This window comes from Rhizophagus irregularis, chromosome 13 (assembly GCF_026210795.1).
Source record: "Rhizophagus irregularis chromosome 13, complete sequence".
In the NCBI taxonomy this organism is placed as follows: domain Eukaryota; kingdom Fungi; phylum Glomeromycota; class Glomeromycetes; order Glomerales; family Glomeraceae; genus Rhizophagus; species Rhizophagus irregularis.
In genome coordinates, this window is record NC_089441.1 from 1611278 (window position 1) to 1755456 (window position 144179).

Consider the following 144179-nt stretch of genomic DNA (forward strand, 5'->3'; position numbering starts at 1 on the left):
ATTTATCAACATGAAACGTTTACAGAATTATGGAATTTTTCATTGGATGCATTATTTGAAGAACCGGCAGTAATTTTTGAATCCCCGGATTTTTTCAAATTATCAGAAACATTATTAGAATCTCTTTTAAAAAGGAATGATTTATTATTGGATGAGACAATTATTTGGAATAAAATAATAAAATGGGGACTTTCACGTGATGAAACAATTGATAATGATGTTTCAAAATGGACTCAAAATGATTTTAATAATATGAAACAAATATTACATAAATTTATACCTTTAATTAGATTTTATGATATGACATCTGAAGAATTTTATAAATCAGTTGTTCCATATAGAGATTTATTACCTTCTGAATTATTTTTGGATATTTTAAAAATTCATATGGTATCTGATGCTAAACCGAATGTTGAAATTCCTCCATCAAGAAATCCGAAGCGTTTCACTTTAAATTCAACGCTAATAAATGAAGAAAATTTAAAGATTTTAGCGGGATGGATTGAATTAAAGGATACAAAGAAATATTCTTATAGGTTTAATCTTTTATATAGAAATAGTCAAGATAGTTATGATGGATCGGATGTTGCATCATTTCATGAACATTGTGATAACAAAGGTCCAACATTAATGATAGCAAAAATTAAAGATAAGGAACATTTATTTGGTGGTTATACTCCATTAAATTGGGATTGTAGTGATATTTATAAATCTAGTTCAGAAAGTTTTATTTTTTCTATTACTACTAATAATAATAATATAAAAACTGCTAAATTAGGACGAATAAAAAATCCTCAACATTCAATATTTTGTTATTGTGGTTATGGACCTACATTTGGTGGTGGTCATGATTTTGTTTGTCAAAATTATGGTATTTGGTTGGGAAATAATCCTTATTCTTATTCTCAAATTAATATACCAAAAGGTCAATTTAAAGTAGATGATTACGAAATTTTTCAAATTATTAAAAAAGAATTACTTTGAATGTAATGTTTTTATATTTTAGAAATCATATTAGAAATTTTTTTTTTTTTACATATAATAGATTATTTTAAATTTCGTTTGGTTATATAATGTTATATAATATGTTTATTTTGTTAATAAACTATTGTAGATTTTCTTCCGTCTTCCGTGATACTTTCGCTACGTTTTAGCGTCTTTCTTTATATACAGTATTTATGAAAAACGTAATAATTTTAACGTTAGTTAAACTGTTTAAACTACTTATCCAGAAAAAAATTCTAGACTACTAAAATAAACTTCTTTATAACTCGTTTAAAATTTGGTTTTTAGATCAATAATTCATAAACGCGACTGGACAATAAGTATTGTAGAATTATAAACGAAAAAATTCATTAAAGTTTATTGGCTTGGAAACATAGTAATTAAAGGTGAGGTTATTACGTTTAAATTTAATAATTTTTCAAAGAAATACAATTTAATATAGCTGGCCCGAAAACCACATATTGTTTAATTGTACGTATCATATAAATTTGGTAATAAAATCATTGTTCGACGATTTTATTATTAAAATTTATGATGAGTCTTGCGCAGTATTATATCTTTCTCTGATTGGTTCGGAGTAATTTGTCCGTGGTTTAACTTTATTTAATACGGATCTCCAAAAAAAAAAAAAAAAAAAATTCATTCTTTAACGTAAAAAAAATTTATGTTTAAAAATTATATTTAGAGAAATATGACATTTAATTTAGCGTCTGAATTACCCGATGCATTCGGTCAATTACTCAGCACAGAAATGGATTATAATGTCATTATTCACGTTGGAGAAAAACCTAATTTTAAGGAATTCCATGCTCATTCTATTATCCTACGCTGTAGATCCGAATATTTTAATAAAATATTAGTAACTGCTGAAAATGTTGAGAAAAAAGATGGAAAATATGTAATTAAAAAACCAAATATTTCTCCTCAAGCTTTTGACATTATTCTTAAGTAGGTACTGTCTATATTACTAAAATTTTCAATTTACATATTGACTTATTTATCTTCGTATTTTTTTTTAGGTATTTTTATACCGGTCAAGTTAATATTGCTAATAAAACTGGAACCGAACTATTGGATTTTATGATTATTTCCAATGACCTAATGTTGACAAAATTAACTGAACTTACTGAAGACTTTATTATTGAAAACCAACAACAATTCTTGCAAAATGATCCAGTTGGAATTCTTAAGATTGTTTATTATTATAAATCACTGGCTAAGTTACAAGAATTTTGTTTGGATAAGATTTGTTCTGAACCAGAGATTTTATTCAATTCTGATAAATTCGCTCAACTATCTGCTCCTTTATTGGAAGTTATTTTAAAACGAGATAATTTAAATTTAAATGAGATAGAAATTTGGGAAAATTTGATTAAATGGGGATTAGTACAAGATCAAACACTTAAAAAAGACGTCTCTAAATGGAACCAAGACGATTTTAATATCTTTAAAAGGATTCTTTACAAGTTTATTCCTTTGATTAGATTTTATGAAATATCTGGTGAGGATTACTTCAATAAAGTTAAACCCTTTGAAGATATTTTATCTAAAGAATTAAAAGATGATATCTTAAAATTTTATTTAATTCCTGGATATAAACCAGTATATACACCAAGGCGCCCTAATTATAATGTTGATTCTAATATTATTAATTTGAAACACATTACGCTTTTTGCAAATTGGATTGATAGAAAAGAAAAGAATGATAAGAATATTCCTTATGAATTTAATCTTTTATATAGAGCTAGCAGAGATGGAAATACAGCTGCAGCATTTCATGCTAAATGTGATAACAAAGGAGCTACTATAGTTGTAGTAAAAATTACAAATTCAGAACAAATAGTTGGAGGGTATAATCCACTTTTTTGGGATTCAAATGGTAGTAAACTTACAAGAGATAGTTTTATATTCTCATTTTCAGATAAAAATGACCTTCAGAGCGTAAATGTAACTTACAGTAATGGCGGTAACCATTCCATACAGTGTTTATCCCATTGTGGCCCAGTATTCGGTTGTGGTGATTTATATTTAGATTTTAGTAAAGGTCCTAATGTTTGGCATCGTGGTTGTGGAAACTGCTATCCTACACTTAATTTAACGAATAGTATGGATGTAGATGATTATGAAGTATTTCAAGTTATTAAAAAATAATCAGATTGATTATATGTACCACAAACGTTAGTGTGTACACCAAGTAGTAGGTTAAAAACTAAGTTTAAATGTAATTTAGGTTATTTTATTAAAATAATTTCAAAAGTACAAGAACCAAAATGTTTTTTGCTAATTGTTAAGTTTGTTTGTAAAAAGTTAAATTAATAAAAGTTCTATCAATTTTTTTTTATCTATTTTAAGTAATTTATTATCATTTACTTAAATGGTTACTTTTAAATTAAAATCTTTAGATTTGATAAAATGTTCGTTAAAAATATCGAGAAAAAGACAAAAATATAAATATTTTTTATCAAGCTTGTATGTTTTCTTATGTAAGTAGGTATATTACTAAATTTTCATTTTTTATAATTGGATAAGTTTAAAACTTTATATATACTTGACAATATTAATATTTCTGGTGCCTTAAATTCGGATTTATAACTGTTTATTTCTACTATTAATAGTTATCAACACTTCTTACAAATAAGCAATCAGAAATTCTTCAAGCTATTTTTGTTATTAATTTACAAAAATTATGTTAGGATAGGATCTGTTCTAATAGAAATTAAATAAAATATTCTTTACGAATTTGTTTGATTTTATAATTTCCTAGTAAAAAAGTATTATGATCGATTATGAAATATTTACAGTATTTTATAGTTTTACTTAATTCACTTCTATTTGATTCACTCCTGAATACAAATAAAAATATAATTCTATTATAGACATTTTACGCTTTTTTGCGATTAGTAGAAAGGATATTGAAAGTATTCACAATGGATTTAACCATCTATATAGAGCTATAATACGGAATATGAAATAAGATTCATACATGTGGTACTAGTAGTAAGTCTCTACGTATAATAGCTTTACGTTTTCATTTACTAATGCAGTAGCGAAATTTTTGCGGTTGACAATGCAATAAACAACTACATACTTGTCCTATATTTGAAGCTTAACAATTAGTAAAAACAATAAATAACCTAAATTACATTTGAACTTAGTTTTTTGACCTACTTGGGGCACACACTAACGTTTGTGGTACATACATATAATCAATCTGATTATTTTTTAATAACTTGAAATACTTCATAATCATCTACATTCATACTACTTGTTAAATTAAGTGTAGGATAGCATCTTTTACAAGTACTACCCCAAACATTAGGACCTAGTGCACAAAAATTTAAATATAAATCACCACAACCGAATACTGGACCACAACGTGAATAACCTCGTACAGAATATTTACTATTATCACTGTAAGCTACATTTACACTCAGAAGGTTATTTTTATCTGACAATGAGAATATAAAACTATCTTTTGTCGATCTATCTTTATTACTTGAATCCCAAAAAAGTGGATTATAACCTCCAACTATTTGTTCTGAATTTGTAATTTTTGCAACAACTATAGTAGGTCCTTGGTTATCACATTTAGCATGAAATGCTGCAGCTGTATTGCCATCTCTGCTAGCTCTATATAAAAGATTAAATTTATAAGGAATTCCATTGTAATTTGTGTTATTATCTCTCATGTCAATCCAATTTGTAAAAAGTTTGATATGTTTTCGATTAATTAAAGTAGAATCAATAAAACGTCTTGGTAAAATGTCGAGTGTTGGTTTATATTCGGGATTCAAGTGAAATTTTAATATTTCTTCTCGCAATTCTTTAGATAAAACCTCTTCATAGGGTTTAACTTTGTTAATATAATCTTCAGAAGGTATTACATAAAATCTAATTAAGGGAATAAATTTATAGAGAATTCTTTTTAAAATGATTATATCATTCTTGTTCCATTTAGAGGTGTCTCGATTAAGTTTTTCTTGTGCTAATCCCCATTTGATTAAACCATCCCAAATTTCAATCTCATCTAAATTTAAATTATCTTGTTTTAAAAGAAATTCCAATAAAGGTGCTTCTAAATTAAAAATTTTATCAGAATTAAATATCGTATCAATTTCTTCAAGACAATAATTGAATAATTCCATGAATAATTCATTATGATAAACTATTTGAAGAATCTCCATAAAATTCTCTTGTAATAACTTTTTATCATTGATTAAATGTTTTTGAACACAAGTAACCAATGTTTGAATATTAAGTTCATCTACTGCAATTAAAAGTTTTAACAGTTCTGGACCTTTAAAATTTGTTATATCAACTTTTCCACAATAAATAAATCTTAAATATTAAAAAAATAAAAGCTTTAATAAATTTTTTCCGCATTAAATAATTTAAATAATATTAGTTCATTAAATTACCTTAAAATAATCTCGAATAGTTGAAAAGAAATGTTAGGCTTTTTAAAGATACAAATTCCATTCTTCTTCTCGACCCAATCATTGTAGAATGCCGCACAAAAATACTGAGACCTAGCACATAAGATGAGTGAATGCGCACGTATTTCTTTCAAATTTTCATTTTCACCAGCATATATAATCACATCATGTCCTTTCTCAATTTTAAGTAATTTTTCATAATCACCACTAACTTCTTGAGGAAACTCAAAAGTCATTTTCTAAGGTATTGTAAAATTTTTAGTCAAGTAAATTGACAAAATTTTCAAATTTCTTTGTTTAAATTTATTTAGTTGTGTGAAACGTCGATCAAACATTAGTCCTGTTCAGTCTAGATCAGATATATGGCAAGCCGAGTTGGACAAAATTATCAGACATTGCGTGATAAAATATCAAGCATGGCTAGACAAAATGTCACTCCGTGTCTGACATTTTACCTGTTTATGCTTGATTTTCATCTGTCCCGTGCTTGATATTTATCTGTATGTGCTTGATATTTTTATCTGTACGTGTTTGATGTTTATCTGTACGTGCTTGATATTTATCTGTATGTGCTTGATGGTTTTATCTGTACGTGCTTGATGGTTTTATCCGACCATTGCTTGACATTTTTATCCGTCCATGCTTTATGTTTTTATCCATCTGTGCTTGATATTTTTGTCCGTCTGTGCTTGATATTTTTGTCCGTCTGTGCTTGATATTTTTGTCCAACTGTGTTTGATTTAATCCAACTATGCTCGATAATTTTATCTTTGTCAAAAATTAGTTTCTTTGTCAGCACAGGGTTGATATATTGTTGGTCACATGTTTTAAGTTTAGCGTAGTTTTAAAAAATTTTTTTTTTTTATTGGCTTTTTTTTATAAACAAATTTTGTAGAGAATTTTATTTTTAATATAGGCAAAGGCTTAGTTTGATAGAATTTCTTTGGGAATTTTTTTAATAAGATTTTTTTGATAAAAAATTTCGTTAGAAAATTTTTTTCATTGATAGGAACATTTCTGAGTTTTTTTTTTGATGATAATTTCGTTAAAAATTTTTATTTGATAGAAATTTTATTGGAGAATTTTTTTTTGATAAGATTTTTTTTTTGACATATACTTAACAATTTTTTGTGACAGGAGAATTTTTTTTTTTGATAGAGAATTAATTGAGAATTTCTTTTTTTTTTTGCAGAAAATTATTTGTAATAGGAAAGATTTTTTTTTTGATAGATAATTTCGTTACTAGAAAATTTTTTTAACAAGTGAGATTTTTTTTTGATAGAGAATTTCGTTAAGAATTTTTTTTTAATAGGAGGGAGTTTTCCTTGATAAAGAATTCTTTTGGGAATTTTTTTTAATAAGTGAAAGTATTTTTTGACGGAGAATTTTATTAGAGAATTTTTTTTTTTTTTTTGATAGAAATTTCATCATAGAATTTTTTTTTTAATAGGTAAGATTTTTTTTTTTTTGATAGATCATTTCGTTAATAATTTTTTTAACAGGAGAGATTTTTTTTTTTTGATAGATCATTTCGTTAATAATTTTTTTAACAGGAGATTTTTTTTTTTGATAGAAAATTTCGGTAAAGAATTTTTTTTTTAATAGGGAAAATGTATTTTTTGATGGAAGATTTTTGTTAGAAATTTTTCTTAATCAGGGATATTTTTTTTGATTGAGAATTTCATTAGAGAATTGTTGGTTGAAAAGTTTTTTTATTTTTTTGATGGAGAATTTTGTTAGAAGTCTCAATAGAAAATTTTATTGAAAATAGTTTTTTTTTTAATAAGGGTATCGAGAATTTTGGCTTGAAATTTTTTTTTTTAATAAAGAATTTCATTAGAGATCTTTTTTTATAAAATTAAAAAAAATACTAAATTACATTAATAAGATTAAGATAAAATTAAAAAAACTATGATAGAATCCTAAGTAGCATAAGTAGCATAGTAAATTAAGCAAATTTTATATACTAGTAAAGCTCCGCATGAGCCAACATAAATTAAAAAGTTAACTTTAAGAAAAGTATATAGCAGAAATTTGTTTGCAGTGTTTCTTCTTTTTATCATTAATTAGCATAAAAACATTTTTGAAAATCTACTATTTTAAATACTTTTAATATATATAAATAAAAATTTGGATTGCTAAATGTCGCCTGGGCGATCATCGCCTGGGGTTTTTTTTCAAATATGTATCTAATTTTTGATCGGTTATTATTAAAAAGATATTTTTTAAAAAATTTTTTTGCAAACATATTTATTCAAAATAACCTTATTTAATGAAATTTTATTTACAAAATTAAAATTTAAGTCACATTTACGATTTTAAAGAATAAAATCACCATATTTATTTTTATTGAAATGTACAAAATGATCAAGGAAAAAAAAATAAAATAACAATGGAGTAATGGAAAGTAATAGAAGATGAAAGGGAGTAAAAAAGAGTATTGAGAAGTGATAGGAACCAAAAGGAGAAATAGGACATGATGAGAGATGAAAAGGAGTGATGGAAGACGAAAAGAAGTGATGGGTGACAAAGAGGAGTGATGGGAGATAAAAAAAAGAAGTGATGGGAAGATTAAGAGGAGTGATGGGAGACAAAAAGAAGTGATGAAAGACGAAGAGGAGTGATGGGAGATGAAAAGAAGTAATGGGAGACAAAGAGGTATGATGGGTGATGAAGAGGAGTGATGGAAGATAAAAAGGAGTGATGGGAAATGAAAAGAAGTGATGAGAAGATTAAGAAAAGTGATGAGTGACGAAAAGAAATGATGGGAAGATTAAGAGGAGTGATGGGAGACGAAAAGGAGTGATAGGAGACGAAAAGAAGTGATGAGAAGATTAAGAGAAGTAATAGGAGATGAAAGGGAGCGATGGGAGACAAAAAAGAGTGATGGGAGACGAAAAGGAGTGATAGGAGACGAAGAGGAGTGATGGGAGATGAAAAGAAGCGATGGGAGACAAAAAAGAGTGATGGGAGACGAAAAGGAGCGATGGAAGATTAAAAGAAGTGATGGGAAGATGAAGAGGAGTAAAAATTTATTAAAATTGTAAAATTTAATAAAAAATTTTCCAATAAATTTTCAATCAATTTTTTATAAAAAAAAAGATCTCTAATGAAATTCTTTATTAAAAAAAAAAATTTCAAGCCAAAATTTTCGATACCTTTATTAAAAAAAAACTATTTTCAATAAAATTTTCTATTGAGACTTCTAACAAAATTCTCCATCAAAAAAATAAAAAGGCTTTTCAACCAACAATTCTCTAATTAAATTCTCAATCAAAAAAAAATATCCCTGATTAAGAAAAATTTCTAACAAAAATCTTCCATCAAAAAATACATTTTCCCAATTAAAAAAAAAATTCTTTACCGAAATTTTCTATCAAAAAAAAAAAATCTCCTGTTAAAAAAATTATTAACGAAATGATCCTATCAAAAAAAAAAAATCTTACCTATTAAAAAAAAAATTCTATGATGAAATTTCTATCAAAAAAAAAAAAATTCTCTAATAAAATTTTCCGTCAAAAATACTATTAAAAAAAATTCCCAAAAGAATTCTTTATCAAGGAAAACTCCCTCCTATTAAAAAAAAATTCTTAACAAAATTCTCTATCAAAAAAAAATCTCACTTGTTAAAAAAATTTTCTAGTAACGAAATTATCTATCAAAAAAAAAATCTTCCCTATTAAAAAAATTCTTCAAATAATTTTCTGCAAAAAAAAAAAAATTCTCAATTAATTCTCTATCAAAAAAAAAAAAAATCTCTCCTGTTAAAAAAAAAATTGTTCCAACAAATTAAGTAGTATATGTCAAAAAAAAAATCTTATTAAAAAAAATTCTCCGAAATTATCATCAAAAAAAAAAACTCAGAAATGTCCCTATCAATGAAAAAAATTTTCTAACGAAATTTTTTATCAAAAAAAATCTTATTAAAAAATTCCCAAAGAAATTCTACCAAACAAAGCCTTTGCTTATATTAAAAATAAAAATTCTCTACAAAATTTGTTTATAAAAAAAAGCCAATAAAAAAAAAAAATTTTTTTTAAAACTACGCTAAACTTAAAAACATGTGACCGACAATATATCAACCCTGTGCTGACAAAGAAACTAATTTTTGACAAAGATAAAATTATCGAACATAGTTGGATTAAATCAAACACAGTTGGACAAAAACATCAAGCACAGACAGACAAAAATATCAAGCACAGATGGATAAAAACATAAAGCACAGACGGATAAAAATGTCAAGCATGGTTAGATAAAACTATCAAGCACGTACAGATAAAACCATCAAGCACGTACAGATAAAACATCAAGCACGTACAGATAAACATCAAGCATGAACAGATAAAAATATCAAGCACGTGATAGATAAACATCAAGCATGAACAGATAAAAATATCAAGCACGGACAGATGAATATCAAGCATGAACAGGTAAAATGTCAGGCACGGTGTAACATTTTGTCAATCCATGCTTGATTTTTCACCCGCCCAATGCCTGATAGTTTAGTCCAGCTCGGCTTGCCATACAGATAATTGGTTGCTGATGCGGTCAGCGATTGATCTACAAAAAATTGGTTGGCGTCAATGGCGTATTTAGCTAATCATACCTATTATGGATAATATTACAAATCAAAAAGTTGAACATTATTTTCGGTCAATCTAGAATTGTTTAATTCCGATTTCTATGCTCTGGCGTATACATCAGGAATTTTTTTCCGTTTAAAATCCACATGGAAATCCACATCAAATACTGTGGAAATCTAAATACTAGTCAGTTATTTGTAAAATTTAAATTCCAAAACATCAGTAAAAATTCTATCATTTCTTAATTTAAATTAAAGGTTGGAACCGACCAAAAAAACCTTAACCGATTAATAATCATTTAATATTAAAAACATTAAAAATTTTTTTTTAGCCGCAGATTGCACCAAATTGTTTTTGATCATACATTTAATTATAGGAAAGTCTTATTTTATTATTATTATTAAAAAATTCGTCCAAGTTCTGAGAACACGTGACCAAAAATTCACAGCTCTGGGCCGCATTAGATAATTTGACCAGAATTATGGTTTGGATAATTTTAATCGATTAACCCGATTAACCTTAATCGATTCCAAACTCTAATTTAAATAATTTATTATCATTTACGTAAATGATTTTATATTAAGCTTTTAAATTGAATATTATGAATATCTAGCATTTTGATAAATTATCGATTACATATTTTTTATATTAATTAAATTCACTAGATAAATTTATTTAATTAATTTTTGCATAAAACTAAGTCTATCGTAAAATTTACGATTTTTGGTTTTGATAATTTAGTTTTTTTGTAATAGTAGTTAATATTTAATATAGTTCATTCTCTATGAAAAAGTTTTATGTTTAAAATTTGGTTAAAATAGTATGTTATATACAATTTTGAATCTGAGAATTTCATGTATTTACGTTTTAAACTTGATAAAATGTTCTTCGTTAAAGATATTGAGAAAAAGAGATAAAAATATAAATATTTTTTATCAAGCTTTATGTAAGTAGGTATATTATATTTTCATTTTTCTTATAAATTGGATTATTTTATCAAGTTTAAAAACTTTATAGTATATACTTGACAATATTAATATTTCTGCCCAGTAAATAGTTTTTGTATAAATTTGTACCAAATGAGCTCATCTATATATAATTGGCTCTAGATTGGCTTAAATTTAGATTATTTTTTGCATAAATTTGAGCTAATTTCGAGCCAATGAGCCCGTTTAGTATAAATTTATACAAAAACTATTTACTGGGGCTGGTGCCTTAAATTCGGATTAATAACTGTTTCTACTATTAACAGTTATCAACAATTCTTACAAATGAGCAAACAGAATTCTTCAAGTTATTTTTTGTTATTAATTTACAAAAATTATGTTAGGATAGGATCTGTTCTAAATAGAAATTAAACAAATATTCTTTTTAAATTTGTTTGATTTTATAATTTTCTAGTAAAAAATCATTATAATCGGTAGTTAATTCTTAAGAATTATTTACAGTATTTGAGGCAGTATTTTATAGTTTTACTTAATAATTCACTCCTATTTGATTTACTCCTGAATACAAATAAAAATATAACTATTATAGACACGTTTACTCTTTTTTGTGCATTAGTAGAAAGGATAACGAAAGTATTCACAATGGATTTAACCATCTATATATATAGAGCGAGCTATAATACGGGATATGAAATGAGATACGTTTTCATTTACTAATGCAGTAGCGAAACTTTTGCGGATGACATAGCAATAAGCAACTACATACTTGTCCTATATTTAATATTAATAGCATACCAAGCAGTAGTAATTTTATGAAGTTTTTGCATACAGTATGGTACTTTAGATATTCTAACGATGTTAGATAAAAATTTTTTTATTATTTATTTAAATTCATATAAGAATTATTACTTGTTAGATAATTAATTTTAATTTATCATTAAAAGTTCCGTCACTAATAAGACGCTTTTTGAAAATAACTGTACAAATCACAAATGATGGCAATAAATATAATAAAAAATAATACGTTACATTTTTTAAAGAAACCTTCTTATTATAATTCAAAATTACAGATTACAGGAAATTTCTAATTTATGATTAATTCGTCAATTAATACAATCATTTCGGCCAAAATTATATAATATAATTCCGGAAAAAACCGAAATTGGCAACATAGGGAACATATACGCCAAAGCATAGAAACCGGAATTAAACAATTCTAGATTGACCGAAAAATATGTGTAACTTTTTGATTTGATCGGTGGTAATATTATCCATAATAGGTATGATTTGTTTAGACACGCCAACCAAAATTTTTGTAGATCAACCGCTGACCGCATCAGCAACCAATTATCTGAGGGTATAAATGATCTAGAACTGAACAGGGCTAATGTTTGATCGACGTTTCACACAACTAAATAAATTTAAATAATGAAATTTGAAACTTTGCCAATTTACTTGACCAAAAATTTCCACAATACCTTAGAAAATGACTTTTGAGTTTCTTCAAGAAGTTAGTGGTGATTATGAAAAATTACTTAAAATTGAGAAAGGACATGATGTAATTATATATGCTGGTGAAAATAAAAATATGAAAGAAATACGTGCGCATTCACTCATCTTATGTGCTAGGTCTCAGTATTTTTGTGCGGCATTCTACAATGATTGGGTCGAGAAGAAGAACGGAATTTTTATCTTTAAAAAACCTAACATTTCTCCTCAACTATTCGAGATTATTTTAAGGTAATTTAATGAACTAATATTATATAAATTATTTAATGCGGAAGAAATCTATTAAAGCTTTTATTTTTTTTTAATATTTAAGATTTATTTATTGTGGAAAAGTTGATATAGCAAATTTTAAAGGTCCAGAACTGTTAAAACTTTTAATTGCAGTAGATGAACTTAATATTCAAACATTGGTTACTTGTGTTCAAAAACATTTAATCAATGATAAAAAGTTCTTACGAGAGAATTTTATGGAGATTCTTCAAATGGTTTATTATAATGAATTATTCGTGGAATTATTCAATTATTGTCTTGAAGAAATTGATACGATATTTAATTCTGATAAAATTTTTAATTTAGAAGCACCTTTATTGGAATTTCTTTTAAAACAAGATAATTTAAATTTAGATGAGATTGAAATTTGGGATGGTTTAATCAAATGGGGATTAGCACAAGAAGAACTTAATCGAAACACCTCTAAATGGAACAAGAATGATATAATTATTTTTAAAAGGATTCTTTTTAAATTTATTCCCTTAATTAGATTTTATGGAATACCTTCTGAAGATTATATTAACAAAGTTAAACCCTATGAAGAGGTTTTATCTGAAGAATTGCGAGAAGAAATATTAAAATTTCACTTGAATCCCGAATATAAACCAACAGTCAACATTTTACCAAGACGTTTTATTGATTCTACTTTAATTAATCAAAAACATATCAAACTTTTTACAAATTGGATTGACATGAGAGATAATAACACAAATTACAATGGAATTCCTTATAAATTTAATCTTTTATATAGAGCTAGCAGAGATGGCAATACAGCTGCAGCATTTCATGCTAAATGTGATAACAAAGGACCTACTATAGTTGTAGTAAAAATTAAAAATTCGGAACAGATAGTTGGAGGATATAATCCACTTTTTTGGGATTTGAGTGGTGATTTTAAGATTACAGATAATGGTTTTATTTTCTCATTCTCTGATAAAAATAATCTTCAAACTGCGACAGTCGCTTATAATATTGTTAGGTCACGTTCTATATATTGCGACAAAACATGTGGTCCAGTATTTGGTTGTAATGATTTATATATAAATTATAGTATTAATCCTGTTGATGTTTGGTGTAGTACCTGTACAAGTTGCTATCCTACATGCAATTTCCCAAGAAAAATGTATGTAGATGATTATGAAGTATTTCAAGTTATTATAAAATAACCAGTTATTGTGTGTATCTATTTAACAAGTTACATATAAAATTTTTCAAGAGTTCAAAATTATTAAATATGTGTTTAAATAAAAATTAAGATAACAATTTAAACTATTTATAGTACGATTGAAATAATTTGAAAGATTCACAATATTGAAAAAAATTAGATGTCTACGTACTGTGATTAGGGATGGCAACGGTCACGGTCATTAACCGGTTATGACCGGTCATGACCGTGACCGATATCGGTCGGTCAAAGACCTCTGACCGACCGTTTGACCAACCGGTCTGACTGACCGGTTAACTGACCGTTTTTTTTATGAAATACTTAATAAAAAACGTTTTCGCAACGGTTTCTATTAAAATAATTAAAAAAACGTTTGCGAAACATTTTATAAAAAAAAAAGGGTTCGCAAACGTTTTTTTATTAAATTACATTTTACAAACGTTTTCAGGATCGGTTAAACTTTAGAGCTCCGAATGGGTCAGGTCAGGTCAGGTTGATTGATAAACCTGACCTGAAATTTTTTTTCAGGTCAGGTCAGGTCAGGTTATATCAGGTTGTCTGTTTGACCTGACCTGACCTGAAACCTGAAAAATTTCAGGACTATTTTTATTAAAGTATTGAAAAAAAATGGTACAAAACTTTTTTTTTTAATATAATATTATGAAAAAACCGTTTTTGCAACGTTTTTTATTAAAATATTGAAAAAAAATATTGCAAAACGTTTTTTTTAAATGTTTTCGCAATGTTATTATTGAAATATCAAAAAAAAAACGTTACGAAACATTTTTTTAATATAATATTATGAAAAAACGTTTTCTCAACGTTTTTTCTCGAAATATTGCGATTCAACATTTTTATATTAAAATCATATAAAAAAGTGAATCCCAATACTGCAATTCACTTTTTTATATAGAATTAATATAAAAAAAGTGAGTTGCGATATCGCAAATCACTTTTATTATATAAAATCAATATAAAAAAAGTGAGTTGCAGTATTGCGATTTACTTTTTTTATATAGAATTAATATAAAAAAGTGAATCGCAATATCGCAACTCACTTTTTTTATATAGAATCTATATAAAAAAGTGAATCGCAATACCGCAACTCACTTTTTTTATATAGAATCTATATAAAAAAGTGAATCGCAATACCGCAACTCACTTTTATTATATAAAATCAATATAAAAAAGTGAATCGCAATACTGCAACTCACTTTTATTATATAGTAGAATCAATAGTTTCAGGTCATCAGGTCAATCAGGTCAGGTCAATCTTCATACCTGACCTGAATTTTTTTTAAAAATCTCATACCTGACCTGAATTTCAGGTCAGGTCAGGTCAGGTTACCTGAATTTGGCTGACCTGTTCGGAGCTCTAGGTTAAACGGTCGGTCAAACGGTTGGTTGGTCGGTCAAAGGTTCTTAACCGGTTATGACCGACCGATGACCGACCATGACCGATAGGGATGGGGACGGTTCCATCGGTTCCGTTCCGGTTCTGCAGAGCGGCGGAGCCGGCTCCGAGCTCAGTTTTATGGAACGGCTCTAGTCGGTTTGAGTCAGTTCGAGTCGGTTCGAGTCGGTTAAATTTGATTTATAATTAATGACGAACCAATCATCTACATTCGTTACTAATTTAGTAATAGATGTATTCGCCTTAAAATAGTGCCAATTTAATTGGTTTTTTAAAGTTGCACACTTAAAATTTACTATTTAAATAAACGCAACTGAAAATAAAATTTTTTTTTGATAATTTTATAAAATTTTACTAAAAAATAAATTTAATATTAATATATTTGACCAACTTTCATATATTTATTAAAATGTTTTTTTTTACAATATCAGTGAAAAATAACAAAATTCGAGTTGGTGGCATTGTAAAGTAAAGTAAAAAAAAACTGAATAACAGCTAGGCTAACTGGCTAAGAAAAAAAATTATTATTTGACTAGCTTATTATTAATCCAACTTTTCATACACAAACAAGCCCTTGCCGTTTCTGGCAATAAACGATTCCGGGTTTTAGTGATTGTGTTTCCAGCTACCGAAAAGGCTTGTTCTGACGCAACACTTGTTGCTTGAATACAAAGAAAATCTCGTGCAATATTACATAATACCGGGAATTCGCTAGAATGCGCTTGCCACCATATGAGAGGATCGGTCCCCTCATCAATCGGTAGTTGAAGATACCGATTCAGTTCTTCAAATTCTATTGCTGGAATTACTGGAGGAGAAATTTCGTCATTGGTTTGATCAATTTCTTCATTTATTTGTTGCAATCGTGCAAAATACTGGCGTGTACTATTAGGAGCATATTGTTTTGCATTCATAGGTGAGGACCGTCCTTTATATATATTGTATGTATCTTGAATATGTTGGAAAGCACTTACTCTTGACTCATCCAAGAATATTGTAAGTTTATTTCGAGAGTCCAGAATTGCAGAAGTAATCGAAGATTTATCCATAATCATCCAATATTGTCTTATTTTCTGGTGTATCAAAGTTGCCATTTCGCGTTGCGTAAAGGTCTCATTTTCCATATTTTTCATTAGATGTGCCTGGATTCCTGAAAAAATAAAACGAGTCTCACCCATCGTTGGATAGGATGATGCTGACAAATATTTGGTAGCTTTTTCTAGGGGTTCAAGAAGCAAGAGCGTATTCTATTTAAAATAGGTAATATTAGTATTTTTTTAAAAAAAATTGTTACATTCTTTTTTTTTAAAATAATAATTAAAATTTTCTAAATTATTTACTTTGATAGCAATCCAATCATCATCATTTGGGTAAAAGGCATGAATTGATCGATTATCAGCTACTAGTAAATTTAGTGCTGGTTCAAGTACCTCCAAACGCCTCAGCATATAGTAAGTAGAGTTCCAGCACGTCTCTACGTCAATAATAGGTTTAAGGTACTTCATTTCTTTTAAGTTGCATAAGAGACGAAGACTATCACATAGACGGGTCGAATTTTTAATGCTATTCATTAGTTTACGAGCCTTTTTAATGGAATCGTTAACTAATTTTAGTCCCTCTTTTACACCTAAGTTTAGGATGTGTGTAGCGCATCGGTAGTGAGAAAAAATCATGGATGAAAATTCGTCATCCATGTCTAAAGCAATCTCTCTCCCACAAACTATCATTGCAGATTCATTATCTGTCGTGAGCGCGATGATTTTATTGGAAATATTGAACTCCTCCAAAATTCGCATTATTTCTCTTGCAATATTTGCTCCGGAATGGCTAACTGTAAAAGGGATGATATCAAGAAGAAAATTCTGGAGTTTCCAGTTGGAATCCACATAATGGATAGTGAGTCCTAAAAATGCCTCCCGGTTTATGGTAGACGTTCACATATCTGCCGTTAACGTGAATTTTCCTTCAATTTTATGGAGTTCATTGATAACTGCATCTCTTCGGTTTGTAAATGTAGCAATTATTAATTCTATTTAATTAGAAAGAAAATTAGATGTTATTTTATGAGTTTTAAAAAAATTTTTTAAGATAATTACCTTTTGCCTTATGTCTATCAGGAATAATATATCGCGGGCAGAAAAAATTGATGAATATTTTAAAATAATGGTTTTCAACAACCGTGAATGGCTGAAGGTCACAGATCAACCAATCAGTAAGGTATTTATCGTGAATTTGTTGTTGTTCTTCATCAAAAGGATCCCTTTTTTCAATTAAGACATGTTTTTTCTTAGGTACACTTAAACGATATTTATTAAGATGCTTTCGCAAAGTACTAACACTTGTTGTTATTCTGTATCTATTGGAACATATTTTGCAAATATTATAGCCTGGAGCATATGACGGATTTTTATAAAAGTATTGCCATACGGCACTTCCTGACGTAGTTGTTATATCCGAAATGTAAGTATCTGATCCTATATTCATACGTGACAACTGGCTAGCTGAATCATCAGGATCTAAAACATCTTCCCACTCCTCATCAAACTCTTCATCTTCAAGCACTAAATCTTCTTGGTCGGGAACAAATTCTTTGTCACTTAATGACATTTTGAGATGAGAGTGGATTTTTTTTTTGTCATCTTTTTAGATTATCGGTATTTATTTTATCAGCTATTAGTCTGTTACAGATTCTTTTTTAGGAAAATCATCATATTTATAAAGCCGATTTTGTTAATTTCATAGTGTACAGGATCAAATACAAGTTTCTTAACTGATTAATTATTATTTCAACATAAAGGAATAATTCAAATTTCCTATTTTGTATATTTATAATTATTGTAACTTTCCCGTTTAATTCAACCATTTTTCAGTTCTTTGATTATTGGGATGTAAATTTTTTCGTATAATGGTTTTTAAGAAATAATCGTAAGAATTATTTCTTACGTTTTAAGAAATAATCGTAAGAATTATAAAACTTTGCCTCTTAGTATCTAACCTTCGAGATGGTGATTAATTTTGTTAATACATCACAATTTTAGAATTTTTATTTACGAATAATTGAAATAGTTTTAGAATAAAAGTTCCTTTTATTATTTAAAAAAATTTAAAAAAAAATCATTGACGTAATTATGATTTAATATTTATTTTATGACGTATTTGCCGAAAAATAATATCATCTGATAGCATCTGATAGTCACTTGATCGCTGATCTCCATAAATCGACTCTAACAAATGACTATTATAATATTATAAACTGAACTGAACTGCTCGAGTCAAGCGGCTGAGTTCTAGAGAACCGGAACCGATTCTCGGTTCCGGCTCGGTTCTCAGTTCTGAACCGTGCTTGAGCCGCTCATTTGTGGAACTTCCCCATCCCTAATGACCGACCATTGCCATCCCTAACTGTGATCATGAGTGTTTCTCTGTCCACTTATGTAAATAACGTGGTCGTCACGTTTACTTTAGAGTTTAAGATGGTTAAGACGGTTCAATTCAGTGCAATCTGCGGCCAAAAAAAATTTTAATATTTTTTTTTTTTTAGTTTCAAAATGGTATTTATTACCGAATTTTATTGTATAAGATGCAGAACTTAAATGGCAAAATCCGTATAACCTACATTTATGCACATTGAATAGATGTCACTCCTGCCATACCATGCCTTTGTTATGCTTTCTAACTACAAACAAAGTTACCAACCCACTCCTTTAGTTCTGTTATTAAATTTAACAACAGTTACCCTTTACACTGTTGAACCATATAATTAAATTAACTCCTATAAAGAAAGAAAAAAAAAGTACAAATTTGAAATGGCCATTTTGCAGGCTAAATTTGACATTGTGGTACATATGTGCATTTTTTGTAAAATTTACTGTCTACGATATCCAGCAAAAAACCCCTTGTCAGACCATTTTCTGAATACCAAATTTCCTGAATATACCTTTTCCCAAATCCAATTTTCTGAATACCTATTTCCAGAAATTGATCATTTCCAGAAATTCCATTTTCCTGAATGCCAATTTCCCGAATCTCAATTTCTGGAATTATATGAAACATCCAATTTCCTGAATTCTTTTATCCTGAATTATTTTATCCCAAATTCCAATATCATGAACCTTGATATTCTGAATGGACATTTTACTGAATTTATTATTATTTTGTATAATTTTACATCATAAATTAGAATTATTAATTTCATAGACTCAACCTTTATTTTATTTAGTATATTAATCAATAAATTATATATAATGTATATAAATATAATATGTAATAAACTAACTTGTATTAAAACAAATACTTAAAATAAATAATGCAAAAGCGAGCAGATTTTATTATTCAGTCAAAGTATCTGTTTGAAATTTGTACCTGTACCAAATCTTTTTCTCCTAAAATGTAAATTAATTATATTTACTTGATGTTTAGGAAAATATTATCAACTCAGTGGGTCAGAGAAAAATTTTATTAGCTAAAAATGCAATATTTCCTAATTGATTGTATATATATTTCCTTATGTTTACTTCATATTTACTTCAATTGATTGTAATACTTGTACAGGCAAGGGATGCTTGAAATAGCCACTCCCAAATTACATAATTATGACATATAAAATTCATATTCAATTGTTTTATATAAAATGGTAGAAATTAGTCTTTATCAATAGTTCTTATTTTTTAAATTTATTATATAGTTTATTTATAAATCATATGAGAAAATATACAATTTATTATTAATTCAAGAAATTGTCCATTCAGAATATTAGAATTCGGAATATTATAATTAAGGATATTTGAATTTGGGATATTGGGATTCAGGATATTGGAATAAAAGGATTCGGGAAATTAGACTTCAGGAAATGGGATTCGGGAAATAAGGATTTGGGAAATTGTATATTTCAGGAAAATATTCAGTTTGAAAAATTGGCATTCAGGCAAATGACTTTGGGAAAAGATATATTCAGGAAAAAGGCATTCAGGAAATCATACTGTAACCCAAAAAACCCACATTCTAGAAGACCGACTGCCCTTAAAACTTACCTTCTCTATGAATGCCCAATAATACTAAACCTATTCGTTATCCATTGCCCTTATCTTATTAGGCCTGTCCACAGTTTCCACCATCAGTAAGTTAAGTGCGCATAAAACTGCGCATTGTTTTATGCCAACACAGATCAGCGTGAAATCATGTGATTCTACGAAGGCAACACAGAACAGCGCGTTGAAAAATAGCATCAATCAACGCACTGTTTTATCTACATCGCATAAATCATTGCACAGATTTTTTTATTTAATTTATTTATTTAATTTCATTTTATTCTATTTATTTATTAATTTATTAATTAATTAATTTATTTATTTTACTGTATTTATTTTATTTTCATATACCTAACTGTCTATTATAGTATATATTTAATTTAAATTATCCCCTGAAACTCACATTATTGTAAATAATGATAAGTCCAATTTCAAGAAATCTACCGTTCCTAAAAATAAAATAAGATAGAAACATTAATTTAATAACGTTTTCATTAAGATTTTTAAAAAAAATCCTTCCTAAAACTCACAAGTCTTACAAGAAATATCCATTCCAAGAAATTGCCGAGCTGAATCGTTCCTAAAATAAAAAAAATTTAATAAAAAAATTTATCTGATATTAAAAAAAAAAAAAATTGAAATTTTTAAAAAAGACACCTGAACGGGACTATGGTGTCATAATAAATTGCTTTCTTCCAAACTTAAGCTAAATTCAAAATTGGCTCTTACAAGAAAAAACAAAAAGAAATGTTAATAAAACGATTCTTTTAAAAAAAAACAAATAGTTTTAAAGTTATGATATAACTTCAAAACTTACCAAAAATCTAACACCTAAATGCAAAGCTGAAATCTATACCGAGTAAAAAAGAAAAAATGAAACGTTAGTAAACGTTTCTTTTAAAAAAAATAAATAAATAATTTTGAAATTAATTTCCAGAAACTTACCACATGAGCAGCCAAATATTGAAGCAGAAACCTACAAAATATATAAGAAGTATTAGTTAATATTTCAAAAAAAAATAATAAAAAAAATTTCGTTTTTAAAGCATACTCGGTATTCAGTATCCAATGCCGAACGAAATCTACAAAATATAAAAGAAGTGTTAGTATAACACTTCAAAAAAAATAATAAAAAACAAATTTTCGTCTTTAAAGCCTACCCGATATCCAAATATCCAATGCCGAAAGCTGAAAGAAACCTACAAAATACAAAGAAAAAGTGTTAATATAGCACTTCAAAAAAAAAATCAAAATTGACTTCAAAATACCTACTAGGAATCCAATGGTAAAGGGAAGCCAGAAGAACCTACAAAATACAAAGAAATGTTAATATAACGCTTCTTTAAAAAAAAATAGAAATATTCTACCATTTTTACCTGTTGTTAATGGTTTGGTCATAGTCCCAGTTGGTTCAATTCTAACAAACGATCTAAAAAAAATAAAAGGTATTAATATTATCATAACGCCATTAACTACCACGCATTCACTCAAAGAAACTTACCGCAAATTTTGCTTCTAATAACCTAAAAAAATAATAAAAAAAGGCATTATTATTGTTTCCTAATGCAAATATACACCATATACCTATCTACCTTTGAATCTATATTCCAGGAAGCGTCCAAGAATCTAAAAGAATAAAAAAAAGGCGTTAGTATTGTTTTCTAACACCAATACACAGCACACACCTGCCTACCTTCAAATCTGTATTCCAGGAAGCGTTCAGGAGTGTTCAAGGACCTAAAAGAATAAAAAAAATGGGGTTAGTATTGTTTCCTAACACCATTACGCTATCATACACTCCAAAAAAACACTTATCTTTTCAGAAAGTCTAGGAAATCTGCCAAAGAACTGTTCCTAAATGAAAAGAAAAAGTCAATTTCATTCCTAAAAAAATAATGATAAATAAAATAATATTAATAAAAATACCTTAATATCCCGTTTTCACTCTGAGTTCCCTACCTAAAATAAAAAAGAAAAAATTTTCTTAAAACTCTTAAAAAAAGATTATCTAAATCAGTTTGGCCATAAGTCATATGACTAGTAATACCACCGATCGGAACTATTTTCAAATTATCAATCCATTTCTACAAAAAAAAACGCAATCAACAAAGGGAAATTAAAAAAATTAAAAGAAACAAAAGGATAAAAAAGAGACTTACTTTTTTAGATTTTTAATTTTTTTTTACTTTAAGAGCGTTAATTAACATTCTATTTTTATTTTCTTTTATAGACAGTTTCTTGGACTTGAAATATGAAGGGTAAGTTTCATGTTATTTCTATGTTTGAATGTTAAGAAAAAAACATAATTAGTATGAGCAATAAAAAAAATAAAAAGATAAATCATAAAGTAATAATACCGAAACTGAAGCAAAATAAACTTCAGCTTCGAAGAAAGAAGCCATATACCTAAATAAACTTAATAAAAAATAAACTTAAAGTTAGGTAAATAAACTTTGCAATTTTGTGTCACAGATTCGCACTGAAACTTTTAACACTAATCAAGGTGCTGAATTATGTCACAGTAATCAATGCACTTTCCAATACAATGATCATTGCACTGAATAATTGGTGCATTGTTTAGTATTTTGTTGGCATAAATCATTGCAATGATCAATGCGCCGAATTTTACAGTGCTTTTCAATACAATGATTTATGCTGACCTAACTTACTGATGACTCTCTTCATCTTATCTTCTTTCACATGACGTGCCTTTATCTTTTCACTATTAGCATTAAATTCCTCAACCTCCTCTTTTTTTGGAACCCGATTAGAATTGTATGATATAAACTGCAGAATCACATTTTGGGCCGCAATCTTGTTTACCACCAGATGACAGTGATGGCAAATGACTAGGTCATTTGCCCATTTTGAGATGACCTCCGAATGACCTATAAATGACCTAGTCATTTAGGTCATTTGTCATTTGAGTTATTTAAAATTAATGCTTTATAATTTAGGCCAAGTTAATGATGCCAGCCAGAATTATGAACTTCTAATATCATGTGAAAATTTTATCCATGAAATAGTGAAATTGTATGAATAGTTCTGGCCAGAATTATGATGTAATTTTTAAATGACTAGGTCATTTGTCATTTAATGTTGAAATGACCCAAATGACACGTGACCAGTCATTTGAGTCATTTGAGGTCATTTGGGTCACTGGCCAACACTGCCAGATGATATGTAATCTGCTTCCAAAAGTGGTAGTCATCTATTTTCATCGCGCCCTTATGCTGTATATCTATATGAAATCAATCACATCTTCCTCCGTTACTACATCTTTTAAGGCAAGGCGTTTGATGCACCTTTCTTTTTTAGCCTCATCTATCTTTTCTGGAACACCTGGTTGAAGGCCTTCCCTGAGTTGATTACATTCATCACACCGAGGGATGTATCACCTCTTTACTCATATTTTTTCCTTTTCCAAAGAACTTGTCCAAGCTCCATCTATGGCGGCCTTGAAGTTTTTCTGAACCTACCGATCTGAATGTAAGGTTTGTTTCTTGTTGGCAGAGCTTGGACTCAAGTCAGAATGAGTCAACTCGAGTAAAATGAGTCAAAGAGTACTCGAGTTCAAGACTCGAGTCAGGACTAAAGTGCAGGCCAAAAAACTTATCTATAATTTATCCAGATCATTATAGTCATAATGCCAGCAGGAATTACAAATAGGTTCAGCTAGCACTATCAACCATGTGATTTTAGTTGACTCGAATCAAGAAATTTCTGACTCAAGTGTGAGTTCAACCCAAGTCAACTCGAGTTACATGAGTGCGAGCTCTACTTGTCGCTCGAATAGCACTTGTCTTTATGATGTTTATTACCTCTCCTCTCTTTCCATTCTTGTTCCACTTGATCTTGCACTTTCTTGAATGCCCAAAAGGCCTACTTTGTACCATTTCCTTTTTTTTCCGCATTTGATAGTGTGTCATCCAGGCCCTTTTGTGACATAAAGTAAGTCAGAACTTCCAGAGCTGGACTTTATCACCTTCGAAAATACAATCTTAGGATATAAAGCCGTTAAAGCTTTTAGGTATTTCAGTCGTCGGTCTGGGTGTGTGTGTCGCTACCGCTCCACCCACCTCAGCCAGGGGGCCTCGCAGTACCTATATCTCGCTATCGCTCCACCTATATCGCCCCTGCGGGGGATCAGGAATCCCCATATATCCGCCACAATCTGGGACAACATATAGAACAAATATATATACCAAATAACTAGAAAACAATAGAAAAGGAAGGAATAACGGATATAATGAGAGGGTTGTCCCGGATGTGGCAGATGTGGCAGATGTTTCAGAAAAAATATGAGAGGACATCCCCCCAGAAAAAGTTTTATTTTTACCCCCAGATCTGCTACATCCGGAACATCTGGAACAAGTCAGGATTCCGTCTAATAATCTATTGGAAGCAGTGAGACAGCAAACCAGGTAAATTAGTAGGTAAGCCCCTAGAAGGTCTATAGAGCCAGTAAGACCAACCCCGTCCCGCCCCCATCAGAAAAAATAAGTAATTGAACAATGGGTATACCATAAGTAACCTATAAGGACAGATAACATGTATACCTCGCACGCAGTATCAGTAATTCCTGAACTTGTAAGTTATATCCTGGAACACATTCCAAGTAGCAATTTTGGGCCACATCTTTTAGAAGTCAGCCCAATCTGGAGAGCTGAAGCTGAACGAGTACTCTGGAAGCGGCATAAAAAAGCCGAAGAGGCATACGACAGGGCAGTAGAAAAGAAGGAAAAAGCAAATGATGCTCTTGGCCAATCATTGGAGGAGGAGGGTATCCTCCGTGAACTTGAATGGAAGGCGTATCAAAAGGCTTGTAAAGAGTTAACGGACACTAGAAAAAAGCTAACTATAGTAAAAGGAGCTCTTGAGCGGTTTGGATTTCAGATATATGTAGTTTGAAAAAGGGGAAGGGAAGATTTAGAGCAGTCGTAAAGGTTCGTGGTTTATAGTTTTTTTTTACCCCTAGAAGATAACCAGATATAACCGGAGGACCGCAGGACCGCAGGACTATAGGAGGGTAACCAGATAGGAGTGCAGATCTTTGGAAAAAATATATTCGGCAATTGAAGATTAGGTAACTATAAATTAGTACTCGATTTGATAGAACAAAAAATGACTGCCCAAACTAGCACTCAAGCTCAAGTTATCTCCAAGTTCGGTGAACAGAAAAAGGCTTTTAGTATTGATGAGCTTAAACGGCTCATTAACGCTGCTAAAAGTATGAGTGACCTTGATCAAGCTAAAGGTTATCTTTGCAGTTACTTTATCCCCTGCTCCAACCCGCATGGAGTCTTCATGTGGCGGTCAGAAATTAAAAACCTCGAGCACATCCCCGATAAAAATATTAGTAAACTTATCTGTCCAATTACCAAAGTCTTTTACACACAATCCGAACAAGGTCTTTCACAAAAGGTTGAATTCAATATCAACAAATGGTTTATGATCGAATATAGTACTGTATGTGTAGCTACCTGTGACCCTCAAAAATCTCGTATCTTTAAACTAGGTGGCCAACTTTATCTCAATATCTTCCCAGGATTTCTCCATATCCTGCGTCCGATATCCACTTTTGAATCTACAACCCACCTCGCAGTTAAATTTATTTTCTCTCACATTCAGGATATCTGGTGTTCAGGCGATTGGAATCTTACTGAGTATATCATAAAATGGTTGGCCGGTGTGGCAGCTGGAAGGAAAATGTATTCGATTCTCTACCTGAAATCTGGACAGGGTTGGGGTAAAAGTATTATAACAGATTTCATTCAACGTAGTGTCTTTGTTACTCAACTTGTTTATAAGACCAGTGATCCTCAAACGATTCTTGGAAGTTTCAATGGGCAATTACAAGGTAAGGTTCTTCTCCTCCTCGAGGAAATGCCTACAGAAAAAAGCCAGTGGAATAATCTGTATCGATCATTGAAGGATAAGGTAACAGGTGACATAATGGAAATCCATGAAAAATACAAGACGCCAACACATTACAAAAACTTTATATCCACCATTGTACTCACTAATGAAAATGCTCTCAGAGTGGAGAATGACGATAGGCGCACAGTGTTCTTGGATGTATCACCATCCCGCAAGGGAGACCTCAACTACTTTAAGAAACTCAGTGACGCTATGAAATACCCAGGTGCCAGTGAGGCATTCTATGCTTACTTGAGAGCCATTGCAGACGCTTACCCAGACTTCAATGGGAATCCACCACCTATGACAACATCTAAGCAGGATCACATCATATCAACTCTCCCACCCCTATTTCAATTCATAAAGGACATTTACCTCATAGTAAAAAATCATATAACTGACCTACCTGTTCAAGAATTTTATAGGGTATATACTTCATACTGTGAAACTCATTGCATTACACCCCTATCAAAGATAAACGCTTCTAGAATCCTATCAAATGAGTTGGGTATAAATAGCAGAAAAATACGTGTAGGTAAGGCAACACCACGAGTTTACAGCATATCTAGGGAGGACCTTTACAAAAAGTTTCTCACCAAAAAATGGATCCACGAAACAGATGAAATCAATATAGAAGGAATAGATGTAGAAACTCCCGAGAAGCCTGCATCTGATCCCAAAGCCTTAGAAAAATTCTTGGCAAATATATATAGCATTCCTGCTAATAATCCACAAGACGTACAAGAGAAACCTGCTGAGGAAAAACCCGCTTCTGTTGAGAAGAAGCCTACTGAAGAGAAATCTGCACTTGTAGTTCTCAAAAAGACTTCACCACCAGTACCACCCAAACCCGATTCCTTGAAGGTAAAACCCGCACCTGTCATCAATGAGGATCCTATTCCTGAGGAATCTCCAGCTCCTATAGAGTCAGATACTGATGAACCTATAGATAGCTTCTCGGACTGTTATCTATCTGATGAGGAACCTGATCAAGAAAATGAACCGCCTGCTGAGGAACCTGCATTTAAAGCTGATGATGACTACAACGTTTTAGATGACTTGCTATCTGACTCAGATTTTACAACTGTGAACCCAGCTCCTGAATAACAACCCGAATCTCCCGCAGAATTTTCTGCATCTGTTACTAAGCCTGACCCAGAACCAGCTCCTGAAGAGCAACCTATCCCAGAACCTGACACAGAACTAGAAGTTGACTGGGACCTTGAACCAAAGGAAGGTACTCGAGCACACTGGGCTTGGCATGAAAGGCACCGATGGGATCGTAAGCCATGGGTCAAGAATTCAAAGGACCAGGTCTTCAATGATCTCTACAATACAGGGTCGTCGGGCTGGATGTGTGTCTCGCTACCGCTCCACCCACCTCGGCCTCACGGCCTCGCAGTACCTATATCCCCCCTACGGGGGATCAGGAATCCCCCATATATACTACTACCATGGCCACAGTGGCCATGGCTGGTCACACTACTTTCCAACTCCTTTTTTTTATCCATTTTTTCTTATATATAAAACTACTATGACCACTATGACCACTATGACCAGACTACTAAAAAGTGGATAAAAACGCGAATAAAGCCAAAATCAGACAGAATATCCGGTCATAGTACTGGCCACAGTTCAAAAAACTTATGATAATACTATGGCCACCTTAGTTAGCCCCTCAGGCTCCAAAACCCGATTTAAGCTATGACCACCCTTTATCTACTTACCTGAGACACCGAACTATGCCACCGAACTATGACCGCCGAACTATGACCACCGAACTATGACCGCCGAACTATGACCACCCTTTATTTACATACCTGGGACACCGAACTATGACCGCCGAACTATGACCACCGAACTATGGCCACTTTCCCCGTCAGAAAAAATAAGTAATTGAACAATGGGTATACCATAAGTAATATATAATGATGAACTTACACGCAGCCACTTATCTTGCCGAAGACCTCGGACTTGATCTTGTAGACATCTATGGAATCTGTAAATGGATCCAAATGCGGGCATCGCCCCTCAATGACCCGGATATAGTAGCAGAAATAGTCAGAAACCTTCCGGCCAAAGAATTCGGAAAGCACCTCAAGATAAACAGACTCTGGTACAACTGTTGTAAAGCCGAGTTGTGGAAGCGATATGAGAAAGCCGAGGAGGCATACGACAGGGCAGTAGAAAAGAAGGAAAAAGCGGGGGATGCTCTTGGTCAATCATTTGAGGAAGAGGGTATTGGAAATCGTGAACTTCATGAGCTTAATTGGAAGGAGTATCAAAAGACTTGTAAAGAGTTAACGGACGCTAGAAAAGAGCAAATAATGGTAAGGTGGGCTCTTGAGCGGTGTGGATTTCACTAGATATACGTGGATTGAAAAGGGGGAAGGGAAGATTTAGAGCAGTCGTAAAAATTTGTGGGTTATAGTTTTTTTTTACCCCTAAAAGATAACCAGATATATCCGGAGGACCGCAGAACCGCAGGACCACAGGACTACAGGAGGGTAACCTGGTAGTAGTGCAGATCTTTGGAAAAAATATTCGGCAATTGAAGATTAGGTAACTATAAATTAGTACTCGATTTGATAGAACAAAAAATGGCCGCTCAAGTTCCAGCAATCTTTAACTTCAACAACCGTTTCTTCTACGATGACCTTCTTAAAAAGTGTATAGGTACACACACAAAAGAAAGCATCAATTCAGCAATCTCAGCTTCTGTGGCTTTCATCACCACGAAGTCCGGCATGTGGATCAGAAAAAAGAAGGCTTATAATGGAAGCATATACTTCGAGTTTGCTGCAGATCTCAAGGGAATTTCTACTAAGCACAAGGTAAGTATTCGGTCAGATGCAGGAGAAGATGATGGTATGACCACATCCATCAAGTTAAAGGACCTTCTTATCCAAGCCTCAGTCACAAAGATCTGTTATACAGATGTAAACTTCATGCCTTATCCCCCAAACGCGCCAAAGTATAATCCTGAATTCTTCAATCTCTTTTTAGGTTTCAGGGCTCAACCCGCTGAGCACATCAAACCGAACCTAGTTAATCCAATCATTCGACATGTTCATGAGGTATGGTGTGCAGAGGACAAGCAGTTAACCACGTACATCCTCAACTGGCTCGCATTTCTGGTTCAAAATCCTGACAAAAAACCCGGTACAGCAATTATTATGCGCAGTCCCCCCAGATGTGGTAAGAATATCTTAACCGATTTTATCGGAGAACATATTCTTGGTCGTGAAAACTTTCTCTCCACTACCCGTCTTGAAGATGTAATGGGAAGGTTCAATGCAGCTGTTCGTGCCAAAAAACTCATTATCCTCAATGAATGTGATATGACAGGAAAGGAATGGCATGGAGCAAATAACCGACTTAAGAGTTTAATCACTGAGCCTTACATCTCTATCAAGGAAAAGGGAATAGATGTGAAGGTTATTGATGACTTTGCTGGCTACATGATCCTGAGTAATCATGCTATGCCAATCCGCATAGAAATGGGAGATGAAAGATTTGTAGCTCTCAACGTCTCAGCCAAATATAAGGGCAATCGAGAATACTTCAGTTCTCTAGTAAAAGTATTAGAAAACCCAGATACAGCCAGTTCCTTCATGTCCTATTTACTTAGCCGAGACTTAACTAGCTTCAATCCCCGATCTATTCCTGATACTCAAATGAAACAGGAGCTAATCGAAGCAAGTATTCCAAATCCCCAGCGTTTCATACAATATTACCTTGAAATGATGTGGCCCGACAATTGTGATACACTTGAAATTCCTTGTACAAATTTCTATAGCACTTACCAGAATTGGTGCAGTGAGAAGGGCGAAAACAAAACACTTAGTAATAATAAGTTTGGTATGGAGATTAAGCAATTCATTCCTAAAACTCGCCCAAGACGTTCAGGTGCTAGAATAAACTATTACATACTAGATAAAGCAAAAATTGCGAAGAATTTTAGTAGAGTAATCCAGGAGACACAAGACATACAGGAAGCACAGGTAGATCAAGAGGAAGTAGAGCCAGTTGTTGAGAAACCTGCTGAGGAAAAACCCGCTCCTGTCAAGAAGAAGCCTACTGAAGAGACCAAAAAGACTCCACCACCAGTACCACTTAAGCCCGATTGCTTGAAGGTAAAACCCGCACCTGTCATCAAAGAGGATCCTATTCTTGAGGAATCTCCAGCTCCTATAGAATCAGATACTGATGAACCTATAGATAGCTTCTCGGACTGTTATCAATCTGATGAGGAACCTGATCAAGAAAATGAGCCGCCTGCTGAGGAACCTGCATTTAAAGCTGATGATGACTACGACGTTTTAGATGACTTGCTATCTGACTCAGATTTTACAACTGTGAACCCAGCTCCTGAACAACAACCCGAGTCTTCTGCAGAATTTTCTGCATCCGTCACTAAGCCTGACCCAGAACCGGCTCCTGAAGAGCAACCTATCCCAGAACCCGACACAGAACTAGAAGTTGACTGGGACCCTGAACCAAAGGAAGGTACTCGAGCACACTGGGCTTGGCATGAAAGGCACCGATGGGATCATAAGCCATGGGTCAAGAATTCAAAGGACCAGGTCTTCAATGATCTCTACAATACAGGTAAGGATTTATGGGCTAAGTACCAAGACATGTCAGACGACTATGACTGGGAAATACTCGCGTTTGAAGTAGAGGAATGTCCCACAACACGTATTGAGGATGAGTACCAGTATTACCTTAGGGAGGTAGTAGACCGCTTCAAGGACTGGATCGAATATAATGGGAACTTACCTAAAACACCTAGCCGTAAAGAACTTGCAGATCTAATAAGAGTATACAAGGAGGATCATGATGCCGAGATTATTCCTACTACCTCTGGTTATGAAACTATGAAGATGAATAAGGGTAAGGCATGAGAAATCCCAGAGGAACGTCCAAAAACTGATATGGAACGTGAATGGGAAGCTGCTAATGGATTTGTAGACGAGCTGGATATTGATGAGGCCTGTGATATGATTGACTCCTTTTAATAAGATAAGCGCCTCTTAGTTATCTTATATTTTTTATATAAAAAACCTATATTACAATTGAATACAATTCATAGTTATATCAAATGGCCTATTCAAAAATTGCACGTGCTTTGCCTACAAGACCAGATATCAAAGAACTACAGTATTCAGGCGCAAGATTTTCCAGAGGAGCAATAGCAAGACTTGGACAGCAACTCCAATCCCGGTATCCGACACATAAATTTCAGATTCTGCTCCCCTATGAAAACTGGAAACCCGGTGGATGGACATCAGGAAACCAACCAGCCAGCCTCTTCTCACTCTTGGACCACTACGACGAAGCACAACTACCGGATAATGCAGATCCTGATTACTTTGAACGATTCATAATTTATGTGAGAGATGCCCCACCGGTTGCAGGGGGTTGCAACGGGAGCTAAATGATTGCCTGTATGAATGCCTGAAATATATCTACGGCACATTCTCTAAAATGCCAAAGTCAATCAAAAAGCCCGAGTATATCAAAAAGGCATTAGGTCTCAATCGTGATGCTCCAGTTCCAGTCTCATATATGGATAAGGTTGAACAACTTGCAGGAAGCCTTGCACTTAATATTGTAGGGGATTCCACTCGAATTTCTAAGAGCAAATCTGACAGACGTGCAACACTTATCCTGTCTGAAGGCCACTACTCTCTTGCACTGAATCCCGGAAGACTCCACCCTAGCAAATTAGATAGAAAACAAAAGTCTCCCTTTGTTTATCGTGAAGATGGGGTTAATAATGTAGTAACAATATACAATGGTAAGACAGTTAAGTCTCTTACAGTTGGACAGTTTCAGAAAGGTAAGAACTCTGATAGTTACTCCTTCATCCCTATCGAGAAGAATTGTAAAACTGGAATATATGAAACACTTGAGGAAACATACCAGAGGATCCATGAAGAGCAAAATTCCTTCCTACAGGCTACAAAGAAGTTCGGTCTAGGAATCGATTTATCTTACCACAACTGGTTGTACAAGAGAACTGCACTCTGGCTTTTTGAACGGTTTAGTGTAGGGGTTCCAGCCAATGATCCTCTTGACCCAGTCGAAGCAGAGTGGATAAGTGATGCAATGATGGGAGGTCTTATCTGGGCAGACAATGAATGGAAGGGCTATGGAAGGCAATACGACGTGACAAGTTTGTATCCAAGTATTCAGCAATCAAATGCAAACTTTCCAATCCGACAAGGTAAGTTTCAAATACTCAAAGACTTTGTAGACCATGGAGGTTATGCCTTGTATGGATTATTTCGTGCTAGCTCCCAGGGAGCGCCCAAGGGCAAGGTAAGTGGTAATGACATTCTCTTCCGACAGAATAAGAGGGGAGTCTATACATTCATTGACTTACAACGAGCAAAGAAACTTGGACTCGATATACAGTTAATCCAGGATGGAAAGCCAAATGCCTTGATATATGACAGAGAAGCAAGAATTCCTGGGACTGTGATATTTGGTGAGTATGTCCACTTTCTCTTCAATATAAAGAACCAGGGTGGCGTGGCCGGTCATGTTGCAAAGAGAGTTCTCAATACACTATGGGGAGCACTCTGCCAGAGGAAACGCAATTACAAGACACTCACCACAGATCAAACAGATCCATTCAAGTTTCCAGAAGGCCACACACTTGACTCCATCGTACCAGTAGGATCTGACCAGTGGCGATTCCAGTTCACAAACCCAGGTAGTCCCTTCAAGGGTGAGTATCCTAGGATCGCTCCATTCTTATTAGCACATGGACAGAAGACGACTTCAGAGTTATTAGAACCATATAAGGATAAAGTACGACGCATCCATACAGATGGATTTATTCTAGAGGAACAGCCGAGTAGTCCTACACTTATCACTTGTCCAGAAAATGCATCCAAAGTATTGAAAGCTCTCAAGTTTGAAACCGCAGGATACTGCCATGTGAAAAATGCAAATAAGGTTATCTGGACATGATTGCCAAGAATGCAGTTGGATTTACAGTAGGTATATATATTTTTTCTTGCTTGAATGTAAAGTCAATTTGAAGATTCCTATTTATTACAAAGTACAAAAAAGTATAAGGAATCATGTCAACATATACCGAATTAGCAAGCATTATTAACAGCACTGACAGCATTAGTGATAAAGTTATTTATGATGCATCACACAATCAGTTCACCATTGTCTCTGATGAAACTGTCATCAAGATTATCCGTGCATTGAAAGACACTATAGTAGTCGCATTAGTATCTGGGTTTAGCAAAACCAGCTACCTTGTCCAGGATCATGTGAAGTATATCAAGAGAATCCAGACAGCAAAGTCTCCTGTATCATATGTGAAGTTCGTGGCCAGAAAACTCTTCCCAGATAATGCAGCATATACTGCTAAGATAGCAAAGATTCGTGAATCATACAAGAATAAACAAGCTCTTTTAGACAAACTTGAGGCCCTCTTCGAGTTGTATTATAATGTAACTAAGGACTCATTAACAGGTCCCCCAAAGCGAGCTGTCACTATGAATGAGGCTGAGAAAACCTTAGCAGAACTTCTTGCATAAGCGGCTCCCTGTACGAATTTAGTTTATATTTTTTATCCATTTGTAATGGGCATACAGTAATTGAAGATGGCTATAGTATAAGTAACATAACATCATGTTGGACCGATTACCAGTAGAAATAGTCGAACGCATTGTTGCAAAGATCCCAGATACTGACCTTATTGCAGCGAGTAAAGTAGATAGTGTGTGGTGGCAGGAGGTTCGTCAAGAAGCATATAAGAGATGGAAAAATTACGCTACTACAATTGGGCATGTCCAAGCTCTTGGAAAGCCGTTTGAAAAAAGGAATATTGACTGGATATCATTTGAAGATGTAAACGACTTCTATAAAAGATGGATAGACCGCCTCACCGAGGATCAGCTTTATATTATGGAGAAAATGCTTAGGAATGGGATGGTCGTGGACCCCCAAGAGAGGGAAACCATAGAGCATGCATTAAGTGAACATAGATAGGGAGGCGATCCTTGGGGACTGAACTGGGAGTGGAACGAATGGACTCAACAGGAGTAGCTTATTTATCGGGTATCCTCATATTTCTTGACAAGGACTGATGACCATGTAACCTTATCATCAGGTATCCTTGCATTTTTTCGACAAGGATTGATGACCATGTAACCTTATCATCAGGTATCCTTGCATTTTTTAATAAGGACTGATGACCGTGTCACTTGGTTATTGTAAATTGAAGAAAACTATTAGGTATGTAGACACGTACAGAAAAAAGACATGTCTTACCCTTATATAGCTAACCCTATAACTGGACGTCCAATTATTATCGGTGGAGATACCTTTAATCGAATAGTTATGGAATCCCATGATTATATTGATGGAAGGCTTGTCCGTAGACAAACTGCACCTCCACCTGAAGAGCAACCTGTATATTTAAATACAGATACAGGACGTTATGTTCGACGTGGTACTAGAACATATCATAGACTGATTGAGAGTGACTATGAGGTAGTTGAGGATTACTACCTTGTCCATTATGAAGAAGAGGCGCTTATAGAGGAAATCATCAATGAAACACGCTATAATGAGGAAAATCTTGATGGGCAGCGGTTAACTTTCAATGATATACAACAAATCAGGGCCGCTATTCAGGCTGACCAAGATGAATATGATGATTTTATCTTACAGCAAGATACGACTAACGGGACACCTTCCTCCAGTCCTTCCGGTCGTCCACGAACTTTGGAGGACCATACCCCGAGACTTGCAGAGCTTAATATTGAGTTGTGTAGGGAATGTCTCATGCCTGTAAGCCCAAGTGACTTAACGGACAAGTTGTGCAAGGACTGCTCCGAATAGTTACTTAATTTTGAATAATTCTTTTTTACATAAAGAAAGATAGCCATGTCAACATCAATCGTAATAAACCAATGCCAAAACTGTGGAGTAATCACTCCAAAAACAGCATATAGAGGATTATCCAGTGTGTTGTATAGACAGATTATAAAGAAGATTGGCGACGAGAGTGAACCTTTACAAGCCTTGGGACTTGCTAGGGATAAGTTAGTTCAGATCATTCGTCGGGGAAGTAATGTGGACTTTACACAATTGTTTACACAAAAACTGGATATGAATATTATGGATGGAGAGCCATATGAAGATATTAGGAAGTGGCTTCTCGAACAGCTTATAGCCATAGGTTATGACAGTGGAGAAATTGCTTTATATCAATTTTTAAGGGATACATATCCAGATGGTATTGACGAGCCTTTCACTACATTCTATGAGAACTATGTAAATCATATAAGTAATCCAATGACTAAGAACTTTGCTTCTCGTGCTTTAGGAGCAATAGGGTTGAAGGCTAAGATGTTAAGGATTGACTTTGAAGGCCGTAAAAAAAGTGCTATGATTCTTAAAGCTTCTGCAGACGAATTACTTGATATTCTCACAAGATACTATTAATCCCTACTTGTAATGCTCGACGGTCCATGTGGCTCTTAGAAAAGATCTGTAGAAGGACTTCAATACCTTCTATTATTTGTTTATTATCCAGAGGGCGACTAGACTTCAGGGCTTCATATCGGGAGAATAACTCCTTCACATTCTCAGTTTTCAGAGTTTCAGTCTTTGCAGTCCTACCCTGTACTTTTGCTAAGAAATCCTGAAAGTCAGCTCCTAGGGTCTTACCAGAGAGTCCATAAGCTTCCCGAAAGACATATTTAATCCAAGTATCTGCATTCTTGGCTAAGACACCAGGTACAAGTAAATGTTGACGTTCTTTAGGGGATGGAAATACCCGAGCAAATTCAATCAAGTGTCCACCTTTTTTTGCTTCAAATACAGCTTTCTGACCATAGGGACTAAACTTGGATCGAACTGTGATTGAACTGGGTTCAGACTGAGATCGAACTGGGTTCAAACTTGGATCAAACTGAGATTGAACTGAGATCGAACTAGGATTGAACTGAGATTGCTCTGTGATCGAACTGAGACTAGTATCCCATCTTACTCGAATGGACAGTGGATCACTTTTGGACCGTCTAAGATCAAACACTACAAATTCACGTTGCAGAGTAAGATCATCAATTACTGGTGCTAATGACTCTGATTCTTCTGTATATAGGCGGATGATTCTCTTGGTATCTGTAAGGCTCCCATGACCTCCATGCAGTGAGATGTAGTTAACATTTTCTCGAATAGCCTTAGGAATGGCAAAGAATCTTTGGGCTACATAAATACATGAAATATTTTTGTGTCGTCCATGTGTAAAGTAACCAGTGATGAGATCCTGGATTTTTTTAGGTGCATCCATCAGATCCTCGAAGATTACCACAGTAGCTTGAGTAGGGTCGAAGGAGTCAATCTCTGGAATTTCACTATGGGTTACTGCAGTGAATGGGATCTTCTCCTCTTCGAAAAAATCATGTACAACTGCCCACTTCGGCTCGTCAAGATATCTGCCAACTAAAAGTACTGCATCACATAGTACATACCGATTACCATCCTCCTTTGCTTTCTTGTCACCCATTAACAAATTAATGATCATAGTTGTCTTACCTGAGTCTGAGCTACCTGCTACGGCTAATCGAAAAAGCCATGATGGAGCAAACTCATTGCCTTGTCTTGAGTCGGTCGTGTACTCGTCCAAATTGTATACATAAAGATCCATTTGAATTTTATTCTAACTTAGTTTAAATACTATGTCGACATCAACACCAATTCCAGTTTATACTCCTTCAGAACCTACTGGACCGCCTCCTGCACACTTGGTCAATGAAAAAGACGATGATGAATTAGTTAGAATACTTAAGGCTCATGCAAATTTATTGACTACCAGGGGTCGTTTAACTGTTGATTCAGAGATACAGGAGGCAAATAATCAAATCAAACATATTATTAATATATTAATGTATCGCTGTAAAGCAAAACATGAAGAACTTGGTATTACAAAAGATTTGTTAGTTTTTGCACAAGGTAAGATAAATGCATTTGATGAAACGTTTACTAATTTAGAACGTCAATTAGTTATTATACGTGCTGCCAATGATAATTTCATAGAAGAAAACCATAACCTGCAAAGAGATTATGATACTATGGTAGAGCTTCGTCGATGGGCTATAGGTGAACGTAATCAGGCACGACATGAACGTAATGTATTACAAGCAGATTATACTCAAGCAGTAAGGGATCGTAATGAGGCTCAAAATGCTGTGAATCGTGGTAATATCCTTTTAAATCATTGGCGGCTGAGGGCTACTCGGACTGGAGGACAACTTGTATTGGTTAATGCGCAACTTGGACAGGTTAATGCACAGCTAGCACATGCTAATAATAGAATGCGTTTTGGGATTCAGACATTAGGGAGACTTAGGAATAGACTTTTTCAACAGATAGCTGCTCTTAGAATTCAGGTACAATGGTTTCGAATTAGACAATTGAACCCTCCTCCACCTCTTTTAAACAATCCACTAGAGACGATATGGCTACCACTGCGATAGGATTGCCGATTTTTGAGGGTAAAGCTACTGATGATATTGATACATTTGTTAGGCTTTACATGGGTTATCTTGATACTATTAATCTTAACCCATACGCTGCTGGAGGGCCACCAGAGTCTTGGAAAAGAGCTATGGGTATACTTAGAAGCTGCATGGCCGGTGAAGCGGCTGAATGGTTTGATCGAGAAATTACAGGAAAAAATTGGGAACTTTCTAGTATCAATTCAGCTGGTGGAGCTAATTTAGCTGCTTTTGTAGCATTAGTAATACCAGAAGGTGCAGGAGGACCAAATGCAGGTACCTATGTAAATGGGTCTGAAGCACAAATCTATTCAAGAGATATAAATAATGCATTAGCAACTATTAGAGCAACATTTATTCCTACTCATGATTTAATAGGTGGAGATAAAGCTTGGGGAAGAGCTGGTGCTCGTCCGACAGATAGAGCTGCTCCAGCTACTGCAGATGCTGGTGTTGCTGCTGCTAATAATCATCCTATAGTTTTTCCAGGTATTAAACCTAACCAGGCACTTTATTGGCTTAGAACACAATTCCCAACTATTTTAGATGAAAAGAAACGTATCCGTTTTAACAGTCTTTATCAGGAAAATGAGCCAGTCGATGCATTTTATAGAACTGTAAAGAGAGCTGGAAAATTACTAAAACTAACTGATGATCTTATTATTGACCAGTTCTTTAGAGGTCTTTCGGCTGATAATATTTTTGAAGCAGAAAGGTTTAGTAATCTTAATCCTGATGACTTGGTTAAACATCTGAGAAATTTAGAACGGAGAAGGGCTGAAATGCGCTTGGGGTTACAAGATAGAAATCGACGACTTCAAGCAGATTACAGTGATGTAACTCAACCTCCGTTAGGAAAACAGGAACCTGTCGTACTGACATCAAAGTCATCTGGGGTTACTCAAGAACAATTACAAGAGTTACTTAAGGCTCAAGCTGAGGAACTTACCAAGAATTTTCAGGTGCAATTTAAACAATTACAGGCTCGGCCAGTTCGTAATCCACCAGTCTATAGACAGCAGATTAAACCTGTTCGACCAAAACCACAGAGACGTGTTGTTCAGGATCCTCAGGATCCTGATTGGGATGATGGTTATGTAGATCATGATGTTGGTGATGACCCTGATGCTCCTGAGTGGACTTTGGATGATCATCAAAATGCTATTGATCTTATTATGGAATATAAACGTGGGACGTCTAAAATACTTACAAAACAACTTCAGAAGGCTAAAGATAGACATGATGATCTGGATTTGGCCCGAGCAATGAGAAACCTCGATCTTAATGATGATGCTATGGACATTGATACTGCGAGTTTTGGTGAAAAGGTAGAATTGAGAGAAAAAGATGGTGATGTCTATATGGTTCGTGTTGGGTCAAAAAAAAAGTAGGTTCGAGTATCTCAAAACTTCTTAAGTCGTCCCCAAATAAGACAGCAGTTAGCTCTTCTAGTGTGCCATTGAAAGGCAAAGCAACCCCTGTTAAGATTCCTGTGAAAGTTACTGGTAGTAAGTCTACACCTGCAAAAGCTGTTACTAAGAATGACTTATTAAGCCTGTTAAGGTCTGCAGACTTTAGGAAATTACTCCGTGAGATTCTTCAGGAGGAGTTATTGTCTGCTAGAAAAGTCACAGAGATTCCGGAGGACCTAGTTGAGGAGGAACAAGAAGAGGATATCAGGGTAGATGATCCTATGGATATTGACATAGCTCGTTTAGAGAATACTAAAGATCTTTTAGCACTGGATGGGGAGGTTAATGGGATAGCAATTCAGTGTTTAGCAGACACTTGTGCTAATGCGTCATTTATTCAGAGAGAAGCTGCTGAGGAATTAGGGTTGGATATCGACAAGAGTATTACATACAACATATCTGGTGCTTCAGGAACAGGTAGGACATTCGGCATGGTAAAGGGAGTGACAATCAAACTTACCCCTGATTATGCTATTACTGAGGACCTTGCAGTCTTAAGTGGTTACAAGCATAGGGAAATTGGGTTAAGCCGAACGTGTCTGAAATGTTACAATTATGATGTCCATGAATCACGTGAACATATAGCCTTTACCTGTGATGGGAAGAATGTTTTTATCCCGATAGTTCCTGATGCTAATCGAGGGGATAAAAAATAAGACCCTTTAATTCTTCTATTTTTTTTTATTCCCAAAATTTGCGAATTAAGTCAGGAACATCCTCCTTCAACTGGTCAGCAGGTTCCCAAGTAGCCTCAGTGTCTGGATAGCGCTCCCACTTAACCAAATACTGGTCTTGACCTTTTCTAATGCGATGCCGAAGTATCTGCTCAGGAACAAATCTTTCAGGTTGTCCTCTTATCACAGAGTCAGGTGGAGGCTTTTCATTAATAGGAACTACTTGCAATTCCTTTCGGGTATATGCACATCTGGATACACCTAATCGACCATGTGGTCCGTTAAGAAGATATGTAGGAGGCTGTTTAGGTGAGAGTATCATTTTTTTGATTACACGAATGTTTGGGTTCCATCTTATGTCTCCTATACGGAATTTTCCGTGAAGTTTGTTACCAAGTACAGAAATAGGTTCATCTAACTTGACTCTGACACGTGCTCCTTCAGAGAGGAGATCCGTCTTTTTTGACACTTTGGGTGACCCTGTCGGAATGTCTGGGGGATTTCTCTGCCAGAGTTCATTTACTTTATTCACTATATTATGGAAATCTTCTGACCATTCCACGGATGTCACCCCAGTTTTCAACTCCTGTGCTACCATTCGTTTAAGAAGGGGTTCTTGGATGGCTTGGATAGCTCTTTCAGCATAAGATTGCTGTTTATGCCTTCCTGGCTCTCCGAACCTCATCATTACCCCTAGGCTGTTCAGGAAAAAATCACGTACCTGGTCGTTAGTGAATTCTGATCCGGAGTCTGTCTCCAGTCGGTGTGTTGGAGGCTTGATACGATTTCTTCTGTAGATTTTGACAAACCCGTTTAGAACTCTATTTGCAGTCTTATCCTTTAGGGGTTCTGCATCAACTCTCTTTCCTGCAATTTCCACCACTACGAGAAAATAGTGGAATCCTTTGGGGTCAACTGGCATCTCTGCAAGATCTGCCTGATGTGTTGCATTTGGTTTCCATACAATTACCTTTGGGCGTTCTGTTGACTTTTCCTTTAGGGGCTTTTTGTATAGGTTGTAGTGCTCTTCACCTTTTAGAATTCGTGCTGGTACTCCGGAGAGATTGTAGTACTTATAGTAATTCTCTAAGTGTGACATATTACAACAAATTAAAGGAATGGTTTTAAACTTCAAATCTTAAAATGACACGTTTTTACTGCCTAAAGTGCAAGAAGGAAACTGAGACGGCTAGTAAAATACAAGATATGACTACAAATGGGCGTTACCGGCTGCATGGTGACTGCACAATTTGTGGTATGCATAAGAATACTTTTACTGGAATAGACTGGGTGATCAAGAAGAAGACTAAGGAGAAAAAGAAAGAAACCGCTGCTAAGAGACAGCAGACGGCTTACAATCGGCAATGCAAAAAACTTGGACAGAAAATCTTAGATTCTGATGACGCGTGTAAACAGTGTATTGATAAATGCCTTAAGGAGGCAAAAAAGAGGAAGACGGATTAGTACTGTCTTCTAAACTTATCTGGATATGCTCTATTCTCAATACCCATTGTTCAATTACTTATTTTTTCTGACGGGGAAAGTGGCCATAGTTCGGTGGTCATAGTTCGGCGGTCATAGTTCGGTGTCCCAGGTATGTAGATAAAGGGTGGTCATAGTTCGGCGGTCATAGTTCGGTGGCATAGTTCGGTGTCTCAGGTAAGTAGATAAAGGGTGGTCATAGCTTAAATCGGGTTTTGGAGCCTGAGGGGCTAACTAAGGTGGCCATAGTATTATCATAAGTTTTTTGAACTGTGGCCAGTACTATGACCGGATATTCTGTCTGATTTTGGCTTTATTCGCGTTTTTATCCACTTTTTAGTAGTCTGGTCATAGTGGTCATAGTGGTCATAGTAGTTTTATATATAAGAAAAAATGGATAAAAAAAAGGAGTTGGAAAGTAGTATGACCAGCCATGGCCACTGTGGCCATGGTAGTAGTATATATGGGGGATTCCTGATCCCCCGTAGGGGGGATATAGGTACTGCGAGGCCGTGAGGCCGAGGTGGGTGGAGCGGTAGCGAGACACACATCCAGCCCGACGACACAGGTAAGGATTTATGGGCTAAGTACCAAGACGTGTCAGACGACTATGACTGGGAAATACTAGCATTTGAAGTAGAGGAATGTCCCACAACACGTATTGAGGACGACTACCAGTACTACCTTAGGGAGGTAGTAGACCACTTCAAGGACTGGATAGAATATAATGGGTACTTACCTAAAACACCTAGCCGTAAAGAACTCGCAGATCTAATAAGAGCATATAAGGAGAATCGTAATGCCGAAATTATCCCCACCCCTCTGGTTATGAAACTATGAGGGCAGATAAGGGTAAAGCGCGAGAGATCCCTGAGGAACGTCCAAAAACCGATATGGAACGTGAATGGGAGGCCGCCAATGGAATCATCGAGTAGGACAATCTTGGGGGTTCTGGGACAGCGGCTATCACATAGGTCTAACCATAATTTAGTGTACCCCCAGACCACCTAGCCTTGATTTCTGATATGTTAACACTATACCTGTTTTTCTATCCCCAGACTACCTAACCTTGATTCCTGATATGTTATTACTTGATAGCTAAAAAGAACCCCCCAAGCGTTGTAGATAAGATTAACATCATTTATTCCTAGGCATTATTACCACGCATGGATCCATTCCAGGGTATCATAATTTTATGCTATATCAGATTGCCTTTATAAGTGCCAAAGGTATGAAGGACACAAAGTGTCTGTAATACCGATGGCACGATTCAGCAATCCATTGTGGCATACTATTTTTATGATACTCTAAAATGGATTCATTCGATGATTTAAGCCATTCATGCTCTAACCAAAAATTTTTAACAGGAAGGCAACTAGACGTATTGTAAAGCTTTTCCTGCTATACGAAAAAATCTGGGACAGTGAAGTCTAACCAAAAATCCGACCCAAGTCTAACCAAAAATGTATAGCAGGAAGGCAACTAGATATGTTTTAAAGCTTTTCCTCCTATACGAAAAAATCTGGGACAGTGAAGTCTAACCAAAAATCCGACCCAGGTCTAACCAAAAAAATGTATAGCAGGAAGGTAACGAGACATATTGTAAAGCTTTTTCTGCAATACGAAAAAATCTGGGACAACAGGTCTAACCAAAAGTCTAACCAAAAATCCGACCGAGGTCTAACCAAAAAAATATACAGCAGGAAGACAACTAGACATATTGTAAAGCTCCTCCTGCAATACGAAAAAATCTGGGACAATGAAGTCTAACCAAAATTTAACCCTAATCATAAATTGCTCTGATTCTTTGACGAAGCCTATTTTCATACCGATTTTGATAGTAATAAGATGGGAAACATTTTAGAATTTATTAATTGAAGAAAAAAATTTTTAGGTTATTAGTACACAACCGGTATGGCAACAAGTAATCGAACTTGTGATAGATGTGGAAAGACTTTTGCAACTCCACAAAAGCTTCGTGGACATCAAAATAGAAAGTTTCTATGCAAGCCTACAGCTAAACCTCAGGATCCCACACCTGAGATTGTACAATTGCAATTACAACCGGAGCAACTCCAGGATCCCACACCTGAAGTTATCCCAGCTTATACAGAGAAAACTCCTAACTTAACAATTGATGAACTAGCAAAATGGTTAGCAGAACCTGGTGATTACAATCAATATACTCCACGAAAAAGAAGAGCTCCCCAAACAGATAATGAATGGTTTGCTTATATGCAAGGAGATTATAGAGGAAGATGGTATGATATTCAATTTGTAAAAAGAGTTCATTGATCCTGCACGTTCACATAAATCTCTAAAATATAAGACAGTATGGCAAGCTGATCTTAAACCAAATGTTAGAGATATACCATATTTTGTGTGAACTGCGTATGGGATTTTTTTACTGTGCATAGGCTTTGCATGGACTTTGCATGGGAAATTTTAACTGCACATGGACTTTGCATGGGCTTTGCATGGGACTTTTTTACTGCACATGGATTTTTTACTGTGCATAGGCTTTGTATGGACTTTGCATGGAAAATTTTAACTGCACATGGGCTTTGCATGGGCTTTGCATGGGACTTTTTTACTGCACATGGATTTTTTCGTAAAAAAGGTTATTTAAGATTAGAAGGATATAGGAATTCATTCCCATAATGCTAACAGGTACGATCAGCTAGTTTTTTTTATAGGCTGGCTATCACAAGTTCGATTGCTTGTTGCCATACTGGTTGTGTACTAATAACCTAAAAATTTTTTTCTTCAATTAATAAATTCTAAAATGTTTCCCATCTTATTACTATCAAAATCGGTATGAAAATAGGCTTCGTCAAAGAATCAGAGCAATTTATGATTAGGGTTAAATTTTGGTTAGACTTCATTGTCCCAGATTTTTTCGTATTGCAGGAGGAGCTTTACAATATGTCTAGTTGTCTTCCTGCTGTATATTTTTTTGGTTAGACCTCAGTCGGATTTTTGGTTAGACTTTTGGTTAGACCTGTTGTCCCAGATTTTTTCGTATTGCAGAAAAAGCTTTACAATATGTCTCGTTACCTTCCTGCTATACATTTTTTTGGTTAGACCTGGGTCGGATTTTTGGTTAGACTTCACTGTCCCAGATTTTTTCGTATAGGAGGAAAAGCTTTAAAACATATCTAGTTGCCTTCCTGCTATACATTTTTGGTTAGACTTGGGTCGGATTTTTGGTTAGACTTCACTGTCCCAGATTTTTTCGTATAGCAGGAAAAGCTTTACAATACGTCTAGTTGCCTTCCTGTTAAAAATTTTTGGTTAGAGCATGAATGGCTTAAATCATCGAATGAATCCATTTTAGAGTATCATAAAAATAGTATGCCACAATGGATTGCTGAATCGTGCCATCGGTATTACAGACACTTTGTGTCCTTCATACCTTTGGCACTTATAAAGGCAATCTGATATAGCATAAAATTATGATACCCTGGAATGGATCCATGCGTGGTAATAATGCCTAGGAATAAATGATGTTAATCTTATCTACAACGCTTGGGGGGTTCTTTTTAGCTATCAAGTAATAACATATCAGGAATCAAGGTTAGGTAGTCTGGGGATAGAAAAACAGGTATAGTGTTAACATATCAGAAATCAAGGCTAGGTGGTCTGGGGGTACACTAAATTATGGTTAGACCTATGTGATAGCCGCTGTCCCAGAACCCCCAAGATTGTCCTACTCATCGATGACTGGAACGAAGAGGATACTGAGGGCGCTATCAACGACATATTGTAAGCGCTATTTGAGATTATTTCTTTTTTTTTTTCGTATATATAGAAAGATATTATTTATAGTTGAAGACATATCATATACATAAAAATGCAATACTCAAGAATCGCCCGCACTTTACCAACACGACCTGACATCAAGGAACTTCAGTATTCCGGTGCCCGCTTTTCCAGAGGAGCTATCACCAGACTCGGTCAGACTCTCCAGGCACGATTTCCAGATAGAAAGTTCCAGATTCTACTTCCCTATGAAAACTGGAAACCCGGTGGATGGACATCAGGAAACCAACCAGCCAGCCTCTTCTCACTCTTGGACCACTACGACGAAGCACAACTACCGGATGACGCAGACCCTGATTATTTTGAACGATTCATAATTTATGTGAGAGATGCCCTACCGGTTGCAGGGGTTGCAACGGGGAGCTAAATGATTGCCTGTATGAACGCCTGAAATATATCTACGGCACATTCTCTAAAATGCCAAAGTCAATCGAAAAGCCCGAGTATATCAAAAAGGCATTAGGTCTCAATCGTGATGCTCCAGTTCCAGTTTCATATATGGATAAGGTTGAACAACTTGCAGGAAGCCTTGCACTTAATATTGTAGGGGATTCCACTCGAATTTCTAAGAGCAAATCTGACAGACGTGCAACACTTATTCTGTCTGAAGGCCACTACTCTCTTGCACTGAATCCCAGAAGACTCCACCCTAGCAAATTAGATAGAAAACAAAAGTCTCCCTTTGTTTATCGTGAAGATGGGGTTAATAATGTAGTAACAATATACAATGGTAAAACAGTTAAGTCTCTTACAGTTGGACAGTTTCAGAAAGGTAAGAACTCTGATAGTTACTCCTTCATCCCTATCGAGAAGAATTGTAAAACTGGAATATAGTCGTCGTGCTGGTAGTGTGCCTCGCTACGCTCACCCCACCTCGGCCTCACAGGCCTCGCAGTACCTACATCTTCCCTCCGTGGGGCGGGGAATCCCTATATATCTGAAACAATATGAAACAAGATCTGAAACATAACAATATAAGCAAAAAAGGATAAAATAAGGGAAAAGAGAGGAAAATAAGAGAGAATCAGAGAGGGCGTTTCGATGTTTCAGATGTTTCGGCAATTTTGGTAAAAGTCAGGCGAGGACAACCCTCCCAGAAAAAGTTTTGATTTTACCCCCCCAGATCCGAAACTTCTGAAACATCTGAAACTGATTCAGGATTCCGTTCGTTTTCTTATTGGAGGCAGTGAGATAGCAAACCAAGTTAACAGGTAGGTTAATAGCCCTTAGAAGGTCTGTAGAACCACAGGAGGATAACCGGGTAGGAGCGCGGATCTTTGGAAAAAATACATTCAGCAATTGAAGATTAGGTAACTATAAGTAACATAATATGATAAACTTACACGCAGCCACTTCTCTTGCCGAAGACCTCGGGCTTGATCTTGTAGACATCTATGGAATCTGTAAATGGATCCAAATGCAGGCTTCGCCCCTCAATGACCCGGACATAGTAAGAGAGATGGTCAGAAACCTTCCGGTTAAAGAATTCGGAGAGCATCTCAAGATTAACAGACTCTGGTACAACTGTTGTAAAGCCGAATTGTGGAAGCGATATAAAGAAGCCGAAGAGGTATACAAACAGGCAGTAGACTACTACAGGGAGGCCATTGACAATTTCAATGAAGCCGATCAGAAAAAATACACTAGGTTCGCAGGAATGGTGGCAGTAGAAAGAGCCCTCCTCAGATGTGGCTTTATAACGCAAGAGTCCAACTGGGAGAAATGGACTTAAATAACGTACAACATCCAATTGCTTAAGGAAGGCCGCACTCTTGATGACTCGGACGATGAATCAGATGATGGAGAGGTATCTCTCGATGACTCGGATGATGAGGAATACTTTTAGAAGGCGGTACTAATCCGTCTTCCTCTTTTTTGCTTCCTTAAGGCATTTATCAATACACTGTTTACACGCGTCATCAGCCTCTAAAATTTTTTGCCCAAGTTTTTTGCATTGCCGATTATACGCCATCTGATGTCTTTTAGCCGCGGTTTCTTTTTTCTTCTTCTTGGTTTTTTTTTTGATAACCCAGTCTATCCCAGTAAAAGTATTCTTATGCATCCCACAAACTACACAGTCACCATGTAAACGATAGCGGCCATTTGTGGTCATATCTTGTATTTCACTAGCAGTCTCGGTTTCCTTCTTACACTTTAGGCAGTAAAATCGTGTCATCTTAAGATTTGAAGTCCGAAATCTTTCCTTTAATTTGTCGTAATATGTCGCATTTAGAGAATTATTACAAATACTACAATCTCTCCGGAGTATCAGCACGAATTCTAAAAGGTGAGGAGCACTACAACCTATACAAAAAGCCCCTAAAGGAGAAGTCATCAGAGCGTCCACGAGTAGTTGTATGGAAACCAAATGCGACGCATCAGGCAGATCTCGCAGAGATGCCAGTCAACCCCAAAGGATTCCACTATTTCCTCGTAGTGGTGGAAATCGCGGGTAAACGAGTTGACGCAGAACCCCTAAAGGATAAAACTGCAAATAGGGTTCTCAATGGATTCGTTAAAATCTACAGAAGAAATCGCATTAAGCCACCAACACATCGAATAGAGACAGACTCCGGATCAGAATTCACCAATGATCAGGTACGTGATTTTTTCTTGAACAGCCTAGGGGTAATGATGAGGTTCGGAGAACCAGGAAGACACAAACAGCAATCATACGCTGAACGAGCTATCCAAGCTATTCAAGAACCCCTTCTCAAACGAATGGTAGCACAGGAGTTGAAGACTGGGGTGACATCCGTGGAATGGTCAGAAGATTTCCATGATGTGGTTAGTAAAATAGATGAAATCTGGCAGAGAAATCCCCCAGACATTCCGACAGGGTCACCCAAAGTGTCAAAAAAGACGGAACTTCTCTCTGAAGGAACGCATGTCCGAGTCAAGTTAGACGAACCTATTTCAGTACTCGGGAATAAACTCCATGGAAAATTTCGTACAGGTGACATAAGATGGAATCCCAATATCCGTGTCATCAAAAAAATGATCCTCTCACCCGAACAGCCTCCTACGTATCTTCTTGATGGACCACACGGGCGTCTAGGTGTATCCAGATGTGCGTACACCCGAAAAGAGTTGCAGATTGTTCCAGAAATTGAATATCCCCCACCTAACTCCGTGATAAGAGGGCAACCCGAAAGATTTGTACCTGAGCGGATACTCCGGCATCGTATCAGGAAGGGTCAAGATCAGTATCTAGTCAAGTGGGAACGATACCCAGATACTGAAGCCACTTGGGAACCCGCTGACCGGTTGGAGGAGGATGTCCCCGATTTAATCCGCAAGTTTTGGGAATAAAAAATAAATATTCCCTATTTTTTGTCTCCTCGATTCACGTCAGAAACTATCGGGATAAAAACATTCTTCTCATTACAAGTAACGGCGATATGTTCACGTGATTCATGGACATCATAATTGTAACGTTTCAGACACGTCCGGCTCAATCCAATCTCCCTATGCTTGTAATCGCTTAAAACCGCGAGATTCTCAGTGATTACACAATCAGGGGTTAGTTTGATTGACACACCTTTTACCATGCCGAATGTCCTACCAGAACCCGGAGCGCCGGATATATTATGTGTAATACTTTTGTCGATATCCAACCCTAATTCCTCAGCGGCTTCTCTCTGAATAAAAGACGCGTTAGCACAAGTGTCTGCTAAACACTGAATTGCTATCCCATTGACCTCCCCACCCAGCGCTAAAAGATCTTTAGTATTCTCTAAACGAGCTATGTCAATATCCATCGGGTCATCTTCCCTGATATCCTCTTCTTGTTTTTCCTCAACTAGGTCTTCCGGAATCTCCGTACTTTTACGAGCAGACTTTAATTCTTCCCGAAGAATCTCGCGGAGTAATTTCCTAAAATCTGCAGACCTTAATAAACTTAATGAATCATTTTTGGTGACGGCTTTTATAAGTGTAGGCTTACTACTAGTAACCTTCACAGGAATCTTAATAGGAGTCATTTTAACTGATTTTTTTGGAACAGATTTAAGAAGTTTCGAGATACTTACACCCTTATCCGAGTTTACTTTTTTTTTGTACTTCGAACCGCACAAATCCGAAAACCACCTTCCTCATCGGGAACAATTTTCAAGTCATCAAAACTCGCGGTATTAGTATCAATATCCATAGCATCATCATTAAGATCGAGGTTTCTCATTGCTCGGGCTAATTCCAGATCATCGCGTCTATCTTTAGCCTTCTGAAGTCTCTTTGGAAATCTTTTAGACGTCTCATATCCCATAATAAGATCAATAACATGTTGATCATCCTCACTAGTCCATTCAGGAGCATCAGGGTCATCACCAACATCATGATCTACATAACCATCATCCCAATCAGGATCCTGATGATCCTGAACAACGCGTGGCAGTGGCTTCGGCCAAACAGGTTTAATGTGTTGTCTATAGACTGGTGGTTTACGAACTGGCTTAGATGCTTGTAATTGTTTAAATTGCGCCTGAAAATTCTTGGTAAGTTCCTCGGCTTGTGCCTTGAGCAATTCTTGTAATCGTTCTTGAGTAATAACGTCTGTTGACCTTTGTATTACAGCACCTTCGTGTGGAGTCACGGGATGAGTATAGCCAGCCAATTCCTCTTTTTTAGCCTTTTCAATACCCTGGCGCCTTTGTAATCCATAGAACATTTCGCCCTTTCGTCGTTCAAGATCACTCAATCTATCGATTAATATATTAAGAGGTGCCGCCCCGATTCTGGAAGCTTCAATAACATTTTCCGGCAAAAGTCCTCTATAGAACTGGTCAGTAACCATGATTTGATTATATCCTACAATATCCCCAGCCCTCTCAACTCGCTTATAGTAAGATCGAACAGGTTCGCCTTGTTCCTGGTAAAGGTTACTAAATCGTATCTGAAGTCTTTCTTCCACGACGGTTGGAAAATTTGTGCGCATATGCATAAATGCTTGATCCAGGAGAATCCCCTGTAAGACTATCGGTTGATTCTGGACAGCAGCATTAAATGGACCTCCATGATTTCCCAACCCATTAACGGGTTGATGAGTAGGACGTCCGCCCGCACGCCTCCACTGCTCTTCAACTTTAAAATTCGTTCTAACGATATCAGCGCGTGATGGGAAAAATGTTTCTCCAACGGTTCTCGCCGCATTAGCTAAAATCCTTGAATATGCATCAACATCAGATCCGGGTAAGTAAGTACCAACATGTAATCCATTAGCAACCTCAGGAACAGCCAAAGCTCTGAATGCTCGGCGAGTAGCACCGGCTCCACCATTTGCAGTAGCCACTAACCGAATATTCGAGAGTTCCCAATTTTTTCCAGTAAGTTCCGCATCAAACCACCTCGCCGCTTCATCTCTCATACAGCTACGAAGAACCCCCATCGCTCGCACCCAACCAGGGGGTGCACCGGCATCGTCCAATGGATCAATACCAACGGTATTAATATACCCTAAAAGTTATCAATAAAAAGATTAAGATCTTCATCTTCCCGACCATGAAATATGGGGGCAGCTATACCAACGGCAGCCATATCGTATTTTGTGGATGGTTGAGAGGAGGTGGAGGAGGGTTCAATTGTCTAATCCGAAACCATTGTACTTGGATACGCAGAGCGGCTATTTGTTGGAAAAGTCGATTCCTAAGACGTCCCAATGTCCGAATTCCAAAAAGAACCCGATTATTGGCATATACAAGCCGATTTCGTGCTGCATCACGCTCGCCTATAGCTCTATTACGTTCACTTATAGCTCTATTACGTTCTCCTCTCATAAGATTATATTGCTGCTGAAGACGACGATTAGTCGTCCGCATACCACCAAACTCACGTTCCAATTCAGCCAAATTAGCTTCCAAACCAGTAATAGTATCTTGTACGATATTTAGCTCATCTTGTGTAAGACCTAACAAACCTGTTTGAACCTCGAGTTCGTCTTGTAATTCATCGCGTTCTTTTCGAGATCGATCGCGTTCCGCTTTTAATATATCGCGTTCTTCGTATGTTTCTCTACAGCGATGAATTAATAAATTAAGAGCATGTTTAAGACGATGGTTTGCATTTTGTATATCTCGATTAACAACCATGCGATCACTGACAGTTAAAAAATCTGTTAGATCCTTAATTACCGCAACTAATGGTATATTATTCATATCACGCAAATCCCTAGGAGGCGGTCCAGTAGGCTCTGAAGGAGTATAAATTGCAATTGGTGTCGACATCGTATTTAAACTAAATTAGAATAAAATTCAAATGGATCTTTATGTATACAATTTGGACGAGTACACGACTGACTCGAGACAGGGTAATGAGTTTGCCCCATCATGGCCTTTCCGTCTTGCCGTAGCAGGAAGTTCTGACTCGGGTAAAACAACTATGATCATTAATTTGTTAATGGGAGACAAGAAGGCAAAGGAGGATGGCGAAAGGTACATATTATGTGATGCGGTAATTCTAGTTGGCAGATACCTCGATGAACCGAAGTGGGCAGTCGTACATGAGTTTTTCAAAGAAGAAGAAATTCCGTTTACCGCAGTATCCCATAGTGAGATTCCAAATGTTAAGGACTTCGACCCTACCCAGGCAACTGTGGTAATCTTCGAGGATTTGATGGATGCGCCTAAAAAAACCCAGGATCTCATCACTGGATTTTTTACACACGGGCGTCATAAAAATATCTCGTGTATCTATGTGGCCCAAAGATTCTTTACCATTCCCAAGGCTATTCGTGAAAATGTAAATTATATTTCCCTACATGGAGGTCACGGAAGTTTGACCGATACTAAGAGGATCATCCGCCAGTATACAGAAGAATCGGAGTCACTAGCTCCAGTAATCGATGACCTTACTCTACAACGTGAATTTATAGTATTTGATCTTAGAAGATCCAAGAGCGATCCGTTATCTATTCGGGTTAGATGGGATACTAGTCTCAGTTCGATCACCGATCAATTTCAGTTCAATCCTAGTTTGATCTCAGTTCAATCTCCGTTCGATCCGAGTTTGAACCCAGTTCGATCCTCGTTCGATCCGAGTTTGAACCCAGTTCGATCGAAGTTTAGTCCCTATGGCCAGAAAGCCGTAGCTGAAGCAAAAAAGTCCTCCCAGCTAATCGAGTTTGCTCGGGAATATCCATCGCCTAAAGAGAGAAAACACCTCCTCGTATCCGGTGTTATAGCTAAGAATGCAGATACCTGGATTAAGTACGTCTTTCAGGAAGCCTACGGATTATCTGGTAAGACCCTGGGATCAGACTTCCAAAACTTCTTAGCGAAAGTACGGGATAGGACCACGAAAACTGAAATTCCAAAACCTGAGACCGTAAAGGAGTTATTCTCCCGATATGAAGTCCTGAAGTCCAGTCACCCTTTGGATAATAAAAAAATAATAGAAGGCATCGGGGTCCTTTTACAGATCTTTTCTAGAGGCCATATGAACCGTCGAGCATTACGAGTAGGGATCAATAGTATTTTGTAAGAATCTGGTTGCTTTAGCAACCCATCTCGCAAAGTTCTTCTGCAGAAGCTCTAAGAATCATGGCGCTTTTTTTACGTCCTTCAAAGTCAATCCGTAACATCCTAGCTTTTAACCCAATAGCTCCTAAGGCTCGAGAGGCAAAGTTTTTAGTCATCGGATTTCTTACATGACTTACATAGTTCTCATAGAATGTAGTAAAGGGTTCGTCAATACCATCCGGGTATGTATTTCGTAAGAACTGATATAAGGCAATTTCCCCACTGTCATATCCAATGGCTATAAGCTGTTCAAGAAGCCACTTCCTAGTATCCTCGTATGAATCTCCGTCCATAATTTTCATATCCAGTCTTTGTGTGAATAATTGCGTAAAATCCGCATTACTTGCCCGACGGATAATCTGGACCAACTTATCCCTGGCAAGTCCCAAGGCTTGTAAAGGTTCACTCTCGTCACCAATCTTCTTTATAATCTGTCTATACAACACGCTGGATAATCCTCTATATGCCGCTTTTGCAGAGAATACTCCACAGTTCTGACACTGGTTTATTACGATTGATGTTGACATGGCTATCTTTCTTTGATTATTCGCTTACTTAGTATCCTTCACAATCTTTTTTATATATTGTTATCTTTAAATACCTGTCATTTGTATAAAAAAAAATAACTGGCATTAAGGGATCAACCGTTGGAAAGACCGGAGGACCGGAGGACCGGAGGACCGGAGGACTGACCATTAGGAAGCGCAGTCCTTGCACAACTTGTCCGTTAAGTCACTTGGGCTCACAGGCATGAGACATTCTCTACACAACTCAATATTAAGCTCTGCAAGTCTCGGGGCATGGTCCTCCAAAGTTCGTGGACGACCGGAAGGACTGGAGGAAGGTGTCCCGTTAGTCGTATCCTGCTGTAAGATAAAATCATCATATTCATCTTGGTCAGCCTGAATAGCGGCCCTGATTTGTTGTATATCATTGAAAGTTAACCGCTGGCCATCAAGATTTTCCTCATTATAGCGTGTTTCATTGATGATTTCCTCTATAAGCTCCTCCTCTTCAGAATGAACAAGGTAGTAGTCCTCGACTACCTCGTAGTCACTCTCAACCAGTCTATGATACGTTCTAGTACCGTGTTGAATATAGCGTCCTGTATCTGTATTTAAATATACAGGTTGTTCCTGGTGTGGAGGCGGTGCGGTTTGTCTACGGACAAGCCTTCCATTGATATAATCATGGGATTCCATAACTATTCGATTAAAGGTATCTCCACCAACACGGATTGGACGTCCGGTTATAGGATTAGTTATATAAGGGTATGACATGTCTTTTTTCTGTACGTGTCTACATACCTAATTGTTATCTTCAATTTACAATAACCAAGTGACATCGTCATCAGTCATTATCAAAAAAATGCAAGAATACCTGATGATGAGGTTACATGGTCATCAGTCCTTGTCGCGAAACACGAGGATACCTGATGAATAAGTTATTGGATTATTGGCCTAAAAAGCATTCATGGAAAAACTATGGATTATATTACAGAAAATGTGAACAGAGTTCATGTCACGTGATACCCTGAACAAATGTGTAGAGTGTCACGTGATTTCATGCGGTACGTAGATCATTTCCTTTTTGGGCGATACCCGTTCCACAAAAAAATCGATTTGGTAAGAATGCGTTTGGAATCTTGTGTAACATAAATTTCTTTTTTCGGTAATTCGGGATTACGCGGTAATGCCGGCCGGATCTAAAAAATATGACTCTGCAGGGTAATTCCTACGAAAGTCAAGTACAAAATGCTTACTTCTGTTGAGTCCATTCATACCACTCCCAGTCCCCAAGGATCGCCTCCCCATCTATGTTCACTTAATGCATGCTCTATGGTTTCCCTCTCTTGGGGGTCCATGACCATCCCATTCCTAAGCATTTTCTCCATAATATAAAGCTGATCCTCGGTAAGGCGGTTTATCCATCTTTTATAGAGGTCGTTTACATCTTCAAACGTTATCCAGTCAATTTCCCTCTTTATATAATGCTTTCCGAGAGCTCGGATTTCACAGTACACATTCCCGATCGTAGTGGCATAATTTTTCCACCTCTTATATGCCTCTCGACGAACTTCCTGCCACCACACTCTATCTACCTTACTCACTGCAATAAGGTCAGTATCCGGGATCTTTGCGACAATGTGTTCGACTATTTCTACTGGTAATCGGTCCAACATGATGTTATGTTACTTATACTATAGCTATCTTCAATTACTGTATGCCTATTACACATGGATAAAAAATATAGACTAAATTCGTACAGGATCGTAGGATCACAGGAGCCGCTTATGCAAGAAGTTCTGTTAAGGTTTTCTCAGCCACATTTTTAGTAATAGCTCGCTTTGGGGGACCGGTTGATGAGTCCTTAGTCGCATTATAATGCAATTCGAAGAGGGCCTCAAGCTTATCTAGGAGAGCTTGTTTATTCTTGTATGATTCGCGGATTTTTGCTATCTTAGCAGTATATGCCGCATTATCTGGGAAGAGTTTTCTGGCCACGAACTTCACATATGATACAGGAGAATTTGCCGTCTGGATTCGCTTGATATACTTCACGTGGTCCTGGACGAGGTAACTGGTTTTACTAAACCCAGATACTAATGCGACTACTATAGTATCTTTTAATGCGTGGATAATTTTGGGGACAGTTTCGTCAGAGACAACATTAGGCTGAATGCGCGATGCCTCGTAAATAACCTCCTCACTAGTGCTGTCAGTGCTGTTAACAATGCTTGCGAATTCGGTATATGTTGACATGATTCTTTGTACTTTGTAATAAATATGAATCTTCAGTTACCTGTTCATTAAAACGAGAAAAAATAAATATGAACCTCGGGGTTTACACTTGGGATACTGCAAGGCGGTAGAAGCGTTGCTCGGCCTTTTGCATCAATGGAGAGCCTGGTCTATACAACCAGGGGATAGCGACTTTCTGGATAATCCTAGCCGCTTTATTGTTCCTTCTTTCTATATATCTCCTAAAGGCATTCTGGATCATTTCAGCATGATGAGTATAATAGTCGAAATTAAAATGCTTTGGGCAACTATATAAATGTAGTCGTACCGCTTGATCCATGGAAGCGTCGGCTCCCCATCCACGATCAATAAAATATTTACAGTAGGTACAGTACCACCTATTTGGTAGTCGTGATACTATTCTCCTAATGTGCACAATATAAGCATATACAGCTTGACGAGACCTTGGATAAGGTGGCCGCTTATAACCTATTCTACTACAAGTATCATAATATTGCACAGCATTCTGAATGCGCCTAGCCCACGTGTGGAAACTTTCATCGTCTTGTCTACCTAATCCGTCGGTGTTTTGCATTTGGGTATCTCGTAAGATTACATATCCCATAGGTTTATTCAATTATGCCATCACAGTATGTCAGTAAAAAATACACATACCGGTCCCTAGCAATCATGTCCAGATAACCTTGTTCGCATTTTTCACATGGCAGTATCCCGCAGTTTCAAACTTGAAAGTCTTTAGAGTCGTATCTGCATTCTCTGAACAAGTGAAAAGCGCGGGGTTATCTGGCTGTTCTTCTAAAATAAATCCGTCTGTATGGATACGTCGTACTTTATCCTTGTATGGTTGAATTGCCTCAGATGTGATTTTGCGACCACGTGCTAATAAGAATGGGGCGATCCTGGGATACTCACCTTTGAAGGGATTACCCGGGTTTGTAAACTGGAATCGCCACTGGTCGGATCCTACTGGTATGATAGAGTCGAGTGTATGGCCCTCTGGAAATGTAAATGGGTCTGTTTGATCTGTGGTGAGTGTCTTGTAATTACGCTTCCTCTGGCATAATGCTCCCCATAATGTGTTGAGGACTCGCTTTGCCACGCGGCCAGCTATGCCTCCCTGGTTTTTAATTTTGAAGAGGAAGTGTACATACTCACCGAATATTACAGTTCCAGGGATTCTCGCTTCTCTATCATATATCAATGCATTTGGCTTCCCATCCTGTATTAATTGTATATTGAGACCAAGTTTTTTTGCTCGTTGTAAGTCGATGAATGTATAGATTCCCCTTTTATTCTGTCGGAAGAGAATATTATTCCCACTTACTTTGGCATGGAATAATCCATACAAGGCATAACCCCTGTGGTCGACAAAGTCATTAAGTGTCTGGAATTTACCCCGTCTGATTGGAAAGTTCGCGTTTGATTGTTGGATACTCGGGTATAAACTTGTTGCGTCGTACTGTCTTCCATAGCCCTTCCACTCGTTATCTGCCCAGATTAATCCTCCCATCATTGCATCACTTAACCACTCTGCTTCTATCGGGTCAAGAGGATCATTGGCTGGAATCCCTACACTTAATCGTTCGAATAACCAGAGAGCCGTTCTTTTGTAAGACCAGTTATGGTATGATAAGTCGATTCCTAAACCGAACTTCTTTGTAGTCTGTAAGAAGACATCCCGCTCCTCGTGGATTCTCTGATATGCTTCTTCAAGAGTTTCATATATTCCCGTTTTACGGTTCTTCTCGACGGGGATGAAAGAACTCTTGGAATTCTTAGTTTTTTGAAACTGCCCAATTGTGCAAGACTTAACCGTTTTGCCGTTGTATATTGTGACTACATTGTTTACTCCATCTTCATGATACACAATGGGCAGATTACGCTTCCTATCTAATTTACTGGGGTGGAGTCTTCCGGGATTTAACGCGAGGGAGTAACACTGGTCGAAATCAAAAAAATCGGACATATGGAAAATCAGCTAAAAATTAGACCAAAATCGACTGACATTACAAATCGGCACATCTGATTGATGCCAATCGGACAATTTAATGAAAATCCAGAAAAAAATCATCATATTTGATTGACGGCTGATTGATGCTAGTTGAAATCAAAAAAAAAATCAGACAAATGGCAAATCAACCTAAAATTTGCCCAATATTCAAATATGTACTTCCAATTTATGGAAAGTTGACAATTCAATAAAAATTCAATAAAAATTCGATAAAAATTCGAGAAAAAATCATTATATTTGATTGACAGCTGATTGATGCTGGTTGAAATCAAAAAAAAAATCAGACAAAATGACAAATCAACCTAAAATTTGCCCAATATTCAAATATGTACTTCCAATTTATGGAAAATTGACAATTCAATAAAAATTCAATAAAAATTCGATAAAAATTCGAGAAAAAATCATTATATTTGATTGACGGCTGATTGATGCTGGTTGAAATCAAAAAAAAAATCAGACAAAATGACAAATCAACCTAAAATTTGCCCAATATTCAAATATGTACTTCCAATTTATGGAAAATTGACAATTCAATAAAAATTCAATAAAAATTCGATAAAAATTCGGCAAAAAATCATTATATTTGATTGACGGCTGATTGATACAAAAAAAGTCATCAAAATTAACTTTTGAAAAACATGATTTGTCATTAAAATTCAGAAATTCGGAAAAATCAACACCAAATTTATAGTCAATTACTCAATTTATTATAAATTTATGTCTAAAACTTATAAGTTTATAATTGGTATTTTCTACTAATTGGATTTACGGCTAAATACTCTCTTGCATTTTGCCGGTTTGAGATTTGGTAACTTACTGGTACAAATCTACCTAAAATATGATGCACAGGTATTATACAATCACGACTTATTGGATAAAATTCGGTATTCCACAACTCAACATTACAAATTTCATCACTGCTGAAATAGTATCGAATATTGGTTGAATTTGCGTGTTTATACCAACGAACGTATGCTAGAAAATGTTCGACAGGACCATCCGGAAAGTCTACTACGTGAGTAAAATAATACTGAATTTGACCTGGGTAGGTGTCGACATCTTCATCATCCGTAATAAATTTCGCTAAGACGTACGAACTTTTTACATGTCTTAACGATAATGACGATCCAAAGACTTCTGAACCAATCCGACACCTTCCGAATTGGTTAATTTTGACCCTAATTATTATATCGTTATCTAAACCTTCTACAAGAGGCCTCCGAAATCCAAATGATTCGTAAGTCGTATTGTAATATTCGACCATTAAATTTAACATTTCACTTGAAAGTAGTATATTATGAGATACCGGCTTAAGAAATTCACCTGGGAAGCCTTCTTTGCCAGAAATCTGTGAATCTTTAATATTTTGTGAATTCAGCCAAAATCGATGCATCTCATCTGACGAAAATTCATCAGTAACTGAAAGGGACCCGATAGTACGCTGACTGTTTAGTAATTCAAGACCTTTTACTTCTATACCTGAACTTATGATATTTTCGATTTGTTTATCAAACATTAATCGACGCATAAGTTCAGACTCAATTTTCCTGTTGCTGTTTGGTAACGAACCTAAAAGTGCGAAATCAATAAATTATAAGCTAATATTGAAATCGTTAAAATCGTTAAAAAATCATTAACGGATATTTACCTAAAATACCGTTCATACGTTCGAAAGAGAAACACCAGAACGCATATAATGGTCCATAATCAGATGAGCAATCGCGCAAATGCAGAGAAAGATGAAGATTCGGTGTGATCTTATCTCTGCCGTGGTGATTCTCAATGAGCTTGACTATTTCGATAAGACTTCTATGGGCTTCATCCACCAAATTAGATTCTAGAATCCGATTTACCAAAATCGAACAAACCCTGACAAAATGATTCAGGATTCTTCTATCTACGTCTGAAAGGTGTTCCCAAAGTGATACAGTTGAATAAATTGTAAAGAATATTCGCCACTGATCGGCCGTAAAATTGGTGAATCCCTCTCCACTATGAATTTTTCCTGGAATTCGACCTAAATCGGATGGTATCTGAAACTCGTCCATCTTTTTCTGAATTTTGTTCAAAGAATTTGGTGTCAAAATACCCCCATCGATCCAAATTCGTTTTACTATCCACTTCGCAATGCCCAGAAATAAGCAATGCATTGGATCGACTGTAATAAATCTAATAGGGTCGAAATATGATAGATGCAACAATTCGGACCATCTAACGCCAGTTTCTTTGACGAAGCGCTTTCTAGCAGCGTCTGAGTTGCATCTTCGCCAACCTAATGTAGAGCTCCGAACGAGTCGAGTCGAGTCGAGTTATATGTAAACTCGATTCGACTCGAGTTAAATCGAGTCGAGTCGAGTCGAGTTAAAATTATAAAAATATAAACTCGACTCGATTCAAGTCGAGTTGGCCCGTCAAACCGAATCGAGTCGAGTCGAATTAAATCACGTGATTTTATTCGGCTATGCTGATCATTTCCTTTTTTGGCGATAGCCGTTCCACAAAATTCCATTTTTGTAATTTTCAAAAAATTTTCGTCTCGGATTTTGTGTAACATACTTTCCAAAAAAGGAAATTCCATAAATTTGGCCGGAATTATGTTTAATTCGGCTTAACTCGACTCGACTCTATTTTATTAAATTATTAACTCGACTCGAATCGATTCGATTTGATTGTAATTTTCAACTCGACTCGACTCGACTCGACTCGACCAACTCGCGAGTCAACTCGACTCGTTTCGGAGCACTAACCTAATGCGTTTTGCCGGTGCTCATTCGAATCTCGAGCAGAATACCCTACATCATCCATTCCAGCAAAATTATGCTGCCCATTTTCATAATTTGCTTTTTTCTCACACCTGTGACATGAAACTAAGGCAGAAACATGACCGCAAATTTTTCTTGTGGCGGGAATGTCACATGATACTAAGATTAAAGCGCCACGAACTCTCTTTCCATTTTCGCATTTATAAGTACGATTTAGTGTTCGCCAGCCCAGAGTGTTTCCAATTCGTTAACTATTGGTGCTAAATAGTGGTTCACTTTATGTAGGCTGACCTCCTTTGGCCCAGGTAAAATGCCGAGAGTCAATAAATTTTCACGTCTAAATCAGATATCGCGTGGCAAATTGCATATAGCAGCGTATATGACACCGATACTATAAATGGTACTATCATATGGCTGAAACCAATCAAGATTCAGCATCAAGCCAAGATGAGAATCGGCCACTTCGCTTCTGAAAAAATTTGGCGAATCTTCATTGTCCGATTCTTTAAAATTCTTCCACACTTGCCCATCATATATATCGGTCAAAATATTATCAAAATTCGACCGATTAGCCCAATGTCGGAGAGAATTTTCAAACCCAGGCCGACAAAACATAGTGGCAAGTTGTTGATTGATTCCAGCAAACGGATACATTAAATTAGGTCGTATTATTGTTCGATTTGTCGATGCGCTAATTTTTTCAGACAATGCCGTATTGCAAAGACGTGATCTGCGAACTGAAGAATTGGGAAATTCTATGTGTTGACATTTCATTATAGCAGGATTGTCCTCTTGTTTGAAATCTACCACTTCCTCTTTTTTATACAATTTGTGACATTTCGGACAAGGTACAAAACTATGAAATTGGTCATTTAATCCAAGCTTCTTTCTTGTTAAGTAAAGCGAATCTGGGAAATCATTAAAATCGTCACTACTGAACTCGCACAGGGCCAATTTCATAAATTTTATTAGAGTCTCAGTAGCTGTCTCTGCGATATTGAATCTTGTTCGAAAGTTCATTATCCAAAGTAAAATCCATAAAAATCGATCATAATTCGATTCTAAATATGGTGGGTTTTGAAATGGTTCATAACTAGGTGGTGAATAGTCTTCAAAAATTTCAGAAATTCCAGAAATTGGATCATTATCTGATTCACTGCCTATAGACAATGTATCACTGTAGATATCTTCCTCTGTAGTATATTCGGATGATGATGAATCTTCTGGATCTTCTGAAATTTCCGGACGATTTGTATACTTTCTTGCACGTTGTCGAGGTAAGAAGTTAAATTCGACATCTTGATGTTCATCATCAACATCATCTTGATTACTGTTATCTGATTTTTCCGATTCTTGTCTAATAGATTCATCAATCATTTGTCCAGCTGAAGCGGGTATTGATGTTTCACCTATTTCAAGTTGACGAACTTGAGACGAAATTGTACCTTGCGAATCTTGGTATTCTTGATGTCTAGAATCGTGAATTTCTTTTGTGCGAGAATCCACCAAGTTGCCATCACAATCAGGACAATTACAAACTACTAGTTTTCTTTTATTACTTGTTGGTCTAGCAGAAGATACTATTTCTTCGTTTATTATACCAGAAATTGATCTATTTCTACGAGTAGAAGATGGCTGATTTGAAGGTGATTCTTCATCATCAAGATCGTCAAGTATACTAGAGACTGACCTTTTTCTGCTCATTTGTTTAGTGTTTGAATAAGTTTAATAAGTTTGGCAAAATCCAAATTTGTAAAAAGGCCGATTTTTATAAAATTTGGAATAACACAAAATTTGTATAATTTGTATATATAATTAATGTAATCCTGGCTTCTATGATTATTTCAATAATTTTTTAGGATTTAATATTTTTTTTCGCAAATTTGGCAATTTTATATAATAAATTTGTGAATTTTCTAATTAATATACTTTTAAAAATTGCAATATGATTTAAGCTTATTTTATAATAAAAAGCTTATTTTTAATAAAAAGCTTATTTTTAAAATAAAAAGCTTATTTTATTTTAAAATAACTTTTATTTACAAGATAATCACTTTATCATCCCTTTATCATTTTCGGATGCAAACAAACCTTATCAAAAGAAACTGTAAATTTTAGCGAAAGTTGAAAAGTAACAATTTTGTATTAATCGAAGTGGTATTGCTATAATAACAATATCGCTACAGAATCTAAATATACAAGGAATATTTTTGATTTTACTGCAAATTTTGACAAAGTATAACTTGCCGCATTAAAGTATATCAAATTTTAACGCAGTAGGACGCTAACAATTTTCTTATTTTAATTAATTGATTTGACTTTTTAATTATGATTTATAGTTGATTTTTCAATCGAGAAATCAACGCAGTAGAACACTAAAGATTTTTGTAATTTTAATTTATTTGTCTTTTTTAATTATGATTTATAGTTGATTTTTCAATCGAGAAATCAACACAATAGGACGCTAACGATTTTCTTAATTTTAATTAATTGATTTGATTTTTTAAATTATGATTTATAGTTGATTTGTCAATTGAGAAATCAACGCAGTAGAACGCTAACAATTTTCTTATTATTAATTGATTAGTTTTTTTTAATTATGATTTATAGTTGATTTTCCAATTGAGAAGTCAACGCAGTAGGACGCTAACGATTTTCTTATTATTAATTGATTGATTTGTCTTTTTTAATTATGATTTATAGTTGATTTTCCAATCAAGAATTCAACGCAGTAGGACGCTAACAATTTTCTTATTTTAATTAATTGATTTGACTTTTTAATTATGATTTATAGTTTATTTTTCAATCGAGAAATCAACGCAGTAGAACACTAAAGATTTTCGTAATTTTAATTGATTTGATTTTTTAATTATGATTCATAGTTGATTTTCCAATTGAGAATTCAACGCAGTAGGACGCTAACGATTTTCTTAATTTTAATTAATTGATTTGATTTTTTAATTATGATTTATAGTTGATTTTTCAATCAAGAAATCAACGCAGGACGCTAACGATTTTCTTATTAATTAATTTATTTGATTTTTTAATTATGATTTATAGTTGATTTTCCAATTGAGAATTCAACGCAATAGGACTAGGGTTGGTAAAATAACCGTTAGTTATGAATTTGGTTAGTTAACGGTTAATTAACCCATAAATAACCTGTATATATAATTTTAAGGAAGTTAAAATAAATTTATAATTTATTAAATATTATAAAATTTTAATATATTTTATTTATTCTTCATCATCTAAATTAATAACATTTGCTTCAAATCCAAATATACTATCATTATCAGAACTATTATTATTATCATCTTCTTTATTTTCATTATCAGAACTATTATTACTATCTTCTTCATTTTCATTAAAATTACTAATCTGTTTCTTTTTTTGTATTTTTACAAGTCTATTACACATTCGAAGATTTCCATAAATATAAACTAATTTTTTAACACGTTCATTTTTCAATCTATTTCGAATTTTATTATGAATAAAACCAAAAGTAGAAAAATTTCTTTCTGCAGCTGCAGAAGATGTAGGAATTGAGAGAATTTTAATAGCCAGTTGTTGAAGTTTACTAGTTGGCCATGATTGCCACCATAAAGATGAATTAAGAATATTAGCAGATTTCCAAATAATTTCATTATCATAAGGTGAATTTTTATTACGAAAATTTACCAATTCAGCAAATAATTCTACTGCTTCTTCCTGATTAAATCTTTTATTTACAAATGTTGTAAATTCTACATAACCAATAGATTCAACTTCATCATTTTTACTTTTTTCCAAAAATTGTGGATCTAACATATAAGCTGTTATCATAATAGGATGATAAGTATATTCCCATCGCTTTGCAATAAGTTCTTGAAGTTTATCAGAAAAATTACAATCTATTTGATTAATTTGATTCATTACTTCTTTGAAATATGAATAAACATTTGAAAGAATTGAAATATCTGATTCAAATAACTTTAATGCTGAAACCATTGGTTCCATAATTTTTGTTATTATATCTAAATCTTCCCAAAACTCATCTGATAAAATATGAGCTCTTAAAGTTAAATCCATATTTTGACGAATTCTTATATCCATTAAAGCCTGTTCAAGTGCTGTTCTTGAATTTTGAAGTGATTGAAAACAAGCAAGATGTGTTCCCCATCTTGTAAGTGCTGGTAAAACCAATGCAATTTCTTTAGAATAATTTTCTTTTTGAATATGTTTCAATTTAGCTGTTGCCTGTACATGTGCCTTAAAATAATTGACCAACTTTTTTGCATTTTCAACAACAGATTTAATTTGATCAATCTTTAAAATATCACTAATTAAAAGATTCATTACATGAGAATTACATCCTAAACAAACAATACTTGGATAACTATCTTCAATAATTCGCCAAGCTGCTTTCATTACACTAGCTGTATCTGTAATAACTGCTGAAAATTTATTAATACCAACAATTTCCATTTGTTTAATAATTTCATCTGCAACCCATTTAGCTGTATGAGATTCTTCACCAGAATAAATAGCATCAAAGAATAATGGTTTTGGAGTACAAATAACAAAATTTTGAACTGATTCTCGATTAATATTAGACCAACCATCTGAAACCATTGTAAGAGATTTAGCTTGTAAAATTTGTTCATTACATTCAGCTTTAACTTCATCAAAAACATCATCAAGTAATTCATCAGCAAGTTTTCTTCGATTAGGTAATTTGAATGCTGGACGTAATTGTTGAAAAAACTGAATAACATAATTATTTTCAAGAAAAGAAAAAGGAACTCCAGCAGCAAATAATGCTTGAGCTAGTAAAATTTCAAGAGTATCTTGTTCTTCTTCACTCATACGATCAACAAAATTCTCAATTGTTGTATTTTTTAAATGCTTTTTTGATGTTTTTACTGTAGGAATAAAAGTAGAAGTAGTAGCATCAGAAGTTTCTAATAGTTCAGGAATTTGTTGTTTCTTTGTTTTTGCACTTTCTGGAGCTCTAGGACAACTATCATTAAGATGAACTTGCATTCTTTTAGCTGTACCTTGTTCAAAAACTTTAGAACAATAATTACAACGTACAGAAGGATGTGTTTTTTTCTTAGACCTACTACCTTCTTCATTACTTTCTGCTTCAGTAATTATTGTCCAATGTTTCCAAACAGTTCCCTTTTTTTTTACCATGATAATGAACAATAAATTTGCAAAAAAAAAGTGTTTTTTTAAAAAAAATTTATCTTAAAAAAAAGATCATGCAATATGTAGATCATAGATTTAATCAATATTTATATTAATTAATATTTAATTGTGTAACAAAATAATGGATTATCATTTAATCACATGATTTAAATTCTGCATTTTGATTGGCTAATTATAAATAACGGTTAATTAACCATTTTAAATCAATCATAACTAACAAAATTAACGGTTAATTAACCATGGTTAATTAACCGTGGTTAATTAACCCCCATCCCTAAATAGGACGCTAACGATTTTCTTAATTTTAATTAATTGATTTGATTTTTTAAATTATGATTTATAGTTGATTTGTCAATTGAGAATTCAACGCAATAGGACGCTAACGATTTTCTTATTAATTAATTTATTTGATTTTTTAATTATGATTTATAGTTGATTTTCCAATTGAGAATTCAACGCAATAGGACGCTAACGATTTTCTTAATTTTAATTAATTGATTTGATTTTTTAAATTATGATTTATAGTTGATTTGTCAATTGAGAATTCAACGCAATAGGACGCTAACGATTTTCTTATTAATTAATTTATTTGATTTTTTAATTATGATTTATAGTTGATTTTTCAATCGAGAAATCAACGCAGTAGGACGCTAACGATTTTCGTAATTTTAATTTATTTGTCTTTTTTAATTATGATTTATAGTTGATTTTCCTCGAGAAATCAACGCAGTAGAACGCTAACGATTTTCTTATTAATTAATTGATTTGTCTTTTTTAATTATGATTTATAGTTGATTTTCCAATCGAGAAATCAACGCAATAGGACGCTAACGATTTTCTTATTAATTAATTTATTTGATTTTTTAATTATGATTTATAGTTGATTTTTCAATCGAGAAATCAACGCAGTAGAACGCTAACGATTTTCTTATTAATTAATTGATGATTTTTAAATTTATAAATAGGACGATATGACGATATTGAACCCGCTTCGATTTTTTAAACAAATATTGAGTGAAAATAAAATGTCAAATAATAGCAATAATAAAAAAAACAATAAAAAAAATAACAAACAAAAGCAACAGAGGTTTCAAAAAGAAACACCTGACGAAGGATCTAATCGTCAACGGGGAAGAACGGAAGAAGAAAGTAATCTGAATGAGACGAGTGACAAGACCAATAAGTCGACTAGCAAATCGTCACCCACCAAGTCAAACAAACAAAAGCAGCAAAGGTTTCAAGAAGAAACACCTGACGAAGGATCTAATCGTCAACGGGGAAGAACGGAAGAAGAAAGTAATCCGAATGAGACGAGTGACAAAACCAATAAGTCGACTAGCAAATCGTCACCCACCAAGTCAAACAAACAAAAGCAGCAAAGGTTTCAAGAAGAAACACCGAGCGAAGGATCTAATCGTCAACGGGGAAGAGCGGAAGAAGAAAGTAATCCGAATGAGACGAGTGACAAAACCAATAAGTCGACTAGCAAATCGTCACTCACCAAGTCAAACAAACAAAAGCAGCAAAGGTTTCAAGAAGAAACACCGAGCGAAGGATCTAATCGTCAACGGGGAAGAGCGGAAGAAGAAAGTGATCCGAATGAGACGAGTGACAAAACCAATAAGTCGACTAGCAAATCGTCACCCATCAAGTCGATCCTCAAATCTGCAAAGTCGACTAAGCCGACTCAAGAAGAGTCTGACGATGAGGTTATAGAAATTGAACCGCCAAATATTCCTAAAGGTAATTGAATTTTGGAAAATTGCTGATTGACATGTACGATAATTAATAATTTTTATAGATCAACAAGAGATGTTATCGGAAATGAAAAAACGATATGGGAATATTCGAATTCCACAAAAATTCGTATTAGTGGTTAAAGACGATCAAGGTAATGAAAGGATGATCGATGATGACGATACTGATTTAAAAGCAGGTACGATTTTGACTTCATTCGTATAAATTCAGAATTATTCGTAAAAAAATATTACTATTAATAAAATTCTTTATTTAGAAAATCTAAAATTAAAGAAACAAATTGAAGAAGTACAAGTAGAGAATGCAAAGCTTCAACGCGAAAATAACTGATTATTCGACGAAAATCGTTTTTTGACTCGAATAAACGAGGCCTTTGCAGACGAGAATGACGATCTACGCGAAAGCTTAAACAGGTATTCGAGAATCCGTCTGCCTAAAGCCATTCATAGGCAGACGGATCTCGAACAGCTGGCAAAACGTCAAAAAAGAATTAAGACAAAAAAGTCCGAGCGATACGAGGAAGAATCGGAGGAAGAACGGTCTGGTTCTAACAATAATGATGAGTACGACGAAAAAGAAGCTAGGGTATATTAATTTTATTTGTCTGATTCAGTTATTTAAAATTGCAGTATTGAGTAATTAAGTACCGGTTATCATTATTTGATTGTTATATTTAGGCTGAAATGAAGTCTATTTTGAAAACCATCGATGAAACTCGAGGACTAGATTACAATGAAACGTTCAATAGCGCGAAAAATCTCAAGATTCGTCGTAAGCTAGTCCCTGAATTGCGTTCAGCCCTTGCTCCGTGTTTTCCCGCTTCGAATAAGCAACTTACAAAATGGTTGGATTGTCTCCACAAGTCTCGTCGTTCTCATCAAAGATTAATGGATAGGGGAAAAGCCGATGAAAATAAACACCGGGTGCACTCAAACAATCGAGTACACGACGTTAGTAATGATTTATAATTATTATGCTGAATTTTATTCAGATTATATATTGAATTTTATTCAAATTATAACGTATTTTAGAAGAAAATCCGCCGAATTAAGGCGGCAAAGAGATTATATAGTTTTGACGATGAACGGATAACAAAATATGATAAGCGTAGATTACTAAAGATGTTATCCAATCGCTTATTTCATTCTCCAGAAATAAGCGAGACGGACGAAGAAGACCCAACAAAGTCCATAATCGCTATTTACGACTATTCGTGGAGATCTGATGAGGTTATTAGAACTTCTGAATCTTGATTTTTCAGACGAATCGCTGGATTTAATTTTTATATTTTATTGTTTCTTCAGCTTAAAAATTTGCTACGAAATGTACTCGATGTACACTCGTCAAATAAGTCGAAATTAATACGCGAACGTAGATACGACGACGAGGTACAAAAATACGACCGACCACATCCGTCGAATGCTCCCGAATGGTCTTATATCGTACAACAACAAGATTTAATATTCGATACTGATATCGATCAGGGTTTAATCACTGAATATGATGAAGAAAAAGAAGAAGTTAGTAGAGGGACAACACCAGCAACTGGCAACACCACCGAAAATGATGAAGACCATAACAAGGAAGGAGAAGAAAATCCATCAAAATCAACGGTCGGCGACAATCATAATAATTCAGATTCTGATTTACATATGGACGACGCGCAATGAACGAATCTGAATTAATTTGGTAGAAAACTTTCTTTTTTTCGTCAAAAATCTATATATATATGTAATTAATATTCCAAATTATTAGTATTAGAATTTTCCATAATTCAAAATAAATTTGTCTTAATTCAGAAAAAAATTAATTACAATTCGAAATAAATTTACTGCAAATTTACCGCAATTCAGAATAAAATTTACTGCAAATATACCATAATTCAGAATAAAATTTACTGCAATTCAGACGCAATTCAGAATAAAATTAACCGCAATTCAGAATAAAATTTACCGCAATTCAGAATAAATTTACCGCAATTCAGAATAAAATTTACCGCAATTCAGAATAGAAAATTTACTGCAATTCAGAATAGAAAATTTACTGCAATTCAGATTAAATTTACTGCAATTCAGATTAAAATTTACTGCAATTCAGAATAAAATTTACCGCAATTCAGAATAGAAAATTTACCGCAATTCAGAATAGAAAATTTACTGTAATTCAGATTAAAATTTACTGCAATTCAGAATAAAATTTACCGCAATTCAGAATAAATTTACCGCAATTCAGAATAGAAAATTTACCGCAATTCAGAATAAAATTTACCGCAATTCAGAATAGAAAATTTACTGCAATTCAGATTAAAATTTACTGCAATTCAGATTAAAATTTATCGCAATTTATCAAAATTTATCATAATTCAGAATAAATTCACTGCAATTCGGTAAATTTATGAATATATTTTTTTAAACAATTCGGATCAAAAATACTAAGCAATTCAGATACAATTTGGATATTCTGATCGGCGTCGATCGGCCTGCCAATCGGAACTTTGCCTAAATTAATAAATCGGCCATCTTTATCACCAAATTCGGCCTAAAATCGGACATCCGATTTCTAGCCGATTTGGACTATTTCGACCAGTGTAATGGCCTTCTGACAGGATGAGAGTCGCACGTCTATCGGACTTACTCTTAGAGATTCAGGTAATGTCCCCCACGATATTAATTGCGAGACTTCCTGCGAGTTGTTCAACTTTGTCCATGCATGAAACTGGGATGGGAGCATCGCGATTGAGACCTAATGCCTTTTTGATATACTCGGGCTTTTCGATTGACTTTGGCATTTTAGAGAATGTGCCGTAGATATATTTCAGGCATTCATACAGGCAATCATTTAGCTACCCGTTGCAACCCCCTGCAACCGGTGGGGCATCTCTCACATAAATTATGAATCGTTCAAAATAATCAGGGTCTGCGTCATCCGGTAGTTGTGCTTCGTCGTAGTGGTCCAAGAGTGAGAAGAGGCTGGTTGGTTGGTTTTCTGATGTCCATCCACCGGGTTTCCAGTTTTCATAGGGAAGTAGGATCTGGAACTTTCTATCTGGAAATCGCGCCTGGAGAGTCTGACCGAGTCTGGTGATAGCTCCTCTGGAAAAGCGGGCACCAGAATATTGAAGTTCCTTGATGTCAGGTCGTGTTGGTAAAGTGCGGGCGATTCTTGAGTATTGCATTTTTATGTATATGATTTGTCTTCAAATATAAATAATAACTTTCTATATATACGAAAAAAAAAAAAGAAATAATCTCAAATAGCGCTTACAATATGTCGTTGATAGCGCCCTCAGTATTTTCTTCGTTCCAGTCATCGATGATTCCATTGGCGGCCTCCCATTCACGTTCCATATTGGTTTTTGGACGTTCCTCAGGGATCTCTCGCGCTTTTCCCTTATCTGCCCTCATAGTTTCATACCTAGAGGGGGTGGGAATAATCTCGGCATTACGATTCTCCTTGTATGCTCTTATTAAATCCGCGAGTTCTTTACGGCTAGGTATTTTAGGTAAGTATCCATTATATTCGATCCAGTCCTTGAAGCGGTCTACTACTTCCTTAAGGTAATACTGGTACTCGTCCTCAATACGCGTTGTGGGACATTCCTCTATTTCAAACGCGAGTATTTCCCAGTCATATTCGTCTGACGTGTCTTGGTACTTAGCCCATAATTCCTTACCTGTATTGTAGAGATCATTGAAGACCTGGTCCTTTGAATTTTTAACCCACGGTTTGCGATCCCATCGGTGCCTTTCATGCCAAGCCCAGTGTGCTCGAGTGCCTTCCTTTGGTTCAGGATCCCGGTCGACTTCTGGTTCTGTGTCGGGTTCTGGGATAAGCTGCTCTTCGGGAGCCGGTACTACTACAGGTTCTGTAGAAAATTTAGAATCTGCGAAGGATTCGGATTTTGTGGAAGATTCTGCGGGAGACTCAGGTTGTTGTTCAAGAACTGGGTCCACGGTTGTAGAATCCGAGTCTGATAACAAGTCGTCTAAAACATCGTAGTCATCTGGCTCAGGGGTGGGTTCTTCTTGGTCAGGTTCCTCGTCAGATAGATAACAATCTGAGAAGCTATCTATAGGTTCATCGGTGTTTAACTCACTAGTGTTTACATCGGGATCCGGTTGTTCTTCCCTTAACCCTTGTGGACGTTCTTTTAAGTGGTCAGGCTTGGGTGGAAGCGGTGGAGGAGTCTTGCAAATTACAGGTGCGGGTTTTTCTTCAGCGGGTTCGGGTTTTTCCTCTGCGGGTTCGGGTTTTTTCTCAGCGGGTTTTTCCTCTGCAGGTTCGGGTTTTTTCTCAGCGGGTTTCTCTTGTACGTCTTGTGGATTGTTGGCTGGATTATATATATTTGCCAAGAACTTCTCCAAGGCTTTGGGGTCTGATGCGGGTTTTTTAGAAGTCTCTATATCGATTCCTTCTATGTCTATCTCATCTGTTTCGTGGATCCAGTTTTTGCCGAAGAACTTTTTGTAGAGGTCCTCCCTGGATATGCTGTAAACCCGTGGTGTTTTTCCACCCTTGCGTACTACTTTGCTATTTATACCCAACTCATTTGATAGGATTCTAGAAGCGTTTATCTTTGATAGGGGTGAAATGCAATGAGTTTCGCAATATGAAGTATATACCCTATAAAATTCTTGAACAGGTAGGTCGGTCATATAATTTTTCATTACGAGGTATGTGTCCTTTATAAATTGGAATAGGGGTGGAAGAGTCGAGATGATATGTTCCTGTTTAGATGTTGTCATGGGTGGCGGATTCCCATTGAAGTCTGGGTAAGAATCCGCGATGGCTCTCAAGTAAGCATAGAACGCCTCACTGGCGCCTGGGTATTTCATAGCGTCACCGAGTTTCTTGAAATATTCCAGGTCTCCCTTGCGGGATGGTGACACATCTAAGAATACTGTGCGCCTATCATCGTTCTCTACTCTGAGAGCATTTTCGTTAGTAAGGACAATAGTTGACATAAAGTTCTTGTAATGTGTTGGCGTCTTATATTTTTTGTGGATTTCCATTATATCACTCGTTACTTTATCTTTCAAAGAGCGATACAGAGAATTCCACTGGCTTTTTTCTGTGGGCATTTCCTCAAGAAGAAGAAGAACTTTACCCTGTAATTGCCCATTGAAACTTCCAAGAATCGTCTGAGGATCGCTGGTCTTATAAACGAGTTGAGTGCCTAGGACGCTGCGCTGAATGAAATCTGTTATAATACCTTTGCCCCAACCCTGTCCAGATTTTAGGTAGAGAATCGAGTACATCTTCCTTCCAGCTGCCACACCGGCTAACCACTTGATGATATATTCAGTGAGATTCCAATCACCCAAACACCAGATTTCCTGAATGTGAGAGAAGATAAATTTAACTGCGAGGTGAATTGTAGACTCAAAGGTGGATATCGGACGCAAGACGTGGAGAAATCCTGGGAAGATATTTAGATAGAGTTGGCCGGTTAAGGATCTGAAGATTCGCTGTTTATGGGGATCACAGGTTGCATTACATACATCGGTATTCTCGACCATAAACCACTTGTAGATGTTGAACTCGGTCTTTTGAGAGGGTCCTTGTTCAGGTTGTGTGTAGAATGCCTTCGTGATTGGACGGATAAGCTTACCAATATTTTTGTCAATAATGTGTTTCAAACTTTTACTATCCGGGTCCCACCAGAAAACCCCATGAGGATCTGCACAGGGAATGAAATAACTGCAAAGATACTTCTTGGCTTGATCGAGATCACTCATACTTTTAGCAGCATTAATGAGTCGTTTAAGCTCATTGATACTGAAGGCTTTCTTTTGTTCACCGAACTTGGGGATAACTTGAGCTTGAGCGGCCATTTTTTGTTCTATTAAATCGAGTACTAATTTATAGTTACCTAATCTTCAATTGCCGAATGTATTTTTTCCAAAGATCCGCGCTCCTACCCGGTTATCCTCCTGTGGTTTTACAGACCTTCTAAGGGCTATTAACCTACCTGTTAACTTGGTTTGCTATCTCACTGCCTCCAATAAGAAAACGAACGGAATCCTGAATCGGTTTCAGATGTTTCAGAAGTTTCGGATCTGGGGGGGTAAAATCAAAACTTTTTCTGGGAGGGTTGTCCTCGCCTGACTTTTACCAAAATTGCCAAAACATCTGAAACATCGAAACGCCCTCTCTGATTCTCTCTTATTTTCCTCTCTTTTCCCTTATTTTATCCTTTTTTGCTTATATTGTTATGTTTCAGATCTTGTTTCATATTGTTTCAGATATATAGGGATTCTCCGCCCCACGGAGGGGGGATGTAGGTACTGCGAGGCCTGTGAGGCCGAGGTGGGGTGAGCGTAGCGAGGCACACTACCAGCACGACGACATATATGAAACACTTGAGGAAACATACCAGAGGATCCATGAAGAGCGGGATTCCTTCCTACAGGCTACAAAGAAGTTCGGTCTAGGAATCGACTTATTTTACCACAACTGGTCATACAAGAGAACTGCACTCTGGCTTTTTGAATGGTTTAGTGTAGGGGTTCCAGCCAATGATCCTCTTAACCCAGTCGAAGCAGAGTGGATAAGTGATGCAATGATGGGAGGTCTTATCTGGGCAGACAATGAATGGAAGGGTTATGGAAGGCAATACGACGTGACAAGTTTATATCCAAGTATTCAGCAATCAAATGCAAACTTTCCAATCCGACAAGGTAAGTTTCAAATACTTAAAGACTTTGTAGACCATAGAGGTTATGCCTTGTATGGATTATTTCGTGCTAGCTCCCAGGGAGCGCCCAAGGGCAAGGTAAGTGGTAATGATATTCTCTTCCGACAGAATAAGAGGGGAGTCTATACATTCATTGACTTACAACGAGCAAAGAAACTTGGACTCGATATACAGTTAATCCAGGATGGAAAGCCAAATGCCTTGATATATGACAGAGAAGCAAGAATTCCTGGGACTGTAATATTTGGTGAGTATGTCCACTTTCTCTTCAATATAAAGAACCAGGGTGGCGTGGCCGGTCGTGTTGCAAAGAGAGTTCTCAATACACTATGGGGAGCACTCTGCCAGAGGAAACGCAATTACAAGACACTCACCACAGATCAAACAGATCCATTCAAGTTTCCAGAAGGCCACACACTTGACTCCATCATACCAGTAGGATCTGACCAGTGGCGATTCCAGTTCACAAACCCAGGTAGTCCCTTCAAGGGTGAGTATCCTAGGATCGCTCCATTCTTATTAGCATATGGACGGAAGACGACTTCAGAGTTATTAGAACCATATAAGGATAAAGCACGACGCATCCATACAGATGGATTTATTCTAGAGGAACAGCCGAGTAGTCCTACACTTATCACTTGTCCAGAAAATGCATCCAAAGCATTGAAAGCTCTCAAGTTTGAAACCGCAGGATACTGCCATGTGAAAAATGCAAACAAGGTTATCTGGACATGATTGCCAAGAATGCGGTTGGATTTACAGTAGGTATATATATTTTTTCTTGCTTGAATGTAAAGTCAATTTGAAGATTCCTATTTATTACAAAGTACAAAAAAGTATAAGGAATCATGTCAACATATACCGAATTAGCAAGCATTATTAACAGCACTGACAGCATTAGTGATAAAGTTATTTATGATGCATCACACAATCAGTTCACCATTGTCTCTGATGAAACTGTCCTCAAGATTATCCGTGCATTGAAAGACACTATAGTAGTCACATTAGTATCTGGGTTTAGCAAAACCAGCTACCTTGTCCAGGATCATGTGAAGTATATCAAGCGAATCCAGACAGCAAAGTCTCCTGTATCATATGTGAAGTTCGTGGCCAGAAAACTCTTCCCAGATAATGCAGCATATACTGCTAAGATAGCAAAGATTCGTGAATCATACAAGAATAAACAAGCTCTTTTAGACAAGCTTGAGGCCCTCTTCGAGTTGTATTATAATGTAACTAAGGACTCATTAACAGGTCCCCCAAAGCGAGCTGTCACTATAAATGAGGCTGAGAAAACCTTAGCAGAGCTTCTTGCATAAGCGGCTCCTGTACGAATTTAGTTTATATTTTTTATCCATTTGTAATGGGCATACAGTAATTGAAGATGGCTATAGTATAAGTAACATAACATCATGTTGGACCGATTACCAGTAGAAATAGTCGAACGTATTGTTGCAAAGATCCCAGATACTGACCTTATTGCAGCGAGTAAAGTAGATAGTGTGTGGTGGCAGGAGGTTCGTCAAGAAGCATATAAGAGATGGAAAAATTACGCTACTACAATTGGGCATGTCCAAGCTCTTGGAAAGCCGTTTGAAAAAAGGAATATTGACTGGATATCATTTGAAGATGTAAACGACTTCTATAAAAGATGGATAGACCGCCTCACCGAGGATCAGCTTTATATTATGGAGAAGATGCTTAGGAATGGGATGGTCGTGGACCCCCAAGAGAGGGAAACCATAGAGCATGCATTAAGTGAACAAAGATGGGGAGGCGACCCTTGGGGACTGAACTGGGAGTGGAATGAATGGACTCAACAGGAGTAGCTTATTTATCGGGTATCCTCATATTTCTTGACAAGGACTGATGACCATGTAACCTTATCATCAGGTATCCTTGCATTTTTTTGACAAGGATTGATGACCATGTAACCTTATCATCAGGTATCCTTGCATTTTTTAATAAGGATTGATAACCATGTAACCTTGTCATCAGGTATTCTCGTATTTTTTGATAAGGACTGATGACCGTGTCACTTGGTTATTGTAAATTGAAGAAAACTATTAGGTATGTAGACACGTACAGAAAAAAGACATGTCTTACCCTTATATAGCTAACCCTATAACTGGACGTCCAATTATTATCGGTGGAGATACCTTTAATCGAATAGTTATGGAATCCCATGATTATATTGATAGAAGGCTTGTCCGTAGACAAACTGCACCTTCACCTGAAGAGCAACCTGTATATTTAAATACAGATACAGGACGTTATGTTCGACGTGGTACTAGAACATATCATAGACTGATTGAGAGTGACTATGAGGTAGTTGAGGATTACTACCTTGTCCATTATGAAGAAGAGGCGCTTATAGAGGAAATCATCAATGAAACACGCTATAATGAGGAAAATCTTGATGGGCAGCGGTTAACTTTCAATGATATACAACAAATCAGGACTGCTATTCAGGCTGACCAAGATGAATATGATGATTTTATCTTACAGCAGGATATGACTGATATGACAACTATCGGTCCTTCCGGTCATCCACGTACTTTGGAGGACCATACCCCGAGACTTGCAGAGCTTAATATTGAGTTGTGTAGGGAATGTCTCATGCCTGTAAGCCCAAGTGACTTAACGGACAAGTTGTGTAAGGACTGCTCTGAATAGTTACTTAATTTTGAATAATTCTTTTTTACATAAAGAAAGATAGCCATGTCAACATCAATCGTAATAAACCAGTGCCAAAACTGTGGAGTAATCACTCCAAAAACAGCATATAGAGGATTATCCAGTGTATTATACAGACAGATTATAAAGAAGATTAGTGATGAGAATGACCCTCTACAAGCCTTGGGACTTGCTAGGGATAAGTTAGTTCAGATCATTCGTCGGGGAAGTAATGTGGACTTTACACAATTGTTTACACAAAGACTGGATATGAAAATTATGGATGGAGAGCCATATGAAGATATTAGGAAGTGGCTTCTCGAACAGCTTATAGCTATAGGTTGTGACAGTGGAGAAATTGCTTTATATCAATTTCTAAGGGGTACGTATCCAGATGGTATTGACGAGCCTTTCACTACATTCTATGAGAACTATGTAAATCATATAAGTAATCCAATGACTAAGAACTTTGCTTCTCGTGCTTTAGGAGCAATAGGGTTGAAGGCTAAGATGTTAAGGATTGACTTTGAAGGCCGTAAAAAAAGTGCTATGATTCTTAAAGCTTCTGCAGACGAATTACTTGATATTCTCACAAGATACTATTAATCCCTACTTGTAATGCTCGACGGTCCATGTGGCTCTTAGAAAAGATCTGTAGAAGGACTTCAATACCTTCTATTATTTGTTTATTATTCAGAGAGCGACTAGACTTCAGGGCTTCATATCGGGAGAATAACTCCTTCACATTCTCAGTTTTCAGAGTTTCAGTCTTTGCAGTCCTACCCTGTACTTTTGCTAAGAAATTCTGAAAGTCAGCTCCTAGGGTCTTACCAGAGAGTCCATAAGCTTCCCGAAAGACATATTTAATCCAGGTATCTGCATTCTTGGCTAAGACACCAGGTACAAGTAAATGTTGACGTTCTTTAGAGGATGGAAATATCCAAGCAAATTCAATCAAGTGTCCACCTTTTTTTGCTTCAAATACAGCTTTCTGACCATAGGAACTAAACTTGGATCGAACTGTGATTGAACTGGGTTCAGACTGAGATCGAACTGGGTTCAAACTTGGATCAAACTGAGATTGAACTGAGATTGAACTAGGATTGAACTGAGATTGCTCTGTGATCGAACTGAGACTAGTATCCCATCTTACTCGAATGGACAGTGGATCACTTTTGGACCGTCTAAGATCAAACACTACAAATTCACGTTGCAGAGTAAGATCATCAATTACTGGTGCTAATGACTCTGATTCTTCTGTATATAGGCGGATGATTCTCTTGGTATCTGTAAGGCTTCCATGACCTCCATGCAGTGAGATGTAGTTAACATTTTCTCGAATAGCCTTAGGAATGGCAAAGAATCTTTGGGCTACATAAATACATGAAATATTTTTGTGTCGTCCATGTGTAAAGTAACCAGTGATGAGATCCTGGATTTTTTTAGGTGCATCCATCAGATCCTCGAAGATTACCACAGTAGCTTGAGTAGGGTCGAAGGAGTCAATCTCTGGAATCTCACTATGGGTTACTGCAGTGAATGGGATCTTCTCCTCTTCGAAAAAATCATGTACAACTGCCCACTTCAGCTCGTCAAGATATCTGCTAACTAAAAGTACTGCATCACATAGTACATACCGATTACCATCCTCCTTTGCTTTCTTGTCACCCATTAACAAATTAATGATCATAGTTGTTTTACCTAAGTCTGAGCTACCTGCTACGGCTAATCGAAAGGGCCATGATGGAGCAAACTCATTGCCTTGTCTTGAGTCGGTCGTGTACTCGTCCAAATTGTATACATAAAGATCCATTTGAATTTTATTCTAACTTAGTTTAAATACTATGTCGACATCAACACCAATTCCAGTTTATACTCCTTCAGAACCTACTGGACCGCCTCCTGCACACTTAGTCAATGAAAAAGACGATGATGAATTAGTTAGAATACTTAAGGCTCATGCAAATTTATTGACTACCAGGGGTCGTTTAACTGTTGATTCAGAGATACAGGAGGCAAATAATCAAATCAAACATATTATTAATATATTAATGTATCGCTGTAAAGCAAAACATGAAGAACTTGGTATTACAAAAGATTTGTTAGTTTTTGCACAAGGTAAGATAAATGCATTTGATGAAACGTTTACTAATTTAGAACGTCAATTAGTTATTATACGTGCTGCCAATGATAATTTCATAGAAGAAAACCATAACCTGCAAAGAGATTATGATACTATGGTAGAGCTTCGTCGACGGGCTATAGGTGAACGTAATCAGGCACGACATGAACGTAATGTATTACAAGCAGATTATACTCAAGCAGTAAGGGATCGTAATGAGGCTCAAAATGCTGTAAATCGTGGTAATATCCTTTTAAATCATTGGCGGCTGAGGGCTACTCAGACTGGAGGACAACTTGTATTGGTTAATGCGCAACTTGAACAGGTTAATGCACAGCTAGCACATGCTAATAATAGGGTGCGTTTTGGGATTCAGACATTAGGGAGACTTAGGAATAGACTTTTCCAACAGATAGCTGCTCTTAGAATTCAGGTACAATGGTTTCGAATTAGACAATTGAACCCTCCTCCACCTCTTTTAAACAATCCACTAGAGACGATATGGCTACCACTGCGATAGGATTGCCGATTTTTGAGGGTAAAGCTACTGATGATATTGATACATTTGTTAGGCTTTATATGGGTTATCTTGATACTATTAATCTTAACCCATACGCTGCTGGAGGGCCACCAGAGTCTTGGAAAAGAGCTATGGGTATACTTAGAAGCTGCATGGCTGGTGAAGCGGCTGAATGGTTTGATCGAGAAATTACAGGAAAAAATTGGGAACTTTCTGGTATCACTTCAAGAGGTGGAGCTAATTTAGCTGCTTTTCTAGCATTAGTAATACCAGAAGGTGCAGGAGGACCAAATGCAGGTACCTATGTAAATGGGTCTGAAGCACATGTTTATGCTACAGATGGAGCTAATGCATTAGTAACTATTAGAGCAGCATTTATTCCTACCCATGATTTAATAGGTGGAGATAAATCTTGGGGAAGAGCTGGTGCTCGTCCGACAGATAGAGCTGCTCCAGCTACTGCAGATGCTGGTGTTGCTGCTAATAATAATCGTTCTATAGTTTTTCCAGGTATTAAACCTAACCAGGCGCTTTATTGGCTTAGAACACAATTTCCAACTATTTTAGATGAAAAGAAACGTATCCGTTTTAACAGTCTTTATCAGGAAAATGAGCCAGTCGATGCATTTTATAGAACTGTAAAGAGAGCTGGAAAATTACTAAAACTAACTGATGATCTTATTATTGACCAGTTCTTCAGAGGTCTTTCGGCTGATAATATTTTTGAAGCAGAAAGGTTTAGTAATCTTAATCCTGATGACTTGGTTAAACATCTGAGAAATTTAGAACGGAAAAGGGCTGAAATGCGCTTGGGGTTACAAGATAGAAATCGACGACTTCAAGCAGATTACAGTGATGTAACTCAACCTCCGTTAGGAAAACAGGAACCTGTCGTACTGACATCAAAGTCATCTGGGGTTACTCAAGAACAATTACAAGAGTTACTTAAGGCTCAAGCTGAGGAACTTACCAAGAATTTTCAGGTGCAATTTAAACAATTACAGGCTCGGCCAGTTCGTAATCCACCAGTTTATAGACAGCAGATTAAACCTGTTCGACCAAAACCACAGAGACGTGTTGTTCAGGATCCTCAGGATCCTGATTGGGATGATGGTTATATAGATCATGATGTTGGTGATGACCCTGATGCTCCTGAGTGGACTTTGGATGATCATCAAAATGCTATTGATCTTATTATGGGATATAAACGTGGGACGTCTAAAATACTTACAAAACAACTTCAGAAGGCTAAAGATAGACGTGATGATCTGGATTTGGCCCGAGCAATGAGAAACCTCGATCTTAATGATGATGCTATGGACATTGATACTGCGAGTTTTGGTGAAAAGGTAGAATTGAGAGAAAAAGATGGTGATGTCTATATGGTTCGTGTTGGGTCAAAAAAAAAGTAGGTTCGAGTATCTCAAAACTTCTTAAGTCGTCCCCAAATAAGACAGCAGTTAGCTCTTCTAGTGTGCCATTGAAAGGCAAAGCAACCCCTGTTAAGATTCCTGTGAAAGTTACTGGTAGTAAGTCTACACCTGCAAAAGCTGTTACTAAGAATGATTTATTAAGCCTGTTAAGGTCTGCAGACTTTAGGAAATTACTCCGTGAGATTCTTCAGGAGGAGTTATTGTCTGCTAGAAAAGTCACAGAGATTCCGGAGGACCTAGTTGAGGAGGAACAAGAAGAGGATATCAGGGTAGATGATCCTATGGATATTGACATAGCTCGTTTAGAGAATACTAAAGATCTTTTAGCACTGGATGGGGAGGTTAATGGAATAGCAATTCAGTGTTTAGCAGACACTTGTGCTAATGCGTCTTTTATTCAGAGAGAAGCTGCTGAGGAATTAGGGTTGGATATTGACAAGAGTATTACATATAACATATCTGGTGCTTCAGGAACAGGTAGGACATTTGGCATGGTAAAGGGAGTGACAATCAAACTTACCCCTGATTATGCTATCACTGAGGACCTTGCAGTCTTAAGTGGTTACAAGCATAGGGAAATTGGGTTAAGCCGAATGTGTCTGAAACGTTACAATTATGATGTCCATGAATCACGTGAACATATAGCCTTTACCTGTGATGGAAAGAATGTTTTTATCCCGATAGTTCCTGATGCTAATCGAGGGGATAAAAAATAAGACCCTTTAATTCTTCTATTTTTTTTTATTCCCAAAATTTGCGAATTAAGTCAGGGACATCCTCCTTCAACCGGTCAGCAAGTTCCCAAGTAGCCTCAGTGTCTGGATAACGCTCCCACTTAACCAAATACTGGTCTTGACCTTTTCTAATGCGATGCCGAAGTATCTGCTCAGGAACAAATCTTTCAGGTTGTCCTCTTATCACAGAGTCAGGGGAGGCTTTTCATTAATAGGAACTACTTGCAATTCCTTTTGGGTATATGCACATCTGGATACACCTAATCGACCATGTGGTCCATTAAGGAGATATGTAGGAGGCTGTTCGGGTAAGAGTATCATTTTTTTGATTACACGAATGTTTGGGTTCCATCTTATGTCTCCTGTACGGAATTTTCCGTGAAGTTTATTACCGAGTACTGAGATAGGTTCATCTAACTTGACTCTGACACGTGCTCCTTCAGAGAGGAGATCCGTCTTTTTTGACACTTTGGGTGATCCTGTTGGAATGTCTGGGGGATTTCTCTGCCAGAGTTCATTTACTTTACTCACTATATTATGGAAATCTTCTGACCATTCCACGGATGTCACCCCGGTTTTCAACTCCTGTGCTACCATTCGTTTAAGAAGGGGTTCTTGGATGGCTTGGATAGCTCTTTCAGCATAAGATTGCTGTTTATGCCTTCCTGGCTCTCCGAACCTCATCATTACCCCTAGGCTGTTCAGGAAAAAATCACGTACCTGGTCGTTAGTGAATTCTGATCCGGAGTCTGTCTCCAGTCTGTGTGTTGGTGGCTTAATACGATTTCTTCTGTAGATTTTGACAAACCCGTTTAGAACTCTATTTGCAGTCTTATCCTTTAGGGGTTCTGCATCAACTCTCTTTCCTGCAACTTCCACCACTACGAGAAAATAGTGGAATCCTTTGGGGTCAACTGGCATCTCTGCAAGATCTGCCTGATGTGTTGCATTTGGTTTCCATACAATTACCTTTGGGCGTTCTGTTGACTTTTCCTTTAGGGGCTTTTTGTATAGGTTGTAGTGCTCTTCACCTTTTAGAATTCGTGCTGGTATTCCGGAGAGATTGTAGTATTTGTAATAATTCTCTAAATGCGACATATTACGACAAATTAAAGGAATGGTTTTAGACTTCAAATCTTAAGATGACACGATTTTACTGCCTAAAGTGTAAGAAGGAAACCGAGACTGCTAGTGAAATACAAGATATGACCACAAATGGCTGCTATCGTTTACATGGTGACTGTGTAGTTTGTGGGATGCATAAGAATACTTTTACTGGGATAGACTGGGTGATCAAGAAGAAGACTAAGGAGAAAAAGAAAGAAACTGCTGCTAAGAGACAGCAGACGACTTACAATCGGCAATGCAAAAAACTTGGACAGAAAATCTTAGATTCTGATGACACGTGTAAACAGTGTATTGATAAATGCCTTAAGGAGGCAAAAAAGAGGAAGACGGATTAGTACTGTCTTCTAAACTTATCTGGATATGCTCTATTCTCAATACCCATTGTTCAATTACTTATTTTTTCTGACGGGGGCGGGACGGGGTTGGTCTTACTGGCTCTATAGACCTTCTAGGGGCTTACCTACTAATTTACCTGGTTTGCTGTCTCACTGCTTCCAATAGATTATTAGACGGAATCCTGACTTGTTCCAGATGTTCCGGATGTGGCAGATCTGCCCAGTAAAAAATTGAAAATCCGGAATTTGTTCAGAAAATATTATTGTACGAATTCTGTACAAATTCCGTACAATTAGTGACTGAAAATGTACTGAATATGTGCCAAATTATGAAATATTCCGTACTTGTACAAATTCTGAATTATGTTGAATTTATACAGAATATAACCACATTTTGTCCAAATTTTGTAATGAATTTGTACAAATTATATACCAGTTTTGTATTCAATTCACGATGTAATACCAGCCGAAATTATAATTCAAATTTAATAATACTAGCCAAAATTATGGCTCAATTTGCAATGTAATGCCAGCCGAAATTATAATTCAAATTTAATAATACTAGCCAAAATTATGGCTCAATTTGCAATGTAATGCCAGCCGAAATTATAATTCAAATTTAATAATACTAGCCAAAATTATGATTCAATTTATTATAACAAATATTATGCTAACAATACAAAAGAGAAATCTGACAATGAAAAAATGAATTATGAAAAACAACAGAGAAAAATAATCAAGGAGATAAAAGAACAAAGAAATAGGAAAGACAAAAAAATTAAGGAAGCACCAAGTAAATAATAATGAAATCACAAAGACCAAAAATAATCATACAAATTAATGATAAAAACACGAAATTTTAAGATTAAAAATGAAATCCATAAAGTTTAAAGAACAATCCATAAAGTTAAAAAAAAAATGAAATAAAGTTAGTAAGACAAAAAAAGGAAAAAAAAAGAAAAAAAACATACATCTGACGTAAAATCAGAAGAACTTAAGAGATCTAAAGAAAAAAGAAAGAAATTAAAAATGAAATTAAAAATAAAAACAATAAAGATAGAAAAGAAAAAACAACAAACCTTCAATGCCAAACTGGAAGAACTTAAAAGAACTAAAAAGAGAGAAATTAAAAACAAAAATGAAAAAATAACTGGAAAATAAAAAAAAAAATACCTTCAACGCAAATGAAACCTATAATGTAACTGGAAAATAAATAAAAAAAAAAATACCTTCAATGCAAATGAACCTATAATGCCAAACTGAAAGAACTTAAAAGAACTAAAAAGAGAAAATAAAAAGGAGAAATTAAAAATGAAAATGAAAAAATAACTAGAAAATAAAAAAAAAAATACCTTCAATGCAAATGAAACCTATAATGCCAAACTGAAAGAACTTAAAAGAACTAAAAAGAGAAAATAAAAAGAGAAAACGAAAATGAAAAAATAACTGGAAAATAAATAGAAAAAAAAATATCTGACGCAAACAAAACCTAAAAAAAGAAGGGAATAAAAATGAAAAAGTTGAGAAATATACCTTTAAATTCCCAAGTTCCAAATATAATATTAGATGTGTCCTTAAACTAAAAAAAAGAAAAAAAAAGGATAAATGAAAGGAAAAAGACAAGAGAGGAAAGAAATAAACAAAACATGTCTGAAATCTGTGTTATGCATGCACTGCGCCACATTCCTGATCACGTGATACATCCAATCAAGAAATTCGTGATCATCGTGTCGCACTGATCAAATATTATGCTAGATTTTTTGACAACGTTAACATAAATAATGTTTAAAACCTTAAACTTGAAAATAAAGTAAAAAATTTAATTATATATATATAATATAATAAATATATTATAAAAAATTTTATTGAAAAATTTCTGGATAAACATTATAAGCATAATTAATTAAATTTGCACTATCTTCTAATTGTTAATAATAAAAATTTTTATATTCTTTTTTTCTTGATAATCCTAAAAAGATGTATAAATTAAAGTAAGTACTGCATTTATAGAAATCAAACAAAATTTTTTTTTTAAAATAAAAATTGGCCTCAGAACACTTGAGTCACCAAGATTTTCAACCTTAAGAATCAAAAAATGCAATAAGTGGGTTGAGCTCATCCGGCGGGGTCTACCTCATTAGAGTGTCCCTTAGGTCGTCAGCCATTAGCACCCAACTGCCTATGACCCAATGATACATCACCACTACCTTCCAATACCACAAGATCCCAAGTATTATATAGGAGCACGGCGCTTTCGCTATGTGCATACCCTGCCTCCATGATACGGCTTACCATATAGAGGTCTTAAAATGGTGCATTTCATCAGCAGCCAAAAAAAACTCTCGAATGATCCCCAAGTACAATAGTACCTTTTGTGAAAAATTTCAGGGTAATCTGCATATAGTTTCTGTTCTTTTTATTTTTTTCTTTTTTTTTCATTTGTTACAATTCTTTCCTTTTAGTGAAATAGAAATATATATTAGCATAATAATAGTAATGATAAAAGAAATAATATGTCGCAAAAACTTACATTAAATAATGTATTTAATGTTTCTTCAGCGTTTCAGCTCTTCGGTTCTAAGATACGTTTTTTTCCTTATTTCTTTTTTAGATGATAAAGGAAAATAATTAAATATATTAACTTACTTTTCCAAATCACTTAGGCAAAACTTGTTAGGTGTTGGATAGAAATGGAATAAATTTTTTTAAAAAATAATAAAGGCAGAAGTAGGAAATAAAAATGTTTTTAAATTAAAGTGGAAGAATCATGAAGAGAAAAAATGAAATAAAAGAGTTAAAAAAAAAGTAAAATTTTTTTGAAGAAACTTGCTGATGAGAGGAAAAAAAAAATTTGAGGATTAAACGCGTATATATATAAATATCAAAGATCAGTACTTTTGCGTCATTTGCGTCACAAAATGCAATGATATGATGTGGTCACACAATTGTAAATTGTGGATAGTCTAAACATAACGCCTATGCGATTACAGTATTTTTAAATATTAAAAGTTAACGGCAAAGGTATAATTTAAAATTCAATCAAGCCTATAAAAATATGTGATGAAAAAATTATTGTATTTTAAATAGAAATTTATTTAAATTCAAACCTAAATCAATAAAACGACTATGCTAATTACAAACTACTTGGTTTTCTTTATCAAATATATAAATTTTGTTATTAAGCTCTATGAACCCAACACATCTATCGATATCTGATATATCAATAAATCCATATTTTGATGATTTCCCTTGGAAATACTTTATACCTAATTGATCATTTATGATCTTATTTGACCAATGTATATATGCCAGCATCCTACTTTCACCCAAATGTTTGTGAACCAAATAAAAAATAATTTCGCCAAATAATTCTTTATCCTCACTTATTATAACCTAAAATAATTTTTTTTTTGTAATATTAATGATTAATAAGAACATAACAGGTAAATAAAGATAATTAAACAATAAAATTTTACCGCTACACAATAATTGTTTCTAGATATTTTATCACGTTTTATCTAGGACGAACCAACATAGTGACCATCTTTTGTTCGCATACGACCATATTTTATACATTTATTATCTATTGACTATAAAAAATTATAAATAAGATTAACATTATATTTTAAATCAAAGTAAAGCATGTAAATTAATTAATAATATTTACTTACAGAAACTATTTCTTCTTTGGAAATTTCTAAAATAGCAGAATAAAAATGTATAAGTTTTTGTAATTCATTCCTTCTATCAAGAGAATAAATTACACTTGGAAAATATAATTCTTCATCATAATTTTCCAAACTAAATACTTTGTGTTGCGGCCAATTTTTTCTTGAATTATTTTTTATAATATGTTTGGATGCTGAAATATATGACAAATAATTAATCTTCTCCATAAGCATTACATTATTTGCTAAATTAACATATGGATGTAATTTGGAATGCACTAGGGGCAATAGCATTCCACACAATCGCTCCATGGGATATTGCCACGATACCCAACAAGGGCCACAGTCTTTAATGCTATCGGCAACATGCAAAAGGTAATGAAAGGACATAAGCATTGCGCTTAATTTTTCTTCTTTTTTTTGATAATAATCGCTATGATATCAGAATTTTTTAAATGAGAATTAATGTATTAAACAAATAATGCGTTTATTTAAATAATATTTATTCATACTCACCTCTCATAATGTTTGTAAAATTCTAATAATAATTGCTGAACTTTATCTAAATCATTACTCGTAAGGGTGAATTGTAGACATTTTTGAACAGCTTGAACAAATTTTGCCCATCCTTTTAAATATCTATACGTATTTTAATTATATTTTATTGTTTTAAATTTTCTGCAATTACAAACAAAAAAAATACTATAACTTACTTAGCCGATAATTTATTCAATAAAAACGGGATGGAATAAACTGTTATCCAATCTGACCATTCAACAGCTTTATATCCATTATGGTGCTTAAAAATATTTCTTGGCGAGCGTCCGAATTCTAAAGGAATTTGTTTACGGCATTCATGCATAATTTGACCTATTTGTTTCCATACTTGGCTATTAAGAACATATTGTTCATTATTTAATGATTGATCCTTAAAATAGGTTCCTGACCAATGCTTAAACATGTTTATAGAAATATTTTCGAAAAAGAGATGCATGATATCTACAGGAAATGATCGCGGAAATTTAGTTGATTTAAGTTCAAAAAGTATACTACGGCCATTAATTCCTAATTAAATAAAAAAAAAATTATGATATTACTAAAATTCAATTAAAAAAATTAATTTAAATAACGTTAATTATACCTGTTTCTTTAATGACTGATACTTTTGTTTTCTTATTAGTTTCATTTATAATCTTGCTTATATCATTTAAAAAGTTATCCTCAGTACGTTTAGGAAGTTCTTTAGGATCAAAGTCCGTAATATCACTAGTTCTTGGCATAGAACATGGAAAATATACATGTCTAGATTCTTCAGAATATACACCTTTCAAATAACAATATCTACAACCAAGATATGCGTTATGGCCTGTCATACACATTAATTTTGATACAGCAGGCATGTCTCCTGTCCACATTACAACGTGACATCGTAATATAAAATTTTCTTTTAATAATGCATCATATATAGATACTCCTTCTACAATTTAAAATAAATATTATCTATTAATTTATCAATTTAATTAATATAATATAGTTTATTAATCTTACCTTGAAGAACTTTCAATTCATCTATAATAGGTCTTAAGAATGAATTAAAATCTTTAGGTTGATTAGGACCAGGAATAATTGCTGAAATTAACAAATTTTCCTTTTTTACACGAATTGTTGGAGGAAGATTTGCATTAATAAACATTAAGATCCAGCAACTATCCGTCTTTTGCCTGAATATTTGGTATCCGTCAGTGGAACCAATTAGTGCTATGTCTCGTTCGTCAGAAAAAAATCCTTCTTCTACTAGTTCTTTGTATAAATCCCCATCAAAAATATCACTATATTCATCATCACATTCTTCTCTTTGACTCCTATATCGCAATTTAAGTGCTCGTTCTGAATCCGCATACTGAATACGAAATCTTTCTAATAATGGAAAATACATTGCAGTTTTTTGTGGTTCTTGCGGTTTTTTGGAATTATTGCTAATAATATATCTTTCTAAATTACAAAAACGGCATGTTACATCATTAATATAAATTCCCGTGAAAGCACAACACGAATTTTTACACATATCAACATGATTTAGTTTTAAATCAACTAATCTATTCAACCTCTGTTTTGCTAAATAAAGTGTTGACCCTTCGCCTAAACCGCCCCCAATAAGATTAAGGATATTAGTGAAAGCATTGTTGGTAAAATTGTGTTTGCATTTTAAATCTAATAAGCGTAAAGCAAGAATCATTGATTCAGAAAGTTCTGATACTATAGAAATAATTTAAACAACATATTAGCTTTGTAAAAATTATATATAAATACAGTAAATACGGTGAATAAATAAAAAATTTTTACCAGTTTCATTAGAATCATCAATTACATCGTCATCTATGGACATATCACTTAACGATTCTTCTAAGTCATCATTATCATCATTTGAATTTTGTGATTCTTCTAAATCATCATCATCATTTGAATTTTGTGAAGAATCTGGAGTAATGTCCAAATATTCAGAATCATAATCTTCTAAAGATATATCAGCAGAATAAATAGAATCATCTAAGCTTGGTTCTGAGTTGTCAGACTCATTATCACGTAAAGAGATATCATCAGCGGGATGTATAGGAGAATCATTGTTTGGAGACAATTCATTATACTTTTCATAACTAGAATCAACGCCTAAATCTTCACTTTCATTTTGATTAACAATTTCTCGTTGAAAAATATCTTGTTTCTGATATTGATTTTGTACAAGTTCTCTAAGTTTGATATTAAGCATTTTTATTAAATTAACACTTAAAATTAACTTAAATATTTAATAACATTAATACTTACAATTCATTTTCTTGATTAGTTAATGGATCATTTATTGAAAACATTGAATCAAAATTATCTAAATAAGTATGCCATTCGTTTTCTTTTTTATTATGTCTCCATTTTGTCACAGTACTAACTTCTCGACCGCCAGCTACAATATTTAACGCTTTACACTCTTGACATTTACAAAATACCATTTTTTTAAAATACAAGAAAAAGCTTACCAATTTAGATATTCGCCTTTTTTTTTTTTTGATAACCGTGTATTCGCTTTTTTTTAGAAATTCACTTTTTTTTCTTCCAAATTTATCAAAAAAAAAAAAAGCCACCAAAGCCACCATTCCTAAATTTAGAAGCTATTTCCCTAAAAAAATCAATTCGGTAAAAAAATTTAAGGAGTATAAAATATTGTTACACATGTGTAAGATTAACATGAAACAAGAATTTTCTCGCAATCCTTACAATAACAATTACAAACAATTTTAATTACAGATATTTTTTTTTTTAAATGCACGCGTGATTTTATTAAAGTGATATTAATAAAAAAAGTATTTTAATGTATGAATGTCGTTTACTTATACTGATTGTCTTGTTTCATGTTAATCGCTATGGTCTTATACAACATATTCACAATATAGGTCGTACAAGATAGTATGTCGTACAAGTATGAGGAGGATATATTTGCTACTCTAATAGGCAATAGACATTGTATTGTATGCAAATACAATTGTATGCAACGAATATTATTAATATCGATCTCCATCCAAAAGGATCACATTAGAATCAAAAAAAAACACCATTATTATAATTTTTTATTAAAATCGATCTCCATTCAAAAAAAAGGATCACATTAGAATTAAAAAAAAAACACCACCATTAATTACGTTGAATTGTTATTTAATAATAATTTTACCGACTACGGTGTTCAATTAAGATCCAATTAAGATGCAACCGATTAGTATTATACTGTATATCAATTTATCAATTGCAAATTAGGTACTTCTGTATGCTATCTGCCGTACATGAAAATTGATTATAAAGGTGTAACTGATTAGAATCATATATCAATTTATCAATTGCAAATTAGGTACATAAAAATTGATCATAAAACATCATAACAATTAATAAAATTTATATAAATAAAGTCCATTTTTGACATTCGATATTTTTTTAAATCTTACATTTGATCATTAAAAAAAATCTATAATAATAAAATAATAATCAATATCAAATGGCTGCTCCCGTATTAAATACAAATTACCAAGATAATAACAATCTTCGCTCTTGGCCGATGGACGCCACAGAGGCCCTGATAAGACGTCGTCGGTATTACCACAACCGATTTATTGATACTTGCGTTCAAAATCAGGGCACTCTGTGGCAGTACATCTCCAATCATATATATAATAATCATAACTTTAACGTTACGGCAACACAATGCCGAACTAAGTGGAATGCGCTGGTCGCGGGTTATGAAAATTTGAAGCGACTATTGTCCGATAACCCGGAGGGGTATCGGACGTACACCCCATCATTTTACGATCGGCGATTTCATCATGAGCTGTCTGACAAATTTTGGTATAACATGGATAATTATTCAATTAATTAATTTTTTTATTTAACCAATATATTTATTTGTATTATCTATTTTTTAGGCCGGTATCAGGCAGCTCATCGAAGAAATAACGTCGATAGACGTAGAAACGAATACAGAAATCGAACCCGTTCTCCTCGTCCTTCTCGTCCTCCTCGTCCTCGTTCACCATATTCTTCTCCTCCCCATTCACCATATTTCCCTCATTCACCATATACTTCTCCTCGTCATTCACCATATTATTCTCCTCATCATCATTCATCATATTATTCTCCTCGTCCTCATCGTCATCATTATCGTTCCCATCGCCGCCATCATCCTTATTCCTCCCACTCTTTCCATCATCACCATCATCACCATTCTTCTCGTCGACATCATCGTTATTAAATTCGTTTTTTTTAATTATTTTTTTATTTTTATATATTTTTAGTTATTTTTTATTATTAAATTCATTTTTTTTAATTATTTTTTTATTTTTATATATTTTTAGTTATTTTTATTATTAAATTCGTTTTTTTTAATTATTTTTTTATTTTTATATATTTTTAGTTATTTTTTATCATTCATTTTTTATTTTATATTTTTATTATATACATATATTTTTTATTTTATTTTTAGTTTACAATAAATTTTATAAAATATATATTTTACTACGGTAAAACGCATCAAACTTTTTTTTTTGTGACTATCGTGTGATCAATTTATTTATTACAAATGTGAATTATTGCAAAAATTAAAACTACCGTATATATTTTGTTTAAATATATAAATATGTATACATTATCCCCTGATCGGCACCATTTACACGATTATGCAATTGTAGTTATACCTACTGGGTAGCAAAATTTATATGTATTTATTTATCCGTTTCTAGGAAATTTTGCGGTAAAAATTAACTATTGATTATACTATAATGGACTGATTTGAAAATTTGAGTAATTCAGAAAGATTTGCATTTCCAAATGAGAAAATCTTTCTTTTAATTTATTTGTAATCTCAATATTATTTTTCAAGTGTAATAGTAATAGTTCCGAAGCTTTTAAAATTCAATTATTTTTTTAAAATCTTTTAAAATAAAAAAAAACCAAGCAAAAGAAAAATAAGATTCAACAATTAAATATACTATATTATACTCACGATATACTATAAAACACTTACTATTGTGTAAATGGCAGGGGATAAATCAATTATCTCCTGGCTAATTGGAATAGTAAAATTTTACTTAGAATCGGAACATGATCAGCCTTCGGCCGATCATTTATCCAATCCTAGTAAAATTTTACTTATTCCTAATTAGCCAGGAGATAAGTAATACGTATACGTAAAAAAAAATTTTTTTTACCGGAATCATCTGATAAAAATAATCTCACCTCCTTAAATATTACATCATTTTCTATCGTCCTGCATATACCAATGAGCAAGTCTTCATCTATTTTCTCCAATATATGTGTGATAAGTTTCCAATTTAGTATTTTTTCCATTCCTATGATGAAAAAAAAGTTTTTCCTGAATGATCAAAAGTTTTGCGTCAATCGTAACTTCCTTTCTTCGTGTTGACGCATCAGAGCCTGTTACATATAAATATCATCCTTTTTCTTAACGAATTGTTTTCACTTTCTCTCTCTTCTCATAGGTTTATTCTCTGCTGGTAATATGTATGTCATGATTTATCTATTGTTTTCTTTGTTGCTGAAGTTACAATTACAAATACTTAATCTTCTCATTATATTTTATAAGATCTTCATCCACTATGGCTCGTGGACCTCATAAATCAAAGGCTGCCAAAGCGAAATCTATACACCGCTTTAGGATGAAAATATTGAAGAAGAAGCGAAAGGCAGTCTATGAAACAGGTGGGTGAATACCACGGCTTCCGTACATAGTCTGGCCTAGGTTTAAACTTCTGTAAGGTGACCGTGAACTCGCCTCAGGCTGATGTTTTTAAGGAATCCCGGGAAGTACCTGAATTGTTGGACTGTTGGATTGTCTAGCCTTTGCTTTAACGGGGCTCTCCTGCTGGGGCGAGTGATCATAGCTTGACCCCACCTTCTGTCTTTCTATTTTTTCTTTAATTCCTTCCCTCTTCAGGTTATGTCGAAGCTCTCGAAAAAAGAATAAATATATTAGAAGAGAAAGTGAAAAACCTAGAAGAGGACAACGTTAAGCTTTTGGCCGAAAGAAATGATGCAATTTCAGATTTGAATGATAAAGTTGCTAGAATCAGGGCTTTGGAGATGGATCAGGAGTTAAATGCGCGTATTAGACCGGGAAGGAAAAAAAAGAATAGTGATTATTAATAAAATAAATATATTATAATTAATTCTTAAGAATAATTATATTTTTTACATATATATTTATAAACTTTCTTGTGTGACTATCGTGTCAAACTCTCTATTGTTGCCAGAAACAATTAATGATGCAATTATTGTGTAAAGATTTTTTTTACTATAAAATATAAAATAATGGGTTTTTTCCTAATTAAAAAAACTACCATGATATATGTTTGAACTATGGCGTATTTTTTTTTTAACCAATATAATATTATTTGTGACACTAATATTTTTCACATGGAATTAATGCAAATATTAATGCACATATATCGATCTTGATAATAGATCTCGATAGTAGTTGTAGATTATCCCTTAAAAGTGTCGATTGATCAAAAAAAAAAAGACTCTAAAAAACTAATTCCAAAGAACTATTATAAGATTTTAAGAAAAAAATTATTAAAATGATTCCAAAAAACTGATTCCAAAGAACTATTATAAGATTTTTTTTAAAAAATTATTATTATGATATCAAAAAAAAAAATCGATTCCAAAATAATTATAAAATTCACAAAAAAAAAAAAAATTATAGGGTTCAGTTCAAAAAAAAAATGTCCAAAATCCAGTTGATCCAATTTATTATATTACATTAAATTTTGCTACGTGTTGTAACACGTCGCGTCAGCTGCATGATTTAAATACCTTCACGTCTGTGATTTTAAAATTTCATCTCTTTTTTTTTACGAATTTTTCTAATATCAACAATGGATCGAAAAAACCTACAAGATAAACTAGACCTCTTATCGAAACAAATGAAACAAATTCAAAATGAAATGTATAGTCTGCAAGAACAAGAAGACGGTTCTAATAATTTAGTACGTAAAATTGCATTTTTGACCATTTTGATATTCATTAATCATTACTCATATATTCTTTTTTAAGGTTAATACACCTGATATCCCTGCTTCTACGGTCAGTAATTTTATAAAACTAAGTGCTATTTGTATATCTAATTTTAATATTATTTTACTTTAGAGTCATCAATCATCGCCTCAAATCCTTTCAGTTGACCCGCTTTCTACACCTACAACTGTCTTATCACAACCTTCTCAAGATGTAATCATTTTTTATTGTTTTTTTATATTATAAATTTTCTATTATTCTAACTATATAAATCGATCGCTCTTGATTAATATAAATTATATAAAATTGATTGATTTTCTAATTATATAGACTCGTCAACAATCACCAATCCCAAAACCTTCAGGAAATTACGTTAATATTCCTAAAACATTGAAACTTTCGAAGATCACGCTTAATGATTACCAGGTAAAATTGAGTTTACAAATAATTAATCAATCATCATATTAATAATATTTATGCGAATTTAGAATCATATACGTGATTTAGTCAAGCTTCATGTCGATCTAAAAACAGAATACAAGAATCAAAATCTGAAAACAATAGATCTAGTCGTTTCAAAAGTAAAATCGTAAAAATTTAATTTTTTTTTAAAAAAAAATTTAATAAATTTAAATTTTTATTTAAAAAAAATTTAATAAATTTAAATTTTTATTTTTTAGTTTAAAAAATGTAACACGACTTTTCCAGATACCATCAATGATTGGGCTATAAAAATGATGATCAAGCAGTCCATTAATAATATACGTAAGTGTTATATTATTGTTAAAAATAATTACCATATACTAACTAATTAAATTGCTTATTAGGTGATTACTATAGGAGGAAAGGACATGATAATAAAAAGGTGAATAAAGTACCTAAAAAAGTAAGTTTTATTTTATGTTCTTAAAAATTATATATTTAGATAACATGGTCTAATACGTAACCTTTTTTATATAGTCAAAAAATAAAGAATCTGCTGATGATAATAATAATACTAATATTGATCAAAATAATGGTTCATCCGATGAAATAAATGAATCGGTAATAAAATATACTAGACTTTGTTTTTATTTTATTGTAAGCTGAATAAAAATTAACCAAATTATAATTTTTTGTATAAAAGAGTAGTGATAAATACAAAGAAAGTACTCGTCAAATTGACAAAAGTGATGAAATTGCGGTATGCATTTATATTTTGATTATTTTGATTTAATGGTAATAATAATTTTTTTATTATTATTAGGATAAAAGTGACAATGGTAAAGAAAGCACCAAAATTGGTGAGTTTTATGATAAATTTAATATTGAAATATTTGAAAGTATTAAAGTTAAGGATTTTTTTTTTATAAAAATAAGTAGAGACGGTACAAAAGCAAAAAGCACCTCTAGTTACACGTGCTAAACGCAAACGAATAGAAAACAAAGTCAACACAAAAAATAAAAATAAAAAGAATCACCTGTAAAGTTGGCTTTTGCATTTGATATAATAAACATATAACAATTCACCGGAAATGTCACATGCAATTAATATACGATTATTATTAATTATGCAGGTTCAAATTTTTACAATTGATTTAATTGATTTACAATTGAAATAAATTGTATGCAGTATTAAATAACAATCATTGGTATCATACCATACAGATAGTTGGCACGGTATAACTGTGGTTTCCAAAAAAAAAATCAAGTGAATTCACGTGAAATTTAAACAAAGCTGGTGCAGTTCTTAAAATTATTCCGTATAAATAAATTTAATTATGCAATATTTGTATCAAATCAAACCGATATTAAATTAAATAAAAATCATGTATAATCTATTAACAAATAAATCAATGAACTACACGCGAATTTACTTTAAATTCAATTCTTTTATTATTTTTTTCAATAATACATTATATTAGAACAGTAATAATTATACTTCTCCGCGAATTAAAACTTAGAATGCCGAAATATTACGGCACAGATACCAAATCTGACATAATTATTTTGACGGACGAAATGTATTTTTACAGGCGTAATTTATTTTTACAGAAGATATTTATTTGATAAATAATTCATTTAATAAGTAATTTATTTGACAAACAAACAATTATGATGGACTTAACATATTAAAATAATAAAATCCATCTTTTAATTTACTACAAAATAAAGTAAATAGAATATTAATAAACATTCTTACATAAAAAAAACCAAAAAAACCTGCAACAACTATCCGTCTCCATTTCCAAGTTCCAAGCCAAAATTTACAAAAAAAAGAAGTAAAAGAATGTTAATAAATATTCTTACATAAAATAGTAATAATAAGAAAAAAACTGCTTCCTCCCTTTAGAAACACTACTTACCCATCTTAATTTCTAAGTAATCTTCTATATTTATTAACTAAATAATTTACAGTCAGACCTCTATAATTGCACTCTCCATAATTGCACCCACTATGTATACCCTCTCTAAATGCACCCTCTGGTTCGGTCCCAAGCTTATATGATCTCTAATTATTTTACCTCTATAAATGCACACCCTCTTTAAATGCACTATTTTGAAAATTATGCATATGGTCCCAAGGGGTGTGCAATTATGGAGGTCTGACTGTATTACTAAAAAAAAATATTTTATTAAATATAATTTTAAATATGGTCAATGCATTGTGAAGCTAAACTCAACATAATATACAAGTAGATTAACAATATTCAATTAATAAACAGTAAAAGAAAAATTCGAAATTAATGCTATTACAAAAAATGTAAATTTCTTCACGAGTATTATACTTACACCCATAAAAGTCAATATGTAGATAGTTTCGACCTTGCTGAACAATTCTCAATTAATCTAGAAAGTCGATTTCATTTGACGAAAAGGGTGTAATTACGCTCTGAAGTTATAAACAGAGAAATAAAAAATTCAAAAGTTAGTACCGTTATGAAAAATGCACTTTTCTCTATAAGTATTATACCCACACTCATAAAAATTAATATATAAGTAGTTTCGACCATGCTGACCAACTTTCAATTAATTTAGAAAGTCGATTTCATTTGACTAAAGTGGTGTAATTACGCTCTGAAGTTATAAACGAAAAAGTGAAAAATTAAAAGTTATTACCATTATAAAAAATATGCTTTTCTATATAAATATCATACTTTGCCTCATGAAAATTAAAATTCAAGTAGATTTAACTTGCTAAACAACCTTACTCAAGTATAAAAGGTAATTTCATATAACCAAAGTGAAATTATATTTTAAAGTAAAACATATTTACAGTAATTTATTTAACAAAAAGATTTAAACATATATAATATGGTAATTTTATATTAAAAATGGTACACTAAGTTTAATAAAAATTAACACAAGATACTATTGAAGATAATTAATAAAACATTGAAAAAACTGAAGTTTCGTCAAAAAAAAAAATTTAATGTATTTATATAAAATTGTGAAATGTAGTACAAAATTAATTGAAAGTAAAATCACCGGTAGTGAAAATAAAATATAAATTTGATATATAATATTTTAAAAAGTTCTATAAATATAAAAATTAAGGCAACTTAAAAACTCTTAGTATTTTAAAATAATACCAAAAACATGCAATTTAATTATCTTACATAGTATAAAATTTCCTTAAAATTAAGCATTATAAAATTCTTACATTATTAAATTCCGTACAATTTTTGATGACAAATTCCGTACAAAAATTGTTAATTTACAAATACTGTACAAATTCAGTCATATTTCGTACAATTCTTTTAATAAATGTATATAATAAATTATCTTAATGTACACATCACTACAAATTCCGTACATATTTCGTATGGAAACGTATAAAACCCGTATAAATAATGAACAATTACTTTTTATAGGGCTGGGGGTAAAAATAAAACTTTTTCTGGGGGGATGTCCTCTCATATTTTTTCTGAAACATCTGCCACATCTGCCACATCCGGGACAACCCTTTCATTATATCCGTTATTCCTTCCTTTTCTATTGTTTTCTAGTTATTTGGTATATATATTTGTTCCATATGTTGTCCCAGATTGTGGCGGATATATGGGGATTCCTGATCCCCCGCAGGGGCGATATAGGTGGAGCGATAGCGAGATATAGGTACTGCGAGGCCCCCTGGCCGAGGTGGGTGGAGCGGTAGCGACACACACACCCAGACCGACGACTTTCAGCTCATCTTCATCAGGAAGTTTTTACTGGTTAAAATCTGCACAGAAATCCATGTGGAACTATCATGGAAATTCCAAGTGGAACCAATATTTTCCGAATACCCTGTGATGAAACATGTGTAGTGGAATCACAGAGTTCGAGGCCATCACACGTGGATTAATATCAGGTGATTTGTAAAAATATTTTATCTCAAATTATTATTATTATTAATTTAATTTAATTGTATTTATTTTTACCTACCTTAGGAACTGAACCATATACCTCAACTCTACTATTAATATATCGCATCTCACAAACTAACCATTATACTATTTGATTTTTTTTAATAATTACTAGGATTATATTTTATATTTATTATTGAATCGCGTAAAAAAATTTATAATATAAAAAAAAAGATAAAAATATTTATTCTATATTTTCTATATTAATTTATATTAATATATCTTTAACTAGCACTATTATACTGTGCTATTAATAATTTCTTGAAGAATTCTACGGATTTCCAATTAAATTTTACAATACATGAAAATCTTGGAAATCCATATAATTCTTTTATGAAATAAATGGTTTTGTGTGGAAACCTATCCATGAAAATTGATGTAACTAACCTACATAGTTTTACGTGGACTGATCCAGTGTTCGGAAATGACCTGGTCATTTGACCTTTTAAATGATTTATGAAATCATTTGTCATTATTCATAATCATTTGTCATTTGGTCATTTCAATCATTTGATTTTGATTGGCTAATATTTATCACATAAATAATCATGTGACTATAATTAAAAAATAATGAATGTAGTGTAGGCAAAAATTATAATGCTGACCAAAATTACATTCAAATGACCAAAGGTCATTTGTCATTTAAGCATTGAAATGACATGTCATTTGTCATTTGTCATTTGAATCATTTGGTCATTTAAAGTCATTTGCCGAACACTGGACTGATCTACCTAAAAATTTCCTGATGTTCCTCTACTTCTTTCACTTCTTTATTTGATACCTCCCTCCATAACTGCCACTTATCACGTTCATGCCTATCTTTCACTGATGACTTTCCATCATACCACCTTATAAAACTATTGTTAACAATAATCCAAATTTTTAATAATATTAAATCGATTATTAATCGATTAGGGCCCTTGGTTAATTTATTAATCGGTTAAGGTTTTTTTTGTCAGTTTCAACCTCTAGTTTACTTTCCGATAAAATCATGATGATTTTATGTGCAAGAACAAAATGGTTTACTACTTATTTAGAGTGGATGGATAATTAGTAAAATATACTTAAAAGTTAGTGTTAAAATTTGAAAAAGGATTTAACATGCCAATAAAAGCAAAAGATCTGACTCACTTATTTTTATATATTAGATCCCAATAATTTTGTGCAAATAAAGAAAATAAATGAATTACCTAGCATTTTTCAAATTAATGAAGTTAATGAATAAGAAATTCATTATAATTTCTTTTCTTTAATATTTGACTCTACAAATTTGCATGGTCTGACAAAATTTATGTATTCGAGAATATTTAAAATGTAAAATCCAAATTATTTCTTACAACAAAATGTTATACTATTTCCGAGTTAATCATCTATAATTATAACAGGTTATACCAAAATAATTCTCGTGAAAAAAAATTCTAATTGCCTTTCCTAAGAAACTTTAGCTTCTATTATTCTGAAATTAAACATTATTTTGTAAACAAATATTGTGATATCTAATTTGATGTCGCTCATTATTCTTGATTCTTGTAATATTTTATGAAATAAGTATCTGTGCAAGTAATAAATTAATTTTAAAATGTGTTAATTAAAAATGTATATATATATATAGTATATTTCTTTTTTCTTTAATTTGTAAAAAATATATTAATAACTGAATACTTATATTTTTTAATTACACCTTATCAAAATATTTTTTTATAATTTTGTTATATTTATCTGTAGCATGCTTTATTATAATGTAATTTAATAATATTAAGAATGAGTGATTTCTTTTTTTTAAAAATAAATTTTCCAAACCTTTACAGTCCCTGGCAAAAAGAATATCATTTGTTATTTTGGATATGAGATCAGAATTTTCCTATTTAAATTAAAACTTGTAATGCCCAATGGATTTTTAGAATACTATTTTAAAAATCAATGAAAAAAAAATGAAAATTTATTATGTTTTTACGCCTATTTTACCTTCTAAAAAACTAAGAAGTTATAAATTTAATATAATAATTTGCTATGAATTTTTTTAAAATGCTCAAAATCCTACATAATAATAAATTCCAATTTTTTTTTAAAAAAAAACCACTTACTTTTAACTGCCAAATATTATAATTGCATTTTGTTATATCACATTATCACATAGAAATACTACTAATAATTTTTACATTAAAGTTGAATTTGGTATGAAAGTTTGAAATAAAAAGTTTAAACTTCATTTTCTCATCAACCAAAGCTCGTCTTGAAACAAAATTACAACTATTAGATTTCTTGCAATTACGAGATTTAAATAATGGTCTTTTATTATTTTATTAAGTTTTTATATTGCTTTTAGAAATGATTATCTTTATACAACATAAAAATTCATAATACTCACTATTATACTTGAACTATCACATTACACAGATGCCACACAGTAATTTTGAGACCACCATTCGAACCACATAGTCAAGAGGAATCCAATGGTGGTAAATTTGTCTCAATCTGACTTCTGGATGGCGAGAAAGTTAAGAAAATATTAAAATGTCATAATAAAATAACGCTGGTTAAGAGTGCGAATAGTACACAATACTAAATTAAAGCATTTATTGACACGGGAAGATGATCATATCAAATATTATTTAAATAATGAAATATATGTATTTTCTGTTCTTCTTTCAGAGAATAAAAAAAAATTTCACATTTTACTATAAATTACATTCGTGATATCGAAAAAACTGACCGCCATTCTTTTCACTGGGGACTGTAATTGGAAAATTGAATTTTTTGTTTTAAAAAATGAATATTCATATAAAGTTCATCTTTTAATTATTATTTTTGTATATATTTGTTAATATTAATAAATATAAGGAAATATTATCAAAATTTTTGAAAAGAAATCATATAAGTGGTTTTCTCTAATTTGTTAAAAACATATTAATAATACTTTATATTTTTTGATTACACATTCATCAACATATTTTTTTATAATCTTACCATGTCTTCTTCCATAACACCATTTATCTGCAAATGGACTGATACTCATTCTAAACCACTGTACTTTTACACTCAGAAGTCAGAAGGAACTTGAGCTTCACATCTACAATGAACACAAGGATTTGATTTGGCTAATTTAAGGTAGGTTTCCTAACTAGTATACTTGATAAGAGTCATTACTAGGTTTTATTTTCTGATCTGTTCTTATGCAATGTCCGTGGGAAAATTGTGAAAAGCAATGGAATGATATTCTCATTAAAAGGTATAAATAATATGCCAAGTACTTAAGTACTTTCTAATGCTGTGTAAATTGTAATTGATTTCTTACAGAACATTTGCATGAATACACTCAACAGATGATATTTAAGGTAGGCTCAAAGAATTGGTTTTGCCTGTTATTTATAAAATGGTCACATTGACTTTATTTCTTTCATGTTTAGTGCCCAATTTGCAATAGTTTTCGATTTGGATCTTTTGATAAACTAAAACAACACCTGATTTTTATCCATCATGACAGCATTGTATACTACGTGGTCACAGATGATATGATGAAACAGGAAAAAGGTACTCTTGCTTATACTTCATAAAAAACTGTTATTTCTTATTGAAACAAAAACTCTAATTATATCATGATACATGAATTATCTAAAGCTTGTTTTATCTTATCTCTTTATTTATCAAAAAAAAAAAAATAATCAAGGCGATACTTTTGAGGATGAAAATGAAGATTACGTTATATGTAAAGCGTTTGCTAAACATTGTGATCGGGAATTTATTGTAGGACAAAAATCATTTTATGGAATTGAAGATCTTGATCTTTAATTCTATTTCTATGATACGTTCCTAGTAAAAAATTTTCATTTATACTTAGAAAAGAATAAACATACAAATATTAATTCTACATGCAATAGTAGTTGCATTATAAATCTATTATTATCGAGAAATTAGCTTTTTATTTACATTTAGCAAAAAAATTATTATATATACTATTTTAAAAGGTGAAAAAATAATTAAAGATTTATTATTATATTATAATGTAATATAAAATAATTGTGTATCATTAATAATCTTAATATATTTTTCAAATCCCTGCTTGCATATTGGTGACATGTAAGCACTAGCTATATTCAAACGTTTGAGTGCAATGTTCCTTGGCAACTTTTTCCTCTTTTGAACTCTATGATTTTGAGCTAGTTTGTAAAAACCCATCGCAGATATTTCTATATCTGTTAATTCACCTAAATTTTGGCTTTTTCCTTTATCTCACACAGCTTGATCATTACTATTCAGTAAATCTTTGATATTATCAATACACTTATCATCAGGTTGGTCTTTGTTATATTCTAATAAAAGTCATGCATTCCATTCTGACAATATATCACATAGATCGTCTATAGCATCGCGGATTTCCTCATTAAACACATAGTCTTTGCAGTCCTTGTATTACCTGTAGATTAATATATTTAGAAATATTAGAGTCATGTAAAATATTAAAAGTTCTTCATATTGAATTGAGATATACTCACTTCTTTCAACTATACTATAATTATATTATTTGTAATCTTAACCTGTTTATTCCAGTCATCTTTTTGAATTCTGCCAAAAAATGTTTCATTTACTTTCAAAGAATAGAGGGCAACCTTGTCTCTTGGTTTGATACTTTCAGGTTCCACATTGTTCCAACATCCACCGATCCCGATCCTCTCAAGTATTTTATAATAAGTTATGTTGATGAGAGAGAGGTCTAAAATAATGGAGAGAAATAGAAGAGCTGATCCATTCAAAATCAGTAAAAATATGTGAACTGATTAAACTGAGTTCAAAAAGTTTTTACTAGGCTTTATTAATATAATATAACGGGTCATACCTTGATAGAATAATCGAAACTTTCATCATCAACTGTTTCGTATTAAAGTCTCATGCTGAATTCCTTGCTCATGATCTCACGATATGGAAGGATGTATGAAGTATAGTAAAAACGTATTCATTGCACATAGGATTCCAAGCTATCCACAACCAATGACCCGTAATGCTTCAAAATATTTTTCATACAATGCTCAAAGTATTTATCAGAGTCTTGAATTTCGTGGGTTTGTAAGGAAAAAATCGGGATGGTATCTTGCTAACATCCTTTTTCAAACTTCGGTATGTTGAAAAGGCTCTTCCTTTTCTCTTTACATTCCCTAGCAAAGTACACAAGGTCTATCTGGCATTCCATAAATACAAAGCTTTTCTTCAGCTAACTTGAGGAAAGCACGGCCATTAACCTCCCCCCTGTGAATTATTCTAAGTCATTCATAAGTCCTGTTCCCGAAAAAATTATCATGCTGCGTATTTTTCAGATCACGTTCCGGATGGTTTGGAGTACTGTAGGACTTGTGCCGTCATAAAGACGTTTGCCACCACAAGCTACAAAATAATCCTTTATTAAATTTGATAAAAATTATGATAATTCCCCAAGTTTCTTCATAATAAGATAAAATAATTAATAAAATAAAAAAATAAAAAAAAAATTCAAGAGAGAAATAATTTCGAAAAACAATTCCTATTAAATTTATAAATTCTATATTTAAACACTAAACACCAATTAGAATAATAATTTCCCTTTTTAGATCCCAAAGGAGAACCAATTAAAATAAAAAGAATATTTGATATAAATTATTCGTACTTTTCTACTACCCTTTGGTCACGATTATGTAGATCATTTCAAGGATATGCACGTCATCTATTACCCGATCCCTATAATAAATAATAACCCAATAAAAATTAAATTAATATCTAACCAATAAAATAAGCATCCTCAAATTGGCTATACTTGATCACTTAATCTCCTATAAATCCCATTCGATGATAGTTTAAGGTCACTCCGGACCACAGCAAATAAAAACAGAGAAAATTTTATACTAAATATAAATATAATACTGCGCCCTAAAATTAATAATGTCACTAGAGCTACAGTACTGGAGGAAAAAATACAGAGCCCGTGATTATACCATTTAGGTAATTGTATCGGTAGGTAATACTCTGTCGTCATCCATACTCCCAATCATCTGCTTCATCATAATTTGGTTTCATGTAGCGTATTTCTTGATTTATCGCTTATTGCAGTTGTAAATTTATAAACAGATATCCTTTACGAAAACATCCTTAAAATATTAATCATGATTTGTAAAGAGATATTACATATTAGGCATTGTCTACTATGCCGGTAAATATAAAGGCAATTCACTCACGAACTGTTTTTAGCCTGTCAAAACAAAATCTTTCCTATTTTTGTTTTTTTTTCACCTTAAATTTTTGTTATGCATTCGAAGTTGTTCTTCTCTTAATATATTTTCAATAATTAGCACATCACTAATTAAGTTTTCGTCAAATTCATAGTAGAAACGGGTTTAGAAGTATTAAGTATTAATTATTTGAAAAATGAGAATTTCCTTCAATTGATATCATTGAGTAGGCGCTTGTTTTGTAATTAAAAATATCATTTGCATAAAAAAAGTCGGCCGCACATCAACTAGAAATTTCGCTCTAAGTCATTTGCGCATTCGCACATAATTTGAATTTCGAACACTGTTTATTAGTAAGAAATTTTAAATGTAGATGACATACAGTATGACATTCTAATGTACTAATGTTAAACAAGAAGTTTTCCGTCGAAATTTGAAAAACAGTTCCTTATAAAATAATTTTAGAAAATATATCATATGTATATTTAAAACTAGAGAAAAAAGTCGTTTTTGCAGTTTTTACATGGATTCACGAAAATTATCGTTCGTAAGATATCTAAATTAATTTGTCATTAAAAGTTCTTTTATAAATGAGTCGTTTTTTTAAGAAAAACCATATAGGCGATGAATAATGTTAAAAAGTAAATACATTACTTTTTTTAAATGTTTCTTTGCAACAAATTATGTATTTTTTTTTATTTTTTATTTTTACATCAATTTTTGTACTCTAGGAATAATTCCATCGATCATCTCAGCCAAATTTAAACATAATTTCGGCAAAAATCGGAAATTTGAAACACACATATGCTGAAACACAGAAACGCCTATTTCTAATTGAGGGGTTTGATCAACGTTTCACACAATTACTAATAAATTTAAGATAATGGAATTTTACTTTACTTTCCCCAAAAATTATAAAACCGTGAGAAAATGACTTTTGAACACTCTCAAGAAGTTAGTAATGATTATGAAAAATTATTTGAAATTGAAAAAGGACATGACGTAATTATATGTGCTGGTGAAGATGAAAATATGAAAGAAATTCGGGCACATTCACTCATCCTATGTACTAGGTCTCAATATTTTTGTGCCGCATTCTATAATGATTGGGTCGAGAAGAAGAATGGAATTTTCATTTTTAACAAACCTAATATTTCTCCTCAATTATTCAAAATTATTTTAAGGTAATATAATGTCTGACTATTTTATTATATTAAATTCGGAAGAAATATTAAAGTTTTTCTTTTAATATTTAGGTTTATTTATTGTGGAAAAATTGATTTAACAAATTTTCGAGGACCCGAACTGTTAAAACTTTTAATGGCGGTAGATGAACTTAATATTCAAACATTGGTTACTTGTGTTCAAAAGCATTTAATAAATGATAAAGAATTCTTACAAGAGAATTTTATGGAGATTCTTCAAATGGTTTATCATAATGAATTATTCACAGGCTTATTGAATTATTGTCTTGAAGAAATTGATACGATATTTAATTCTGATAAAATTATTAATTTAGAAGCACCTTTATTGGAATTTCTTTTAAAACAAGATGATTTAAATTTAGATGAGATTGAAATTTGGGATGGTTTAATCAAATGGGGATTAGCACAAGAAAAACTCAATCGAGACACCTCTAAATGGAACAAGAATGATGTAATTATTTTTAAAAGAATTCTTTATAAATTTATTCCCTTAATTAGATTTTATGGAATTCCTTCTGAAGATTATATTAACAAAGTTAAACCCTATGAAGAGGTTTTATCTAAAGAATTGCGAGAAGAAATATCAAAATTTCACTTAGATCCTGAATATGAACCAACATCCAACCTTTTACCAAGACGTTTTATTGGATCTACTCTAATTAATCGAAAACACATTACACTTTTTATAAATTTTATTGACAGAAAAAATATTGACACCGATTATAATAAGAATCCTTATAAATTTAATCTTTTATATAGAGCAAGCAGAGATGGCAATACAGCTACATCATTTCATGCTAAATGTGATAATAAAGGAGCTACTATAGTTGTAGCAAAAATAAAAAATTCGGAACAAATAATTGGAGGATATAATCCACTTTTTTGGGATTCAAATAGTAGTGATAAATCAACAAATGATAGTTTTATATTTTCATTTTCAGATAAAAATAACCTTCGGAACGTACATGTAGCTTACAGTAATGGTAGTCAATATTCTGTACGAGGTTACTCACATTGTGGTCCATTATTTGGTTTAAATGATTTATATATAAATTATAATAATGATCCTAATAATTGGTACCATTTTGGATCAGGTTCTTATCCTACAATTAACATACCAAATCGTATAAATATAGGTGATTATGAGGTATTTCAAGTTATTAAAAGATAATCAGATTAAGTACTGTATTTACGTTACTAATGTATTTCGAGATATTTATAATAGATATAAATAAAACGAATATTTAAAAGTGAACCTAAATTTATTTATATAAATTTATAGATTTACAGTGAGTTTTCCATTATAAATAATGATTTCAGATTTTATATACTATGTAAATAAAATAACTTGAATTTATTATGCCTATTAATTGACCTTCAGTAGAAAGGGTGGGATAAATATTGTTCATGTACAAAAATAACACGCACGTTAAAAATAAAATTCGATTTTTAATTATTCACGTGTAATATATTTTGGCTTCCCGTGAATGAAGATCACTCATGTAATCATGTTGATCTAACTCATTTTTTGATCGAGTCCCAATAGGCCAATATATGATTCTTTGAGCATTGGCTCGTACCAATCAATAATGTTGCATAATATACATACAATATTTGTCAACCGCATTCCTTAAAAATTAAGAACTTCCTTTTTGAGCAAACACAATCTAGGTAAAAACTTTATAATTTTGGCCAGGACCTTATAAAAAATTTTATCCGTCATTTTTGTAAAAACTCCTTTCACGGATTCGTTCACGGATTCGTTCAGAATAATTCGATAAATTTCGTTATGTAAGATTACTAATTCCGGAAATATGAGCCTTTTACGGAAAAAAAGATGGAATATAAAAAAAAACGAATCGACTTTTTTTACAAGGAGAATGTTATTATTAATTTTTAATATTTACTAGTAATTCACTACACACAAAGTCACTCTATACAATAAAATTGTTTATTTTCTATTATTATTTTTTTGTTTTTTTATTAAATTACCGTATTCACCCGAAATAAGCACTACCAAAAATAGTCAAATTAAATTGATAATTGGCTGGTTTTTTACCATACAACGTTAACTTAATATTATTTAATATTTGGAACAATGCAAAATATACTAAATTTTCAATAAATATACTTTATAAGTTAATTATAGTGATTATCCTAAATTTTACTTGAAAAAATAAATTATTCGGTGAAATAAAAAATTTTTAGCGAATTCAGTGGACCATCTGATTAATAAAAATAACTTCAATGGATTATTCCATAATAGTTAATAGATGCCTACGTAATACAATTTCAAAAAATCTTCCATATGATCGGTAGGTGATCTTTTTTTTTGCGAATTGCAATAGTAAAGATACTAATAAATTTTTATAATTTCAATAAAAATTAATGTTGCGCCAAACAAATCTGCAAGGTATTATACTAGTTTAATAGAATAATTTTCCCAGTACATATTACCCAGAAGAACCTGACATCGTACGGAGGAACATGAGAAAGCTCTTAAACGAATGAAAAATTATTATTTAAAGTGGGAAATTATGAATTGAATTTGTATAAGAAAATAATACTTACTATTCACAATACTTGTAAGTCTGCAGTGTTAACGGAACTTTATGACCTCCCATGATTATTCAACAATTTTAAATGCAAGGAAGAAGCAAAAATGAAAAATTATGAGTTAAAGACATACTTTGAAATTTGGTTAAATAAGGAAGAATTTACAAGTTAGTTTATCGTATTGTAGATATGCAGAATTTGATCTAACCTATTTTCTAATGAAATTATAAAAGGTTAATATAGATTTAATCTTAAAAATATGATTATAAACTTCTATTTTGTCATAAGTAAGAATCTAACATTTGATGATACTCATATTTTAAAATGCATTATCAAATATTTAAAAAAACCAAACCAATAAGTAAAAAATAATTTTAACAAAGTTCTATATATTGTTACAATAATTTTGTTCATGTTACATTAAAGGACTATACGAGATAAATCAATTATAAACCATTTTTTTTGCTAAAGTCAAAACCAGTTTGATTTTGAAAATAAAAATAAAAAATTTACCAACATAATATATTATAACTGATAATACATTAATATAATTAAATATAGCCTCATCAGGAAGCCACATCTGTAGCTTAGTTGTTACTATTTTTATAGTTATGTAACATTTATCTCATGCGTGTTTTTTAATAAAAAATAATCTAAATACCTTTAAAACAAATTCACAATTCTTTATTTTATATATACTGAACTTTTTTAACAATAGGTAATATTTTTTCTTAATATTAGTTTCTTTAATGAAATACATCAATCAATCAATCATAATATCTGTCATTATGATCAGTATTGTCAGTATTACTAATAAATGTGGTAGATAAATATCATAAATATTTTACTCTCACTTCCTCTCTCATACTTTTAAACTCTTATCTTATACTGGCTCTTTTACTTATATATTCTATACTCTTATTCTGTTTAAAAAAAACAAAATACCTTATCAACTTTATATTTAAGAAGTTTTAAAATTTTTAGAGAATGATAAAAATACTTTATATATAAGTATTACTTATCTCCTGGCTAATTAGGAATAAGTAAAATTTTACTAGGATTGGATAAATGATCGGCCGAAGGCTGATCATGTTCCGATTCTAAGTAAAATTTTACTATTCCAATTAGCCAGGAGATAATTGATTTATCCCCTGCCATTTACACAATAGTAAGTGTTTTATAGTATATCGTGAGTTTAATATAGTTTATTTTATTGTTGTATCTTATTTTTCTTTCGCTTGGTTTTTTTTTTCATTTTAAAAGATTTTAAAAAATAATTGAATTTTAAAAAGCTTCGAAAAATAATATTGAGATTACAAATAAATTAAAAGAAAGTTTTTCTCATTTGGAAAATGCAAATCTTTCCAAATTACTCAAATTTTCAAATCAGTCCATTATAGTATAATCAATAGTTAATTTTTACCGCAAAATTTCCTAGAAACGGATAAATAAATACATATAAAATTTGCTATCCAGTAGGTATAACTACATTTGCATAATCGTATAAATGGTGCCGATCAGGGGATAATAGTTATTATGCAGACGTCCAAGATCATGTTCCATATGAAAAGCATAGTAAATGTGTGATAATAATCTATATGACGTAATGCGTCAAAAATATCAAAGATATTTACGCAATAATAGTTTATCTAAAAAATATCAGTATGTAAAACAACATGATCCCTATTTGGCTGTATAATAATCATGTTTATTTGTTAATTTGTTAACTATTTTTTTTTTGAAGTTACATTAAAGTTTTATAGAGAAATATTAAGAATTTCAAACTTCGATCAGATGCATCATCACAAATTTTGAGGATTGTCTTTCTATAAATAAAAGTGCCTTTTATACAAGAGGGAATTATTATTCCAACTCCGACTTCAAAACCTCCATTATTTGAATTTGTAAATCACTTTCAATTGGTGATATTAGTAGAATGATAATATTTTATTTTAAAAATCAACAATAAACAAAAATCATGAATAATAAAAATAAAAAGTTGGTAATAAAAGAATATAAAAAATGTATATAAATAAGATCAATAATTTAAAGAGATTAGATTATAGTTTTGAAAGAGATACTTATAATAATAAAACAATAAAACAAAAATTCCGAAAAATATTAAAAAATCTTACAAAATTAAGTTGCGCAAGTGATATACAATCAAAATTTTTTCATCAATTATCAAAAATATGTAATCATTACATATTTATTATCAAGAATATGTCAGTTATAAGAAGGAAAGTGAATTAATGGAATTATTATAATATATTCACAAAATTGTTTAAAAAAATTAGTTATGATACATACATATTGGAAAGGGGGAATTTATAATGAAAAACCAATTATCATTTATTACTAAATTAATAAATTTACAAGAATTCTTTTTATCATTTGATTACAGTAAAGATTATATCATTATAATGAATTAAAATATGCTATTTTTCCAAATTAAGAAGTTTAAGAATTTATTATGAAGATTTATTTGAAACATTAATTTTATTTTTAGAAAAGAATGGAAAGAATTTAGAATGTCTTAAATGTTACATTATTAAATATAACTATAGCAAAATTTCGTTCAGAAGTAAAATATTTATATGCTAAATTTATAAAGTAGAGGAATTAAAAGAAATTTTAAATAAATTGTAAGTAATTAGAAAAGCTTAAAGTTATGTGTAATAATTATTTTTACTTGAAAGTAGGTGTAGTATTGGAAATTATTTCTAATTTTTCACCAAAAAATTTTCATGAATTGTATATAAAAGAATTTGAAAAAAATTAGGTGAAATCAAATATCTTTCCGGAGGAATTGGAATCTTTTTTTTATTATTTGGAAAGACTTCGCAATATTTATTATTGAAATTAATTTAAAAAGTTTACTTGCTACTGTTACGATGAAAAACAATGTGACGAAGTCACGTGATATAACCGTTGATCAATGGTAATTTCCGGGACGATTAATTATTGTTGGATGATCAACGTCATATAACATAATGGTGTAGTTAGCCGAAAAATTCAGCCGAAAATAGTTAGATGTTGAACCAATAAAATATTCAAGATCAACATGAATTTTTTTCGGCTGGGTGTTGTTAGCCGAAAATTTACTGCGCCTTCGGCTGAATTTTTCGGCTAACTACACCATTATACGTTCGAGCATGATTGACACGATCAATTTCATTTTATAAACTGAAATAAGCACAAACCGTCCATTTTTTTTTTTGGTGATTGACTTTCAATTCAGAATATTATATGTAATTTCATCAATTTGTGTTGGTCATTTCAGTCAAAATTAAATACATAATTCCGGAAAATCGGCAAAATATGTGCCGAAAGCTAGGAACACAGAAACGGGAAATTCCTATTTCGTACAACTGAGACGTTGGTCAACGTTTCACATTACTAACTAATAAATTTAAATAATGAATACTAAAATTTGAAAGAAAATGTCTTTTGAATACTCTCAAGAAATTTGTAGTGATTATGAAAAATTACTTGAAACTGAAAAAGGGCATGATGTCATTATATATGCTGGTGAAGATGAAAATATGAATGAAATTCATGCACACTCACTCATCTTATGTACTAGGTCACAATATTTTTTTGCGGCATTATATAATGATTGGGTCGAAAAGAAGAATGGAATTTTCATATTTAAAAAACCTAACATTTCTCCTCGACTATTCAAAATTATTCTAAGGTAATGAAATGAACAATTACACAAAAATGTTTTGATGTATTAAATGCGAAGTAATTTATCATTTTTTTTCATTTAGATTTATTTATTGTGGAAAAATTGATTTAACAAATTTGCAAGGTCCCGAGACATTGGAATTATTAATTGCAGTAGATGAATTTAACATTCAAACATTGGTTACTTGTGTTCAAAAGCATTTAATAAATGATAAAGAGTTCTTACAAAAGAATTTTATGGAAATTCTTCAAATGGTTTATCATAATGAGTTATTCACAGACTTATTGAATTATTGTCTTGAAGAAATTGATATGATATTTAATTCCGATAAAATTATTAATTTAGAAGAACCTCTATTAGAATTTCTTTTAAAACGAGATGACTTAATTTTAGATGAGATTGAAATTTGGGATGGTTTAATTAAATGGGGTTTTGCACAAGGACAAGGACTTAATCAAGACGTATCTGAATGGAATAAAGATCATATTAATATTTTTAAAAGGGTTCTTAATAAATTTATTCCTTTGATTAGATTTTATGGGATGTCTTCCGAAGACTATTATAATAAAGTTAAACCCTATGAAGAGATTTTATCTAAAGAATTACGAGAGAATATGATAAAATTTCACTTAGATCCTGAATATGAACCAACATCCAACCTTTTACCAAGACGTTTTATTGATTCTATTCTAATTAATCGAAGACACATCGCGCTTTTCACAAATTGGATTGAAAAGAGAGATAATGACACCAAGTATAAAAATATTTCTTATAAATTTAATCTTTTATATAGAGCAAGTAGAGACGGTAATACAGCTGCAGCATTTCATGCTAAATGTGATGACAAAGGGCCTACTATAGTTGTAGTAAAAATTATAAATTCAGAACAAATAGTCGGAGGGTATAGCCCAATTTTTTGGGATTTAAGTAATAATTATAAGACTACAAGTGAGAGTTTTTTATTCTCTTTTACAAATAAGAATGATCTTCAAACTGCAAAAGTAGCCTATAGTACAGGTAGTCGATATTCTCTATATAGTAGTCCGGTACATGGTCCATCGTTTGGTAGTGATTTATACATAAATTATGATAATAATTCTGATTTTTGGTATAGTACCAGTACAATCTGCTACCCTGGACTCGATTTACCAAAAAGCATGAATGTAGTTGATTATGAAGTATTTCAGGTTGTTAAAAAATACTGATCGTTTGTATCGTATTTATTATTGTATTCATTAAGTTAATAAACTAAGTTTCGGATCATTTAATAATAAAGTGAATAAAAATTTACAAAGAAAGGTATTATAGTTTTTTTTTGTATTGATTAACACAAATTGAGAATTCTATTAGTATTTATTTTATAACTTTGTTATGAAAAATTTTTATTTAAGAATTTGAAAGATTGATCTGTAAATTTAGGTGTATACATTATTTAGCGAATTAGCGTAAGAGCTTATATTTCGGTAAAATAAATTTGCAAATTATGTTTGTGTGTGTATAAGCATGTGAATTCAACAAAGGCTAGGCATATTTTAACTTTATTTATTTATATTTGGCACAAATTTTAATTTGTAATACATAACAAACTTCTCTACCAAATTTATTTGATTTATTTTTTACTCTTTAAAAAATTTGTTCTCAATCGCTTTCTAATACAATGCATTAATCAAAATAATAACTAAAATATTTGCATCAAAATGTGCAAAGCGTAAAGCATAGGACACACCCCAAACCAGAATTTCTGTCTGTCCACACGCGTGTAAATACCAATCAAATTTCAGATTTTGTGTAACTATTTTTTGTGTTTTTTGTTATGTGATTTAATTGTCCAAAGCTTCAAGCTTCAAGTACACAGGCACGCCGCGTATATGGTCAATGAAATTTTAGAGTTTTATTTGATGATCTGTCATCTGTGATTATACCGCTTTGAATGCCCAATGGTTCCTGTTACCTAGTTATTATTATTTCAATAGTTGAAGCATTAAAAACTCTTGTCCGATTCTTGTTAATTTAATATCTTCAAATTTTGATCGTAAAAATTTTATTTACATCGAGCTTTTCCTTGTTTTGATAGCACGTTAGCACGTTAATCATGTCTTCTTTGCAGAAACCTTCAATTTTCATAAATATGATAAACATATAATTGTTAGATAGCAGTCATATTTTCGATATATAATAAAAATATTTTAGTACATGTTATATGATCAACAGATGTATAAAACATGTTCGTAATTTCCTTGATTATGCTATTAGATAACAGACATATTTTCAATATATAATAATAATATTTTAATACACGTTATATAATTATGAGATGATCAACAGATGTATAAAACATGTTCGTAATTTTCTTGATTTACGCCATTAGATAACAGTCATATTTTCGATATATAATAATAATATTTTATAATTACTAGGTGTAACCCATCACGTTGTGGCGGGAATGATACTTGCTCATCAAGTAAGAGAGTAATAAAGAGAAGTAATGATAACACACGTCTCCCATCACTCCTCTTCATCTTCTCATCACTTCTTTACGTCTCCCATCGCTCCTTTTCGTATCCCATCACTCCTCTTCATCTTCTTATCACTTCTTTATGTCTCCTATCGCTCCTTTTCGTATCCTATCACTCCTTTTCGTCTCCCATCACTCCTTTTCGCTTCTTTTCGTCTCCCATCACTCCTTTATGTATCCCATCACTCCTTTTTGCTTCTTTTCGTCTCCCATCACTCCTCTTCATCTTCTTATCACTTCTTTATGTCTCCTATCGCTCCTTTTCGTATCCTATCACTCCTTTTCGTCTCCCATCACTCCTTTTCGCTTCTTTTCGTATCCTATCACTCCTTTTCGTCTCCCATCACTCCTTTTCGCTTCTTTTCGTCTCCCATCACTCCTCTTCATCTTCTTATCACTTCTTTACGTCTCCCATCGCTCTTTTTCGTCTCTCATCACTCCTCTTCATCTTCTCATCACTTCTTTATGTCTCCTATCGCTCCTTTTCGTCTCTCATCACTCCTCTTCATCTTCTCATCACTTCTTTATGTCTCTCATCACTCCCTTTCATCTCCCATCACTCCTCTTCGTCTCCCATCACTTCTTTTAGTCTCCCATCACTCCTCTTCGTCTCCCATCACTTCCTTTTGTCTCCCATCACTACTTTTCATCGCTCATCATGTCTTATTTCTCCTTTTTGTTTCCTATCACTTCTTATTACTCTTTTTTTCATCTTCTATTACTTTCCATTACTCCATTGTTATTTCATCATCTTTCTCCTTGGTCATTGTAATTTATTTATCTTTTATTTATTGTTATTGTTTAAATATGGTGATTTTTTTCTTTAAAATCGTAAATGTGTGGCTTAAATTTTAATATTTGCAAATAAAATTTCATTAAATAAGATTATTTTAAATTAATATGCAAAAATTTTTTTTTAAAAAAATATCTTTGCAATAAAATTTTAAGTTTAACCGATCAAAATAACTAAGTTAAAAAATCAGCCATCAGCTGACTAATAAATTTGTACATCATGTGACATATTTGAAAAAAAACCAGGCGGTGATCGCCCAGGCGACGGTTAGCAATCCTTCCAAAAAAATATCTCACAATCCCCCAAAAATCAATTATAACAATCTATTGCTATGAAAAAAAAAATTCCCATAGAATTTACTAAACCGATCTATTGTTACAAAAAATAAATAAGTAAATTATATGTCAGTCTATTTATAAAATAATTAGGGAAAATATTATTACTAATAATAATAATAAGAATCGGGAAAAAAGGCAATTACCATAGTACCACAGCATCAATCCGATCACCGAACCAAATCTAAATGGTTTAAGAATGTGGTTTGGGAAAAAAAAATAACAATGAAGAAAATTGAAAAAAAAGCGAAAAATAAAATTTAGGGGAAAAGAAAAAGGATAAGGAAAGAAAAAAGGGAATCCGTAAAAAAAATAAGTACTGAAAAAAATTCCGAAAAAAAAAAGAATAATCTGGTCTAAAAAGACTGAAAAAAAAATTTTAAAAAATAAATTAATAATACGGTCTAAAAAAAAGACTGAAAAAAATAATAATATAAAAAAAATCGGTCTTAAAAGACCAATAAAAAAAAATTTTTCAGTTTGGGAAAAACAACCAATAAAATTCTCAGATTGGAAAAAAAAAACCAAACCGAAAAAGAGGGAAAAAAATGAAGGTTTTTTAAAAAAAAAGGGAAAAGAAAAGGAAAAGAAAAGGAAAAAGGTTTGGAAGAGAAAAGAGGAAACTTAAAAAAAGAGAAAGAACCGAAAGCAAAGGATCGATTCAAGGAAAAAAAAATGAAAAAAATACTAATAATCCGATTAAAATTTCATTAACCGGAATTGGATTAGATATAACAATATGACTTGCTGATCAAAGGGGTCTTAGCTATAAAGAATACAGATCAGCAATTTATACAGGTTAATCTAAACGTAACGATTACACACCAATTTTTATTTTTTGATATATAATAAAAATATTTTAATATTTACAAGCAATAATTTAATAAAATTATGCAAATGAAGCAAAATAAAATAATAAATCTTGTAGATATATGTTTACAACAATTTAAAAATATTACCACAATCTTTGTTATGCATTTAATCATTAAATTTCATTATTCTAATAGTCTAATAGATCTCGCACTGGTAGCACCTTTACGATTCCAAGCTTGGTTGGTATTGGCAGGTCAATGGTGTTTTCATCACATTTTTTAACTACAGCCTGCGTATCTTCTTTATCTCTCTGGGCAATAAGTATGGCTTTAACAACATGACGTACAAAAATACCAAGATTTGTAATAATTTCAGAATCTTTTTTTAGTTTTTGTTGATCTGTCACTCTTAAATGCATCTGAAATAATTGTCGCCATACATCCTCAGTGATAAATTCATCTAATTCATTATATGGTTCCACTGCCCTATTTATTAATATTAATTATTAATTAATTTGATTTTAAAAAGTTAAATAATATTGTAAGTACTAACCTTTTATGTGTTGTTTTAAATTCATTTGCAAGTTTTACAATGGCAACATGGAATTTGTAGCGATATGTATTAAACCATGAACCTACATCTTTAACCAAGGTTCCTAACCTTGGATCAGTTTTGGTAATTTTACAGACACGTACAACAAGTTCCTCATATAGTGCTACTGTATTGTTCCTTGTACGAAGAAAAAGTGCCTTGCACTCTTCCTGTAACTGGAACTTAATATACTAAAAATTGAAATAAATATGAGTATAGTAATAATTAATTTTGTAATTAGATATAATGAAATTTCACCTGATCAATTTCTGGAAGTGACGATCCTGATTGTAATACAGCTTCATGAGATAAATTTGATGTTAAAGACGTTTCACATTCTTCTTCATTAACTTTAGTTGACATTCCATTTCGGATGCTTATAGCCAAGTTTAAAATTCTTTGATGATAAGCCAACCACAAGGCGATTTCAAATTCGTTAGTCATATTATGAAATTGCGATGGAAATTTTGGCTGCTGTCCACTTAATGGTATATTTGTCTCATCTTCATTGTCACTGCATGTTTGGCCTGTTACAGAGAAATTTTCATCACTGCTTTTCATATTATTTTTATCAATATTGAACTGCTTTTGGTTCGATATAACAGTATTAGTACTATTAATATCTGCTTGCTGCTCATTTTGATTAACACAAGATAAGTTGGTAGATATGTCATCTGAACTAGCTGTTTCTACTGATTCAGAATCTCTAATATTAGTACTAGTAATATCAATTTGCTGTTTATTTTGATTTGACTTTTTTATCTTTTTTACAGCAGGCATATCTATTTCTGTTATTTCTGGATCATCATCAGAAGGAATTTCGTTATTTTTATTATTTTGCTGATGATTAGATGTCTTTGTTCTGGCAGAGTTACCAGGCGCCTTCTTTTTTCGACCACGTTTGGTGGGACCTCTTGTGCTAAGTTTGTTTGAGTCATCATAATTATTAGAGGGAGTTTCTAACTCTTTAGGTACCACTAAGACTAATAAATGTTTGTTAATGCAAATATAGTAAATAAAGATAATACTGTATTAATTTATTGCTTACCAAATTTTTTTTTCGGAGGCATAGTATTGAAATATTATCAAATATTTAATTTGAAAAATTGACTATGTTTATTAAAAAATTATTAAGTGTATTAATGTAATATCAAACGAATATATTATATTATTGCAAATGTTTTTATAATCAAAGTGGCTTTAAGTATGATAAGAAATATGGTTTATATATATCTAAATAAAATGATTACGCAAGCAAATAATTATTATTTTTTTTAAAATTAAATGATTACACAAGCAAATAATTGATTGATTATGTAAGCAAATAATTAATTCTTTTTTTTTTAATTAATTACGCAAGCAAATAATTAATTCTTTTTTTTAAACTTAGTAAATTTTTTATAAACTTTATAATTTCATAGTCTATTTGATCATTTTAAATAGTTATTTTATATTATTTTGAGAATACTTTTGTATAGTTTATTTAATACTTTCATATAGTTTATTTAATACTTTTATAGTTTATTTTTATTTAATACTTATGTTTACACTTTTGTATAGTTTATTATATAGTATAGTTTATTTTAAACTATTTAATACTCTTTTGTCAGTCATTGCTTTTTTTGAATTTTTAGTTTTATACTTTTATTGTTCTTATATATTGATTGTTAATATCATATAAAATATAAAAAAAAATTCTTCATGTTTCTTTTATAAACAAAAATAATAATAAGAATATCTCTGCAATTTGAAAAAAAAAATTCTAAAATGAAACGTTCAAAAAATAGTCGTCTATATGTACCAACACCAAAACTACGTGTTAGAGCTACTAGAAAACTAAGAGCTACTGAAGAAGACGAATCTTTTATATCTGATAACATTTCAGGACATGACAATACAGATGACATTCCAGAATACAATAATACAGAATATATTTCCAATTTCAGAGGAAACACTGGTGAGGCTGAAAGCTCATCAGAAATGACAAACGAGGTTAGTATATATGTTCTGAGATTATAGTGCTATGTACTTCATGAAAGAAATATTAAATATGAGTATTTAACATACAATTTTTTATAAATTATTTCAAGGAGTTCAAGCAGCAGCTTCCTGAACATAATATGGACATTAATGATAACTACCAACCTTCAGACATTGACACTACTGATACTACAGAAGAAATTTTAATGAAAAATATTGATGATTCACATAGGTCATTACTTGATATTGTAGAAGAAGATGAAGAAGATGATTCAATGAATAATAGTGATGTGCTGGAAGAAGAATCTTCTAATTTCGAAGGTTTTGATAGTGAATACGGTCCATATTTTCCAAATTTTACATCAACAATGATTTTTATTTGGATTACTAAACATATGATTTGTAAGTAATATTGACTGAATGCTTTATTATGTAAACTTACTGATTTTATGTAGCAACATCTGCGTATGAGGATCTTGCCAAGATTCTCACACATCCTGAGTATCGAAAGGAGGATATCACTAAAAATATTCGTCAGATACGAAAATGGAGAGATAGGCTACCTCTAGTCAAAGTTCGCAAACATGATGTACCTCTCAGCATGCAGCGGACACCATCCACATATGCATCTACAAAAAAAGCATTTACAATTTCTCCACTTACGCATCTGGAGCGTATTTTAAAAAATCTATTAATCATGCCAAAGATGTATTTTGGTCCCAGAATAGTTGCAAATGAAAAACGAGAATTCTGGCATGGTGAACTCTGGCAGGATTCATTATTATTTGGAGAAAACAAGATTAGAACTACAAATGAAGGTTTGTAATATTTTCACTCTTTATAGTAGTAAGATTAATCAGATAAATAACATAATTTTTTATCTAGAATTTTATAAAGCAGGCGAATTTTTAATATTTCGTGAGCAATCATCCACATTTATGTGTCGAGTACGTAGTGTAGTGAATAATGAAATGGATAATAATACACTTAAACTAAAGGTTGATATGCTACTTAAACATGAAAAGCTTCCTAATTGTCGTCCTAGCTAATGATAATCAACACACTCGTGGAAACAATATGGAGTTATGGTTAGTTGAAGGAGAAGCAAAATTGGTAAACCCATCAAATGTAGTACAACACATCGTTGTTTGGTTATGTGACATGCCAGAACCTGATGAATACGATTTTTATATTAAAGAAATTGTATATAGTTTTGATAGCAGGTGGAAATATCGTGATATAGCATCAAGACATCGATTACCTTATGAAAATATTACAATTATGCAGTCACAACAGAACCTGCCCATCTTAAAGGTATTTCTTGATATATATGTTGATGATTTTGGTACTTACAGAAATGTGTACCATTCCTTAGGTGGTGTTTACTTACAAATTGGAAACATGCCATCAACTCTTCGAAAACAATTAAAGAATCATTTTTTAATAGGATTTGTTCCATTTGGAGCAAATTTTAACGATTTTATAAAACCCATAGTTCAAGACATAAAGTCCTTAGAAAATGGTCGTGTAATGCAAACTTTATATGGTGATGCATGGGTAATAGGTGGTATTGGATGTGTTACTGCTGACTTGCCACAAGGCAATGATTTAGCAGCTGTAAAACGACATGGAGCTAATCATGGGTGTCGAACATGTAATGTTTCAAATGACCAATATACTGATCCAAACTATAATTACATTAAGAATGCTCGTTTTCAACAGCAAACAAATGAACGAATTGCAGAGATTGAAAGTCAACATTTAAGAATGGATCAGGATCGACTAGCTACCAAATATGGATTAATAAAACCAGGTCCTCTCAATGATTTGAAATGGAATCAACACCTCCAAACACCACAAGATGCGTACCATTCTATGGCTGGAAAGGCACGTACTCTATTAGAAGTAACATTTAACATTTTTAATACAAATGGTGAAAATGATTTTTTAGAGTATTGGAAACGTATTGAAAAACCCTCCCACTGGAGTAGAATGCCTAATCCATTGCGACATCGTCAAAGTTTCATGTTTTCCGATGTGTTAAGACTTGCAATGCTAATGCCGTTTATACTCCAGCGCTTTTTAGAATCTTGTCATATAAAGACAGATGCTTTGAATAACTGGCATAAAAATTCTGGAATAAGACGAAATTTAGTTGCATCAAAATTATGTGCATGTTGGGCTATTGAAGCAAAAGCACTAAAACTTGCATTTTCAACCACTATGACGGAAAATACTTATCAAGAATTGCAAGAAACACTAAAAAAAGAACGAGAGATACTAATACAAGTAAGTATTATATATGCAACCAAATGGTTTCATTAAATGTTATTGAATATACCACTAATATAACAAACTCATTATTTGTTCTTAGATATTCCCAGATACCTTCACCAATCTGCCTAATTTGCATGTAAATATGCACCTTTTACAGCATGCTCGTAATTTTGCAACACTCGTAAATACTGCTGTTGGTGTAAAAGAGATGGTACATCGTATATTTAAAACAATGGTACCACATATGAACTGTAAAGAAATCGAACTTGACCTTACACGACGGTATAATACAATTCAGGCATTACGGCATCTCATTGATGGTTGGACAGATCCTCGTTTTAATACAAGACCAAATGCATTACCTAAACTTATTGCAGATCCAAATATTTACACGATATTAACTGCTTGGTATGCTACAGAAAATTTTAATACTATAAATAGTCAAGAATTCGAAGACAAACAGGATGGTAACTAAGTAAATTTTATTAGCCATTATTGGAAGTAATGAAGTACATTTTATACATGCTAATTTAATATTATTTACAGACGATAATATTACCATATGCTGCCATAATAGCAATTTTATTGATATTTCATTAAATAGTCGATGGAGTGCCAAAAAAGTTAATGACAGAGGACTATCAAAGAAGTTGGATTATAAGCATCCATTTTTTCAAGATATTTCTGTATCATATAGGGAACACTTCAATTCAAAAGAAGCAATACTAAATAGGAAGTTAGAATTTTATAATTCTATTTCCTATACCATCCTTAAAGATGGTCAAGACCCTATCCGATTGAAAATTCATATTGGTGATATTGTGGAGCTACCTGAAGAATCCGAAGGTATCGCATATGCCAAAGTGAAATCAATTTTTCGGCATCAAGCAAACAACGGCCAATACTATGCATTTTTTTTCTTTGATTGGTTTCAGGCAACAAACATTATGGATTCTGTATTAGAATGCCCATTTTATAATATTCAGAAACCTGAAGAATCACGGTGGTTTCAAAATTTTCCAATTACGTTTATTGATCGCAATCCATGTGTATTCTTTATACACAATTGTGGGAATACATGTAATACTGAGCATGATGAAGAAAATCGAAGTTATATTTTAAACAGATATTATTATAATGCAGTATAGGTAGAAATATAGTTTATTTATGGCGTTATTATATTACTAACATAAACATATTTTATTATATTACTTTATTCAGTTATTCATCAAAAACTGAAGTTGCCGATTGATTGACGGTTTACAAGCTTTTAACGACATTTTTAATTCCATACCCAAGAAATTTGGTCAAGAGTAATTTATTCTTGGTCTTTATTTACCGAAAATTACGGTAAAATCAATTGATCTTGTTTTTTTTTTGAAAAAATGAATCATTTTGAGATTTTGAGATATTTTCAAATTATTTTATATATTGTTGTTATATTATCATTATATGATTGCTATATAAACCAAGACATATTGTTGTCACATTTTCGTTATATGATTGCTATATAAACCAAGACATATTGTTGTCACATTTTCGTTATATGATTGCTATATAAACTAAATCATATTGTTGTCATATTTTCGTTATATGATTGTTATATAAACTAAATCATATTGTTGTCATATTTTCGTTATATGATTGCTATATAAACTAAGTCATATTGTTGTCATATTTTCGTTATATGATTGCTATATAAACTAAGTCATATTGTTGTCATATTGTAAGCATATAGTTAAAAGAGAGATAACAGAAATGCAAATATCATATGTTCGATATATTTTAAAAATGTTGTTGTCATATTTCTTAAATTTATAAGTTTCTGCAAAAGTTGTTAAAACTTCGGCCCACTTTATAATTTTTATTACTTTTACATCAATTTTATGAGTTATCTAATGAATGTATAATATATGTTGCTATTTCTTAGATTTTTTATATTATAAAGTAATTTTTTTTGGAATGAAAAAAAATAGATAATTTCACCCATTACAGCATATTTTGCTTCATTGACATAACATAATTTTGCAATAGAAATGTCTTTTCTATCTGCAAAATTAAATAAAAAACTAACTGCAGGTATTTTTCCAGTCATTACTTCCATTCCAATCAAGTGGATTGTACCTTCCAATTAATTGTGTTGAACTTTGACTATCTAGATGGTAGCTCCTTTATTATCACAGTTATCATGGAATGTTGTAACAGCAATAAGTACATCCCAATTTGAATAATATAATAAATTAAAATCATAAGGAACCTTCTAATTATTATAATGTGAAAAATCTTTTTTATCAATCCATGATGCAAAAAAGAGGAATAATGTGATTTGTTTCAATTAAGTTTGAATCAAGTTCAAATTTTAAATATATTTTCTTGATGGTGCTACACTGCATATTAGGGACTATATGAAATTCTAAATATTAATTCTTGTGATAAGATATCTTTATAAAAGTAAACTTTATAAAAGAAATCTTAGAGTTTAATATCATAAAATCAAATTAAGTGATAAATCTGCGTAATGATCTTTCAACTTTATAATTTCTTCTTTACTCCATTTTTTTTGGATCGCTCTAATTAATCTTCATATTTTGTTGAATAAAACACCACTTTAATAAACTCTCCCAAATTTCAATCTCATCCATATTTAGTCTCTCTTCAACAATAATTCTAATAAAGAGGCTTTTAAGTTGATAAATTTATCCGAATCAAATAAAATATTAGGTTCTTCACAGGTTCTTCACAAATTTTTCAAGACAAAAATTCAATAAATCTGTAAAAGTTTCAAAGTTTCATACTGATAAACTATATTTCGAATACTGGCAGAATTTTGATTTAATATGAGAAATTAATTTACCTGATATCAAATATATGGGGAGGGATATTTGGCTTTCTTAATATAAACTTTCCTATATTTTTTCCAGTCAAATTAGTAAATGCATATTATCTGATACATAGAAGGTTTGAATGAGTTTCTTCTCCAACATAAATAATAGCATTATATCTTATTTGAGTTTCAAAAAGTTTTTTTAATCATTAGATAACTCTTCCAAAAATTTTGAAGACATTTCCATTGCATAAAATATAAGAAGTTTTGGAATTCGGCCATGTGAAAATATATATATGATAAAAGTTTTTGTGAAATAGGGTTAAACTAAATTAAGAAAATGCCGTTTTAAGTATGAAAGTGTTAAAACATTGTAATTCAATCAAGATAAAATTATTATTAAAACCGTTTTTTTTATAAAAAACCTAAATAAACTTTTTTTTAAAAAAAAGGCTTTAACATTTTAAGTTTTAATTAATTTTATTATGGAAAGAAGTAGGAAAAGATGAAAAAAAAGCGTTTGTATTATATGAAGAAATAGTTAATGGTGGATATATTTGGGAGTAGAGACAAATTACTTATATAATTTGTAGAAAATTCTCTTAAGATTAAAACATTGTGACTAATAAAACAGACTACGATATAGGTACTCTAAAAAAAAGAAAAATAAAGATTTATGCAAAAAAATGATTAATATGGTTTGCATGATGAAATTTTTATATACAGTCTGATCTCGATGTAACGAACCCACGATGTAACGAACTCTCTCGACTTAGCCGAACTTTTTTTTAAAAACCAGTTTCATAGTATTTAAAAACATCTTGATATACCGAACATCATATAAACTTTGTATAACGTATACCGAACTTTTATTGATTCACCGCGTATTATGAAACAGTAAAAAAATTTTTAATATACCGAACTCAGTCACATGATTTTCCAATTTCGCCTGAATTTAATTAATGTCGGCCAGAATTAGAACCACTTAATTTTTGCCTAAATTAAGACATCTTTAATTCTGGCCGAAATTGGGATATTAATCACGTGATTTTCTTTATATACCGAACTTTCACTGAAAAACTTAGGGGTTCGGTATATAATAAAAATTGGCTTTACCGAACTCTACTATATACCAAACTTTTACTCCCAAACCGTGAGTTCGGTATATCGAGATTTGACTGTAAGAATATGACCGATTTTTGTGTTAAAGATTTTCTCAACAAGCAACTACAAATTTATTTACACAATTAAAATACTAAACTCTGTAAATATACAACAATTATTGAATGTATTTAATAGTTTATATTATAATTTTAGTTATCCATAGCGCAAGTTTTCTGTATTTACCTGTTATAAAAGAGTTTGTTAGTAGTGTGTTAAAATTTTATTTTGTAATAAAAGAAGATACATAGTCAATTCCTCCTCCAGAATTAACAGACTTTTATTAACAACAAAGATAGGGTGCCCATATTGAGATCCTGGGTTGGTTACCAACATGTCAATACAGTAATTCTCCTAATTAAACCAGGAATTCCTTTCTAAAATGACCCAAATTTCTTGATCTATTACTGAAGTGTTGTACTAAGGCTGTATTCGCTTAAATCAAACCAAAAAGTTCTTGGTCAGTTACTACCAAAGCTGGTGTACCAAGGCTGTATTCTCTTAAATTCAACAAAAGTTTTCTTGATCTACTACCAAAGTTATTGATACAGTAATTCTTCTAAATTGAAACAGGAATTCCTCGACTCGCTTAGGAGTTACCCTAACTTTGCAAAATAAAAAAAAACACACCCTTTCTTTCAAAAATTTCTGATATAAGTTCAATCTTTCTGCTTCCTCCAAAAAATGAGTAGACCAAGCATTATCAAGGCTTTTCCAGTTATCTGAGAATGTTGAAGTAACCATGACTCTATAATGTAAATTCAAAAATCCATAATATGATGAATTATTGCCTTGCCTTTTTAAATAAGAAATAAGAATTAGAAGGTCAAAAGATTGGTTGGTCAGTAGCTTTATATTACAAGTTAAAATATTATTCACAAGATTTACCATTTTGGCCAGGATAGTTTTTGGATGTGTTCATATTGTTAATTTCAAATAGGTAAATAAATTGTTGAGAAAGAAGTTTATAATAATGCAAATACTAGTTAAAGAGTTGATAAATACTAAATTGTTTAATAAGGAGTTAATAAATTGTTAAAGAGTAGATATTAATATATTGTTAAGAATAGAAAGAAATAAAGATTCAATAATATGAATCGTTAAAGAATAGAATTAAAGAATAAAAGAATATCATAATAAATTGTTAAAGAATAGAATTAAAGAATAAAAAGAATATAAATTGTTAAATAATAGAATTGAATAAAAAGAATAAATAATAAATAAAAAATAAAAGTATTAAATCGTATAAATTGTTAAGAAAGAATAAAGAAAAATAAAAATTAATGTTTGGTATCTTATATATAAAATAAGTAGTATGACTTGGATTGACAATGTCAATAATTATATTTAATTTATTATTTAGTATGATATTTCAAATGTAATGTAAAGTCACATTTTTTAGGAATATATAAATATGAATCAATATTAGTGATGCTGACTTAAGTGAAGCCGATAGTTTCAGTTCTTTATAGTTAAAATTAACTTTTGTAAAAATAACAATACATTCTGTATACTTTTTTGATGCACCATTAGATTTTACTGCCAATATTTCAACACGTAATAATTTGATATATCACAACTTATATTTAACTTATATTTTGATACACTGCAAAACTTTCAGCAAAAATGGACATTGACTGCGAAAACCACGCGGCTGTGACGCAGTAAAGCTACTCTGCGTAACCTGAAAATAATGTCACGAAATGGTCGGCATTACGCAACTTGACTGAAATTGAGTGTGACGCACATGTGACGGATAGTTTCAAGTCAGATACTTATGAAAAATGGAAACAAGGAAGGTGTGACGTCGGTGATGAAAATATCACGTGATTTTAGTGACATTTTTATCAGGTTACGCTGGGAAAATCAGCTACTCAAGTCCAACTCAACTTAGAAATTCTTAATGCGGAACAAGTTCTTACCCGTTATATTTTATCAATCCCGATACCACTGAAGAGATCATAAATCTTCCTTATTTTTTAATTAGCAAACGACTGAAATGCCTTTACAACAAATGATTAGGCAAATCCTTTAAATTGTCAATCAAATAATCAGGTCGCTATCAAACACTGGGAATATTTTGGCAGAAGGGCATAGTTTAAAAATTTCTGAAATAGATTAAAATCCGCTTGACTGGTTCGACTCCAAGATGGCCAGATATGATCCGTAAGATAATAATGGACATAAGATAACAAATTTTATATTTATGTACTCATTTATGATAGAATGGAAAAAAGTTTTCAATGAAATATAAGTTTTAAATTTATGGCATTATAATTAATAAAAAACAAAGCATATTTTTAGTTAATAGAATTAATAAATTAATAGAGCTATATGTGTCACTCAATTTTAATCTTCATCCGTTAGCAGACTTGCAAGCCAATCAAGCACGGCAGATCACCGGTTCTGACCACTAAACCTTCCTTGATTGGTTCGGAGAATTCTGTCCGCAATTTTACTTTATTTAATGTAGGATCTTCATTAAAAAATTTTTTTTTGCAGTTCTTTGTGTAAAAAGAATATTTTCGGGTGAAAATTTTATTTTACTTATAAAAAAAAATATGTCATATAATTTTGAATCTGAAGTACCCGAAGCGCTTGGACAGTTGCTCAAAACAGAAGAGGATTATAATGTTATAATTCATATTGGAGAAGAACCTAATTTTAAGGAATTTCATGCGCATTCTAATATTTTACGCTGTAGATCCGAATATTTTAATAAAATACTTTCCAGTGAAAATATTGAAAGAAAAGATGGAAAATATATAATTAAGAAATCAAATATTTATCCTCAAGCTTTTGAAATTATCCTTAAGTAAGTTATTACTTTATGTACAATAACTCAGTCTTTTTTTTTATTCGGTTATTTAATCTCGTATTTTTTTTTCTTAGGTACATTTATACTGGTAAATTTAATATTACTAATAAAGCCGGAACCGAACTTTTGGATTTTATGATTATTTCTGACGAAATGATGTTGAAAAAATTAACCAAACTTACCGAAGATTTTATCGTCAAAAATCAACAACAATTCTTACAAAATGATCCAGTTGGAATTCTTCAAATCGTATATTATTGTAAACCACTCATTAATTTGCAAGAATTTTGCTTGGAAAAAATTTGCTCTAAACCAGAAATTTTATTCAAATCTGATAAATTCATTCAACTACCTGCTCCTTTATTGGAAATTATTTTAAAACGTGATGACTTGAATTTAAAAGAAATTGAAATTTGGGAAAATTTAATTAAATGGGGATTAGCACAAGAAAAAACACTTAATCAAGACGTCTCTAAATGGAGCAAAGATGATATTAATATACTTAAAAGGATTCTTTACAAATTTATTCCTTTAATTAGATTTTTTGAAATATCTACCGAAGATTATTATACTAAAGTTAAACCTTATGAAAAAATATTATCTAAAGAATTAAGAGACGATATTTTAAAATTTTATATGCTTCCTGGATACAAGCCAATATATACACCGAGACAACCAAAGTATCCAAAGCTTAACGTTAATACTGAATCAATTATAATTAATTCAAATCATGCTGCACTCTTTCCAAATTGGATTGATAGAAAAGGGGACGAGCATATTAATAAAGATATTCCTTATGAATTTAAACTTTTATATAGGGCTAGCAAAGATGGTAATACAGCTGCATCATTTCATACTAAATGTGATAATAAGGGAGCTACTGTAGTTGTAGTGAAAATTTCGAATTCAGAGCAAATAGTTGGAGGATATAATCCACTTTTTTTGGATTCAAGCAATAGTTGTAAATCAACAAAAGACAGTTTTATATTTTCATTTGCAGATAAAAATAACCTTAAAAGCGCAAATGTAGTTTATAGTAAAACCGGTGATAAATCTATTCAATGTAATTCATCCTTTGGTCCAATATTTGGTGTTGATTTATATATACATTACGGCGATACTTATAATACCTGTAATACCTGGACAAGTGATGTATATTCATATCCTACACTTAATTTACCAAATTCATTTAAAGCAGATGATTATGAAGTGTTTCAAGTTATTAAAAAATAACTGGGTTAATTTGTATGTACTATATTATATATTATTGTATTTAACGAATTATTTATATGATTTGAAAAGTTCTTGATACGATATATTTTTACTTATCTCTATGAATTTAATCAATTTCATAATTCGATTCTTCAAGTTGTAATGGCACTAATCAATTAGGAGCTCGCTTTGAAGAATTTTGTCACAAATTTTATACTTGCCGAAATTCTGTATGTATAGAATTATTTGAATCACGATGGGTACAATTAATTTCTCAATATCCTGATTAAGTTATGATATTAATAAATTTTAGAGTATGTATTAATTCACATACCATTTTTCGAGTCATTAAGATAATGATTCGCGATCCGAAAGCTATTTAAATGATCGATAAAGACTTGTTTTCCCGCATCTTCTTTTTAATTTATTAATTTAAAAAAAAGTGTCATATCGATTTAATACCTAACTAATTACCTTTTAATTAATTTATAAAATTGTGCAATTTATGAATTCGTAATTACAAAAATCTAAAGTTAAAAAGGTTAAAAGAATTTTTGATAGGTTGAATACTTGGAATATTTCACTATATAAGAATTCATTTTATTCTATAAAATTTCAAGAAAAGTAATGAAGTTTTTCCAAGTAATAAAAGTAATAAATAATTACAAAATAAATTAGATAATGTATATATATTTTTAACGAGATATTTTAAGTGTATTACCTTGATTTTTCTTGAAACAAAAAATATAATATAACCATGCTTGAGGTAAAGATTCCTCTTAGGTTAAAAGACTGTTGTTCAAATAGTTTCGAAAAGCGGGAATGCTTTATGGCCCAGTAATCATTTAGTCATTAAAAAATTACCGTATATATGATGAGTAGTGAGCTTCACATATTATAATTATACAACGTAAACTTTCAGTACAATAAAAACAAAAAATTGATAAACCTATCGTGCCAAGATTAATTCTACGGTTGTTCGAAATTTTTCGATTCAAATTTAAAAGTCGCAGCTGATCTTGCAGATCGCTTCTGCGTTACAGTCTATCCGGTTTTTATTCTGGTCACATAATCCTAACATTAACTTAATTTGTCGTCTAATTGCTCACAGAAAAATATTTACGTGATACACAATTTAAATCAATAAGGGGTGTAAATAAATAATATTTTTTTAATCTCTACTTTGTCTAATAACACAAAAAATATTTCACAAAATATATTTTTCTTTTTTTCATAATGAATACTTATCAAGAAGATATAACTGATGATTATCAACAATACTCCGAACAAGATTATAATGTTACAATTTATGCTGGAGAAGAGCCTAACATTACAGAATTTCATGCTCATTCAATTATTTTACGATGTCGATCTCAATACTTTCGAACAGCACTTTCGTCCAATTGGGCAGAGAAAGAAAATGGAATGTATATTCTAAGAAAACCAAATATTTCGGGAAAAATTTTTCAAATTATTCTTAGGTATCATCATTTTTTTTTATCGCTGTTACAATAAATTATATATGTTTTTTTTTTGCTTACGTGAATTTTTTTTCCTCTAAAAAAAAAAGATACATTTATAGTGGAATGGTAAATTTTAATAAATTTGAAAAAATAGAATATTTAGAATTTTTAAAAGCAACAGATGAACTTGCATTTGATAAAATAAGAGATTATTGTATCAAAATAATTTGTCAAGAAACGGAAATTTTATTTGAAATCGAAAGATTTTCAACTATGCCTCCACGTATATTAGAATTATTACTTCAACAAGATAAACTTGAATTAGAAGAAATTGATATTTGGGGTTATCTTATTAGATGGACTTATGCTCAAAATCCTACTATTGAATTTGAACCTTCCAAATGGACCGAAAATGATATTGAAATGATGAAAGATACGATAGAAAATTTAATTCCATTAATTAGATTTGATAATATTTCTTATAAAGATTATTTTGAAAAGATAAACCCTTATGAAAAATTATTATCAAAAAAGATTTTAAGATATTATTCCAATTTAAATTCAGAATCAAGTGAACTTGACTCTTCTATTATCACACAAAAAGATCTTTTTTATTCATTATTTTTAAATTGGATCAATAAAAAAGATAATAATCAAAAATCAAGAAAATTTCTTCAATATAATTTCAAACTTTTATTACGTGGAAGTAGGGATGGATTTGATGGTAATGCATTCCATTATAGATGTGATAATAAAGGAGCAACAATTATAATAGCGAAAATTAAAGATTCTAAACAATTAGTTGGTGGTTATAATCCATTAGATTGGAAAGGAAGGAATAGTAAATCGACAACTGATAGTTTTATATTTTTATTTGATGATCATAAAGATGTTAATTCAGGTAAAATTGGTAGAGTAATTCATACAAAGCATGCTATTAGGTGTTATAATAATTGGGGTCCTATATTTGGTGCTTATAATTCTCTTGCTATGAGTAATAATTTAGCCATGAATCAAAATGGTGAATGGAGTTCAATTCCACCAATTCCTTCTTCTTATCCTGATTTGAATATTCCAAATAAGTTTGAAATTGATGATTATGAAGTATTTCAAGTAATTAAAAAATGATATTCCACGAATCATACGTTGAAATTCTTTATCATCAATGTAATTAGAGGCACAAAATATATATGTATCTTCATTTTGGTTGAAAAATAATTCTTATAGATCTTTCTTTTAATATCTCATGTTAAATACTAGAGTTGAATGTACTTCATATTTTTTTTTTTTTACATAAAATATAACCGTATTGAACATTTTACTAGATCCTTTAGTTCTCTGAAATATGTTTTCATCTATCGGTGATATGTAACGTATTTTTATTGCGACTTGATTTTTTTCCGCATATACTGTAAACACTGATAAAATATTGTATTCAGCCAATTAAAAGAAATTAATATTTTGTAAATTTTATGTCATTAGATTGTTTAACCACGTTAACCACGTATATAGCATCGACGAAAAAACATTTCTTTTTTTTTTTACACATACAAAATATTTTTCTGATATAATTCAAAATTCGGTTAGAATATCGTATTCTCAAATTCTAATGTAATGATATGTCGGAATCCGTATAAAAATCTATAATAAAAATATCATTATCAGCTGCGGTGATGGTCACCGTACCAGCATTATGATGTACTTTCGACCAGAATTAAAAAACTAATAGGCATTACATCATAATTTCACCACCGGTGACCATCACCACATGTGATGTTTAACAATACCATTTTTAATATACATCGGTAATATTGAATATCGGGTATATCAAAATCTGACTATATATTAAATCCATTTTTTATTTTATATTTGGATAAAGAAAGAACAATTTATAAATATTACTTTCGTGATACGAAATAAAAAAAAAATAAAATAAAAATATGAAGTTACAATATTTATCTAGTAAACAATTTTATTTAATCGAAAACACCATATAAAATAAAAGCTCGACATTAATGTAAAAAAATAAAAAATTTTCATCTTAATATCCCTATAGCTAATACTTCAATCATTTTCGTACAGCACTCTTTTTTAATCGAACGAAAAAAGAATAGAATTCCTTACTTTCGACTTCCTTTATTTACATTATACCTAACTACTCCATCCTAAGAAATATTTAAGAATTACTTACAATAGTTGCTCGAAATAATTCGCCAAGAAACATAAATACATTTCCCACTGATATTTCGATAGAACCATTAATTAAATTTGATGATAACTATTAATACTATAAAATTGAGACCACTCGGCATAAGTCCATAACACAATCAACACACCCTAATCCCTATCATATATTAATCTCGTTGATTAACCCATAATAATACTAATTAATACCAACCTTTTTGAAATATATAATTAATTGATATATTTTTATTTTACTTTATATTCATTTTCTTTTTTCTTGAATAAAAAGTATAATCGCAATTACAGTCTTTATAATTCATAACAGATGTAAATAAATAAAGACATACATAAAGAATAATATTTTTGTAAATTTGAAAAAAAAAAAGATTTCGTGACTTTGTTGGATTCCAACCAAAATGCCGTATAAATCTTAATCGGCGACCTACAGTAGGCTTATCTAACATTCTCAGCCACTAGCGGATGATATCGTAAATTAAAAATATTTATTTCATTTTTTACTGCGTCTTCATATAAAGATTACCTAAAAACAATGCCAAAAATTCCGTTTTTTTTTTTAAAAAAAAAAATTAAGTACGAAAATAGACAAATTAACTTTTTTAAGGAAATGAATGTTTTTGTCACCAGACCTTGTGAATCGGTTCACAATAATCAACATAAATTCAAATAAATTCAGGATTGAAAGAATTTTAGAAATGATAGCCCTCTTTCAAATACGCTTATCCCAGCGATTCCTAATAAAATAATGAATTTATCCAACAAAGAAAATTTTCGAAACGTCTACTTTACAATAAATTCCTCCTTTCAAACAGAAATTCAATAAAGAAACCTTTAACATGTCTACTTTACAACAAAATCCTCCTTTCTTGATTGAAGAAATAAAAAATTGGAGTCCAGAGCAAGTCATCAAGTTTTTAGAATCAAAGAAAGGCGAGTTGTCTCTTAATGAAAACCACATTAAAATTATTGAAAATGAAGAGATTTCTGGTTTGGCCTTACTCTCGTTAACTAAAGAAGATCTCAGAAGTTTCGGTTTGAAAGGAGGACCATCAATAGTAATTCTAGAACTGATTAAGAATCTCAAAAGTGAAGAACAAACTTCAAGTGTTCAAGAAGTACGGTTAAATGCATTAGAAGATAAGTTAACATCGGTTCAAGAGCTACTCCAAAAATCTGGTGAGTACTCGACTTAAGTAATTTCATATATTATAATAAAATATTTAATATTCATGTTGATAGAAAATTATTCGTTTTATACAAATGGATTTAATTATATGTTCAAAGTAAATTATTATATCTAACTCTTCATATTTTTACTTTCCTGAAAATATTAACCTTATCAATTCATGTCTATTAGTAATCCAACAGCAAGTTGAACAATTCAATCCTACTCAAGGAAAAGGAAAAAAAAGGGTAGTAGAACAAGAACAAGGGTATGAAAATCCGACAAAGGTTCTAAAAATTTCTAGCACTACAAATGTGAAGTCAACATTAAAAAGTAGTGAAATGGATGTGGATGATACGAATAATAAGGTATGTCTTAAAATCGATGTAATTAATATCTTTGATCCTGATGTCTCAATTTCATAAGTTTCATCATATATTTCTTGTTTGAAAGGTCAACGCAAACATTCTATCATCAAATGAGGATATATGTAGTCATCATAAAGAGTTTGCATACAATTGCCTTGCTAAAGGAGATATTAATTATTTGATTAATCTTATCAAAAGGCATTTCCAATCCAGGTCAATGATGTCATTGAAATCTATGAATGAGGCCGTATTTCAAGCCGTTTTAGAAATGCTTCTTCCTTTAATATTTCGTGTTCCTGAACTCCGTCTCATAGTTGATGGGACAAAGCAAAAGTATAATGGACGCTTTGGTTTTGTTGATATCTTTATCCCTGGTGGAAAGGATAATCCGAGCATCGTTCTGGAATTAAAATATATTAAATTAACAGGATTGAAAAGCGGAAGTAAAGGACGTTTTACAAAATCTCTCAAAACAACCGAGTTGTATGAGTTGGATAAAAACCTTGAAGAGGAGGATGATGATACAGTGCTAGATAGAAAATACATGTCAAAAAATTCAAGAACGATAACAACAGTAAGAGAAATCATGAACAATGGTATCCAACAGTTGCAAAACTATATTAGAATAATTACAAGAGGTCCAGTTAAAGGATATGTTGATTCCGGAATTTTGGACCCACGAGTTGGCGTTACTGAAACTATGAAAGATTCAGGACAACTTATGGGATATGTTATTATGTCTGTTGGTACTCGTCGAATGTTGGTTCGGTCTTATGGCCCAATTAAAACAGATATATGTTATTTTAGTGTGCCAAAATAGAATTTAAATGTTATCTTTTACATAAATATGGAAGTATTTAACTGACAGATAGATGTTAGTAACAAAAAATGACTACGCGAGAGTACGTAGTAAGATTATTTTTATATTATTTTACACTTTTTTTATTATATAGAAATGTTACGAATGATAATAAATTATAATTTATTTAATACAAAATAAATTGTTACATGTGAATTATACAGCATTAACTTTTGCTTTTCGTATTTATAATAGTTACTTTTTAAATTCGAAATATTTAGCATGATATTATCATACTAGAAAATATTTTAAATTCACGCCACGGTTCCAGTGTAAATATTTTATCAATTATTATTATGAAGATATCCACCTATAAATTACAATTCTCACGAATTTTATTTATTTCTGCTGTAAATACCGCGTAATATTATTCTTTCGAACCAATATTATATGAACCATTGATATAATATATAAAGTTAGTTTATCATCAGAAAAACAAAGCAATGCAAATTTACAATAAAGTGTTGTCACGTATTAACTGATTAGGGTAAACTATGAATTGATATTACAATCATTTTATACCATTTTTGCTATTGAATTATTTCTATCCCTAATTAAGAAGAATTACAATAAATTAAATAATTGTGTCACCAGACTAATTTATTTTTTTTATAAAGCCGGTAATCCCGCAGTAATTATTTCTTGTTTTCCTGTTTTAGTAATAGCATAATGATCATTGTAAAAAAATATAAGATCTACAGTTTTTTTTACCCCTGCAGATTTAATTGTTCATTAACCACCTTTGGTTTAGTAATTTCAACAAAGAAAAGTTTTTTTTTCGTATTTTTTTTTATTTTTTATTGTTTTTTTGATTTATCAAGAAATGTCTTCAAAATTTTGGGCAGAGTTATCCAATGATTATGAAAAACTTTTTGAAACGGAATTAGGATATGATGTAATTATTTATGCTGGAGAAGAACCAAACGTTAAAGAGATTCACGCTCATTCAAATATTTTATGTATTAGATCTCAATATTTTCGTACCGCATTTTCTAGTGAATGGGCCGAAAAGTATGACGGGAAATTTATTTTCAAAAAACCAAATATTTCACCAAAATTATTTGACATCATTCTTAGGTAAAGTAATAAATATCTAATATATTAAATTATTATTATTATAAAAAATATAAAAATTTTAATTTTTCTGTATTTAATATTTTTCTGTATTTAATAAAAAAAAAAATAATTTATTTTTTTAATTATTTGATTCACTAATTAATTTTTAGATTCATTTATTGTGGAAATATTGAATTAAAAAATTTACAAGGATCAGAAGTCTTGAAATTATTAATTGCAGTGGATGAACTTAATTTACAACAATTACTTTCTTATATTCAAAGATATTTGATTAAACATCAAACTGAATTTTTACAACAAAATCCAACTGGTATTCTTGAAATCATTTATCAACATGAAACTTTTACTGATTTATGGAATTTTTGTCTTGAAAAAATTTGTGAAGAACCTAAAATTTTATTTAATTCAAATAAATTTATTGATTTAAAGGCTTCATTATTAGAATTGTTGATAAAACGAGATGATTTAAATATGGATGAAATTGAGATTTGGGAAAGTTTATTGAAATGGTGTTTTGCTCAACAAAATATAATAAATGATCCAACAAAATGGAGTAAAGAGGATATTACAAAGATTGAGAAGGAATTACACAAATTTATTCCTTTAGTTCGATTTTATGATATTAAACCTAAAGATTTCTTTTACAAGGTATATAATTATAAAGAAATTTTACCAAAAAATTTAATTCATGATCTTTTAGAATTTTACATAGTTCCTGATATGAAACCTAAAAATACCATTCCACCTTCAAGAAAACCTAAACTTGATTCAACATTAATTGAATCAAAACATATATCCGTTTTTGCATCATGGATTGATAAAAAAGATTCTTTACATTATAACAAAAAATGTATTCCTTATGAATTCAAGTTATTATATAATTCAAATAGAGATGGATTTGATGTTAAATCATTTCATAAAAATTGTGATAATAAAGGAGCTACTATTTGGATAGCAAAAATTCAAGATTCAACAAAATTAATTGGAGGTTATAACCCACTTGATTGGGGTGGAAATTGTGGTCGAAAAAACACTACAGATAGTTTTTTATTTAATTTTATCGATGGAAATAATATTTCTACAGCAAAATTAGGTTATGTTAATAATGCAAGTATGGCCGTTTATTGTGGTAATAATTATGGACCAGAGTTAGGTAGTTTAAGCTGTCCTGATTCTAATAATTGGACTTATAATTATAGTAGAGATTATTATCCTAATATAGATATACCAGCAAATTTTATAGTTGAGGAATATGAAGTATTTCAAGTAATTAAGAAATAACAAAATCATATATAGTGAGTATATCCTTATGATTAACAAGTACCTTGTGATGAATAGAGAGGATGACGATTGCAATTGTTGCATTGTATAGATTCATAACGTTATTACTTCATTATTCCAGATTTTAATTAAAATGTTATGAAGAAATGACTGAAATTTATTTTAACTCGCTGACAAAATTTACAAATTTTTTGATGATGCACCCGTTCTAACATTCCGTTCCTCTTTGAACAAATTTACTCTTATTGATGAAATGAAAGTGTTTAGATTTTGGGAAGATAAAAAATAATTTTCAATATGTTCGATACTCTAAAAAAAGGAAATAAAATATCATAACAGAAAAGTATTATAATAAAAAAAAAATTAAATAATTCTACGTTTCCCAGATTTACGATATCAAGATTTAATTATTCACTCTACATGCATAAACTTCAATCAAATAATAAGGAAAATGGCATTAATATTATCTTATCTACAATTGAGAGATAACCATTTCTAAAGATTAAAGAGAAATTTGGGTATTACTTAAATTCAGTTTTTTATCAAAGTCAGACATTTTTTTTGAATTTTTTTTTTTTATGTACACGTTTCACATTTTTTCGCAACTCAAATTTCAAGTAAGGGATCGTGAAAATTAATTCAAATGTAAATTATTATTTAATTATAAAGAACCCTAATTGTAACGAAAACAAAAGTATTATAAAATTATAAAATCACTTTTTTTTAAAAAAAGAAAATTATTTCTGTGGCACCCCTATAAGGGAACAATTATCTAAGTTGCGCAGTTGAACAACTTTACCATAATGGCGAACACACTGCGTATATTAAATATTGAGTTTGTTATTATCCTATAAAATTAAATACCGATGTATGAGTAACACGGGTCACTGTAACGATTAATTAGCAAAAGGGAATTTTAAATAGTCTATCAAGAAAATGAATAGGAATTAAGGAATTTAACGTCACCCTTATTAGGGACCGCCAATCAGATACAACCACCCCACTTAACATACTTTCCTCCAACCTCCAATAAAGTATGCGTATGAGGATCCTTATCATGGTCCTGCCATGTAAGAGAAGATTTTGCGGCACCCTCATTATAATTTAACCATTAAATTATAATGATTCGGTATCCTGAGATGACGCATGTGTTATCAGTAAGGAACAGGTCTCTTACCTTATTTTATTTCACCTTTATCGAATCTTGTAAATCTTATACAAAGATAATTCACAGTTGTAGTGTGTTTAGAATTCAAAGGTCATTTTTCGAATCCAAAGTTGTACCCACAAATAAAACTGAACTTTCGTGAATGTTCTCTTTTGAAGCAATAAGAACCGATTTAAGAAATTCTCTTGTTACATTTCTTTCCACTCAGATCCCTATAAATTAGCATAAAAGCTTATGTTAGTTCTAGCTCATTCACTTTAGGCCATAATAGTGAATACCAAAATGGTATTGTAAACAGTGACCATTTTGACAAGTGGTTGTACACCATAACCCAACTACCTTAGGGATAAGCATACATTTCGGGAGTGACTATATATATGGTATCCTTCGCTACTATCTATGTCCAATATTATGACAGGTCATAATATTGGACACCAAAATGGTATTGTAAACAGTGACCATTTTGACAAGTAGTCATACGCCATAACCCAATTACCTTAGGGATAAGTGTACACTTCGGGAGTGACTATATATATCATGGTATCCTTCACCACCATCTATATTCTCTATTACGACCATCAGATCCTTTGCAAGAGTGACTCCAGAGCACTTGTCAGACCAACTACTATATCTTCAAGACGGTGAATTTGAACCTGATGACTTATATTCAGGTACCTTAACCAAGGCTCCACTTTCAAAGATATAACCTTAGGGTGGGTTCTCGTACGATGGGCCCCAGTCATCTATTTGCAACCCTTTAAAGCCGTTCGGTCAGCCCTCATAAACCTTCGCACGTTGCTTTCGCGGTGTGCAGTCAAGGATTATGGCCAGTGGGTGATAGAATATTCTTTACCCACCTTTTTAAAAATTCCAGTAAACGTATTCTAATTATCTTTTGACTTCTAAGGTCCGTTTTCTACTCAAAAGATTCTTGTATGGAAACATTTTCTCTAGGTAAAGATATTACATAGGAAAAGAAAAAGAATCCATTTTAAATACAGGAGAAGTGGCAGAAGCATGGAAAACAATTGCAATAGAAAAGAAGAGATCTCTCTTCCTTCTCACCTCTTACTTTTTTCTTCCTACTCTTGTTGTCTCTCTTTCACATACTTCCTTTCCTCTCTTTGAAAATAATTTTTTTTCCCTGTAGAATTACTCACTTACAATTTTTCTTCTTCCTAAACTCATACGTGGATGCCTTAAACTTTGCAAGACTTGGAACTAACGTCGTACGTTTAACGTTCTCATATTTTTACATATGTATATTATTAAGCGCGTAAAATATTCAAGTAATGTTTTACATATGTATATTATTATGCGCGTAAAATATTCAAGTAATGTTTTCACATATATATATATTATTAAGCGCGCAAGTAGTGTTTTTACAACTCTGATATGTATATTAAGCGCGTAAAATATTCAAGTAGTGTTTTGTATAAGAAATATACGAAAGTTTAGGATAGTGTTTTGTATAAGAAATATGCGAAAGTTTAGGTTTAGGATGAAAAAATACTGTCTTTTTATAATATTTAGTTGTACAAACTTTGTGATACAATATAGACAATAATAATTTTGCATATGCAATGACTCCAATGACTCATTGCAAAACTTTTCGGTATAATTTGATATAACGATATTTTTTCAATGATCTCCCAATATATCATTATATCGGAGTTTCAACACACGTGTAATAATCATGAAAATCATGAAAAAGTTTGCTATTACAGATATAATCAATATAAAGTTAAATTATTATAATTATTATCTATTATGAGTACATCTTGTCGAAATCAATGATCTTATTTTATGATAATCACGATCACACCGTAATAGTAGATATTAGTAGGTAAAATGTTGGAAAAATTATTTAAATATTCCTACAAATAATTTTGGTTTGTTCAATTACAGAAGAGGTACCGTACTTTGTCGTTATTTAGATAGCACTATTTTCAGTTTCAATATAGAGGTGTTAAACAGAATGTATATTATTTTTTAATTTTCGACCTTCTAATTGGTGATGTAGCAATCATATAATAATCAAATTTGGCTCATTGAAATTATCTCAACGAGAGGAGTATTATTAACTTCATTTTTTGAATGATTGTAGCTGAGATCACTAAAAACTGCTTATTTTTATTTGTTATATATAAATTAAAATATAGATTCTGGTGCGTCGTTAAAGCACGATATTATCAAAGAATATAAATAATTTGAAATTATTTGATCTTTCTGATTATAAAAAAATTTGACAATTTTTATTGCTAATATAATGCATCATGCGTTTCAAAGAATATTTTATGGTAAAAATATTTTTAAGATTATCGTTAAAAAAAAAACTAACTTAGTTTACAATTATACATTTAATTTATAAACAACTTCATTTTAAGTCCAAATAATTATTCTATTTAAACTAACTGAATCACTTGAAACACTTCAATATCATTAGCAACAAAATTTCTTAGAATCTTAATATAAGGATAAGAATTTGTATATGAACTACATTTACCATTATTATCTATCAATATATCACTACCACCGCCACATTTTGCGCCAAATTGTAATATATCGTTAGAACATCACACCGCACATGTCTGATTTTTCACTCTATCAATTTTACCTGAATTGATACTATAGTCATTAAATAAAAATATAAAACTATTTAATGTCTTTCCAAATTGAATCTCATATTCCAATCAATTGGATTATAACCTCAAACTATTTGACTAGAATTTTTAATTATAATAACTAAAATATTTGCTCCTTTGTCATACCATCATCTCTACTAGCACGATAGAGTAAATTAAATTTATATGGATTATTTTTTATTGAAACATTTTTCTTACTAATCCAATTGGCAAATAAGAACAAATGTCGTGAATTAATGAAACAGGATCAACACTGCAGTGATAGCAAATGACTAGGTCATTTGCCCATTTTGAGATGACCTCCGAATGACCTTCGAATGACCTATTCATTTAGGTCATTTGTCATTTGAGTCATTTAAAATTAATGCTTTATAATTCAGGCCAAGTTAATGATGCCGGCCAGAATTATGAACTTCTAATATCATGTGAAAATTTTATCCATGAAATAGTGAAATTGTATGAATAGTTCTGGCCAGAATTTTTTAAATGACTAGGTCATTTGTCATTTAATGTTGAAATGACCCAAATGACACGTGACCAGTCATTTGAGTCATTTGAGGTCATTTGGGTCACTGGCCAACACTGATCAACAGTGCCACAAACAATTTTAATCTAGGAGGTTGTATGTCAACATTCAATCTCTTGATTGGAACCATATGAATCTTGTACTTTATATACCAGTTGATTACTAGATAATAATTCTTTGTATGGTAATACTTTATAAAAAAGTCTACGGAAGAAATATCATAAAATCTCCTTTAAACACTACTAATTCTAATATAATTTATAATTAAAGGAATAAATCCATGAAGGGTTCTCTCCATCAGTGTGATTTGTTCTTTGTTCCATTTAGTAACATCTTGTGAATTATTAGAATGTTGCGCTAATCCCATTTCAGTAAATTATTCCATATATCAATTTCATCTGATAATAGATCATCTCGTTTTAAAAGTAATTCCATTATAGGTGCTTTTAAACTAATAAATTCATCAGAATTAAAGAATATTTCAGGATTTTCACAGATAATCAAGACCAACATCATAAAGCTCTGAAGCTAATTCATGTTGATAATTATTTTCAAGAATTTCTACCGGATTTTGTTGTATAAAATCGTATTGGTGTTTATTGTTTAATCAAGTAATTTTTAATGCAAATAATTAACGATTCAATATTAAACATATCTACATTATTCAAATGTGTTAATGTGTCAAAATCTTGTAATCTTGTTAAATCGATTTTTCCACAATAAAAATATCTTAGAATTATTTTAGATAATTAAAAGGTATATCAGGATTTCTTAAAATAAATTTCATGTATCTCTTTAACTTTTTCATTTGACTAGAATAGATTATAACGTCATATCCCTCGCCAGTTTTTAAATTTCAAAATCATTAATAATATCTTGCCAATTTTCGTAAGACATTTTCTTTTTTCAACAAACTCATGAGAAACAAATACAGATCGACAAAATCTGAATATTTTAAAAAAAGTGTTAAATGACTGTAATTACACGTGAATATTGATAAACGTGATTTTATTGGTAAAATCATAACCAGGCGAGTAATTGTGTAACGTATAACGTATAATATGCTGCGTCAAATATATTATGGATTATTATTATAGAATTATGTCATCTTTATAGTTAAACCATAGATTAGAATCATGATTTACATCATAATTATGTAATTTAGCCTATAAGAACATATAGTTATCATTGATTTCATTGATTTTAGAAATTATCGTACATTTTATCCTATCCGCAAATAAGATATCCGCAGAACTAATCAGATGAATATCCGAATCGAATCCTTTTTTTTAAAGAAGGGTTAGAAGGTATTGTACTAACATTCACTTTCTCTTTTTTACTCGAGTTTTGTTTTTTGGACTACAACTTTTGAAGCTATATTCCGTTTCTTTTCAATTTTTTCTTTATAAGTTTTAGCTTCTCTTGGATAGTTGAATGGAAAGTTTCAAAAATGATATACTCTGAAACTATTATTTTTTTTATTCAAAAATGTTATACTTACTATGTCCTTTCTTTTTTTATAAGTATCATGCTTCGATAGGTGAAAAAAGGTAAGTTTTGAAGTGATTTTTATTTAAAAAAGGAATGTTCTTTGGTGAGTCTAGACTATTACAGTAATAAGCTTCAAAGGTAATAATATCAAATTCCTTTTATTATTAATAGTTGAAATAAAATAATTTATTAATAATTCTTTATGTTTTCTTATAAGTTCTGATTCAGATGGTTTCTCTTGGAATGGATGTAAGTATATTTTATAAATTTTATTTAATAAGAAATTTTAATTTAAAATTCGCGATTTATTTTATTTATTTATTTCTTTTTTTAATGATATAATAACATTTAGAAGAACATGATTGATTGGAGATTCTATGATCTAAAGAAATATGTTTTCAAAATTTATCATAGACTATCCTTTAAAATATAGGTGG

General features: G+C 32.1%; 29 protein-coding genes across 30 annotated transcripts; 21 read left to right on the top strand and 8 right to left on the bottom strand.

Moving 5' to 3' along the window:
- Positions 1-12524: 12524 nt before the first annotated feature.
- Positions 12525-12976, top strand: OCT59_004943 (uncharacterized protein; the record flags this gene model as incomplete). The annotated part of the gene is made up of 4 exons (XM_066138045.1): positions 12525-12529; positions 12601-12711; positions 12794-12834; positions 12930-12976. 4 exons carry the CDS (start codon positions 12525-12527, stop codon positions 12974-12976), a joined length of 204 nt encoding a protein of 67 aa, XP_065997229.1.
- Positions 12977-20796: 7820 nt separating this feature from the next.
- Positions 20797-22563, bottom strand: OCT59_004944 (uncharacterized protein; the record flags this gene model as incomplete). The annotated part of the gene is made up of 12 exons (XM_066138046.1): positions 20797-20805; positions 20887-20936; positions 21014-21023; positions 21174-21206; positions 21302-21332; positions 21408-21470; positions 21629-21662; positions 21733-21785; positions 21858-21871; positions 22042-22093; positions 22283-22311; positions 22543-22563. 12 exons carry the CDS (start codon positions 22561-22563, stop codon positions 20797-20799), a joined length of 399 nt encoding a protein of 132 aa, XP_065997230.1.
- Positions 22564-24907: 2344 nt separating this feature from the next.
- OCT59_004945 (uncharacterized protein) lies at positions 24908-25267 on the top strand (the record flags this gene model as incomplete). The annotated part of the gene is made up of 1 exon (XM_066138047.1): positions 24908-25267. The coding sequence occupies one exon, from the start codon at positions 24908-24910 to the stop codon at positions 25265-25267; it is 360 nt and encodes a 119-aa protein (XP_065997231.1).
- A 2939-nt stretch (positions 25268-28206) lies between these two features.
- OCT59_004946 (uncharacterized protein) lies at positions 28207-28641 on the top strand (the record flags this gene model as incomplete). Its single annotated transcript, XM_066138048.1, has 1 exon — positions 28207-28641. One exon carries the CDS (start codon positions 28207-28209, stop codon positions 28639-28641), a length of 435 nt encoding a protein of 144 aa, XP_065997232.1.
- Positions 28642-31379: 2738 nt separating this feature from the next.
- Positions 31380-31715, top strand: OCT59_004947 (uncharacterized protein; the record flags this gene model as incomplete). Its single annotated transcript, XM_066138049.1, has 1 exon — positions 31380-31715. One exon carries the CDS (start codon positions 31380-31382, stop codon positions 31713-31715), a length of 336 nt encoding a protein of 111 aa, XP_065997233.1.
- A 50-nt stretch (positions 31716-31765) lies between these two features.
- On the top strand, positions 31766-33259 carry OCT59_004948 (uncharacterized protein; the record flags this gene model as incomplete). Its single annotated transcript, XM_066138050.1, has 1 exon — positions 31766-33259. One exon carries the CDS (start codon positions 31766-31768, stop codon positions 33257-33259), a length of 1494 nt encoding a protein of 497 aa, XP_065997234.1.
- A 113-nt stretch (positions 33260-33372) lies between these two features.
- On the top strand, positions 33373-33843 carry OCT59_004949 (uncharacterized protein; the record flags this gene model as incomplete). Its single annotated transcript, XM_066138051.1, has 1 exon — positions 33373-33843. The coding sequence occupies one exon, from the start codon at positions 33373-33375 to the stop codon at positions 33841-33843; it is 471 nt and encodes a 156-aa protein (XP_065997235.1).
- Positions 33844-33937: 94 nt separating this feature from the next.
- Positions 33938-34297, top strand: OCT59_004950 (uncharacterized protein; the record flags this gene model as incomplete). Its single annotated transcript, XM_066138052.1, has 1 exon — positions 33938-34297. One exon carries the CDS (start codon positions 33938-33940, stop codon positions 34295-34297), a length of 360 nt encoding a protein of 119 aa, XP_065997236.1.
- A 10999-nt stretch (positions 34298-45296) lies between these two features.
- OCT59_004951 (uncharacterized protein) lies at positions 45297-45632 on the top strand (the record flags this gene model as incomplete). Its single annotated transcript, XM_066138053.1, has 1 exon — positions 45297-45632. The coding sequence occupies one exon, from the start codon at positions 45297-45299 to the stop codon at positions 45630-45632; it is 336 nt and encodes a 111-aa protein (XP_065997237.1).
- Positions 45633-45682: 50 nt separating this feature from the next.
- OCT59_004952 (uncharacterized protein) lies at positions 45683-46099 on the top strand (the record flags this gene model as incomplete). The annotated part of the gene is made up of 1 exon (XM_025329131.1): positions 45683-46099. One exon carries the CDS (start codon positions 45683-45685, stop codon positions 46097-46099), a length of 417 nt encoding a protein of 138 aa, XP_025164068.1.
- An 8454-nt stretch (positions 46100-54553) lies between these two features.
- On the bottom strand, positions 54554-54958 carry OCT59_004953 (uncharacterized protein; the record flags this gene model as incomplete). Its single annotated transcript, XM_066138054.1, has 1 exon — positions 54554-54958. The coding sequence occupies one exon, from the start codon at positions 54956-54958 to the stop codon at positions 54554-54556; it is 405 nt and encodes a 134-aa protein (XP_065997238.1).
- A 109-nt stretch (positions 54959-55067) lies between these two features.
- Positions 55068-55538, bottom strand: OCT59_004954 (uncharacterized protein; the record flags this gene model as incomplete). Its single annotated transcript, XM_066138055.1, has 1 exon — positions 55068-55538. One exon carries the CDS (start codon positions 55536-55538, stop codon positions 55068-55070), a length of 471 nt encoding a protein of 156 aa, XP_065997239.1.
- Positions 55539-55620: 82 nt separating this feature from the next.
- Positions 55621-56112, bottom strand: OCT59_004955 (uncharacterized protein; the record flags this gene model as incomplete). Its single annotated transcript, XM_066138056.1, has 1 exon — positions 55621-56112. The coding sequence occupies one exon, from the start codon at positions 56110-56112 to the stop codon at positions 55621-55623; it is 492 nt and encodes a 163-aa protein (XP_065997240.1).
- A 93-nt stretch (positions 56113-56205) lies between these two features.
- Positions 56206-57504, bottom strand: OCT59_004956 (uncharacterized protein; the record flags this gene model as incomplete). Its single annotated transcript, XM_066138057.1, has 1 exon — positions 56206-57504. One exon carries the CDS (start codon positions 57502-57504, stop codon positions 56206-56208), a length of 1299 nt encoding a protein of 432 aa, XP_065997241.1.
- Positions 57505-63548: 6044 nt separating this feature from the next.
- OCT59_004957 (uncharacterized protein) lies at positions 63549-65336 on the bottom strand (the record flags this gene model as incomplete). Its single annotated transcript, XM_066138058.1, has 2 exons — positions 63549-63667; positions 64766-65336. 2 exons carry the CDS (start codon positions 65334-65336, stop codon positions 63549-63551), a joined length of 690 nt encoding a protein of 229 aa, XP_065997242.1.
- Positions 65337-66529: 1193 nt separating this feature from the next.
- Positions 66530-68932, top strand: OCT59_004958 (uncharacterized protein; the record flags this gene model as incomplete). The annotated part of the gene is made up of 6 exons (XM_066138059.1): positions 66530-67247; positions 67306-67440; positions 67642-67847; positions 67940-68212; positions 68294-68491; positions 68567-68932. The coding sequence occupies 6 exons, from the start codon at positions 66530-66532 to the stop codon at positions 68930-68932; spliced, it is 1896 nt and encodes a 631-aa protein (XP_065997243.1).
- Positions 68933-70104: 1172 nt separating this feature from the next.
- OCT59_004959 (uncharacterized protein) lies at positions 70105-70437 on the bottom strand (the record flags this gene model as incomplete). The annotated part of the gene is made up of 1 exon (XM_066138061.1): positions 70105-70437. One exon carries the CDS (start codon positions 70435-70437, stop codon positions 70105-70107), a length of 333 nt encoding a protein of 110 aa, XP_065997244.1.
- A 3390-nt stretch (positions 70438-73827) lies between these two features.
- On the top strand, positions 73828-74694 carry OCT59_004960 (uncharacterized protein; the record flags this gene model as incomplete). Its single annotated transcript, XM_066138062.1, has 1 exon — positions 73828-74694. The coding sequence occupies one exon, from the start codon at positions 73828-73830 to the stop codon at positions 74692-74694; it is 867 nt and encodes a 288-aa protein (XP_065997245.1).
- A 113-nt stretch (positions 74695-74807) lies between these two features.
- Positions 74808-75278, top strand: OCT59_004961 (uncharacterized protein; the record flags this gene model as incomplete). The annotated part of the gene is made up of 1 exon (XM_066138063.1): positions 74808-75278. The coding sequence occupies one exon, from the start codon at positions 74808-74810 to the stop codon at positions 75276-75278; it is 471 nt and encodes a 156-aa protein (XP_065997246.1).
- A 93-nt stretch (positions 75279-75371) lies between these two features.
- OCT59_004962 (uncharacterized protein) lies at positions 75372-75788 on the top strand (the record flags this gene model as incomplete). The annotated part of the gene is made up of 1 exon (XM_066138064.1): positions 75372-75788. One exon carries the CDS (start codon positions 75372-75374, stop codon positions 75786-75788), a length of 417 nt encoding a protein of 138 aa, XP_065997247.1.
- A 2691-nt stretch (positions 75789-78479) lies between these two features.
- OCT59_004963 (uncharacterized protein) lies at positions 78480-80689 on the top strand (the record flags this gene model as incomplete). Its single annotated transcript, XM_066138065.1, has 2 exons — positions 78480-79115; positions 79211-80689. 2 exons carry the CDS (start codon positions 78480-78482, stop codon positions 80687-80689), a joined length of 2115 nt encoding a protein of 704 aa, XP_065997248.1.
- A 10247-nt stretch (positions 80690-90936) lies between these two features.
- On the top strand, positions 90937-91361 carry OCT59_004964 (uncharacterized protein; the record flags this gene model as incomplete). Its single annotated transcript, XM_066138066.1, has 2 exons — positions 90937-90958; positions 91036-91361. The coding sequence occupies 2 exons, from the start codon at positions 90937-90939 to the stop codon at positions 91359-91361; spliced, it is 348 nt and encodes a 115-aa protein (XP_065997249.1).
- Positions 91362-92724: 1363 nt separating this feature from the next.
- OCT59_004965 (uncharacterized protein) lies at positions 92725-93271 on the top strand (the record flags this gene model as incomplete). The annotated part of the gene is made up of 2 exons (XM_025329354.2): positions 92725-92827; positions 93063-93271. The coding sequence occupies 2 exons, from the start codon at positions 92725-92727 to the stop codon at positions 93269-93271; spliced, it is 312 nt and encodes a 103-aa protein (XP_025171937.1).
- A 734-nt stretch (positions 93272-94005) lies between these two features.
- On the top strand, positions 94006-95610 carry OCT59_004966 (uncharacterized protein; the record flags this gene model as incomplete). 2 transcript variants are annotated; one of them, XM_066138067.1, is made up of 11 exons in its annotated part: positions 94006-94116; positions 94184-94213; positions 94277-94357; positions 94475-94570; positions 94633-94725; positions 94825-94909; positions 94972-95030; positions 95105-95188; positions 95271-95327; positions 95391-95427; positions 95504-95610. In XM_066138067.1, the coding sequence occupies 11 exons, from the start codon at positions 94006-94008 to the stop codon at positions 95608-95610; spliced, it is 840 nt and encodes a 279-aa protein (XP_065997250.1). The 2 variants fall into 2 exon arrangements, with proteins under 2 accessions (XP_065997250.1, XP_065997251.1); XM_066138068.1 differs by lacking the exons at positions 94006-94116; positions 94184-94213; positions 94277-94357; positions 94475-94570; positions 94633-94725 and having other exon boundaries at positions 94879-94909.
- A 21211-nt stretch (positions 95611-116821) lies between these two features.
- On the bottom strand, positions 116822-118295 carry OCT59_004967 (uncharacterized protein; the record flags this gene model as incomplete). The annotated part of the gene is made up of 4 exons (XM_066138069.1): positions 116822-117119; positions 117187-117416; positions 117484-118208; positions 118274-118295. The coding sequence occupies 4 exons, from the start codon at positions 118293-118295 to the stop codon at positions 116822-116824; spliced, it is 1275 nt and encodes a 424-aa protein (XP_065997252.1).
- Positions 118296-118992: 697 nt separating this feature from the next.
- On the top strand, positions 118993-120254 carry OCT59_004968 (uncharacterized protein; the record flags this gene model as incomplete). Its single annotated transcript, XM_066138070.1, has 4 exons — positions 118993-119217; positions 119316-119526; positions 119661-120023; positions 120091-120254. 4 exons carry the CDS (start codon positions 118993-118995, stop codon positions 120252-120254), a joined length of 963 nt encoding a protein of 320 aa, XP_065997253.1.
- A 28-nt stretch (positions 120255-120282) lies between these two features.
- On the top strand, positions 120283-122738 carry OCT59_004969 (uncharacterized protein; the record flags this gene model as incomplete). Its single annotated transcript, XM_066138071.1, has 5 exons — positions 120283-120550; positions 120701-121494; positions 121580-121949; positions 122029-122328; positions 122704-122738. The coding sequence occupies 5 exons, from the start codon at positions 120283-120285 to the stop codon at positions 122736-122738; spliced, it is 1767 nt and encodes a 588-aa protein (XP_065997254.1).
- A 5290-nt stretch (positions 122739-128028) lies between these two features.
- OCT59_004970 (uncharacterized protein) lies at positions 128029-129518 on the top strand (the record flags this gene model as incomplete). Its single annotated transcript, XM_066138072.1, has 3 exons — positions 128029-128282; positions 128360-128544; positions 129286-129518. 3 exons carry the CDS (start codon positions 128029-128031, stop codon positions 129516-129518), a joined length of 672 nt encoding a protein of 223 aa, XP_065997255.1.
- A 4480-nt stretch (positions 129519-133998) lies between these two features.
- OCT59_004971 (uncharacterized protein) lies at positions 133999-135515 on the top strand (the record flags this gene model as incomplete). Its single annotated transcript, XM_025328521.1, has 3 exons — positions 133999-134338; positions 134520-134695; positions 134781-135515. 3 exons carry the CDS (start codon positions 133999-134001, stop codon positions 135513-135515), a joined length of 1251 nt encoding a protein of 416 aa, XP_025166303.1.
- Positions 135516-144179: the final 8664 nt, after the last annotated feature.